The 128,894-nt window shown below is 53.2% G+C and overlaps 1 protein-coding gene across 5 annotated transcripts; it reads right to left on the minus strand.

The window, feature by feature from the left end:
- Window positions 1–52,094: 52,094 nt before the first annotated feature.
- NDST1 (N-deacetylase and N-sulfotransferase 1) lies at window positions 52,095–111,274 on the minus strand. Of its 5 annotated transcripts, none has more exons than XM_049648005.1 (15): window positions 110,955–111,274; window positions 79,679–80,577; window positions 72,800–73,294; window positions 69,829–69,916; window positions 68,505–68,659; window positions 67,644–67,829; window positions 65,645–65,773; window positions 64,638–64,820; window positions 63,188–63,284; window positions 61,837–61,960; window positions 59,278–59,452; window positions 57,052–57,222; window positions 56,287–56,396; window positions 54,500–54,602; window positions 52,095–53,290 (listed from the first exon to the last, which is right to left on the minus strand). In XM_049648005.1, exons 2-15 carry the CDS (start codon window positions 80,189–80,191, stop codon window positions 53,171–53,173), a joined length of 2,649 nt encoding a protein of 882 aa, XP_049503962.1. In that variant the 5' UTR covers window positions 80,192–80,577; window positions 110,955–111,274; the 3' UTR covers window positions 52,095–53,170. The 5 variants fall into 5 exon arrangements, with proteins under 5 accessions (XP_049503962.1, XP_049503964.1, XP_049503965.1 ...); XM_049648007.1 differs by lacking the exon at window positions 110,955–111,274 and adding an exon at window positions 110,486–110,649; XM_049648008.1 differs by lacking the exon at window positions 110,955–111,274 and adding an exon at window positions 90,701–92,145.
- Between the last annotated feature and the right edge of the window lie 17,620 nt (window positions 111,275–128,894).

Below are 128,894 nucleotides of genomic sequence, written 5' to 3' on the forward strand. Positions count from 1 at the left end.
ATACTTAACTGGGCACCGCCTAGAAAACATTCTCTCACATGCCAGAAAAGGTACATACACCACAGGAATCACAGGAGCCGTGGGGCGGAGGACCCAAGACTGGGGCCAGGGGGCCACGGAAGAGACTGTGTGCACCAAGGGGGACGGGGCAGCAATGTGCTTGTGTGCCCAGGCTTTGAGCTAGAACCCCAGCTCGGCCACCTGCCTAGCTGCCCTCTCTGAACCTCAGCTTCCCTGTCTGCAAAATAGGAACTGTACCATCCCCATGGAGGACTAAGTGAGAAAATACGTGCAGAGGACTCAGTATGGTTTTCGAGACGTGTTGGCTATTCTTTGACTTCGCAAAAACGTCTTGAGCTTTTATTGCCAGACAACATACAATGGGGGATAAAGAAGATATGGTATTCTGATTCCTGAAGCCTTAAAATCTGGTGGGGGGAGTGGTGAGTGATAACAAGAACCATAATAATAACAGTAGGATTATTTATAAATGTTAACAGTGATGATGGCTTCGGAGCGAGGGCATGTGGGATGCGGAGAGGGTGCGTGGGAGAGGAACCTGGGCGGGGAGAACTGGCTGGCCTGGGAGGCAGATGGAGAGTGGGTGTGGAGGAAGAGGGAGGAGCCTAGGCGCAACCAGGTTTGTTGCTCTGGTGACGGGGGGGGGTGGGGTGGGGTGATTTCGTTAATAGAGATCGGGAGTCCATGTCCCAGGAAGGGCAGGTAGAGCTTAAGATGGCCAGTGGCCACGTACACTGGGAAGAAACCCTGGGATTTATAGATCTTGGTTAACAGATTCCACCTCCGCTTAGCGGTGTGAACTCGGGCAAGTATACACACTCCGAATCCCACTCGTCCTATTGCAAAATGGGGAGAGAAGAACCCCCCGCCTAACACACACATACACACACACTCACAAACACACACACCCTGGCTGGCCCATGGATAGTGAGAACCCTGAGTTGTGAAAGTCTGGACACTGGTGACCTCGGGGCTTACACTGACCTTACCTGCTGTGGTACTTGACCTGGAGGTCATGCCTCCACCCCCAGACACCCTTACCCCCCCCCACCCCCACCACCACTGAGACCAGCAGGCTGGATTAAGGCCTTGGCTTCTTGGTTGGAGCTGTGCCAGGAGAGTGTGGTAGGTAAGAGGCAAGATAAGCACATTACCTGGCCCTGGGGCAAACCAGTGCCAACTAGGGAAAGGCCAACAAGCATCAGGATTGGAAAGATAACAGGCACCTGTTATAGCAGCCGCAGCGGAAGGGAAATCAACACAAAGAAGCTAGCCTTCTGCCCAGAGAAGAACGGCCACTCACGGTATTTGAACACCTACGCCATACTGGGCCATTTGCTCAGGTTGTGGAGATAAATCATCACCACCACCCCTTGAGAGGGGTACTGCTATCTCCTTTCAGAAGTGAGGAAACTGAGGCTCAGATAGCAAAGTGACTTCTGCCTAAGTCACACAGCTAGTAAGTGACAGGGCTCCATCTGTCCCCAGCTCTGACACCTTGACCGTGACGGTGGACACAAAGAGAAGAGATGGCTCCAGGGCCCTTCCCTCTCCGTGCTTTTTTCGAACTCACCAGCTGCTGCCAGATTTCTGCCACTAGAGAGTCACAGAATCCTAGAATCTCACGAAGAGCCAGTAGAATTCTGAAAAGACCTAACTGGCCACGCGACCTTGGGCAGATGCCTTTTGTACTCTGGAGTCCGTTTGCCCAAAGGCACAATGGCAGGGTTGAGCCACATGATGCTGGAGGGTCCATCCAACGTTGGCATTGCAGGATGCCATGATTCTAGGCCCTTGGAGCCCCCCTCCCCCGTCACCACCGCCACCCACACCATCACAGAGCCAGATGGCAACAGGCAGAAGTGGGTGTGGGGGGCAGGGCTCTCCCTGACACGCCACGGGGGCCTCGCCTCGCTCTATCTCTGCTTCTGTTTTGCTGTATTTGACGGTGGCCACGGTTTCCAGGAAAGAAGAGAGAGGCGGAAGAGTTAACTTTCCGCCACCCACACAAATATTTTTGGCCAGCGTTGTCTTCACGCTGCCAAGCCAGGAGGGAGGGGTTGGCAGGAGCACTCCAATTCAAGTCTCCCTCCTGAGGAGGGAGGACTCCCAACCCAGCTGGGGGGCCTGGGCAGGCCCCTTGCGGCCTGAGCCCTGGAACACCCACTGAGCTCAGGAGGCCAGGGCAGGGGCAGGGTGGTCAGGACCCACAGCAGTAAGGGCAGCTGCTGCTTACTGAGCATCTGCTAGTGTGTGGCCAAGCCTTTTACCTAACACTCCTGGGGGGCGGGTGTGTGAGTGCTGTCTACAGATGAGGAAACTGAGGCAAGAAGAGGTAAATTCCAAATCCAGAGGCACACGGGTGGTGAGTGGTAGAGCACGATGTGAATTCAGCTGCTGGGCCCTGTGCTCTCACCCTCTGCTCTCAGTGGCTGCCGACTTAACTCCGGAACCCCTGCAGGGGGCCTGTCTGTGTGGGCACATCTCCAAATGTGGGCAGGAGAGAGCCAGTTCCAACCTTGGCAGAAATATGGGGTGGGGGGATCCTCTAATGCCAGCTCCCTCAAATCCACATCCCTCATCTGGCCACAGGCTCTAAGGGCACGGAGGCTCGGCAGGCAGGGCCGACGCAGAAGGCAGCAAACCTATTGTCCTCTTCTCCGAAAGGGCAACTTTCCCAGGGCTGGGAAGGACTCACCCAGGTCCTACGGCAGGTCAGATGCAAGTCTTGTACTAGGACCCAGGCATCCAGGCACCTGCCTCCAGCTAAGCCCTGCTCCACCCCAAGGGGTCAATTTCCTTCCTCCCTCCCCTGACCTCCAGGAGTCCAAACAGGGTACCGAGCTGAGCTGAGCATCAGATGCTCTATGGTCCCCGTGCATACAGATCTGAGGGGCTGCCGAGACCTCCTGAGAGTGGGCCCAGGGAACATGGCCTTGGGAACCTCATGTTCTTCTTGCTGTTCCCTGTGTGATGAGGGAAGGACACTGGCTCTTTGGGATCAGATCGGATTCAAATTCTGACTCCGGCATTCGGTGGCCGCCTGACCCTGGGCGAGTCTCTTCATATTTCTGAGCTTCAGTTTTCCCAGCTGCAGAATGGGTTAAAATAGGGCCTATGTCCAAAGGTTGTTGTAGGGATTAGTTGGAAAACATAGGCTGATTCCTTCACTCAGCAGGGAATGAAGGAGCACTGCTGTATTCTCACCTGCTGGGCTCTAGGGATGATGGACAGCCAGGTGAGTGTGCAGCACTGACCTCCCCTGACTCCCCTGGCCTCTCACTGGCCTCCCCTGACTCCCCGACTGCAGTGCCCACAGCCTGCTTTGTGGCTTCAGGGGAAGGTAGAGGGAGTGAGGGGTGCGGAGGATCCGTACATTCCAGGGGTCAGAGCATGGAGAGTCAGTTTTGACTGTCCCAGTGATTTAGTGAGTCATGTTGGGGAAATCAGAGGAGCTGATTCTATAGTGGGGACATGGAAGCAGAAGAGAGGGGAGGAGCAGCCCAGGAAGACTGGACCCTCATTCCTCTGAAGGACTTTTTGCCCCGGAAGTCTCCACACCTGGGCTCCCCACCTGCAGTCTCTTCCTGTCTCCACCCTCTATGGGGTCTAGTCCATTCTTCTAAAGCCCAGCTTTGAATGTCTTACTCACTTGCTCAAGGACCCTCCATGGCCCCCCATTGCTCACAGAACTTAAAAAAGAAACAACAATTGCAAACAAAGGGAAATGCAGATTCAGAGGCAGATCTCATGATTCTTGGCTGAGGGGAAGGAAGGAGGGCTTCCTGGGGATGATGACGCTTCAGTTGGATTTGAAGGACCTTGATAGGAAGTGCTTGGCATTCTGATGGATGGAAGAAACCATCCATCCATCAAGGCCCAGTGAAGGCAAGAAGGCAGGCCGATTTGGGGATGAATCTGGAGAAATATGTGGGCCTGGAGAGGCTGAGGCTAGGGTACGTGTGGCAGGGCAGAGGGAGGTAAGGCTGGAAGACCAAAGTGTGACAGGCTTCACTTGCCTGGACTCTCTCCTCCTGGCTTGAGAGGTGATGTAGAGGGCGGCCCTATGGGACTAGGGGAGCTACTGCAAGGCCGAGTTCTTGGGGTGGGGCTGGGAGGAGAGGATGGGTGGCTGGAACAAGGGCTGGCGTGCAGGGATTCCTGCCAGAGGAACATTTTGGAGCAGTTTCCTCAACACCTGGCACTGCGCCAGGCACATAACAACAAAGATAATAGTTGATGTTTATGACGTGTTTACTATATCAGGTGCTGTTCCAGACACTTAGCGTGCAGTAACTCATTCCCTCCTCATCACAACCCTATAAGGAGGGTGCTATTATTATCCCCATTTTACAGATAGGGAAGCTGGGCCTACGTGACTTGCCGAGCTCACACAGCTAGTAAGTGGATGAGTCAGGGTCCATCTCCTGATAGTCTAGCCCCAGCTATCACTCTTATCCATAAGGCTGTACTGCCTCAATAGTGTAATTAATACTGAATGAATGAAGGAATGAATGAGAAGGAAGGAAGGATGGGAGGGAGAGAGGGAGGAGATTATCTCCAACATCTGGTACATTGCCTGGCACAGAGTAGCCACTCAATAAATATTTATCAAAATAATGAATGCGAGGTGACCAAGGCATTAGCTTTATGTATAGCCTAGGGGCACAAATGGACTTCTCCTGGGGAAAGGGGTAAGTCAGATCTGGTGCAAAGGGCTCATCTGCCTACCCCACCCCTGCCCGATAGCACCTCAGCATCAGGAGTAGTTTGGGGGGTAGTGTCTGGCCCATCCAGAGCTGAGTTCCCCCATCACTAGGAAGAGATCTTCTGTTGTCCTCAAGAATCTGAGCTGAGAGTATGTTCCCGTCTTAGTGCTTCTCTCCAAGGAGGAGATGGGAGCCCAGGTGCGGGGTTTCCTCCTTATGGTTCCAAAGGGGGAATCCCAAGCCCCCCAACCTCTAGAACAGCTGGGCATGAGGAAGCCCAGCATTCATGATTATCTTGCTTTATGTTCTTGGAAGAGTCACTTCCTTCCAGTGGGGCCTCAGTTTCCCCAGCTGAAAAGGCCTTGGGCAGAGTGGTGGTGGGGGTATTCACAGGCAAGATTGAAACTATCCCTGAATTCACCCTGTCCCGTCATTTTCCAGGGATTGAAGTCAGCTCCAGAGAGATATGCAAGTAGTGGCCACACATTACTGACTGACCCCTCCTTCCAGTGCTGCAGGACAGATTGACCAATCCTGGCCTCCTTCCTGCCTGCCTCAGCCTCCAGCTATCACTGCCCTGGCTGCCCAGCCTGCTGTGACCTCTCTTCCTTCCTCCCTACGTCTCTCCTCTCCTCTGTTCCCATCCACCTCCTGGGGCAGATGGAGCCAGGGTCCAGTGGGCATCACGTGAAGCTGGGCAGGGCGGGGGGAGTTCAAGAGGCATCAGGAAACGATCGCTTGGCAGGAGGTGAGGCGCTGGGAAGAGGTCCCCAAGCTGGGCTCGCTGGGTGTTCTCAGGAGAGATGAGTGTCAGCCAGGCCTCAGTGCAGCCTCACAATAACTGGGCCAGTCACATCGTCTCCCTGAATTTCAGTTGCCTTCTTGGGAGAATGGCTACTCAGTCATTCATTTATTCATTCATTCATTCGACACGTACTCACTGAATGCCAGCTATGTGCCAGCGGCTATTTTAAGCACGGGTGGTACACAGTGAACAAAAAAGAAAAAAACCCTGCCCACGTGAAGCTCGCATGTTAGTTGGGGTGGATAGATGATAAATAAATAAGAAACTATGTCAGATGGTGATAAGTACAATGGAAAAACAATTAAGCAGGAAAGAGAACCAGGGACTGCGGTGTATTATTAGGACAGAGAAAACAGTGATATTAATGTGAAAAACCTTGACAGATGCCATTCTGTGTTTTTATGGCATATGTATTTCAAGTTCGCAATTACGTTAAATTCTCATATGCAATTATAAATACATAAAATCAACATTAGGTGGCAAACTCGGGAACCTAAGCCTGCAAACCTCTGGGAGATTTATTTCTTATGCTAATCTTCTGATTGTGCAATTGTTCATTTCATCTTATGAACACATCTGCCGTTTAGGGTTGAGTATTTTTATAATCCTGGATATACAAATATGATTTTGCATATTAGCATTATCTCTTTGAAAAACATTGTTTTCCAAATTCATTAAACTGAGAGTATGTCCTCAGTGTAAAACACCTGCTATGCAATGAACTGGAGGATTATAATGATGATGTCATAGAGTTGTGAAGATGAAGTCAGGTGATGTGCATAAGTACTTGATGAGATGCAGCTATTGTTAGAATTATTTTTGACAAGGGGTGAGTGGGGATATAATCAGAATAAAAGCTACCATTTATTGAATATTGACTATGTGCTGGGCACTGAGCTCATACATTATAGCAATTGTGATCTTATTTATTCCCCATAATAACTACCTACTAGTGGTAGGCAGCAGCTACCTACTACTGTTCCCATTTAACAGATGGGGAAATAGAGCCCGGGAGTATGAGTCTACCCGTGATTCCAGAGCAGGAAAACAACAAGCCAGGACTTGAGGGTGCCTGGGAGCTGAGCTGGCCATCTGGAGGTTCTCTGAGGGTCAGTGCAAAGAACCCTTCATACTGGCCACGGCTCTGCCATGCCCTCTGTGACCTGCGCCACATGTTTCCACTCCCAGGCCTTGAGGACCCACAACCAGACAAGTACAGGGCTGGGCTTGGGGTCTCCAAGTGCCCTTCCAGCTCTGGATCACCCATGAATCGCAGCACCCAGGATGCTGAAGGATTCGAGCCCGTTCCAAATGGACTTGCCAAATCCAGCCTGCTCACAAAATCAGCCAAGTCCCATGCACGTCACATCTATTTCTGCCCTGCTGGGTTTATAAATATGTGGGCCAGGGAACCAGCTTCGGCAGAACCGGAGAGACTGAAGTCATGGCTATAAATACAGGACCAAGGCTTTCTGGGGTCAGGTGGGTTTGCCGCAGGGTCAAGGCCAGGCTGAAAAACCACACCCCAGAGGTCCTACATGCAGTTCTGTCTCCTGGCAACCCAAGAGAATGGCGGCCCCTGGAGCAGGGACTTGCTCAAGGCCACAGGGGCAGTGAGAGTCAACGGTGGGCTTGGAGCACGGGTCTCCCGGCTCTGAGTAGAGGCTGTTCCTCATGCCACCTACCATCCACGCTCATAAGTGCCCCCTCACCCCGCCCTGAGGGGTCACCTGGGAGAGCCCAGCTTGCACAAACACATGATATTATAATTTAAGTTTATAAAATAAGCTTCTACTGGGGCGCCTGGGTGGCTCAGTTGGTTGGACCTCCGGCTCTTGGTTTCGGCTCAGGTCATGACCCCGCGGTTCGTGGGTTCGAGCGCCACGTCAGGCTCTGCGCTGGCAGCGCGGAGCCTGCCTGGGATTGTCTATCTGTCTCTCAAAATAAATAAACTTAAAAAAATAAATTAAGCTTCTTACGAACAACATACTGCTTTTTATCTGTGGGATGTATTGGGGTTCTTAAATTTTTCATTTGAGAAAGTTCTATGACTAAAAATTGAGGAAATTACTAACGATACCTACCTCCCCCTCGATGGGACCCTTCCCCATGCAGGCAGGGGGCCCAGCCACGTGCTGAAGCCTGCCATCCTGACCCAACAGTCACCTGTGTGAATTTCTTCCCAAGTCTGCACTCAGAGATATCACTTTGATAGCTCAAAATTGGCCATGGTGGGAGTTGTTAACACTATAGAGATGGGCGGGTGCTACAGATCAGGCTCCCCTCCCCTCTGCCATCCCCCCCACCCCCGGCCACTCCCCACCCCCACCCCAGAGAGCCAGTTGTTAAACATTTACCAGCACACTACTGGTTAAGACCATAGCTGGTGAATCCCTACTGTGCCTGTTTCCTGGCTGGTTGAACTTGGGGGGCCAGTTATCTTACCACTGCGAGCCTCCATTTTTCCATCTGTAAAGTGGGAGCCATAACCACACCTGCATCATACCCACTGTGAAGGCTAAATGAGCTTGTACCCCTAAGGATTAGCACAGCGGTTTCCAAACTTGTCTGCATGGTAGAAGCCCCGAGGATTTTTTACACACGCCAAAGGCCCAGCCATACCCCAGGCCAGTTCAATTACAACCTATGGAGGTAGGCACCACTGTACTATTTTGAAGCTTCCCAGGTGATTCCAATATGCAGTCAGGGCTGGAAACCACTGGCTCACATTGCCTGCCTCTTTGTAAGTACTTAGCAGCTATCCAGGAACCAAGAGAGAGAAGGGGGCAGTGACGGGGGCGTTTGTTTGTTTGTTTGTTTGTTCTATTTAAAGGCCCAGTCTGCCTAAAGTGTGCAGGAGATGGTGTTCCCAGGGACCATGGAAGGTGGGCCTTTGCCCTCTCCCTTCCAGATGTGCTCTTGGACCCCCCCCCCCGCCACGCTCCACAGCAGATGGGCACAAGCCTGTAAACCCCAAGGGGGCCTCACTTCATTTGGTACTTAGCTGGCCAGCCAGGAGATAGGCAGGCCCCAGCCGGACCTCTCCCGCCCTTCCTAGAGACAGTTAGGCTGGCTTTTCTCAACCCACAGGCCAAGGATCCACGAAGCTTGGCTTAGCCTGGGAGACAGCAAGCTGCTGGCTTGAAAGACTCAGATTAAGAATAGAGCTATAAGAGGCGATGCCAAGGGCTTGGGGCCTCAGCCCAGCTTTTCCATGGACCACCACCAACGAAAATCAGTGGCAAAAATAATCATAAGAGTGGCCAATATGTATTGGATTCTTTCTATGCACTAGGAAGTACCACATAAGCACCTTGACAGACAGTCTGATCCAGGGGACGCTAGCCGCGTGCGTTACTTGCATTTGAGATGTGGCAAGTTCAGACTGAGAGGTACTGTGAATAAAGGATAGCACCGGATTTCAAAACTCTCATCCCCGAAGAAGAATGTAAAATGTCTCACTGATAACTTTTTAAAGATTTATTACATGTTAGGACGATGCCATCTTGGTTTTAAATAAATGTGTTATTAAAATAAATTCCACGAGGTTTTTTTTTCCCCCACCTGCTTCTTTTTACTTGTTTAGGGTGGCTGCTAGGCAATTTGAAATGACATGTGTACTCGTGTTATTTCAATAAACGGGGCTGGCATAGAAGTCAGGAGGGCATACTGCCTAGGGCCACAGTCCTGGGCTTCACATTCTATTCTGTATTCTGCCACTTACCAGCTGTGAGACCTTAGGCAAGTTCTATAACTCTGTGCCTTGGTTTCCTCATCTGTCAAATTAGGATAATAATAGTACCTACCTCTTTTTTTTTTTTCAAAAAAAATTTTTAAGTTTTATTTATTTTTGAGAGAGAGACAGAGAGAGTGAGTGGGGGAGGCGCAGAGAGAGGGATAGAGAGAGAGTCCCAAGCAGGCTCTGTGCTGTCGAGCCCGACGCGGGGCTCGAACTCATATACCATGAGATCATGATCTGAGCCAAAACCAAGAGTCGGACTCTTAACCGACTGAGCCACCCAGGCGCCCCAATAGTACCTACCTCTTACGCTTTGGTGTGGATTCAGTGTCTTAGTACAGAGAAAGCGCCCATGAAAAATCAGCTATCAGGGGACCATGTGGCACACAGCTAAATGATTTCCTTGGATTATCTCATGTCACCGTAGGGGCTGAGCTCCCTGTCACTGGCAGTGAACAAACAGAGCCTGGAAGACTCCTTGGCAGGCTGCTCTAGAGGTAGTCAGGAAATTGAATGTGGGTCAGGGAGGCATTGGATAAAGTGGTCTTTGAAGATGGCTTCCAGTGCTGACACTGCTCTGTGCTGCTGTCTGTCCCTTGCTTAGTGTTTTCCATTCATCTCTTCTCCACCATATCCTTTTCATTCAACCCAACTGAGTTTTCATTCAACCCAATGGAATATAATAAGCATTTAAAGGTGCCACCAGGGGTCAGCCGGACACTGGGGGGTGTGTGGGGGGGAACCAAGGTAAGCAGATGGGGCTCCTGCCTTCAAGCAGTCCAGCATGGGCAAGAGGACATGAGGCAGTGGCTTCGATATTTATAACACAAGGTAGGAGGGGACAAGGGCTGTGAGCAGTTACCTAGCCTCTTTAAGCCTCAATTTTCCATCTGTAAAATGGAGCCAATGACAGAACCACCTCCTAGGACTTGTGAGGATTACATGAAATCATATGGGAGAAGCACTTAGCACCATACCAGGCACAGGGACAAGTCCAGGAAGTGTTGGTCATCGTTCTGGTCCCACAAGCGCTGGCACAGTGTCAGCTTTGCTCACTGCCATTCATTCAATCATTCATTCAGCAAGCAGTTTTTAAACATGTGCTGTGAGCCAGGGCTGCTCTGGGAGCTGGGAGTACAGCGGGGACAAGTCTCCCGGACTTGGAAATGCTGAGGGCAGGGCATGGTAGGACACACGACAAAGTAGTAGTTGAATAAATAAGCCAGGTAATTGCAGATCATGGAAAGCACTCTGTAAGGGATAGAGGGACGAGGCACGCTCCCTGCTCTAGTGCAGGAGCTGTCATCCCTAGGACCTACTGTAATGCCTGGCACCTAGTAGGTGCTCACTAAATGCATGTAGCACAGATCTCAAATGAGAGACATGATAGGGTGTGGGAAAGGGGTGGACTGGTTCCGCCTGGCAACTTTCTCTGACGGGGGTGGGGGGTGGGGAATCAGATTGTCAGTTCATCAGCGACCTGGCGGTACAGGGAGGTGGGCACCTAGGGTTGGAGACCTGGGTTCAAGCGAAAGTTATGATCTGCCATCTCCTGTGAGCCACTGACTTCAGGCAAGCTGTTTCTCCTCTCTTGCCTCAGTTTACCCCTCTGTAAAGTGAAGAGGTTGAACCAGACACTTGCCAAGAGTCCCTTCAACTCTGGTAAGTCTGTGGATCTATCTTACCAAGATTCTGTGTCTTGGGGGCGCCTGGGTGGCTCATTCGGTTAAAGGCCTGACTCTTCATTTTGGCTCAGGGCATGATCTCATGACTCGTGAGATCGAGCCCCGCACCAGGCTCTGAGCTGACAGTGCGGAGCCTGCTTGGGATTCTCTGTCTCCCTCTCTCTCTGCCCCTCTCCCACTCAATTTCTCTCTCTCTCTTTCAAACATAAATAAACATTTAAAAAAGAGAAAGATTCTGTGTCTTGATCCTGGAGGGCAGGGGGTGGGGGAGGGGTTGAGGCCGTGAAGCATGGAGAGACCTGGCTGAGGGAGTGTGCCCAGGCCTCCCTGGGGACCCCTCAACTTCAGCCCACCTGTGGAGGGAGCCAAAGGCAGGAGACACTGGTACGCATTGGCCGAATAGTGGGACTGGGAGAGAGCTAAAGCCCCCATCTGATTTTTGAATTGCCTTTTCCTCAGGGCCCTGAGCCTCAGCTTGTTCCCTTCTGGTATCGGGGGCCTCCCTTTCCCCAGGGACAGCTCATTCAGTCTGTCTTGAGCACCCCTTTTCTATAGAGGTGACATCTTCCTTCTAGAAGCCCCTCCACCCTGCCCCACGGATCTCAGCCCCATTGTCTTGAGTATGACAGAACAAGTTCAGCCCTGTTTTCTATCCCTTCCCTCAAGCTAAATCAGTCCCTTCACACTATTCCACACGGGACAGAATTTTCTGACCACCACCCCCCCCCCCAGCCTCATCCTGTTCACCCTCCTCTACTGTCAGTCCGGTCTGTCAGACTCTCCGAAGGGAACGGACCCCAATATTCCAGGAAAACCAAAGCAGCACAAACCATGGCAAGCCCATCACCACCTCCACTTCGGATACTCTATCATGATCAGTGCAGCCTGGCATCAAACTGGCCCTTTCGCCCTCTTTCAACAGCGGTATCTCTGCTGGGTCGTACTGTCCCCAGGGATCCCAGAGACCTCGCTATATAACTACCACTTTCATACATCTCCGGCATCCTGTACCTGTGCTGTGGGCATTTCGAGCCCCGGGGAGGACTCCGATATGTATTTCGGTCAGTTTGACCCTCTGTGGAAAGGATTCTCAGGGAGTGGTGGAGTCAAGATACAAGAAAATCATAGTCACCACCGATGCCTCCCCCCACCCCGTCCGGCACATACACGCACATACGGGATGAAATAAAATAATGGACGGGAAACGTGTTTTGTCAACAGTTATCCAAAGCTATCATTAAGGAAACTCAGAACACACTGAGGCAAGGGCTGGCGGGCTAAACAAGCGTGAGGTGTGGGGCACTGGAATCCCAGGGCTAGAGAGAGGAGGGAGGTCCAGTCTTAGGGGTTGGGGCGGGTGGGGGAAGGGGAGCTTGGGCAGAAGGTGCTGAAGGAGGAGGCTGGGGGTGCCGAGTCTAACGCTGCTAAGGCTGCGGATGCGATTCTTTGTCCGTCTCCGACCCCCGCCTCTCCTCTCCCCTGACGCCTTGGCTAGCACACATGGAGGCACCCCAGCCCTGCTGCCTCTGCACTCTGTCGCCAAGGGCAGGACGCTTCCCTTCCCTGGGCCCGAGGAAAGGGCAGTCTCGGGGTGCTGCTTCACACGGCAGGCACGGTGGGGGTGAAAGTGCTGAACGCGGTGCCTGGAGCAGAGCCACAGCCCAGTGCCCACCCCCCCCCCCCGGGACAGCGGGGGGCAGCGCTTGACTGATGGGCCCTGTGCTCCGGGGACGTTGTTTGGCGGGGGCGGGGGGGGGGGGGCAGCGGTGGACAACCTGCGTGACGTTGGCTGAGTTACTTTGCCTCTCTGAGACTGGTTTCCCATATGCAAACCAGGGCTAATTACGGCGCCCACCTCATCCGGCTGCTGTGTGGATTAAACCAGTTCATGTAAGTAAAGGGCTTCAAGCTCAACAGTAAGTACCCGGTAAGTGTTATTGTGGTTGCAGTGAAGGGCTGAGCCAGGGGTTCTAGAAACCCTCCAACTCAGCACCTGCCCTCCAGCCGGAGCTGCTGCACCATGTGCGTGCCTGTGTGTATATGTCTGTCTTGTGTGTGTGTGTGTGTGTGTGTGTGTGCATATCTATCTGTGTGTGTATCTGTGCATGTGTGTGTCTGCATGTGTGCCTGTATCTGCGTGTGTGTGTGTGTGTGTGTGTGGGAGCGCACGCATGTGGGGCGGCTGTTGGAGTCTGTGCAGTGCTGCTGGGAGTGGCCTAGGAGGTGGCTCCGCCAGACCAAACAACCCCAGTGCTTCAAGCTCCAGGCTTTTCTCTGACTCTGTTTGCTTTCTTTCTCTCCTTTCCGGTTCCCCTTTAACTGGTTCCTGCTTCCAGTGAGCAGAGCCGGAGGGAGGCCCTGGCAGGGTAGGTACTGGGCCCTCCCCTCCCCCTCCGCATGAGGTTTTCTAGACCCCGCTTCCCTGCCACAGCCCCACACAGGCCCCTTTCCTGTCTGAGCCTCAGTATCCCGGTTCCCTCCTGTAGGAAGCTGCCTTACTCTCCTGCTGGCAATGCCAACGGAGAGCACTGTTACCACCCACCCACTGCCCGGGACTGGGGCCCAGGGTTCCTCCAGGAGGTGGTTTTGGGAGATCTGAAACCAGCCCCCAGAGAGGAGCCTTCCTGAGGCTCCCTAAACTTCTGACCACCTGGCCTTACTACCTATAAGGGCTGTGACGCCACCGAGGGACCAGAAGGACGATTTGGGAGCATTTGAGGGGCAAGGGACCCTGAGGCCAGCCATGCCCAGGCCTCAGGCCTCCAGGGTTCCATTCAGCCAGGTGAGTATCCACTGAACACTTACTACACGCCAGGTTGGCTCACTTGACCCCCACCGACGCCCCACGAAGTAGGTGCGATCCCTGCCCCAGTTTTACAGATGAGGAAACTGACAGAAGAGTTAAGTGGCCAGCTTGAAGTTACAGGGCCAGTAGGAGCAGGGCCGGGCCTGGAGCCCAAGGCTGGCAAAGAGTTCGCACTCTCCCCTCATCTCAGGGCAATCACTCTCGGTCTCGTCCTCCCCCTCGTGAAGTGGTGATGACACCCTGCTCTTAAGTCAGCAGAGTCACTGCCAGGCCCAACACCTTTGAGCTACCACTTATTGGGTGCAGTGTGTGCCGTGGCTTCGGTCCCATCGTCTCAGGCATCTTCATGACAACCCATTTTACAGATCAGGAAAGTACAGCTGAGAGAGGTGCAGTAACCCGGCGAGTTCCCATAGCCGCAGCAAGAACGAAGCACAGGTCCACCTGACCGCTTTTCTTCCTTCTCTTTTTTCCTAACCCCACAGCAAGCTCCAGCTTTCCTTTGCCTGAAGTCGATATCGTCACCGGTAGACCTGTGTGTGACTCTACGGGGAAAGGACCTTGCTGCCCCTCCACGTTCTGCCTCTAGCAAACCCAGGAAAGGGAAATCAAGGTGAAATCTAAGGAAGGGGGGACGCCCAGGGCATCACTGTGGCTGGGTTTAACTCAAATCCTCTGCCTTCATTGGAACCCACCATTTAGCACAACAAGGGTTACGTACGTAAGTGGACCCTGGTCGTATGAAAAGTTCCATCTGCTAAATGGGAATGTTTCTTTAGGAAGGGGTTGCTCCTTAAAGCCCATTCCTCCCAACTAAGCAATGCCAACGCCCACTCTCTGCTCAGGCAGACCTCTCTATGACGATGCCCAGAAAGCTGGCCAGTGCAGCATAAAGCAGTCCTCTGTTTGCCCTTGGCCTTGGGTGTAGCCTCTAGCAGTTCCGTAGGACGCACAAGGCCGCTGAAGGCCAATTGAAATGTGATAAGTTCTGTAAGCAGGGACTGTGCCCCTGACCCTGGCCAGCTGCTTCTCCAGGATTTGAAACAGCTGGTCCAGGCCACAAGGGAACCTGGTCCCAAGGACCAGGTTAACTCCTGGTTAACTCCTGGACCAGGCTAACTCCATGTGGCCCACCCCTGCTCCAAGAAGCCCAAGCCCAAAACTCTCAAGGTCTTCCCCACACCCTGGAAAGCACGCCTCTAGAGGAACAAGAACCTTCTAGAGGTAGAAGGATGTTGCTCCCTCCTCGGACAGAGCTACATAATTACTGCAGCCTCGCTAAGAACAATGCCTCCTGAGCCTGGTGTGGACACTGAGGCCTTGGGGGGGCAAGGAGCCTACCCTGGGCTCCTTCCTCTTCACCTGCTGCCTCTCCAAGAAGGGGTCTTGATTTGCGCCCCCACCCTCCCACCCAAGGAGGCTGCTCACATCCTTGAGCCAATGTGTGGTGCCCTCTGCCTGTTGCAGGATGAGACAAGAAACACAGTCTCAGAAGCCCCACCCCCTGCATCCTCCCGGTGCGCCCCTCCCAGGGGGTGGTCCTGGGTTGGCACATTAAACACAGCCAAGTAGCCAGGGAGCCAAGGCTGAATGGCAGGAAAGGCTGAAGCCAGGGTGGCTCCTCGCCTACCCGCCCAACCCAGCGATTCAAAGCAAGGCTGAGGCCGGATAAAGCACTTGAAAATGTCAGTCAGGGAACAATCTCTTTCCCAAACTCCCTGCCTTTGACCTTGGGCACCCAGCCCTGACCTTGGGACGGGCTGATCTTTTTCTCAGCTCTGCTGACTCCATCCCCAGTCCCTTCACACACACACACGCATGCACGCACGCACAAGCACGCACTGTGACAACTGGACTTTTTGCTGTAATCACAGAATTACAGAACTGCTCATTTGCGGGGCCATAAAATGGTTTATAAGCAGATCACACTGGGTCCCAGACAGTCGGAACCAACATTCTTCTGAGCATTTAAAATGGTAAAAGCGTCAAGAAAGCCTGTGGCCAAAATGGACAGGACCCCAGGGACCATCGGGCAGTCCCCAGCCTTCATTCATTTGAGCAGTTTGTAACTTTCATCTAATGTATCTTTATGTATTTTTTCCCCTAATGTAGGTGAAAATAACACACAAGCCTCGTCAAAATGAAGATTACTAGTCCACGTGGCCCCATCTCACCAGCTCCCAGGGTGGCACATACCGCTTTGGGAAATACTACCTTGGCCCAAACTTGCCATTGTAGAGATGGGGAAAACTGAGGCCCAGAGAAGGGAGGAGACCTGTCCGACATCCACAGCAAGTTGGTGGCAGGTGGCCACCACCAGATCCCAGAGCCCTGCTCCCAGAGAGTCTTACTCCTTAGGGAGAGAAGACCCCGGACTCAGGTCACTGAGGCCCCCAGGTGCCCCCGTTTGCCAGAGAATCAGAGTGCAGCCTCCAGCCTTTTCTCCAAGGCCTCGCCCTTGTCCCAGTTATCCTCTGACCCCTCCTGGAGCTGACAGCCCCCAAGCCGCCTCCCTGACGGTATGGGAAAGCTGGCCTTTTCCTTGGGATTGGTTTTCTTATCTTCCATGGCTACAGCGAAGATGCCATGCTCCTGGGCATGAGCGCTCTGAAAAAAGATGACTACAGATATGGGAGAGGGGGTTGTTAGCTCCTTGCTCCGTGCCTCAGCCTTTCTCTCTGGGAAATAGGTACAGGTTTGCGGGTGTGAGAAGGCTGAGCTGGGCTAGAGGGAAAGGAGCGAAGGAGGATGGTGGCCATGGGGGTGTCCCCGCATGGAAGGACCGGCACCAACTCAGCTGGGGTGTCTCCTCACCCCCCGAAGACCCTCCTGGGAGGCAGCCAGCAGGCTCCCAGGCTCAGGGAGATAGGTAGAAGTCTGCCCAGGCCTCTGGCCACAGGAGGCCAAGAGGGAGGCCAATCTAGCCCTGTGAACAGGGCCACCATCGACCTGCAGACACACGCGCACACACTCATCTACATGACACGCACACACACACACAACTCAGACGTTCACGCGCGGTTTTTGACGCACTCTCATTCGTGCAGATGCAAATGACCCCAACCCTTCCTACCCCCCACTCACCCTGGGCACACAGCGGGGCCAGCCTGCCTCTTTCCTCCCCCCCCCAGTCCCAAGCCCCAGGCCTGGCGGCGTCTCTGTCCCGCTGCCTGGGAGACACATGTGGTTTCAGTTAGCAGCAGAACGGGCATTTCCGTCCCAGACAGCCGGGCCCTGCCAGGGCCCCGGCCCCACAGGCGCCCCCAAGAAGGACCACTTCGACCCCCACTCCTCCACTGGCCACACCAGGGACCCCAGAGGGCCCTCTCCCCAGGAAGACCCTGTTTTCCTCTCCCAAGGTCTCCCCCTCACCTGGAGCCAGAATCCGCACCCACTCGCTCAGGGACCAGCTATGCCCGGGGCCTCCGGCCACGACTGCCAGCCTGCCTCCTCGCTCTCGCTCTGTCTCGGAGCAGAGGCTGAGCTGGATGGAAGGAGGGCAGGGTGTCAGGGGGGCGGGCGGGAGGGAGGGGAGGGGGCGTGTGGAAATGAAACTTTAATAACAGAGCCCCTTTTGTTTCCGAGCATATGGGATATTTCATACATACTGAAGACATTAGCCGTCTATATTTTTAAGGGCTCCGGCTAAAGGATGAATAAATACAGCCCATATTCCACTCTGCAAACACGCACATGCAGAGTGCTCGCTTCTGGAGCATTTCAAAACCCAAAGAGAAAGCCCCCAGTGACACCGGACACTTAAAAATAAATATGTTTCCAAAACCTCCAGCTCGCCTTGCCCCTCTTACAGCCACCTGGAGACCGTGGGGCTCCTTTCCTCCTGTCACCCTCCCCGCATCCTCTCTACCTTCTACTTCGGAGTAGGGAAGCAAGGCCCTGGAATCCCGCCTCCATCCTGGTTCTGTTTCCCAGGACCCCCTAGCCCCCCGCCCGCCAACCCCCAGCAGGATCCCAGTGTGTCAGAGTTCCAAAAAAGCTTGGAAATCTTTGTCCTTTTCGTTTCAGAGAAAGAGCACCAAGGCCCAGAAAGGGGCAGAGACTTGCCTGAGGTCACACAGCAAATCAGGATCTTGAGCCAAGGGGCAGTGCCTTCTTCTTTCAATGGAAGGGATCCCCAGCTTCCCCACCTCAGGCTGGGGGTGGGGAGACCCCAGTGCCCCAGAGGGAGGGCCAAGGTATGGGCTGGGAGAGTGCCCGCCTGCCTTTCCCACTGGAGTGCTGTTCTGGGCACCCCCCCGCCCCCCCAACTCTGGGCACTCATCCAGAGGAGACGTCAGCAGGGCTGGGAACTGGGCCGGCCCCAGGAAATCCCCTTCAGGCCGGCAGATCCCAACAGGCCTGGAGGCCTCAGGTGAGGGAGACTCCCTCCCTGACAGCTCGGCTCCCAGTCCCTTGTGCCCTCCATCTGTTCTCCCAGAGGAAAAACAGGGGCCAGGCCTTGGCCAGAAATCACATGGCAAGATGACAGCCGAGTGGAAAATTGAACCAGGTCTTCAGACCCTGTGCTTGTTGGCATGCTTTGCTGGTGAGCTCTTCCCCAGCTCCCCCTACTCAGGGCCCCTTCCTCCTGGGCTGCAGCACCCCCACTGATGTTTATTCACCCTCAGCGGTGGCCTCTGCTCCCCACTCCTGTGAGAGTTCACCAACGGTCCCACCATCCGTTTAGCTGAGTAATCTACACATAGCAAGTGCCCAGAATAAATGTGGATGATGGATCATGATGACACTGACAGTTTATGTGATGCTCTGAGGCCCGCGCCAGGCATGGGGGCTCTGACAGTTACTTTGAGACAAGTTTCCTCCCTCCCAGGGCTTGTGGAAGAGAAAGAGCATCCCCTGTGGCAGACAGCTCCACATTCAGGGGAAACTGAGGCCCAGGGAGGTTCGGATGCTTCTCCAGGCCACACTAGTGGTAAGTAATGGGGCTGGGCCTCCAACCAGGATTCCCTGACTCCAGAGTCAGTGCTTAGAACCCTCTAGGGGCTCACTCATTGCCTGAACCCCACCCTGGCCCCAAGACTGTGCAGTGCTATGTTGTTCTTGAATGTCTCTGCATTTAATAAGAATCAGCAGGCAGAGCACCCTCAAACCCTCCATGGGAATGGAGAATTGATGCAGGAGCTGGCGGCCTGGGGTTTTGGCCTCACTGTGCCACTAACAGCTAAGTGAGGTCCCTTCTTTAAGGACACAGCTTTTCTCCGCTGTAAAGTGGAGATAACCATTTCACTGAATTATGAAGATCACATGATATAAAGGATGTGAAGGGCGGGGGGGGGGGGGGGCTTTGCCAAGTACGTGGTGATTTTCCCGTCTGGAATTTCGTGCTGTGGATAGATCCTGGCATTAAATGCTGTCTGGGTTCCAACGGGCCCCGACTGGCCTCCTTGCCAGCCGGTGGCCCTCACCATAACCTGCATTAGCCCCCAGAGTCAGCTTCCTGAAGAAGGCCTTGTATCTTGCCATCTCCCCCACCCACAGTGACCCCACAGCAGCTCCCCCATTGCCCCAAGGCAGCCAGTGAGTTAGAGGTGCATTCAAGACCCCTGGGAACCTGGTCCCCACCTGAGCCTCCCCACTCTTTCCCAGCCCAGACCCTCCACCCATGTCAGCCCGGCATCCTCAGGCCTCGGGAAGCTTTCCTGCCCCCGAGTGATCCAAACTAGTACTACCCTCACTTCTGTCATCAGCTTACTGATGAGAAGGGCCTGCGAGCTTTGGTGACAGCTCAGAGGACTTTTCAGAAGGGAAGCTTCATGTGAGTTCTAGGCTGGGTTCTGTAAGGTAGGAAGGTTTCCAGGTAAGTGAGAGGTTATTGTCTTAATGCTAATTATTTCACAAGATAATAACGAAGCGGCCATTCATGGAGCACTTTACTCTGTGCCAGGCACCGTGTGCTCCGTGCATTGCCTGCTCGTTCCTGACAACCGGACAACGTTTTGAGGCTGGTGGGGAGGCTAAAGTCTCTGCCTGAAGCCCCCCACCTGTCCATGGCAGAGCTGGTATTCAAGCGTGGCCTGCCCACCTCCAGCTCATGCTCTTAACTGGCTTTACAGGTCAGTGTTTTCTATCCCGACATCGACAGGGTGAGCCCTTGGGGGAGTGAGATTTGGCCTCGGACTTTTCATTCTCCGCAGAGCAGAGCTAAGCTCAGCGCTTTGTTCTTAATTGGCATCAGGGAATAGTTGCTGGATTGAGATTCCGGTGAGATTCAGTGATGGAAGGAGGCAAGGCGTGGGTGTATGTGCGTGCATGCACTATTTCCTCAGACTGGCGAGCCCAGCCTAGTTCCTGCGGAGCCATGACCATGGTGGGTCACCTGGCGGGCAGTAGGCACTCTGAGTCGCGATTCCACTGCTGATAAGCATGACTCACTCTGTTTCCAATCCTTTTGGCAATCTGGTGGCCCCCGGCTCCCAGGAGGTTACTTTAGTATTGATAGGCACAGCACGCCGAAGGCCAGATCTCTTGGGCTGGGTGACCCTCCTGTGTATGTGGATGGTGAGGGGTAGGGAGGCTCAACGTACAGGAAAACAGTTCTTTAGCGACGGGCTCGGCATAAGAGGTTTTAAATGCAGACTTGAAGAAATAGGAAACTCCAAAGCCCACTGCCCCCCACTTACCAACTTAGCAGAAGCCACAGGAAGACGGCAGGGATCACCTTAATTTCCCAAGGAGGGATTCCTAAGACACAGCACTGTACCCCCAACCCTCACTACTACAACCTTGCAAGTAAGCACCAGCCTTTACCATCCAGGCTCCCTGCTAGGGATCGGAAAGTAAAGAGAAGCCATAAGGGTTACCAGCCTTAAAGATTCCATGGCTGGACACTTAGCCAGACCAGCTGGTCTAAAATTCAAACACCATCTTTCTTCACCCTCTAGCCTTTATATGCTGATTCAGGTCTTGAATGGATAGGGAGCCTGAGACAGAGCAGGAGGTGATACCCCTTCTGGATCCCCAACTCCCTGTTCATCAGGACACTGCCCCCCACCCCCGGCCCTGTCCCTCCAGCAGCCCCAGGAGGACACCCAGGCTGTGAGAAGGGTGGACGATACATCCAGGAACCCTCATCTCTGGGAGAGCAACCTTCACCAGGGCCCCCTCTGACACATGAGCCGTCCTGATCAGATCACCGGTAATTGAGTTGCTTTGGGGGGTAAATTCCATCCAGATGTGCAGGGCGGGGTAGACTTCCTGAGCAGAGCAGGGGTGGGGTACTGATACATGGGGGCCATGCAGCCAATGTGCCAAGCACCCAGGAGGCTTGGGTTAGAACATCATCTTGTGAACAGTACAGCGTAGAATTTTAGTGTCAGAATATGAGTCCAAACCACGCCCCCCCTTAGCGGGTAGTTGGGGAAACTGAGGCCTGGAGAGCCTAGAGAGCAGAAGAGACTGGTCCATCAGTGACTAGTTGGTCCCAGATCTCCTGTCTGGTCAGATCTCTTAAGTCTGGGAGTTTTTAGATGGAAGGAGGTAGGTCAGCCTTTTCCCTAGAGTTTCCCATCAGTCCTTAGATTAGGAGGTCAGCACCCAGGGTGTTGACAGAGTAGGGAATCTTCAGATAGGGAAAACTCTATTCACCTCCATCTTAAACCCCCCAACCAGAGAGAGTTGTGTGTTCCATTTGCAGGGATTGGGGGGGTGGGGAGCTTGGAGGGAGAAGGCTCCAGTGACAAACCCATAAATAACATGCACCACCCCACGCCGCACCCTGCCTGGTCCTCGCTGGTGGTGGGAGAGCCTGTGGCCTGGCCCTCTTTTCCCAGGGGAAGCCCCTCCACACTTCTCTCCTTTGACCTCCTCTGGGCTACATACCTTCCTGGCTCCTTTGGGCTGGCTTACTGGAAGGCAGGAAGAGGCCAGCCAGCCGGGTGGGTTGGCGGTAAAGGGGGTTGGGGGGGCATGAGAACTTGGAGAGAATGAGAGGAAACGAGGGGGGGGGAGTGGGCTGGGGGGGGAGATTAAGAAGGGAATTTTTTTCCTCCTGCCTCATGTTTTGGCTGCCTTAGTGTGAGCATGTCTAGGCGCCTTATCGCAAAGGCCAGCATAGTCTGCACGAGAAAGAAAATAGTGTCTGCAGCGGGAAAAATTACATCTTGATAAAATATCCCTTTGGCGTGGCATTGTGGGTCTCTTATCAGCAGGCGGCTGGACCCCACATACCTCTTGTCTGACTGTCTCCAGGCCCCTAGCCCCCTCTTCTTCTTCCCCCTCCCTGGCCCTCTACCCTGTTGCTTCCTCAGCAAATGGCCTGTACTGAAACTGTGGGGGAAGTCAGGAGATCCAAGTTCTAGTCCATCTCTGCCACTGATGCTGTGTGACCTGGGCCAGATACCTTCATCTCTCTGGGCCTCTGTTTCCCTATAGTAAAGGGCAGGGAGGGAGGGGTGGACTAGATGGTTTCTAAAGAGCCTTCCATCATGAACACTTTGTGATACTGACATCCTCATTCTTTGTGGTTCTATGTGTTATGAAAATTCCCAACCTCCACCCGAACGCCATCATGCTAAATGTCTCTGATAAAAAAAAAAAAAAAAAAAAAAAAAGTGCAGGGGCACCTGGGTGGCTCAGTCGGTTAAGTCTCCAACTTCAGGTCAGGTCATGATTTCACTGTTCGTGAGTTCAAGCCCCTCCATTGGGCTCTGTGCTGACAGCCCAGAGCCTGGAGTCTGCTTCGGATTCTGTGTCTCCCTCTCTCTCTGCCCCTCCCCTGCTCGCACCCTGTCTCTCTCTCTCTCTCTCTCTCTCTCTCTCAAAAATAAATAAACATTAAAAAAAATTTTTAATGCAAATCCCTTTCATTTCCATTAGCCATGGGAAGCTCTTGCCTGAGCTTGTGCCACTGAGAAGGGGGTCCTGTGGCCTGTGCCTCCGAGAAGGAGGGGTCCCTCTCAACTCCACCTGAGAAGTCCAAGGAGAGCACAAGGCTTTCTGGGTTTTTTTGTTTTGTTTTGTTTTTATATACAACAATTTTTTCCCACAAAATACTTCCTACATAGAAATCCATGTGGAAAACAGGTAAGGGAAGCAATCGTGCCTGGTCTGACCTGTGCCCTCATCCCCTGCACCCCGAGAGGGTACAAACCGCCAGGGTGGCAGACGGAGGTCTGGACACCGCCACAGGAGACTGGCTCAGCCGCCTCCTCACTGTGTGAACTTGGAGGACCCCTTCCTCTCTCTGAGCCTCCATTTGATCATCTGAAAAAAATTGGAGGGGTAGAGCTCACCACATCCACCTCACTAACCACCAGGTTAAGAGATAAACTAAGCAGGAAATAGGACAGTGCTCTGTAAACTCTCAGAGCTTCTTATCGTTGAGAACTTGGGAGTCTCAGAGACCAGGAGGGCTCAGAGAGACCATTTATCCAGGTCCTTCCTCACGCGGCTGGGGAAACTGATGCCAAGAGAGATGGGCAGGGACTTGGTCAAGGTCACGCAGTGAGATAGCAGCAGAAACAGGGACCAGAGGGGAGAGCCCGGGAGGTGGCAGGACGCCCGCCTTCTCTGACCATCTGCCATCTGTGAGGAAGGCCTCTCCGAAGGCCAGGGGGTGGACTTGTTGGTTTTTGGAGACCTTGCCCAGCTTGAAGATTCAGTATGAGCCCTCTGAGCTTTCCCCCTCACTCAGCCTCTGGGCCCTGAAGGGCAGGGCCAGGAGAAAGCCCCTTTGTGTAGCAGCCAGGCCCCAGCTCTGACTCGAGTTTTTGTTTCCTAAAGACCTTCTCCCTGGCAGAGAAACCCCATTTGTACCCCCAGCCCTGCCCAGCCAGCCTCCCCCACTGCCTTCTACACCAGCCTCAGGCCATGAGCCTTGGCCTGCTCGCAGGACTCCACAGAGCACCTCTGTCCTCTGGCCGTCCGGGTGGCAGGGTGTGGGCTGACACACGTGTGAAAGTCTGCAGGATGGAGTGACACAAGGCCAGGGCCAGCTCAACCGTGTGTGTGGGGGGGGGAGGGGGGGACACCTCCTTTCTCCCAGCAGGGATGGCCCCTCCCCCATATGGGACCTCACTGATCACCTTGTGTTGTCCTGCTTTGTCATTCCAGAGCCACGTACTGCCAGAGCGGGCAGGCCCCTTAGGCCACGATTGGCACACAGGCAGTTCCCAGACTGCCATTGTGTTTGTCCATTACGCTGCCCATTTTCCCTGCTGACCCCACACCCTGCCTAACACCCTTCCCTCAGGGAACTCCAACGGCCAGGGCACCAATCACTCAGAACAGGCACAAGGGGTTTTACCCATAAGAATAGATCAAGGTGCTTGCAGTGCATAAAGCAGAGCTAAGGCCCAGGAAGGAGAGGGGGCTTGCCTGAAGCCGCACAGTGAATTAGGTGCTGAGCAGGGAACAGAGCCCCGTGTCCCCAGATCTCCCTGCAGTTCCGCAAGAAAGACAATTCCCTGCCACCCTGGTGCTAGCCTCATCTCCATTCCCAGCATTCTCCACGCACAACCTCTTCCTAAGGATAGTACATAAGTAGGGCCACCCCAAGCAACAACCCTGTCCCAGCCCTAAGACGTGCCCTTGCAAGTGAGGAAGTCAGAAGTCAAGCCTTAAGAGGTATAGTTCAGAGAGCTGGGTCTGAGTAGACTCCAGCGGGCTACCCTCATGACTCACAGATCTCTGAAGGACTGTCCTGGGGCAGAGGGGAGACTTTGTTCAGAGGGCCGAAGTGAATCTACAGAGACTCAGCGGGAAGGCAGATTTCTGTTCAGGCTAAGGAAGGGCTTTCTGACGGTCAATACCACCTAATATGGAGAGAGATGCCTTAAGAGGTAGTGAGCACCCCATCACTGGAGAAGTGCAAGTAAGTTTTAGATCCCCCCGTGGGGTGGGCAGGGGCTGGGGGAGGTGTTGGAGGAGATGCCCTCAAAAGCTCTTTTGTGTCCTAAGTAGGTGTGATTTGAGCAAACACATACAGCCACTCATGCTCACAAGCCACATTTCCTCAAACACATGCCCCTCTGTCCCCTAAGAGCAGGGTTGACTGCATCCCTGCGGGGTGTCCTCTGTCCCTGAAGTCCTGGGGCCAGTGGGGGAAGGGTGCGGCCCTGCACTCCCTGGTCCCTGACTAGGACCCAAACCCCACACCTCTCTCTTCCTCATGGAGCTTTTCAGAATTTCACTCAAGTGCACAGCCACCTTCAAATCCCCACACTACTTTGCTGTTGCCTGCTCTAATCCCACCTTGAATCAGGACAGGTTTTCTCCAGATTATTTTTGGTGGCATAAAGATACTGCATGGAAATATCTAATCTCTTACCAGTGAGGAATTTATTCCGTTAAAAACTGTCTTCCATTCATCAAGGAGAGAATGGAATTTAACAAATAAAATACAGGATTCCCAGTTAAATTTGAATTTCATTTTTTTTCCGGTATAAGTATAGCCTATGCAACATTTAGGATACACTTATACTAAAAATATTATTTATTGTTTATCTGAAATTCAAATTTAACTGGGCATCTAGCATTTTTTTCAGACATTTTCTCCTCTACTCAAGGAGGCAGTCTTAGCTGGATGCTAGCCTGTCTTCCTGTCGCATTTGCTAAACTCATTTGTTCGTTTTTATCGGAGAGAGAGCAAGTCTCAGACTAGCTAGAATTGAACGACATTGTTTTTGTTTTATTTAATACGGTTGCTCTGCATGGCAAGTGCTAGAAGTCTTCCATTTACAGTAGCAATATACAGTTCCTTTTCAAAGAAACGTATTCAAGTTTTAAAAAGGAGTCAATTTAAAGAAAAATGTCATATGAGTAAAATCACAGGCTAAACACAGATATGACACAAAACCAAGGTAGAACCCAGGGGACTATCTGAGAAGGTGCTTCCCCCCTTCCCCACCTGTGAGCTCCTAGGACACACAGGCGCCCTGACTTGACTCCTTCTTGACTTGGTCCCCCTGGCCCCTGGCCCCGAGAATTATCCAGCCTCCAGGGCAGGCCCTCGGGAGATGTGGGAGCTCAGTGGAGGGGGCATGTGTTGCAATTCTGAGGGAGAGGTTTTAGCCTGTCCTCCATCACTGAGGTCCCCTGAGCCCCTTTATATAAAACAGCCTCCCCAGCCTGGGCTCAACTTCAGAGAGGCCGTTTCGGCGGAGGCAGCCGCCAGGGACTTCTCAATGTGTTTCCAAGTCAAATCCAAAGCTTTTCAGCTTTGCCAGAAAACCAACCCCCCTTTCCCACCCTGGCTGCCTCCGGAGTCACGGCTAGAGGGCCATGTCCTCCCAGACAGTTCTCCCCTGCCTCCTCCTGAGCCTCCTGGTCCAGACCTCATCAGTGCCCCCACCCTAAGCCTGGCACCCTGTTTCCATCCATCCTCACACCCTCCTTGGAATCTGAGGTGGGGATTTAGGGGAGGAGCAGAGAAGGATCTCATTCCCTGGAGGCAGTGACGGCCCCAGCCCCTCCTTGGAGTCTGACTAGACAGGGGTGGGGTCTTGGATTAGCAGGGTTACTCCACACCAGCCCCCTCTGCTTAGAAACCCCTTTCCCACTCCTTGGTTGTCACCATCAACAACAACCATGGTAGGAGTATTCTTTTTGAGTCTCTGTATCAGGCACTATGCTAAGTCCTTTCAGGAATCTTCTCAGTTCCCTTCACAAGGACTCTCTGAAGTTGGAATTGTCATCATCTTGTTTTACTGAGGAAAAAGTTGAAGCTCAGAGGTGTTAAGTAACTTGACCAAGGTCACACAGCTCAAAGGGACAGATCCCAGGATCTGAACCCCAACAAGGTGACACAGATACCACACTGCCCCTCCGGCCTCAGTTACGGGGTGTCGGCACCAGGAGGGTTCTAGGAAATAAGAGGGGGGTGGGGGGGTGGGGGGGGGTGGGGGACTGAGAGACCAACAAGCAAAGGCTGCCAGATTCTGCTCGATCACAGTAGAAATCCCCTTCATGGCCTCCCCCCATGTCTGGACACCATCTGAGAGGGAGCACTTCACCAATTTGTTGTGTGGCCTGGGGTGGCCCCTTGGCCTCTCTGGGCCTCTGAATCCCCTTCTGGGCTCTATCACAGGGGCCTTGGTCTCTCCACTCACTCCACCCCCACCCCACCCCCCCCCCCCCCCCCACCCCAGGCGCCTGGGGTCCCAGCAGGAGTGGAGCTGGGGCAGCACATGAGGTAGGGAAGGCCTGGGGACCATCGCAGCTTGACTCCCCTCTTGATCCTCAGCAAAGATGCTTCTCCCCGAGGCGGAGGCAGGATCCGCCCAGACATCAAAGGGCCTGCACGGCTGGCGCTTTGATGGGAGTCTTGTAAAGTAATAGGAAACATGAGGATGACACTGTGCCCCGGCCCAAAGCACAAGACTTGGAGAAATGAAAAGAAGAAACTCTTGGCAGCCTTCTGCACGGGTTTTGGCTGAACTCGGGCCCCTCACAGCTGCCGACAGCCTGTCCTCTCCCCACTAGGCTGTTTGTGGCCGCCGTGGGGGATGCGGGTCCTGTGCAGGGCTGTGGGCCTGGGAATCTCTCCCCATGGCAAAGGAACACAACCAGTGGGGCCCCTTCCTCCCAAGTTCCTCGAGGCACTGCAGGGAGCCGCCGAGCCCGGAGCTCACAGGGGCTCCAAGGGAATGCACACTTGAAGATCCTTTAAGATTGTAAAGGCCCCCCCGGGGCACCTGGGTGGCTTAGTCTGTTGAGCGTCTGCTCAGGTCATGATCTCACGGTTCATGAGTTCGAGCCCCACATTGGACTCCGTGCTGTCGGCTCTGAGCCTGGAACCTGCTTCGGATTCGGTGTCTCCCTCTCTCTCTGCCCCTCCCCTGCTCACACTCTGTCTCTCTCTCTCTCTTTCTCTCTCAAAAACAAATACACATTAAAAAAATTTTCTTTTAAACGGCCCCCTCGACCTTGAGACCTTGTGGCTCATGAACAGATACTTTGCTCATTCCGCCCCCTACCTCAGGAACCACTGCCCGGATGCTGGAAGCCTGTCATCCCCCTGATCAAAACTTGCAGGGAGCAGTTTGGTGATGTCTGCTGAGTGCCAAGTGCTTGTACCCTTAGGCCCAGTGATACCACCGCTAGGAACCTATCCAGTGGGTACCAGTCCGTGTGCCCACAAGTGGATATGCACAAGAATATTTCATCCCGGGATGGTTTGTGGAACCAAAAGCCTCAACAAAATTGTCCGTAGTAGGGACTGGGGAACGAAGGGCAGAGTGGTCACACAGTGGAGCAGCACACGGCAGTAAAATCCATGCGAGGAAATGACCCGAATGTGTACGTTGCAGCAGAATGGTGTGTGTGATATGCTTCCGCTGTGTCAAGAGGAGGGATGGATACATTGAATAAATATAGCCTAGAAGATTGCTTCAAAGATACAAAAGGCCCCGCAGTCAGGGTCACTTCTGGGGGAGGGGAAGGGAAACTTAGATTTCACTGAGCATTTGGTGGTACCCTTTCCTTTTTTTTTTTTTTTTTTACAATGAGCGTGCAACATGAATTTTTTAGTGTCAAAAAAAAAAAAAAAAAAAAAGAAAACCTTAACAACAACCAAAAAAATTTCTCTACTTTCTAGAGGATAAAGTCCAAAGGCTTCAGCCTGGCTTTATGGCCCCAGGAGTCCCTGTGACTGCCACCCTGGCCTCCTCTTCTGTCCTTTGCCCCCTTCCTGCACCCCACCCCATACCTCTGCCACCGGGTCTATCTCTTGTTTCTGTCACACACACACACACACACACACACACACACACCAGAATCCCTTCTTCCTCTGCCTGCACAGCCCTGTGTCTGGGGCCTGAGAGTACACTTAATGCCTGCTTTCTTCCGGGGCAGAAAGCCCCCTTCCTAGACAACACGTACAATCCCTTTTCCTCAAGGTTGGGACCGACAGCCCAAGGCTGACTCTGGTGGGGGTTTCTCCCCAACTAAACACACCTCTCCTCAGCTTCGGGGGCTGGGCTTACAGGGGTCCAGGTCGGTGAAGAACTTCCACACAAGGCATGTGGAGCCAGAAACCCACCGAGGGGCCCCACGGCCCCCTCCCTGAGAGTGCAAAAGCACGCCCTGAGATACAGCTGATGGCCAGGCCAGCTCAAAGGGACATGGAGGCTGGTCTTGCCCCTCCAGATCTGGAGCCTCAAGTGCCCTCTGCCCCAGGGGCCTGGCATCTGCTCCGACAGCTCCACTGGGCTTTCGGGAAGGTGTGGGGGGAGGGTATCTGTACCCAGGTCTGGCCAAGCCCAGGGAGGCTGGTCTTCCCAAGAATGCAAAGAAAACCCTAGATTTTGTAACCTTTTCTTCTAAAGAGGAAACAGAGAGGCCCATTGACTTGTCCCAGGTCACAGAGAGACTGCGGAAGCGACAGGACTGGAACCTGGGACTTTGACCCCTTTCCCAGAGGCTCTTTTGCACAATGGTCAGAAAACAGGGACTTGGGGTCACCTAACTGGTGATCTTGGGCAAATCTACTTCACTTTTCTGAATCTGTCTGCTCATCTCTTATCACAGGGAGTTGAGTTCTGTAATTTCTCCTTCTAATTTTGATGCTGAGCCGTTTTACTCCAAGTGTATAATGCAGTTTTTAAAAGTATCGGACTTTAGCAGCCTGGAGTTTCATGATTATTAATATTCTTAGAGTCTAACATTCCAAACTTCTGCCCACCTATGCTTTCATTCATGTATCTGTCCCTCTACCCATCCATTCATCGACTCACCATCCAGCAGCCATTCATTAACACGTCCTTGCACACATTCACCCTTCTGCTCACCTATCCATGCACACACACACACACACACACACACACACACACCTGCCCACTTACCCATTTGTTCAACAAATAGCTCTTGTGTTTTTACTATATGCCAGAGCCTGTGGACATTCTGGTGACCATGAATCACTCACCTCCTGCCCTCTCAGAGCTTACAGCTAGAAGGGGCACAATATCAACCAAATAATCCCACAAATGAGAACATAATTACAAACTCTGCTAGGAAAAGCCCCAGTTCTAGAAGTGCTATTCCAAAGGAGTTTGACCGCACCTCCGGTGTGTGGTGGGGGCCAGAGGGCAGATACCAGGGCAGCTTCCCCAAGGAGAGGCCACTTGAGCCGAGACCCAAAGGAGGAGGAGTCGGTTAACCAGAAATCACGGTGGGAAGTGAAGGGTTGTGGGTTAGAAGGTTCCTGACTTAATCACCCACTGGCTCTACCATAGCGCACTGGGTTCTAACTCCTATGATTTGGGGATCTGACTGAGCACATCACAGCGCTGGGCTCAGCTGCCCTGCCCACCCTAGAGAGAAACAAATGGCGGAAGTAGCGTTCCCCTTCTCCCTTCTCCACTTTCCAGCCTCTGCCCAGGACTCACCTCTGCTAGCCTGGCACGCTGGCCTGCAGCTGCCCCGGACACCAGGAAGCCTGATGTCAGTGGGTCCCGAGGAGCTTCAGAGCCTGGTTCCTGCACCTGACCTGGCAGTGTCCCTCTCCAAGGGGTGGCACAGTCACTAGGGGCCTCTTGGCTCCTCCTTCCATGGCACCTGGTTAATGACACCAGGGAGAACTTTGCCCAGCTCAGGGCTTCCTGTGGTTTCTCTGGGGCCAACGCCGCACAGTCCCCAGGAGCACTCCACACCCCAGGAGCACTCCACACACTCGAGGGCCAGGCTCATCTATTAGCTCCTTCAAGAAAGGATCTGAGGTCAAGAGGTTGCTGGGCTCCCCTCAGATTGATCTGTCTGTCCCCTTGTGAGCTAGGGCTCACGGGTACCTTGACTTCAAGCTGGGCCTACTTCCCAGAATGCTCCCCTCTCTCCTCCTATCCTTTGATTTATTTTTTTATTGTTTATTTTTATGTTTTACTTTACATCCAAGTTAGCTGGCATGTAGTGGGGAAAAAGATTTCAGGGGTAGATTCCAGGGATTCATCGCCTGTGTATAACACCCAGTGCTCATCCCAGCAAGTGTCTTCCTCAACGCCCCTTGCCCATTTAGCCATCCCCCTCCTCCCATCCTTTTAAAAGCCTGCTCAAATCCCAGCTTGCCAAAGCCTTCACGTGTCGGGTGCCACAGCCCCTTCATCACCCAAGGCAGTGCAGACTCATGAGAGAGCTTGAGCTTTGGAGAATCATGCCTGGGTTTGAGTTCTGACCAGCTGTGAGTCTTGGTTCCCTTGCCTGTTAAAAGGGGGAAAGATGGGAATGATAATACCTGCCTTATTGGGTTATCAGGAGGAGTAAATAAGAGAAGGCATATAAAATGCCTGGTGCCATTGTTGCTACAGTTAGTGTTCAGACTGCTCTGAGCTCCTGCCACGTATACAGAGCACAGCACCATTAGTCCTCCCGGTGGGCTTGTCTCCCCAAGAAAAGCTGTGGCCTTGGCGTGGGAGACGTGGCTGTTAAGTCTGACTCTGCCGCCCACTCCTCGTGTGACCTTGAGCGAGCCCATCCTCTGGGCCTCATACGACCGACCGGCTGAACCGTCGTCAGTCCCTGGAGGATGGAAACCGGGCTGCTCTCCCTGCTATAGCCCAGTGTTGACCTCGGGGCCAGGCACAGGTAAGTCCTCAAGGCTGGCTTGAGCGGGCAAGAAAGGAGATCGAAGGGAGATGAAGCCGGGGCGGGGGAGAAGGGTAAAGGGAGGAAGGGAGGGTGCCACTGCCCTTATAGTTCAGAAACACAGGTCTGGGGGAAGCTCTGGTTCTACGTGAGAAGCCAAGAAGGTGGTTTACAGACTGGGTTTACTGTGTCTCCAGCTGCCGGAGTCTGGACAAGCCTGGTCTGTTCGACTGTGTACCAAGGGCTGGGTGAGACTTGGAGGCACTCATGCGGCAAGCGCTCCCTCGGCCAGGCCACCGGCAGCCTGGGCGGGAAGGCAGCCTGCAGGGAGCTGGGGTGGGTCAGGGTGCATCCAGTGGCGGGGAGGGGGGCTGCCACTGTGTGCCGAGGGCGGGGCTCCTCCACTCCCCACCTCTGTGACCTTAGGCAGGTGACCTGCTCCCCCTCCTCTGTGCGGTGGAGCTAATGATCGTGCTCGCTACTGGGGGCATTAAATGATGCACGGGAAGAGTGCCCACCACATAGGAAATGCTCAATGAATGTGTTATTAAAATCACTGTTATCCTGTTGTTACTACGGTGTATCTGAGTGTGAGGCAGAGGACCGTAGGCTTCAGTTTGCGTGTGTGTGTTTGTGAAAGGGAAGAGAATGCTGGAATGTTGTCCCGAGTAGCTGATGTGTGGGTTTGCGTGTGAAGTTGGATGAGAGTGTGTACACGTGAACGTCATGAAAGCTGCCGGTTCCGCGCAGTTCACGGGATTCTTGGGTTCCAGGAACCCTTGAGAGGTCACCTCTAAGTCCATTCCCCTCCCCCTGACACTTCTCCAAGAGGTCACCCCTCAGGCTGCATTGTCACACCTCCTTCTCCCCGGGGACCAAGGAGGCGGGTCCTCTAAGACCCCAGCCGCGCGGCTGTCTGGCGGTAAGCAGACCCATCACTGCGCAGCACTGTGCCTGTGGTAAGTGCTCAGGAGTGACGTCCTGCCTCTGTGCCTGCCACAGTCCCTACACGAAGTCACGGAAGTCCCTGCCGGCCAGGTGGGATTACAGAAGAGGGTGCTGTCATCCACGGACCACATGCACTGGAGAGAACTGTGATACGGGGTTCTCCCAGTTCGCAGGTGGGCAAAGTGAGGACCAGACAGGACTTAGCCAAGTTCTCCTCAGTTCCAGTCCAGGACGTCCCCACTCCTTGGTGTCCTTTAGAGAACATTAGGGAAAGATGTGTCCCTGGGCCGGCAGTGACAGCCAAGTGTCCCCGCAGGTACCACCACCTTCCTCCAAAGGTGGGGGCCAGGCCAGGGTGGACGTGGAAGGCAGCCTCCAGCATGAAACACATGAGCTGAGTTGGGGGAACGAGGGCTCACGTGTGCAAATTAAATGGGTCCAGGCTTTCAGAAGGTCAGTTTCATTGTATGTCCCTCAAAGCCCCCACAGGACATATTCTTCAACCAACTGAGTTTACTTCTTGGAATTCATCATAAGGAAATAAACTACATGTGAACAAAGGTGTAGGTACAGAGAGACTCGGTGCTACACTGTCCATTTGAGAGAAATTCTGGAAATTTCCCCAAAGCCAACGACATGAGGCAGCTGCACAATGAAAAGGCAGCCGCAAGGTCGATGTGGATCCACATTTCTGAACGTGGGCAGATGTTCACAGCGTGCTGCTGAGTGGAGGAAGGCAGGTTGCAGAGCTAGACGTGTGTGATGAGCCCACTTATTGAAAAATATGCATACATAAATATTTATATCCACAGACACAGAATATAAATAAAGAAGAATTTGCACCGTGTTAGCAGTTAATAATCATACATGGTGAATCTTGGGGGGAATGTTTAGTTCTCTTTTATTCTTGCTCCTTATGTATTTTTTTCCTGTTTTCTTTTAATTATTATGTATTTAATTTTTTTTAACGTTTATTTATTTTTGAGACAGAGAGAGACAGAGCATGAACAGGGGAGGGGCATTGAGAGAGGGAGACACAGAATCTGAAACAGGCTCCAGGCTCTGAGCTGTCAGCACAGAGCCCGACACGGGGCTCGAACTCACGGACCGCGAGATCATGACCTGAGCCGAAGTCGGCCACTCAACTGACCAAGCCACCCAGGCGCCCCAATTATTATGTATTTAAAACCAAAATCATTAGAAGGCCAGAGACGATGGTGTGCCCTTTGCTACAATCATGGTTCTTTTTTTTTTTTTTTTTTAAGGATTTTTTTTTTTTAACGTTTTATTTATTTTTGAGACAGAGAGAGACAGAGCATGAACGGGGCAGGGGCAGAGAGAGAGGGAGACACAGAATCAGAAGCAGGCTCCAGGCTCTGAGCCATCAGCCCAGAGCCCAACGCGGGGCTCGAACTCACAGACCGCGAGATCATGACCTGAGCTGAAATTGGACGCCCAACCGACTGAGCCACTCTACAATCATGGTTCTTGAGGGGAGCACGTGAGGCAATAAACCCTGGATGGATCTTAGCACCTGCTGATGGAACACCACCTTCCTACCCAGAATCTGCCTTCAGACCCACTCCTCAAACCACAAACCCAGGGGCCTCACCGGGATCTCCCCACCCTGGGGAGGGCCCAGGCCCAGGTCACACCTCTGCCTGTGGCTCTGGCCAGAATATCCCAAGAGCCTTGGGCAGGTGGGACATTTTCCTCTTTGGAGCTTAAAGCTCTTTTTTGGCAGCTGCGTGCCTCACCCAGCAGGACAGGGTGGGTGAGGACCACCATCCCCAATTCTGAACAGAGTCAAGGCCCAGGGAGACGCGGCCACTGGCCAAAGGTCAACAGCAGAACCAAAGCCACCTGAGCCCAGCTGCTGAGGAAAAGGAGGCAGAGGCTCAACATCTGGGCGGCTGCCCCCTGGCCCACTGCCGGTCTTCCCTGCCCCCATCCCAGCTCCGCAAAGGCCAGGAACATCTGGCTGCTGGCCTCATTCCAGGAGGGGTGAGTGGCGGCTGAGGGGCCTCCTTCCGCCAGACCCTGCTGCTGTGGTGCAAGGCACATCAATCAAGGCTGCAGGGCTGGCTGGTGCTAGGAGGGAAGCCGATTCCTTCCCCACCCCCTCCCCAGACATTCCTGCGTAATGGAATCTCCTTTCCTGTCTATTTATTACCAACCCACAGAGCTCCGCCAAGCTCAGTCTGCAGATTCAAACCCCACTGGCCCTGACTTTTCCTGGGGGAAGGGGTTCCCCAGGGGCTACCTGGGAGGAGCACCAGACCCTAACCCTCACTGGTATGTCCCACCCTGTTCTTCCCGCCCTGCCCGTGAATTTGCTCAAGGGGCCAGATCTGAGCTAAGCAATTCACACATTTTATGTGTTCTGACCGGGGAGACAAGCACTTTCTCACCATCTTCATGTTAACAAATGAAAAAACTCAGGCTCAGAGAAGTTAACTCACTTGCTCAGAATGACACAGCAAGTCAAGAGTCTGCCTGATCTCAAAACCCAAGCTCATTCCTTGCTTTTCTTGCTGGAAATACTGTTCTTTCTCCATTGAATGGTCTTGGCTGCCTTGTTGAAAATCGGTTGACCACAGAGATGTGGATTTAATTCTGGACTCTCAGTTCTATTCCATTGATCTAAATGGCTAGCCCTATGCTGGTACCATATTGTCTTGCTTAGTGTTGCTCTGCAGTGAGTTTTGAAATTGGGAAATGTGAATCCTCCTGCTTTATTCTCCTTTTTCAGGATCATTCTGGCTATTCTGGATCCCTTGAAATTCCATATGAGCTCTGGAATTAGCTTATCCGTCTGTGCAAAGAAGTCAGCTGGGGTTTTGACGGAGATTGTATGGACTCTGTAGATCAGTTTGGAGAGTATTGCCATCTTAGTAATATTAGTGGAATCTTCCAATTTATGAGTATCTGATATTTTTCCATTTATTTAGAGCTTCTTCAGTCTCTTCCAACAATGTTTTCTACTTTTCAGAGACAACTTGTGCACTTAATTTTGATAAATTGATTTGTATGCATTTTGTTCTTTTTGAAACAACTGTGAAAGAATTGTTTTCTTAATTTCAGTTTTGGATTTCTCGTTGCAAACGTACCGAAGCACAACAGATTCTTGCATATTGCTGTTGTATACTGCAACCTTGATGAACTCATTTATTAGGTCTAATAGTTCGTTAATGAGTTCCTTAGGGTTTTCCATGTACAGGATCATGTCACCTGTAAATAAAGATTAGTTTTACTTCTCTCTGTCCAATCCAGATCTCTTTTTAATTTTTTTTCCCCTCTTGCTTTGTAATTCTGACTACAATCTCCATTACAATGTTGAGGGAAGAAGCCAGAGCAGACACCCTTGTCTTGGCCCTTCTCTTCTTCCTGTCCAACATCTCGCCCCTTCCTTTCCCCTGCTTCCTTTTCTTCACCTTCTAACCCAAACAGTGGGTGAGGGTAGGGGCTATCAGGAGAGAATACACACACACACACACACACACACACACACACACAAGGTAAGTGGCAAGAATCCCATGAGAAAGAAGAAAATCAACATATTGGACAACTGAAAGCTCAAGGAGGAATACATCAGGAACCCCACTATATAACAGAGGGAATTGAAGCTCAGCAAAAAGATGAAACAACTAACATTTATTATATACCTACTATGTTCCAGATACCCAGGGTACACAGATGAATCAGACAATGAAGGCTCAAAGCTGGAATTCAACCTGAGATCAAAATTCAAGGAGACACACACTTATCTTATAATGAGGAAAAACATAAAAGGACCTATTTACTGTCACAGGAAAACCTCTTTCAGTTTCTAGAAAGTAGCAGGCTAAGAGCTGTCACAAGAGCAGCGGGATAAAGACTCTGATTCCGGTTGGGCCCCTGCTCCTTTGCTACGGCACTAGGATCTTGGGTGCACAATGAGCATCCCTGTGGCTTAGTTTACCCTTCTGTAGAATGGGGAGAATTCTGGTAGCTACTTCAGAGGGCTGTTGTGAGGATTAAAGTAGTTAATATGTGAAGTGTTTAGTAGAGGCATGTAATGAAGCTATGTGACTGGTTGCTCTTCTGTGTGTTTGACACCCACAGACACCAGCCTAGTTGTGTGGGAAGCTGGGTGGGGGGGGTGGGCGATGAGGCTGCCCATGCTGGGGTCTTGGGAATGGACTTGTCCTTGGTGCTTGGATCCCTTTGAGTCATGGAAGAAACTGACATGACTTCTGTTCCATGGTGTTTGCCAAGGGCTTACTATGTCCAGGCCCACTGCTGGGGACTTCTCAAAGATGACAATAATGGTTATTATTTTTATTGTAGCTTACTATATGTATCAATCAGGGCTCAGCCAGAGAACCACAACCAGTAGGAGGAACACACTAAGACATTCATTGCAAGCAATTGGCTTATACAATGGTAGGGGCTGGTTAGCAAGTTGGAAATCTGTATGGGATGGCTAACTTTATGTCAATTTATCTGGGCCCTGGAGTGCCTAGATACCTGGCCAAACATTATTCTGGGAACTTCCCTGAGGATGTTTTTGAACGAGATTAACATTTGTATCCGTAGACTGAGTAAAGCAGATTCCCCTCCCTAATGCGGGTGGGTCTCATCTAAGCAGTTGAAGGGCTTGAAGAACAAAAAGGCAGACAGTCCTAGATGTAAGGGAGAATTCTTTCTGCCTGAATGCCTTTGAGCTGAGACATTGGCTTCTTCCTGCCATTGGACTTGAACTGAAACATTAGCTGTCCTGGACCTCAGGCCTTGGAACTACACCATCAGCTTGCCACCACACCACATATATACATAATCAATAGAATGTGTGTATACATACACACAAATACATTCCCTTGGTTCTGTTTTTCTGGAGAACCCTACCTCATACAGCTGTCAGGCCCAGGTGGAATCTCTTCTTCAGGGACACATAGGCTCTGCTCTGAAGGTCTTCTGCCTGATTCAGTTAAGGCCCACCCAGATTATCTAGGATAATCTCCCTCACCAAACGTCAACCGGTCATGGACTACAGTTACACCTATAAGATACCTTCCCAGCAACAGCTAGGTTCGTGCCTGACTGGATAGCTGGGCACGGTAGCCTGGCCAAGCTGGCATACTAAATGGACCAACACAGCATGGGCCAAATGGGATGCCAAGCCCATGGCCACATGTCAGCTAATTGGTTTCTCTAACAGTCCCATGAGGAAGATTTTTTTTTTAACTTTTTTTCTAGAAGAAAGTGACTGGCCCGAGGTCACACCGTGGCGAAGGAAGGAGCTGACGTTTGAACCCAGGTTGCCCCCCCCAGCCCCGCCACATGCTGTTCACCACCCCCGGGTCCTGCATCCCTACCCCATCCTCCTCAGCCCTCATGCAGCCAGCCCCCTGTGGTAGATTCTCCCCTCTGCTTTAGAAGCAGGTGGAGGCTCACAGAGGGCCGGTGGGCGTCCTGGTCGCTCAGCCAGGAAGTGGAGAGCTGTTTCACATCCGCTCAGATTCCCCTCCTCACAACAGCCATCTTCTCGCCTCCCCTTACCTCAGCTGTCCGCCCCCAAAGGAAACCGCAGACGCTCTTTTCCTTTTTAATTTTATTGATTTATTTTTTATGTTTACTTATTTTTGAGAAAGACAGAGCGCGAGCGGGGGAGGGGCAGAGAGAGAGGGAGACACAGAATCAGAAGCAGGCTCCAGGCTCTGAGCTGTCAGCACAGAGCCCGACGCGGGGCTCGAACTCACGGACCGTGAGATCATGACCTGAGCTGAAGTCGGACGCTTACCCGACTGAGCCACCCGGGAGCCCCAAAACGCTGACCTTCTGCACCTGAACACCCTGTGTCTCATGGAGACCCTCTTCCTCCTGGCTTCAGCATTGTGCTGTGTAAGGAGGGGCAGGGCTCTTTTGGATTGGACATTGGAGGGCCTGCATGCCTTGGAGCACAGGGTGGGGCCCAGGGATGCCTGTCTCCAGGGAGCTCCTATTCTGGGGCTAGTCCCACCCTTGGGGATGTCCCAGGGCCATCCTGTGGGAGACACCCAGCCAGGACCACAGGCCCTCAAAGTATCTCTGTCACCAGCCTCAGGCTGGACAAGGCCTGAGTTGCCCAGTAGAACGTGCTTTCCTCAGGAAACCAGAGCGTCTTCTGAGACACCAGGCCCCCGAAGGGTCCTGGCTTAGCCAAGACTGTGGTCAGTGCTGGCCATAGTCTGGCCTGCACACCCCTTCCTGTGGGGGCCTCAGTGCCAGGGAGGCGGCCCTGCGAACAATGCCCTGCTCTGTTCCTGGCGTGGGAGGGGATGGTTAGTTTAGCCGCACCTCACCCCAGCGGGGGATCCAATGCTCCCCTGCTCACCTCCACTAACTGGAGCCTTCAGGCCCCAGAGGAAACCCAGACACCCCACACTTAGCACCCTCCCAACTCCCAGACAGGCCACGACTCAGAGGTCAGGAGTTAGAGCCAAAATGCCTTTAGGGGTCCTAGGTCCCACCATCTAGGGATGGCATCTCAGCAGAGCCAGCCATGGCCACCCAAAACCCCGCCCCAACCAGTGTGGTTCCATCTTTTCTCAGACCCTTTGATCAGGCCTCAGGCCTCATCTGGTGAATGAGAAGGGCTCAGAGAGGCTACGCAGCTGCCTCTGCAGCTAGGAAGCAGCAGAAATGGAACTCAGACCCAGGTCTGTGAGTCTCCAGAGCCTGTGGTCTTACTGCACCAAACTGTCCTTTAGAAATCCTGAAGTGACCATGAGTCCCAGGGCGCGGGGTACCCTGCACAGACCTCAGCAGGCGGACACACACATGCACATACACACACGCACACACACACGCACACCTTCCTTAGCGCCCAACCCTGCCAAAGAGAGTCTTGGAAAGCCTCGGGGCCCGGTCCCCCACCGCTCACACGGAGGGGGCCTCTGAGCCTCCCAAGTCCCCAGTCTGGGTCCAGGAGTCAGGGTCCCCTTGGTGGCTACACAGGTGGAGGAGGAGGCCAGTCCTGCCCTGGAGCTCCCCTCAGCCCTGCAGGCCCGCAGGTCAGCTGGACCTCCTCCCCCAATCCTCCCAGGGCCCACAGGCCCCAGGCCAGGCTTGGCTTCCGGAGCTGCCGCCACCTTGGCCGGCTACACCACACGTGGTTTCAATCAGCAGCCTGCGGGATGAATGGTGCCTTGTGAGAGCTCCACGGGGCTCACCTCGCACACAACAACCAGGTGGGGCACCCTCGGGGAGGCAGGAGTGCAAGGGGACGTCAGGTGGGGGACGAACCGGGGGTGCAGGACAGCACAGAGGGAGGAGCCAGGACCTGGTGGTCAGACGGGGTGAGGTCCCAGCCCGGCCACCCACAACTTGCCAGACATCTCTAGGCCTCGGCTCAGGTCTTCGGGTAAAGGGGAGCAACGAGCCCCATCAGGGGGTTGTGAGCGTTCAGGGAGATGATGCCCAGCACGCCATGAGGGGCTGGCACACAGTAGGCGCTCTGTACCTGGCGTCCCACCTGTCAGGGAACCGGGAGCAGGAGGCTCACAAACTCGATTTAATGGGGAAGGGAGAGGAGGCGACTTCATTTGTGAAGGGGGGAGGCTGCCATCAGCTGCTTCCGCCAGCCGCCTCCACACGGCCAAGGGGCCTCCCACAGGGAGCTCTAGAAGCAGGCCCCAGGTCCGTGAAGGGGGGAGACGCTGCACCCCAGCCCTGTTGGAGAGGAGAGCTTGCGGGTAGCCGGCACAAGTCATAAGTAATGTTTACTGAGTACTGAGTGGAGGCTGCCCTCCGTGCCTCCTTCTGTGGATGTTTCCATTTTACACACAATAAAACTATGACTCAGAAGGGGAAGGTGACCAGGCTACAGCCACACAGCTGGCGAGACGCAGAGCTGGGATGTGAGACCGTGCGATGGGTGGCCGGCACGGGGCACCCCCCCACCCACCACCAACGGAGATGAGAGCTCATTTTCTGAGGGTCTCTCGTGGACAGGGCGGGTGGGGGCCATGCTTCCTGGCATCCCCGCTCAGCCTCTTTTCCCGTCCACAGAGCTTCCAGTGACCCAGTCTGGGGTGCGCAACGACCCACGTCTTCTGCCCTGCCTCCCGCCCACCACCAGGCAGAGTCTGGTGCAGAGTGGAGGCCTCTGGGCATCTGAGAATAGAGAGGTGGGAGGGAGGTAGAGGCAAAAAAACCTCATCATGTTTCTTTACGCTGAACCGGTATGCGGGTCCTGTCAGCACTGGGATAACAGGCAGACCCCTTACTCCGTGGACAAGGCCCCGTGGACCTCACAAAAGCCTCAAGCTTCATCACCCCTCCTTCCTCACCACCCCACCGCCTCCACTCTCCAGGCTAAGACCCTTCGGATGCTGGCAGCCCGTGGCTATCCAGCCCTCTCCTCCAGGCTTTGCCCAGGATTTCACCTGCCTGGAACCCTCTCCTGCCCGACCCTGGCTAGCCAGTCCCCCAAATCCCAGCCAACCGAGCACTCTGTGCACGAGGATGCCCGATCTGCCGCACCGGGCTCCAGGGCATCCCCTCAGGTGTTTCTGGGAGCAGAGCCCTGGGTCCTTGTGGACCTCCTGTGGGATTGGCCCCAAATTCAGAATCTAATCTAGATCTGCAGGGGAAGGAAATGAATCTCCTCTGTTGGAGATGGGATGCCACCTTTTCAGACTGGTTTTCTCTTATCCTTTTATTTATTATTTTGGGAGAGAGTCGGGGAGAGAGAGAGTACATGCGCAAGTTGGGGAGGGGCAGAGAGAGAGGGAGGGAGAGAGAGAGACTCCCAAGCAGGCTCTGCAGGGCTGAGCCCGATGCAGGGCTAGAACCCACAAACTGCGAGATCATGACCTGACTTGAGCCAAAGTCAGATGCTCAACCCACTGAGCCACCCAGGCGCCCCTCTTACTCCTTTTCTGACTCAGCCATCTATAGAGTCAAGCGGGCTGCCCTCCTGTGGAGACAAGGGGGTCATTTGCTGAGCAGTTCATCTCTAGCTCTCAGCCCTTTAGTGGTTCCCTGCACTCCACTGAGAAACCATTTCTGGAGCACAGTTTAAAGAGCAAGACTTGCCTGCTGCTTTCTGTATAGACAGAATATCCATCTCAAATAGCACCAGCTCAGCCAGGAGCTGGGTGTGCACAGCTCACCGGGTGCCCCCTGGCCACCCTGAAGCCCTTGCCCTTTGGTGTGATGGGTCAGTAACGGCCGTTAGAGAAAGCAGCCTTGTAGAAATAACTATGGACAGTCTTCAAGGGTTAAGCCGCATAAATATTCAGCGTGGCTTTGTTTATGATACTAAAAATCTAACACAGTGCACATGTTCAACCATCAAATAAAGTATGGTACATTCACAAACTGAACCCCATAAGGAGGAATTTTTAATGACACCAGAAGATCGTCATAATTTATCACCAAGAGAAACAACAGCAGATTATGAAACATTAATGTGGGAAGAGGGAAACCAGCCTCTGGGCAGATATGTAAAAGCAGCGGGGGAGGGGGGGCACCTGGGTGGCTCAGTTGGGTGAGCATCCGACTCTTGATTTCGGCTCAGGTCACAATCTCAGGGTTTGTGAGTTCGAGCTCCGCATTGGGCTCTGCACTGGCAGTGTGGAGCCTCCTTGGGATTCTCTGTCTCCCGCTCTCTCTGCCCCTCCTCCACTCGCTCACTCTCTCTCAAAAATAAGTAAGTAAACATTAAAAAAAGAAGAAGTAGGGTTGTAGGGTAGGAGTATAGACTCGGAAGCTAGAAAGCCTGGGTCCAAGGGCAGACTTGGCCACACTAGAGCCAGGAGACAATGGACAAGTCTCCAAACCTAAAAGCTAGACTTGCATCATCTATCAAATAGGAAGGACTCTGGTCCTGTGACATCTCAGGCACTTAGCACAGTGAGACTAGCACAGACCAAGCATCCAATAAACATTGCAGCTTTTATGATTGTATACACCAAAATGTAGGCAGTACTTGCTGTGTGGAGTGATTTCAATTGTCATAGGATTGGCTGATTTGTATTTTTAAAACTTTCTGAAACAAATGTGAATTCCTTGTATTAATTTCAAAAACAGAAACAAGCACGACCCACACAAGGAAGCAGCTGGTTTCCCACCAGCGTGTTGCTGAGGACGTCACTCCCGTCACTCCCGATGAGGCACCGATGAGATTTTCTGGGAGAAACTGATCTGCTTTTTGTGTCAGGTTTCCCTGAACACCCCGGCTGCCTGGAGGCTTCGAGCCACAGCGGGGTGCCTAACCTCAATGTCCAGTGAGGGGGGGGATCATTGAAATCCACTACGACCCAGCGGTACAGCGTGTGGAGGACAATGTGTGAAGGAGTCCCACCAAAGAGTTAGAAGTGTGACCCCAGCGACCAGACCGAGAGGACACATGCTTCAGATTCTGTTTACTTCCCTGGTGCTTGCAATTCTTTCAAACAATCTCGTATCACAATAAAAAATGGAAATGACATGATCGGCTACAGTAGAGAAACGTTTAATAACACGTAAAAATGTGGACAACTTGTTACGGTTAAGAAGAGGTTTGAGAAACAGAATGTCAGTGTTTTCTCATTTCTACAAAAACGACTTTACACGTCCGACAGAAGGGCAAAGTCCTGAAACGTGAACTGTGGTTTTCCCGAGTGGTGGGACACATTTTCATTTTCTCATTTGTCTGTATGTTTTCAATTTTCCACAATTGACATCTATAACTTTAGTGATTTAAAAAAAAAAAAAGGGGGGGTACTTTCTTAAAAGGAAAGATTTGGCCCAAGATTTGGCCCGAATTTGTAGCCTTTGTCTTGCCTCCACTTTCTCCCCTCCCCCACAGGCCTGTTTTCTCACCTGATTTTAATTGGCGCCATCGTGCTGTCCTTTCCGTGTCCCTGAAAAAGGCCCGAAATCCTTGTGGGAGCAAGGCGAGGCAGAAGCCAGGGCCCAGGTCCAGCCCGCTGCTCCCCATCAGTGGTCCCCCGGCACCCCACGCCGCCTCCTGGAGTACTGTTCTAATTAGCGGGGACGCTAAGCAGACCCAAAGGCGGAACTATAAACACCAGAGGCAAAGACCCATAAACAGCTGGGTAACTGACTCCAGCTTGTGCAGATGGGCCTGGCCCTCCTTCACACTAACGGCTGGGTGGGGGCTGGGCTAGCCATTGAGGACGTGCCTCCGCCTCCCCTCCTTAGACCACAAGCTGCTATGAGCCAGGCAGTTAGAATATTGGTGCATCAGTCTTAGGTGAGCTTATATCCACATGGGCAGGGGGTTTGAGGACCAAGGATCTTCAAGGTCCCCTGAGCCCCATTACCTGCCCCGGGGCCTCAACTTACCTATCTGTAAAATGGGGAAGAGAGGAACTAAGAGACTAAATGGGCCTTCTTAGCTCTACCACATCATACCTAAATGTATATACTGGAACTAAATGCCTATGATATACCTAACTGTAATATAATAAAAATATATACCATGTGATAATATAAACATATGCTACAATAAAATTATCTGCACTGTAACCTAAACATCATATTATATATTATTGCATCATATGCTTCAATCTTGTATTTCTGTTTTTTTTAATGACCATCTACAGATATCTGTGATCAGAGAGTATAGAGAGGCAAGCCAGGAAGACTTCCTGTATGAAGTGAGATTTAAGGGCTGTGGATTTGACAGGCAGGAAAAACAAGCCTCCAAAAAAGTCATAATGGAGGGTAAGGGAGAGTCTTGAAAGAGAAGAGATTTACGGTACTATTTGCGACATCATCTGGGGCAGGGATGGATCCATGCCTATCTCCTACCCTAGAAGCACACAGCCTGGGGCTGTAGAGAGCAGGCAGAAAATACGCTGGATGGAAATGACCAAGACTTGCTGGTTGTGAGAAATAAGCCCACCGCCCCAATCAATGGGGGGACATGGAGCCTCGGAGCACAGTGAAGCGAGGCTTTAATGAACGTTCCTTTAAGAGTGGGTGTCTGACGAAGAAGCACACTCCGCGTTACAGCAGGCAATTTATCTCCTAGCGTGCAAGTCCCTCCCCTGATTCCTCATTGGCTGAGCACTACAGAGGTTACAGCCTTACCGGAAGTGGCTTATGCCCATGTAAGGCAACAAGTAGTCTGATTGGAACAAATGAACATTCCTTGAGGTGATGCGAAGACTTCAGTTCTTTGGTGCATGCTCATTGCAAAGCCTGCAAAAAATAACCCCTCGAAATGGAGAGGGGAAGAAGAACCAGGAAATGAAGTGTCTAAGGCTTTGGGACTCCATTGTGTGTGTGTGTGTATGTGTGTGTGTGTGTGTGTGTGTGTGTGTGTGTGTGTGTGATCGGCTGCTGGCGGGGGTGGGGGGGGCGTTCGTACATATTTCCAATAGGTTGTAAACCTATTGGTAATCAGCACAGTTTTTATTTGGTATTTCTGAAAATGAATCATCTCACTTCTCACACCGGCCTCTGATGACACAACAGAACCCCAGGGGAACTTGGTAGAGCACAGATTCCTGGCCCCTTCCCAGAGTTCCTGAATCAGAATCTGGAGCAGCAGGGCCAGGTGTTTGAATTTCAGGAACCGCTCGGTTGATGCTGAGGCAGGAAGTGTCCCTGTCTGGCACAGGTGGATGTTTGGGAACCCACGGTCCAGAGTTCCTAGTGGCTGGGGACCGAATGTGGGGTAGAGGTAGATTCTACCCTGCTCCGTGCCTGAGCTTGCACAATAGAGCCCCGTGGGCTTCAGGCTGTGGGGCCTCACAGACCAACGACTCCAACTGTGTGATCCTGGCAGAGCTACTTAACCTTTCTGAACCTCAGATTCCTCATCTATATAATGGGGATGATGCTAATACTTACCTCCGAGGGCTGTTGCGAGGGTTAAAAGAGGTAGTCCTTAACAAGCAGAGGGCCTGCCTGACACACTGAGAAATGCTTTGTAGTATTCACGTAATTTATTGATGTTATTATTTATAATAATATTACCCCACCTCCATTAACCACCAGCCCAGCCTTCGGTGGAGACATTCCCACACTCTAGCTGTGAGAAGCTGAGGAGAGACTGCCCCTAGGTGGACACAGTCTAGACTGCACCGGATAAACCACCCACTAGAGGGTGAGTCAAACTACGAACTCCATTTCTCCCCCCTTATCTGTAAATACTTCGGCGCGAACTTCTTGAGAAAAATTACAGACTCTTAACAATAATTAAAATTAGGAAATTTAATACTGATACAATACTACTATCCAATCCACACAGTCCATGTTCACGTTTTGCCACTTGTCCCTACAGGGTCCTTTATAGCTAATTGTTTTCCTGGTCTGGGGCCCCTCCAGGGTCACCCATGACATGCGATTGCCAGGTGTCTTTAGTTTCCTTCAATTCTGAACCATTTCTCAACCTTTATCTTTCACGACCACGACATTTTTAGAGGTCAGGCCAGTTATTTTGCAAATCTTCTCTCAACAGAGATGTATCTGCTGGCTAGATCCGTGTTATGCTTTTGTCAGAAATCTCACAGGTGTTCAGCTGCCTCCGTCTCATACCGTGTCGGGTTGTCCAGGACTGCTGATGTGGGCTCTAACCCCCCCATATGTTAGCATGTGGGCGCTGGGCTCCGAGGGCCAGAGACTGTCGGCAAGTCTCACAGCTGGTCAGGATCCTCCGCTCAGGATCTTGACGGGTGTTCAGGATAGCTGTGGCAAAGCGAGAACTTCCCCCCACTGCCTGGGGCTCTGATGGGGGCCGAACGGCAAACTGCTGGGTCAAGGCCAGCTGCGTGGCCTTCATGGCATCATCCTTACAAGCCCCCTTTCTATGAGCCCATTTTCATTCCAAAAATGATACACAAATATCCTATCTTTTTATTTTTAATTTATTTATTTTGAGAGAGCAAAAGAGCGTGTGCACACGGAAAGGAAGAGAGAGGGAGAGAGAGAGAATCCCAAGCAGGCTCTGCACTGTCAACGCAGAGCCTGACGCAGGGCTTGAACTCACAAACCGTGAGATCATGGCCTGAGCCAAAGTCAGACGCTTAACTGACTGAGGCACCCAGGTGTCCCCTCTATGTTTTTAAAAAAGTGTTGAAGCCAAAGCTAAAGTTCCCTTTGAACCTTCCCCCTCTTCCCAGTGTCTTCTCCCTCCTCCAGAAGTAGCCAGTTCCCAGTTTGATGTGGGAGCTATGTATCTACAGTCCCAGGAAAAATATACACTGTAGCATTCTTTCCAAAAATGGTCACACTATAGGTCAATCTCATAGAAATTTTCCTGGCAGGACTTGAAGACGGAGCTAATTATTTTCAACTGCATCATCACCTTCCAGCCTGTGGCGATACTAGGCTACTTAGCTGATCCCCTGTGGATGGACACCTAGGTTGTTTCCAGTATTTTACGATTATGAAACACACTGCTCTATGCACATGACCCAGGGCTTCACTGAGGGAAATGCTTACTTTGGGGAGCCTAGACTGTATCAGATTCCCTGGACTCCTCCTCAATTAGGGGAGGAGAGTCTAATATGCCTTTATTCACCCAACCTATTGGAAATGCAGAATCTTGAGGGGTGCCTGGGTGGCTCCATTGGCTGAGTGTCCAACTCATGATTTCGGCTCAGGTCATGATCCCAGGGTCATGGGATCGAGCCCTGCATTGGGCTCCGTGCTGAGCATGGAGCCTGCTTAAGATTCTCTCTCTCTCCCTCTCTCTCTCTCTTTCTCTCTCTCCCTCTGCCCCTCTCCCTAACTCATGCTCTCTCTCCATATATATAAAATGAAAAAAATAAATAATAAAGAAAGAAATGCAGCATCTTGGGACCTCTGAGAGCAGCTGGGCTGGATTTTCACAATGTGTTTCAAGGAGTTTTAGGGTTCCAAGATAGTATGGGGGACAGAGAGGAGGAATTAGCTGGTTAGAGTCTGGACCCTGACCCCACTCCAACCGGAGCACCCCTGCCTTTACCTGGTTTCCAATTTTCTCTTTTAAAAATTAGTATTAGCTATTTTAAAATTCAAAAACTTCTGATGCAGCCTGACCCCCTTAACTGGCACAGGGCTCCTTTCTGTAGCACACTTTCTGGAACTGCTCCCATTAGTGCGGCCTCCAGCCACAAACTGTTGGTGACACCACACGACCTGTACCGAGCTCCCAGCTGACAAACTTCAAGGGTCCCTGCAGGTGCTGCCCTCGTGCCCGGAGGCTGGCATTTTGTTATGTTCCCAGCTGTGCCCTCGTTCGCCCCTCGACAGCCATCCACGTGCCGGTGGACCTTCTCTGGCTCGCACTCAGTGGCCTGGTTCAGTGTTCCTGAATCTTCCTGTGTATCGGGGGGTTAAAACGCACTTCGCGGGGTCCCACTCCCAAAGGTTCTGAAAGAGTGGATTTTGGGGTGCCCAGGAATTTAAAGCTTCGCAGGGGGATCTGAGGGAGCAGGTCCAGAGCCCTGTGTTGTAGACGGTGGGCCGGGGCCTCTGTCAAGCTTGGCCCTCAATCAGGCTGGGAGGGCTAGACAGTCACGTGTTTTAACCACAGTTTGGTTGCTCAGACAGTGGGACTCTCCAAATTAATTAGAATCCACAGGACTCATCGATCAAAGCCAGGGTTTCCCAAAACGGGGTGCCTCAGGGTGCTGGAGGTTACAATGCAGATGGCTGGGCCCCACTCCACATCTGCCAGAGATGTGCCACTTCTCGGGAAGTGTGGCCTGGGGATCTGCATTTTAAGCCGGTTCTCCAGGAACAGCCAGTGAGCCCAACTTCCTCCATGTCCCTCAGAGACAAGGGAAACAGCATCAAAGAGTAAAAATGCCTTCTCCCCCGTCACCATCCACAGGGTGGCCACACTGGCTGTGGTGCAGACCCCCTGGATCTCCACCCCTCCCCTGCAGGCCTTTCAAAAAGTTCAGAGAGACAAGACAGACATGACCAGTGCATACAAATAGAACCCCACTTTATTAGCAGTTAGTTCGAGATTGTACATTAATGGAGGAAGGTTCCCACTTTTAACACAACCCAAAACGGCTGGTTCGAGAGCCCTGATCGGGTGAGCTGGGTAGCATCCCCTCTCCCCCCTCTCCCCACCCCACACAAGGGAAGGAAACCTCTGTCTGCTCCCCTAGTGTGCCCCCCACCCTCTCCAGTCAGCCCTCTCCTCTCCCCAGGAAATGACATGAATTTCATGCACAAATTACAAAAGGAGCCCTCTTGCTTATAATAAAAGCTAGCACAGTCATAGAAAACCCTCTCCTCCTTCATTCTCCTCAAGGGCCAGAGAGAGGAAGGAAAGAGGGAGGGATGAACTCATTAGGATAAAACACAGCCAGAGTCTCCCCAGGCCCTTGACGATGACCCTTCACAAAGCCCATGCCCGTCCCCTGTGGGAACTAAAAACATCTCTGGCTGTCGGAGCTGGCAAGGGCAAGCCCTGGGGGGGGCAGCCAGCCCGGGGCTGCAAACCAGGCACCCGGCATTGCCTTGAGGGCAGGGGCCTGGGCCCTCCACCCTCACTTCACCTAGAGCAGACCCGCTTCCTTCTTTGACATTTGAAAACCCCTGCTTTAGCCCCATCTGCTCATGCTACAAGTGGGGAAATTGAGGCCCTGGGAGGAAAACTGTCACGCAGCTACTAAATGTACCCAGTTGGGACGAAATTTCACATCTCCTGCCTCCAGCCCAGTGCTCTTCTCCTCACACCACAGCTTGGGGGAGGCAGTTCCCCAGCTAGGCCCTTCCCTGGTGCATCCCAGGGGCCTGGCTCTGCTCCAGTGCACACAGACCATGGGCCTCTGGGAAGTAAAAACCAGGAGGCCACAAAACAGAGAAAGAGGGAGACAGAGAGAGAGAGAGAGAGAGAGAGATTCTATTTGGTGCCGTGTGGTCCATCACCAGGATCAGAGCAGGTAGCACAGGGTTTTCTGAGCCAGAGGCATCTCCTTCCCAGAGGGCCCAGCCTCCTCCCCCTGGGGGGCACCCAGGGCCAGCTGCAATGGCCACCCCCTTGCCCTCCCCTGAGCTCCTGGAACCCCATCTAGCCCTTCTGCCGGTTTGGCACTTGGTACAGGTGACGGCAGAGGGGCATCTCAGGCCGGGATGAAGTTGTCGAGTCAGCACAAAAGGCAAAAATCCATACGGCCTGAATTCCCCTTGACAAGACAGGGGCTGGAGGAACATATTCTATGACACCATGAAGAAATGATCCAGCATGTGGGACTCGGACAGGACAGCAGGCCTGCTCTCCTCAGAAATAACGTCATTTAAAAAAATCAAAGTGAGCAGAGAGAGAATTTTTCAGCATTTCAAGAGACTGAGCGACAACCACAGTTATAAGGTACCATATATGCACCTTGACAGGATCCTGATTCCCAAACCAGGTATGAGTTACCTGGGGGACAAGTGAATATAGACTGAACAGCGGATGTTCTTAGGAAATCACTGCGGTCTTGGGTGTGCTACAGGCCAATTATGGAGGACAACGTCCTAACTCTTAGGGGACCCAGGCGGAAGCGTTTTGGTAAAGTCTCATGATATTTGCAGCAACTTACTTTTAAACTAATTCAGAAAAAAAAATGTACACGCACAGAGAGAGAGAGAGAGAGAGAGAGAGAGAGAGAGAGAGAACAAACGCGACAACGTGTTCATTTGAAATCTAGATGGAGGGTACTGGGTGTTCAAAATAAAATAATTGGCAAAACATGTTTTCACTTGCTCCTTTACCAACAAACCCATGGGGGACCCCTCCCCACTGAGACCACCAATCTCTGGGGGGTCAGCCTAGTTTTCCTCCACTGGGAACAGACCACTGCTCCCTCATCTGGGCCCCGGAGGCGCTGGCCCTCCGACGCACAGGCTTGGAAGAGGCCCATCTTTAAACTTCAGGCTCACCCTCCGAGCACAAGACGCCTGCACTACGGGCGGCTCTAGAACCCCAGGTGACTCGGGCAGCTGCAGGTGACCATGACACCTGTGCCCTCCCCCAGCAAAGGCTCGTGGAAAAGATGGCAGAATGGATGGTGGAGTCAGCTACATGACTTAAGCTATTTCTCTTTCTCCCTCTCTCTCTCTCTATTTTTTGGCCAAACACAGTGAATTATCGAACATTAAAGATGCTGCGATGCTGTACCCATTTGCGCCTCTCGTGTGGAGGATCTGTGTGCTCGGTAGCTGAGAGCCCCGAGAGGGATTTATCTGTCCCCCTCCCCAATATCCACAGGTCCTGGCAGTGGGTCCACAAGAAAGATTCATCAGTGGGAAAGGAAGTCGCAGTGACCAGACAGACCTAGAACATGGGGCAGGTCAAGTCCCTAGCCTCCCAGAAGGGCCTGGACAAAATGCTCCAATATTTCCTCTGCTCCCACAGGGTCCCACAGGGTCTCAAAACTGCCCCCTCCTTCCTGGAGCCAGAGGCGGAGAGAAATGGAGCTGCCTGCCCTCCAGGCCTTCTGAGCTCCCGGAGGTGGGAGCAGGCATCCAGACACAGAGGGTACATTTCAACAGGTGGGAGCTGCGAGCTCTTCACAGGCCACGGAGCTCGAAGGTGGGGGACGACGCTGGGGTGTGCACTACGGAAGACCCCGTCCTGCGAGTCTGGGCCGTGGCACCAGCAAGCGTTCACAGGCGTACAAGCAGGCACGCCACCCTGTCCTCAGGCACTCTGTTCCTCATCGCCGGCGGGGTCGACACTGCCCGGGGTTCCCAGGCTCAAAGGCCCCGAGGAGAAGCATGATGGGAAGGCTTCTCTCGCAGGACAGCGGACCCACACGCAGCTGTTCTGCTGAGTATCCACCCAGGGAAGAACTTGAAAAGAGGGGACGGGTTCAGAGCTCAGCCAGACCCGGCCCCCCGCACACTGGTGAAAGACCTCTTAGGGAGAGCAAGGCAGGACTGCAAATGCAGATCAGGAACTGAGAAGGCTCAAAGGCACCCTGGCTGGGAAGGAGTGGTTTGTCCCCTATCCTGGAATGACCACGGGTGTGACTGAGGGAGGGACAGGAACCTGGCACAGAGTAGGGTCCCAAGGATGGGCTCAGAGGCAGTGTGGCATTGGAAGAAGAGCACTGGACCCAGAATCAGGAGCCTCAGATTCAGTTCTCAGCTCCGCGTGCACCCAGTTCTGAGACATCGGCCAAGGAGGCCGCCTCCCCTTTCTGGACCTGTTTCCATACCCGTCAAAGGACCCTTCCAGCCCCAAGATGCTAGAGTCTTCCGAACAGGACAAGGCTCTCCAGAAAGGGATTCCTGGAGGTGGGCTGGAAGCTAACCTGGCAGTGGGAGGGGCTGGGGACAGGTGCCCAGCCTTCGTCACTTCACATTGTTAAAGAAGGGGGTAGGAGCAGACCCTAACCAGAAAACAGCCCCGAGATCCCATGGTCTGGGGTGGGGGGAGGGGGGCCTGGAGACAGTTCAGTGGGTCCCAGCGGGCAGTCCGGCTCCCAGGGCAGCTCCCAACCTAGCACCATATGAGGGGGAGGGGACAGGCTGGCCTTCGGCCCCCCAGCCTCCCGCCCCAGCCCTGCTGTTGCCTTTGGCCAGAATTCCTCCAGGGTCACTGCACTTCACGAAGCCAGGTTTCCTGGAGGGAGTAGGTCTCTCCTGTTTGTCTCACCACCTCAGTTCACCCGCGGTAGCCCCAGGACAACCGCGACACTTGGGGAAGGAACAGAGACCTCTCCAAGGGACACCTCCAAACTGTCTCCTGGAGGCCCGGACATATGAAGATACACGCCCTCCTCCATCCTACCATCCCATTCTCTAGCACTGAGATGTGACACTGGGGCTTGCCACCATTTTGTATGACTGAATTAAAAATAAACCCAACCAAAAAAAATAGAATATATATATATACACATTATATATATATATATATATATATATATATATATATATATATATATATATATATATAACACAGTGCGACCCCAGCACCCAGGGTATAAACTCTGGCACCAAGAAAAAACAAAATATTAAAATACTTTAGCTTCTTAGTATTTGGGAGGGGGTTAAGGGGGTCTCTAGGAGCCCTTGGCCACAGGTAGCTGGGGCAAAGCCATGGACAGCAGTCTCACCCACTCTGCCCAGTGTCTGCCAGGGGCCAAGGTTGGGTGGGCGTGGGGACAGCATATGTACATTGGGACATGTATACTGGCAGACTCCTGAACCGCCTCAGTCTTTTACCACAGGAAACACCACACATCATATCCCAGGGTGAGGAACAGGGGTAGGGAGGCCTGGGTCTCTGGGTCCAAATGGCATGGCGGTGCCCCGGGGTCCTGAAGAAGGCCCCAAGGACTGGGTGGATACTGTAGGAATCAGCGATTCTTTACCCAAAAGGGAAGGTGAGATGTGAAAGTATTAACCAGAATGTGTGCGGAGGTCCGGAGTTCTCTTGAGGTGGCCACCCCCACATCCAGCCTAGTGACTCTGGGTCCCCCGCTGACCCCTCTGAAGTGCCTGGCTCAAAACAGTCAGGGAAGCATCCAGTCTCTCTCCCTGGTTTGGCAAAAGGCCCAGCTGGGCTCTTCTCCCTATTGTCTGGAGGACGGGGAAAATAGGGCAGCTAATACTGAGGGGATACCCTGCCCGGGGCAGGGAGTGATGGGATGACGGGGAGGGTGTGGTTGGTAGAACACAGTGAGGGACAGAAAAGAGTCTCACGGACTCCCTCCTACCAGGAAGTGGCCTCCCCCCAACAGGAAGTGGCCTCCCCATGGAAGGCTGTGAACGGAACGGACCCCTGGTGGCTAAGGAGGTCCTATAGGCCACAGACCTGGCACTGGATGCTCTGAAGTGCCTGCGGACCTGCCTGGGCTCTTCTCCTGGCCCCGCCTGGGCCTCAGCTGAGTATTGCTCATAAGTGCTTGGCCAGCCCAGGCCCAGCTCCCCACTCTGCAGGTCAGTCTGGCTCAGCATGCGGCAGGCCGTCCAGGCCATCGCAAACGTTCAGTCTGGCTGAGGTGGCCGTGGCTACCTGGTGTTCTGGAGGTCCTCCCGCAGCCAGGTGGGCAGTGTCTGGCCCATCTTGTACAGCAGCTTAGAAAGCTCGATGTTGTGGTCCCGATAATAGTCCTTCAGGAAGGCGCGGGACTGGAACGGGAAGGAGAGTTCAGATCTCAGTGACGCGCTGATTCAAGAGGGATCCCTCCCCACCACTCTGTCCGCGTCTACCCATACACCTTTCATTCACAGTCTTTCTGAAAATGGTAGCTTCCAAGAGAAAACTCATAGGGCAGGGCGCCAAAATACAATTACACAAGGTAAAAGTTCTCGTGATAGGGAGAAAAGAGAGAATTAATTAAAACCAGGGCAACTGAGAGTCACAGCGTGCAACCTCTCCCCTGCATCATTTGGACACGCCATTCTCTCCTGCAAGAATAGGGATTCCTCTATGCCCAGGTCCGGTGTCACCCCCGTCCTCACAGGCCCAACCCTAGAGCCCCTCCCCACCCTTACCCCTCCCCCCGCCCCATCAGCTTCCAGTGGCATCTCCGTGTTCTGAATTCCCACAGTACTTGTGTGCAGCTCCCCTGCTGCGTGAAGCACTTGCTGGCCTGCATCTTATTGGTCTGTGTGACTAGTCTCCCTCCTAGACTAGGAGTTCCTTGAAGGCAAAGCACATGTCTGAATCATCCTCAAAGCCCACAGCACTCAGCCCTTGGCAGAAGGTAATAAATACTCACTTGACTAAGCCATTCCTGACCCACCATGTCCTAGCTTCTATTTCCTCCTTTTAAGAACACCATCCAAGGGGCGCCTGTGGGGCTCAGTCGGTTAAGCATCTGATTCTTCATTTGGGCTCAGGTTATGATCTCACGATTTGTGGGACTGAGCCCCACGTCGGGCCCTAGGCTGACAGTGCGGAGCCTGCTTGGGACGCTTTCTCTCCTCTCTCTCTGGCCCTCTCCCCGCTCTCTCTCTCAAAATAAATAAATAAGAGAACACCATCCAAGAAATGCCAAGGCCATTAAGGCGCTGAGCACATGGCCGAGCGCCTGGGTGGCTCAGTCGGTTGAGCATCCGACTTTGGCTCAGGTCGTGATCTCACAGTTCATGAGGTCAAGTCCTGCATTGGGCTCTGTGCTGACAGCTCAGAGCCTGGAGCCTGCTTCGGATTCTGTCTCCCTCTCTCTCTCTGTCCCTCCCCCACTCACACTCTGTCTCCCTCTCTAAAAACAAAGTAATAAACATTAAAAATAAAAAAAAGGTGCTGAGTGCATGGTAAAGGGAAGAGGGGATCCCTGCCAGCCAGGGACCCCCTCCAGTTACCCAGCTGCCACAGGCAGTGCATCCACTTACATCCAGGTCCATCTCTGGGTATTTCCGGCCTTTGCTTTTGCCCAGACACTTGGTTTTTCCTCCTTCGAGCAGCTGGCACCAAAATCCTTTCTTTGGATCAAACCTGTGGAGTTGGGGAAAGCCTATGGATGGGAGCTGACCCAGCCCATCCCCCTCCCACCTTAAGGCAACGTTCACAGACCCCAGGAAGGGCAAAGCCTAGACCATGAAACCCACTACCCCAAGCACACGCTGGAACCCACAGAGAGATGTGTGGGGCTGGTGTTTGGATCCGCTGGCCTGAGTTTTGCCCTTGGGCTACACTCAACGCCTTGCCCCTTCTTCCTAGCAGAAGGCAGCTCGCATGTTCTGAGCCTTCTCTTGTCCTGGTGGAGCAGCGTGAGTCCGTCCCTTCAGCGACCCATAACAGAATCCCAGAGGATCCTGGGAAATCTTTTCTGAGCATTCTCCTACTCAGGGCTGAGCAACTTCACCCAAGAACCCAACAGGGAAAAAAAGCTTCGTGGGGGATTTTTGTTGTACTTAAGCATGCTCATCACTGAGAAGTTCTGGCTTTTGGACTAAATTTCAGAAATGGCAAAGCAAGACTGCCTTCAGGATTCGAAGTCATGCTGGGCCTTCGAAGGCTTTTGTGGGGGAGAGATGAGATCTGAAGCTGTCAAGGGGAAGGGAGGAGGCATGCTGGCATCAGAATTCAACCCCAGATCAGGAACCATTCGGAGCTTCTTGGGCATGAGAAGAGCCAGGAAACAGAATTCACATTTGGTGAGGGAGACAGGGGTTTCTGGATGGGTCACAGGGTAGGCATAAAGGAGAAAGACGATGATGGAGAGGATTTCTGAGCATCAGTACGTGCCAGGCACTGAGCTATGAGTTCCACACGCATGCTTCGTTCAATACAGTGACCCTTGGGTGGCAGGAATTATCACCTTTGTCTTCAATTTACAGATGAGGAGAGTGAGGTTTGAAGGAGCGAAGACACTTGCCCGAGGTCATACAGCTAAAGAAGCAACAGGTCTGGGATCCTAACCCAGGCATCTCTGATGCCATAGCCCTCCCTTAGCTGCTGTTCCTGTCTGCCTTAAGGTGACCTTCTTTACCTTCAACTTCCAAGAGAGTGAAAAGGAACATTCTTACCGCATGACCTTCCCAGAAAGGTAGCCAGGGAAGGTGACTTTTTTCCTCCCTCTCTTGAGACCCCCCCCCCCCCACCTCCATCCAGCCGCATGAGTCATTGTCTGGGACATAGCACTAGGAGACCCAACTCCCTAGCCCTGAGCTCCTGCAACACAGGCTGGCACCTACTCAATCTGGGGAGGGCATTCTCAGTGCACTTGTGCCAGGTTCTGAGTGAGTGGGATTATGACCCATCACCAATTCTTATAGTTTCCTTTTCCTGAAATTATAACTAAGTCAAAATCTAATGCTAAGAAACCCTTACGGGGAACTGGGGCTGCTTAATGGTAGTCTAACTTACTTCAGTAAAAGATTCTGAAAATGTTCAGCACAGACTGAAAAGAAAACCCCAGGGTTGGGACTGACCAGAGTAGAACATATTCATCACCTCCTTTTTTTTTTTTTTTTTGAGTTGATACCTTTATTAATATGACCCAGGTCATATTAATATTAGGTTTTCTGCTAGACAGCTATCAGGGATATGCATGCTTCCTAACACTTGCTAACTCTAACTAATCTGTGTCTCTTCCATAATCATTCAAGCCTTTGGCTTTTTGGTCCGGGTGTCTGCTCAGAAAATCACCCTATCGAAAAGCCAAGGCAACACTCACGCCAAGGTTTTGTGGTAGTCAATAGTGTTGGTCACCCCAAGGAACTTTTGCACTGTGTCCATCACTTTGGCGGGTTCTGTTCGCAACAGTTTGCCATCCAAGACCAGAATCTGGAAGAAAGAGAAAAAAGAGAAGGATGATATGGGTGTGTGTTTACTCTAGTGGCAAATAGGTTCCCCATCTTCTGGTCAGCAGCCACAGTCACAAATTGGAGACTCTGCACTCTATAGCCTCTACCTTATCTTCCACTTCTGAATGGCAGGTGTCCCCACGCCTCAGTCTTCTACAGTCCAGCTCTCTGCCAGCTTCCCTGGACCAATGTCATCTTCTCCTAGAGATGAGGCTATCACCCAAGCACAGCTTGCCCCTCACAACCCTACCACGCACCTCTCTGCCTCTCATTCTCTTGCATAAACCCTCCAAGGGTTTCCCTAAAATGCCTGTGATCTGACCCTGCCTACCTTTCCGACCAGGCTCTCACTACGTCACCATATCCTTCCCCTCCTCCGAGGAAGGTAGCCCTACCTCAGGGCTTTCAGAGTCCCCTCAGGGACATAGAACCCATTGTAATGGGACAAGGGCTCAGGGGATTCTCACACATCAGCCTTGGGATAATAAAAATGAAACCTTGGAAGACCCCGAAGGTCTAGCTCGCCAATGAGGGCATATCTGGCCCTGAGACTGACACGAGATTTGAGGCTCTCTGCCAGCTGCCACAAGCCAATACTGTGAGCGCCCTCCCAAGGGTCAGGGACAGGCAGCTACCTGGTTGGCGTGAAAGGCGCTGAGCCAGCGCTCAATGTGGGTGGCGTACCAGCCGGGGACCAGGCAGCGGTTCTGGAGGGCACGCAGCTTCACGGACGCGTCAGGCCCAGCCGTGATCACCTCGTGAAAGGTGTACTTCAGGGCCACTGGGTCGTCATGGGCTCGCTGGTGCTGTGTGCAAGGGGAGAGGGTCAGAATGTCACATGAAGGCCACAAAGGAAGAGGCTTTCTTGGGGCGGCAGCCGTGGAGTGGCCAGAACACTCTGGACTAGAACCAGCAGCCATGGGTTCAAGTTCTGGCTCTGCCTCTCACTGCTCTTTGACTTGCGGAAGACATGGCCCTTGGAGCCCTAGCTTTCCCATCTTTGCAAGACGGGAGTTGGACTAGATCAGAGTTTCCAAATGTTGGTCTTCTGCTCACCACCTCTCGGATTTCTGCCATATCCACAAACCGCCTGTGTGTGCCAATGTCAATATACTTTTGATTTACATCGACTCATCTTTCTTATTCACATAAATCTATTTCAATATAAAACTCTCTACTGCCTCCATAAATAGACAACCAGAATCAGTTGTCACATAAAGAAGGTAATCATTCATAAAAGCAATAAAAATAAAGCAGCGTTCTCAAATGCCAGCCAGATACAAATGTCTGCTACAGGCCCTGAGCCCGAAGCTTGTGTTCTCTTTGTTGAAAACAGAGCTTAGCAGTGTGAGGAAGGACTGAAGAGACATTTACCCCAAATTGAGAATGTCTCCTTTATAGAAATCAGACGGTTTTTAGGAACTGAATATGTGTGTCCCCTCCCCCGAATTCATATGTTGAAGCTCTACCCCGTAAATGTTAGTATTTGGAGGTGGGAACTTTGGGAGGTAATTAGGGTTAGATGAGGTCATGAGAGTGGGGCCACTATGATGGGATTAGTGCCCTTATAAGAAGTCACACCAAAGAACACTCCCTCTGTCCTTTCTCTTTCTCTCTCTCTCTCTCTCTCTCCCCCTCCCTCCCTCTCTCTCCTCCCCCCGCCCCCACCTCTGCCCTGTGGGGACACAGTCAGAAGGTGGCTATCTGAAAGCAGGAAGAGCGCTCTCACCAGGGACTGAATCTGCCAGCCTCCACAACTGTAAGAAATACATTTCTGTTGTTTAAGCCCCCCAATCCATGATATTGTGTTGCGGCTGCCCGAGCAGACTAAGACAGGACTGGGAAAGAATCAAAACGGGGAAAATGCCATGTTTGAACCACCTAAAACAATGTCCTGGGCCCTCAGCATCCAGAGATCAGGAACCTGCCCACTAGGGGTAACTCTCATGAGCCCCCACACCCACACTGAGACTCATATACATCTCAGGGTGGGGAGTGAGAGAAGGGGGCCCTGTGGGACCAGAGAGCACGTAGGGTCTATACCTGCTGGCTCCGTGGACACAGCAAAGCCCCAGAGAGGAAGTGGCTGGCCATTTGAAGAACCCAGACAGACAGGCTCAGAGGGTGGCAGGGAAGTTCCCAAAGTGGCCAGGCCTGAGGAGGCCATCCAGGACCAGCTGGTGGACCAGCTACCCACCCCCCATACCCTGGCACTGGATCACAATCCCAGGAAGATTGGCAGGCAGGGGAGGAAACCCTCAAAAGGCTCAGGTCTAAGCTTTCCTGTCAGCCTAGTGGAATGGTGCTCGAAAAAATTAAGTTAGGTCATTGAAGTTAAAGAAAGTTCTAGTTCTTACATAGTCAAGTAGGAGGTAGGAGTCATACCCTCTCTGGCACAGACAACAGTCCGGGTGAATTCCTTACCTGATCCAGTGTTTGCAGCTTCTGCCATGAATGGGGAGTCCTATGCCTTATCCTTCTCTGAATTCCCCCCCACCCCCTCCAGTGCCCAGTGAGGAGGCCAGTTAGTATGGTCACTGCTCAGCAAACCTCCATTTCATTAGGGTGGAACCAGCCTCCACGTCTCATTGGTCAGAATCAGAGGCAGGAGCCGCGATGAAGCTGGGAGGGTGGCCAGGTCACTGCCGGCTGGGATGCGTCGTGGATTTCTGCCTGTCTCCTCTACTAGGCCGGAGGCACTGTGGAGGAGGGGCTCCATTCTTACCCACCACCCTGTTCCTAGCTTGGGCCTGACACATAGTAGGTGCTTACTAAATGTTTGTTGAATGAGTGAGTGAGTAGCTGCGTGGTGGACAGAGCCCCGTGCCCCCACCCAGGGCTCCGCCCCAGCCCCAGCTCACCTGGTACCAGGAATAGGCCCGGTCTGCTGGGTTGATGAGGATGGTCAGGACCTTGGCCTTGGGCAACAGAGCGGCTGCCCGCCGGGGCGCCACTTCCGAATCAAAGTAGTTGGCGCTTTTCTCAAAGTAGAAGTCGGAGGTGGTGTTGGAGGGGATGGGGAAGAACTCCATGTACCTGCAGGAAGCCCAGACAGAAGAGCTCACAGGCAAGACTCATGAGGGGGGCATGAGAGAGTGAGGTGAGGGTCACTGGGGGTAGAACTTCGAAAAGCAAGCAGAGCGCAGTGATCCCACGGACTCGCTTCTGGTAGGGATTCTGCAAACACGGCCACTCGGCAGTCTCCCATTTTCGAATCCACTCCTTTCCAGGGGGGACCTTGGAGTCAGGAGGATATGAAGACTTACGGAAGTGATATGGCTTGTAAGGCATGGGATGGGGGTCGCGTCTTTGAACCTAAACAAGATGCTCCCAGTTAAACTGACAGGGCCTTAACTCCCATTGCCTTGAGGGGGAGAGCTGGGACACCTCCAACCCCAGAAAGGGCCAGCATAGACTGGAGGAGCACCCAGAGTACAGGGTTTCTTTCCTGACCTAGAACGGCACTTTCTAGGCTGTCACTGTGGACCAGGAGACAAAGAAAGGGGGAGTGTGTCACCTCCTGCCAGCCACACCCTTCCCCGGCCTCACATAGGTCAGCCTCATGGCTTTCCAGATAAACCTCCCGTATCTCACCCAGAGTAATGTCCACGCCAGTCCTTTGGGACCAGCTCTGAGTTGAGGACATCTTGGAAAACTAAACCAACACTCCAGACCCTCCCAGGGGCATCTACTCAGGCAAAATAGATGTACAAACACAGGGGTGCCTGGGTGGCTCAGTTGGTTAAGCATCTAACTCTTGATTTGAGCTCAGGTCATGATCTTGCGGTGAGAGCCAGCCCCACATTGGGCTCTGTGCTGACAGCAGGGGGACTGCTTGGGATTCTCTCTCTCTCTCTCTCTCTCTCTCTGCCCTCCCCTCACCCCCGCTCGAGCACACTCTTAGTCTCTAAATAAATAAATAAATAAATAAATAAATAAACATAAAAAAAAAAAAAAGAAGTACAACTTCAGGGGTTCATGGGAGCCAAAGCCCAAAGACCCACCTTAGGTGAGATTGTAGGATCCCTCCTGTATCCTGTGAGACAGGGTTTCTCCAGGGAGGTCCCAGGGACGCCTTTATCAGAACCACCTGGGAGCCTGTGAGATTCCTGCACCCCACCCCATACCTACCGACAAAATCAAAATCTTGGGAATGGGGCCGAGGAATAGCTAGCTCCCTCCTGTTTCTGAATTTTCTTATTTCTTTTTCTTGTTTGTTTGGTTTTTTTTTTTGAAAATTCCAGTTCATTAATATACAGTGTTATATTAGTCTCAGGTGTATCTCTGAATTTTCTTTATGAAACAGCATCTGTACACCCACCATTGTCTGTAACACCGAAATGGAGAAAGCTCTGAAAACAGAGCCTTCCCACCCCGCGCCGACATTTGTAGCAAAGCCATTTGGCAGCAAAACCTGACTTAGTAAATATTCACAGAGTTTGCTATAGACACATTAACTGATGTATGTGCTATTGGGGTGCTTGCTAATGGGGTGCCATCCCAGACCTGCTGACAGCGTTGCTGAATATATGGTGTCACACCATATTACCTCCCTAAAATCCGAAGAAAGGTGATTTCCAGTGGCTACAACGGGTTTTAGACAAGAGACAGTAGACACATTAGAGATTAGAGGTAGGCACGTAGGTAGGCAGAGAGAGAGAGATGATAGACAAAAGAAAGAGAGAAAAATACAAAAAAAAACCCCCAAACAATGCCCATAATCTCTCTGCCCAGGTAAACCACTGATGTTAACATAATAAACAAGAGTAATGATACACATATAGGGTAAGAAAATGCAAATAGTGGAGAAAGATACACACTGAAAGACTCAGAGTGTAAGACTCTCCCCACGTAGGCTCCACACCCCACGGTAACCTAGGCTCCACACCCCGCGGTAACCTCGGGTGACGGGTTCTGGAGGGAAGCTGCAATTTCAACCACCACCTCTCCAGGCAACCCCCCAAGGGCTAGCAAGCCCCTCTGAAGGGCTCACAAGAACACCGCCCGGCTCCACTGTCAGAGAAACACAGTTGAGAAGGGCCAGCTCTCAGGTCAGAACACTTGGATTTTAGCCCCTGCTCTGTCCTCAACTCTTGGGACCTTGGACAAGTCCCTATCAGTCCAATGGGACGCAGGATGTTTGTCGGCAAGCAAGGGCGGGGTTGGCTCGGACTTCCAGCAGTCTCTGACCCCAGGCGATAATGTAAAGGGGCAAAGGGCTTCCTCATCAAACGTCCCAGCTGGTGACAAGGCGCCAACATCATGATCCAAGGGTCACTGAGCTTTGTCCCTGTTTACAGGAACTTTGGCTGTGGGTGAGTAAGTGCCAGCTGCTTCCTGCTGTGACCAGAGCAGACCTCCTCCCGGGTAGTCTCTGTGACTGCCTTCCCATCCAGCTCTGGAGAGAAAGGGCCACTCACCAGTCGATGCCTTTGTGATAGTTGTGGCCATTAAAAAACTGGATCTCCTCAAAGGTTTCTGAGCTGGGGTAGTTGCTGCTGAGGTCTGGGTGCATGCCCAGGAACAGGTAGAGGGCTGTGGTGCCTGCAGGGATAGAAGGCAGCTGAGACCAGGGCCCAGCCCCCAAACACAAGGAAGGAGCCTGGGATCCTAGGTTCTGAATCCAGCTCTCCGTGCCTCACTGGGAGATCCCGGGAAAGTCCCTTTCCTTCTCTGGGCTTAATTTCTTCATCTATATGATCAAAGGATTTTATGAAACCCAGGATGGCAAATACAAGGCATGCATGTGGGTATCCCAACTCCTGCATCCACTGTAGACCTCAGTAATCCATCACGGCCTTCTAAACACTAAACAGGAACTTGGCCTCAGAATCCTTCCAACCCCTGTACTCCAGCAGCCATGCCCAATCCATTAGTGTCTTCCCATAATCCCAGAACTAGATGGTTTCCAGTTCTGGGCTCTATCCTCTGACACTCGGGAGGAGCGCAGAGTAAAGGGAGCTCCAGACCCTGCAATGTGTTGATGTGAAGAAGTTCTTGAAGGGCTAAGAAATTTGGCTCAAATGCCTTTTCTTCTGGGTGCCCTTCCCTCACTCATACTCTCTTGCCCACTTGACTGTACAGGACCTACTCCCTCCTTCAGAGAGCTCATTCCTTTCCTGTGTGTGAGTCTATATGGTTTATACGCTAGGAGGAGACATCTTGAAAGAGAAGGAGACTATAGGGTTTAGTTTAGTTAAGAGTAGAAGCTTCGGGGGTCATAGAGATAAGGATTCAAGACTTGAATCGGTCATTTCCTAAGTGAATGTGTCGGGGGAGGGGGGGTCACTTAGCTTCCCTGAGTCTCAGGTGTTTTGATCTATAACATGGGAGGGCCTATTCATGCCTCAGAGTGTGTTTGTTGGCAAAGACTTAGCAACCATACACTGCTTCTCCCTCTTGCGCCTCTGGCAGACATGACTAATTGATTCCAGTCCTCTTTGTACTGAACCAGTTTTTCCTGCCATTGCTCAAATTTGCAGAACAGCTGATCTGGGCTTCTCTGCCTAGACTCAGAGACTCCGAGGAAGACGCAGAGAGAGCTCCCTGAGGCGGTGGTTCGGGACAGGTAGGAAAATTCCACGCCCATCCTCCACCCCCTCCCCACTTCCATACTGACAGGCAGTTCGTGTTCATCCCAACTTCACTCCCACTTCCTGGGAAAGAGGGGGAAGATGACTTGGGAGTGGACTCAGGGCACGGCGGTCCCCCAAATTCTGTGGCTGAGATAGCAGGCAGTGGGGGACACCGGCCAAGAGGAGAGAAACTTGCCTGTTTTCTGGGGGCCAATGATGAGGAGCTTTGGGAAGCGGTCACATGTCTTCTCCTTGGACCAGATGTCTTTGTGGCGTTTATCCTCACAGGGGTCCTAAAACAACAGTGGAAGGAATGTTAGGGGGGCCCCAAACCCAATGAATGGACTCTCCTTGCACATGGATATGTGGCTGTCACAGTGCTGCCAGGTAGAGTAACTACACGTGTCCTTGTCACATCCCCAGCTCAGGACACCGAGCTGCGGAGCAGGCAGGGACCACTTCCGGTTAGCCCTAGTTCAGCCCAGTGCAGGGCACGTAGCAGGAGCTCATGAGCACTTATTGAATTTAACTGGATGAGCTGTGTCTAAACCAGGGGTCAGCAAACTTTTTCTACAGAGTTTAGTAAATCTATTGGTAAGTGGTTAGTAACTATTTTAACCTTGAGTACTATCTGGTCTCTGTCACAACTACTCAACTCTGTTGCTGCAGCATGAAAGCAGCCATAGGCAGTACTTACGAGAATGGGTGTAGATGGATTTCAATAAAACTTTATTTACAAAAACAGACTTCAGGCCAGATTTGGCCCATGAGTCATGGTTTGTTGACCTCTGGTCTGAACTATGAGACCGCCATCAATTCCAGCTTAGCTTCTGTGTCTGGATTTTCACAACCCCCAGCGGCCTACGTCCCCAAGAGCTGCCCCCCCAAAACCTTCCCATCAGTCCCCTTTCCTGTGGTACAGAGCCTATGAGCATGAGAAGGGGCATAAAGGACTATCTAAGAGTCTAAGCAGGACACGGGGCACCTGCTTGCCTCATTTGATAGAGCATGTGACTCTTGATCTCAGGGTTTTGAGTTCAAGCCCCATATTGGGTGTGGAGATTACTTAAAAGTAAAATGTTAAAAAAAAAAAAAAGGGGGGGGGGCACGTGGGTGGCTCAGTCGGTTAAGCAGCTGACTTCGGCTCAGGTCATGATCTCGCGGTCCGTGAGTTCAAGCCCCGGTTCGGGCTCTGTGCTGACAGCTCAGAGCCTGGAGCCTGTTTCAGATTCTGTGTCTCCCTCTCTCTGACCCTCCCCTGTTCATGTTCTACCTCTCCCTGTCTCAAAAATAAATAAAACGTTTAAAAAAAAAATTAAAAAAACAAACAAACAAAAAACCCTAACTAGGTCAGGCAGTTGCTTTGACCCCCACTTGATCTACACTGTGTTCCTTTACAGTTTTGTAATGCTTTTTCAGAAGGTGTGCATGAGTGTGCATGCATGTGGGTCTGTGTGCGAGGTGTGTACACGCGTGTGCGTGAGAGCAAGCAAGCGTGCCCGTGCTGGTGAGCAAGTGTGCGCCTGAGTTGGCACTTGAGAGAGAGTACGAGGGTGTGGGGGCCAAGCCCGTGTCTGGAGTGCGTGCCTGTGAGTGGCGGGCATTCCGTCTCTGCGACAGGACACCTGGGCCAACACCCCACCCACCTGCCAGAGCGGGTCCTTCTCCTCGGAGAAGATCTGGAAGTACTTCTGTGCCAGCTGCACGGGGGGCAGCGTCTGCAGCCGGAGGTTGGTCCAGGAGTGCAGGAAGCGCACCAGGTGCTTGAAGGTGTACAGGCCCAGGCGGTCATTGCCATAGTTGGACAGGTGCGTCATGAAAATGCTGATCTGCTCCAGGGGAGGGGAGGTGGGAGGCGGGGCTGGTCAGCACCTGAGGCACCTCCACCCCACTTCTGACTCTTCCCGTCTTGCTGCGGCTCGCAGACCGAAGCTGCGACCAGTCCGAGGTGTACTGGCGCCATTAAGAAACTCGCCGTGTGACCTTGGCTGAGGCACAACCAGGTGAATCCAGGTCTGACTGACCACCAACTTCTATAACCCTGAAACGGGAAGCTGACCTACTGCGCAGTCACTGGGTGTTCTTTTATATTTTTTTGTGGAGTGTTCATGGAAAACAAGGAGTACTCAGTTACCCCGTAAAGCCGAATACAACTACCACTTAACATCTACTGAACAGTATTAAAGCACGGATGGTTATTTCCATTTTATAGGTAAGGAAAGAGAGGGCCAGAAAGTTCAGGTGAACAGTTCAAAATATATGTATCATATTTTACGTATGTATTTTACGTGTGTATTACACACATACGTAGTTTGTAGATTCATGATTGACTATGTATATTAATATACAACATTCGTGTATTTATACATACAAAGACTGGAAGGAGAACGTAGACAAAAATTCTAACACTACTGCCTTGAAGCACAAGATTATGAAAGGGAAAAAAAAAAAAAAGACAACTCGGATTGCCTTCCCAAGGTCATGCAGCAGAGCAGGGACAGAGCCAGGGCCGCAGAGTGGGTTTCCCGACTCCTGACCCTCATACCTGCTTCCACCCCCTCCTCTCGAGGCCCAGGAAAGCCAGCCTCGGTGGCAGACACGCCATCCGGCAGCCGCTCCCCTCACCACCAGCCAAGGGCTACGGAGCACTCACAGGATTGAGGAGCACGGTGAGAAAGAGCTCGCCCCCGTTGATGATCTTGTCCAGCTCGCTGGAGCCACCAGGGTACTCATTGTAGAAGATGGTGTGCGTGAAGAGGCCGCAGGTCTGCCGCGGGAGGACCTGGGATGGGGAAGGGGAGAGCTATGGCATCTCCAGGCACGGATGGCAGAGGACCCTTCCTCAGGAGAACGGCCAGGTGTCTCCTCGTAAAAGGCAGCCTCTTGTGTGACCACACAGCCCCCACTCTTGGGGGTCTTCTCCCCCAAAGGCCACGGGCCTGTGCCATTTTACACACTTCATGCTATTCTCCGTTAACAAAATGAGCAGACCCAAAAGTAACAGAGACAGGCGAGTGAGAACGTCTGTCCAGAGAGGGTCCCCTTCCGGTCACACCTGCAACCCCCTCAAGAGCACTAGAACCTGCCTGGGAGTGCACCCAGCCCCGCACTGGTTTCACTGCCGAGTCTCTGTCTCCTCTCATGAAACTGGACTCCAAGAGAGGAGGAAACTCGCCTGTCAGGTGGTTACCACCTCATCCCCAGAGAAAATATGAATGCCTGGTATCCAGAGGTCAGTGGATGGATGGATGGATGGATGGATGGATGGATGGATAAATGGACGGACAGATGGAAGCATGAATCTGGCCTTCCCACATATGCCCCATTTGGACTGTTGACAATTCAGCTTTCCAGTGTCTAGGGCCAAAAACCCCGGAGTCATCCTTGACGCATCTCTCCCTCCCACATCTTACATCCAATCCATTAGCAGATCCTGTTGCTCTGACTTTCCAAATAAGTCCAGAATCTGATTGCATCCTGACTTTGCACCCTGGTCCGAGCCACCACTATCTCATCTGGAAGACTGCAGTGGTCCCCAAGTGTCTCCCTGCTTTCCACTTTGTCCCCTGAAGTCTCTGAAACTCACAGGGACCAGAACAATGGAAATCTTTTTAAAACAGGAGTCTGATCATAACAGCGCCCCATGCAAACCTTCCCATCTCAGAAAAAAAGCTAATGTCTATCCAATGGCCTTATGTGGCCCTACACAATCGGGCCCATCACCTCTCCGACCTTATCTCCCCCTCACTTGCTCCCCTCCAGCCATACTGGCCTCCTAGTTGGTCCTCAAATACACCCAGCACAAGCCACCCCAGGGCCTTTGCACGTTTTTCTCTCCCTTGAATGCTTTTCTTCATATGGCAGCATGGCTCACTCCTAGGAGGGCCCTCCCTAGTCACTTTATTTCAATTAGCTTCTCCTCTCCTCTGGCACTCCCTATCTCTCTTCCCTGCTTGACTCTTCTCCATGGCCCCATCACCATCTGACCATACATTACCCATGTTACACACTTATGAGCACACTGTCTACCTCCTGCCACTAGAATGTCAGGTCTACAAGGGCAGGGACTTTTGTTGGCTTTGTACACTTCTGCATCCCCAGTGCCTAGAAAAGGGACAGAGACAGAAGAGTTCATGAAAAATGTTTAAATGAGCAAACGAATGAGGGGCGCCTGGGTGGCTCAGTCGGTTAAGCCTCCGACTTCGGCTCAGGTCATGATCTCGCGGTCTGTGAGTTCAAACCCCGCGTCGGGCTCTGTGCTGACAGCTCGGAGCCCGGAGCCTGCTTCAGATTCTGTGTCTCCCTCTCTCTCTGACCCTCCCCGTTCATGCTATGTCTCTCTCTGTCTCAAGAATAAACAAACATTTAAAAATTTTTTTTTAAAAAATGAGCAAACGAATGAGAGAGGCCTGTTCCCAGTCCTTACCAGAGGTCCTTTTTAAAAATGTTCATCCCCTGATCCCCTATCACAAAAGCTAAGAAGGAGCTCACGAAAGGCCAGACTGGCAGCCTACCTTCCCTGGGATCGAGAGCCTTGGCTACCAGAGCGGGCAGCAGAACCTGGCCTGAAACCCCTAACCAGCGCACCGAAGCCACGCTTCCCCGGACAACGCGTGTGCACCTGCCCCACGGGCCGCCGGGGGCCCACTCACCATGATGCCGTTGTGGATGAAGCCACGGCGGTAGCGGGCCGGCTTCAGGTGGGGGTACTCCTCCGTGCTGGTCACGCGGATACTCCACACCTGCTTCCAGGCCTCATACAGCTGCACGTGCACAGGGTACACGCCCGAGTGGTGGGGCGCCACGGCATAGCCCATGTCCGTGGGGATGCCATGCTCCTGGGGGGAGGAGGGCCAAGGCAGGGTGAGCATGGGGTTCCTTCCCCACTGGGTCTTATTTTCCCTTTCTAGAATGGGAGAGAGCAATCAGAGGCTAGAACGGCAGGGTAGTGGGTCCAAGCCTTTCAAGTACAGATGGGAAAGCTGAGGCTCAGGGAGGAAAGGGATGTGCCCAGAGTCTCGGAGTGAAGGACTGACCAAGCTGGGACCCTTAACTCTCAGCCCAGAGTTCTTGCCCTCCAGCTCCCAGGAGTGAGGAGCAAGGACAAATGCATTTCCTGCCAGTCTTGGCCTCTGACTGGCTGGTGGGCCCAGGCTAAGCCCGTACCTGGGCCTTGTTCCCTCTTCCCTGAGCACCAGCTCCAGCTTTCCTGAGCCTTCCACTCTGGCCTGAAGAGCTTGGGCTCAGGAAACAAACAGGCCTGGGTTCAAGTCCTGATGGGACCTCCTCCTAGCTGGTATGTGGCCTCCCTGAGCATCGGTTTCTGATCTAAAAGTGAGAATATCGAGAACCACCTCTTGGGGTCTCTGTGAGGCTTCAGAAAGACAGTGGCTATAAAGATACTAATAAAATGCTGTCAGACGGAACTGTGCAAGCAGTGAGAGGCCAGCAGTCCAGACCCCCAGCCCAGCCCCTAGCCCACCCAGCTCCGCCCTGTAGGGAATCTTACTCACGACAGCGAACTTCTTGTTCAGGGCCATCTGCTCGGCCAGCACCGACTGGTTGTGGAAAAGGTGGGGCTGCATGTGACTCCACATGTGGGGGAACCACCAGAACTCCTTCACATACGACAGCAGCAAATCGTCCCCAGCGTCCTCGGCATCAGTACCTAGAGTCAGAGCACAGGCAGCTCGGCCCGGCCCACCCCCATGAGGTTCTCCAGCCCGAGCTGGTGCACGCAGATGGGCGTACACAGTCCAAGCCCACCCAAGAGGGCTGCTTGGGAGAGTTACCTGAGCTACAGCACGGGAGCAGACAGAGCTCCAGTCCAGGGCCCTGCATTCTAGAGTGTAGACTTCACTCAGTGCATGACTTTGGCCAAGTCCTTCTCCTCTCGGCGCCCTTGGGCCCCATGTGTGCAATCCATGGTTCACAGGCAATGATCGTGATGGTTTCTCCTAGCTCTGACATGCCTGCTCTGATCCTGTTTTCCTAGTGGGCCATTTGGCATTTGCCTTTTACTTAATGATCGGAGCTCTTTAAACATGTACAGGATGTCTAATCCCACCTCATGCATATTGCTACGACTACCTCTGATATGTTGAGGGCTGAGAATACGAAAAATGCATACAGACAACCCTATTTGGTTTTGGGACCCTGTTGCACACTCCCCCTGCCCCCTGCCCCCCAGAACTGTGGAGTATTAGGGTTTTTCCTAGAATTCAAGAGAGACTGTCCACATTGCTTCTGCCCAAGCAGAAGGCAGCTATAGAAAATATGTACTGCAGAAGACATCTCAGGGGTCTTTCTCTCTTGCCCAGCCCAGAAGGTCAGCGTTTGAGGAACTGGGGGAAGCCCAAAAGAAGAGGGAAGGCATGAATCAGGCAACCTACACCCTCAACCTCAACACTTAAGACTTGAAAATAAAATGCCAAAGGCCATCTTTGGGGTGGGCACAATTATAGGACATTCTCACTTTGTGTACTACATATTTCTGTAATGTTCTTAAAATTCAACCAATTACTTTTTTAAGCAGCCATAGGACAAATAATTTTAAAAGACGGAGGTAAGGGGGAGAGAAGAGGGAGAAGATGTCCCCAAAAGACTGCACAGCCTGAGGGGCAGGGAGGGATGAGTGGGGGTTATTGTATTATTGTTGCCCCCAAATGCCCTCTGCCTGGGGCCGTGACTGCTCTGTGGGCTGCTGGATGGGGGTGGGGGGCACAGGGGTCAAATGTGGCCCCAATGTGGGCATGCCAGCCACCTGCTGCACTCCAAGGGCATAGATGCTGAGGGCCCCTGGAAGTTGCTTGTGGGGGCAGAGCCAGGCCCACTTACCTGTGTGGAAGAATTTCCCTGAGTAGCCCAGGTTGAAGGTGAAGTTTGGGATGTGCGTGCGTAGTTCATTCTGCGTATCAAACAGGGCCTAGGACAGGCAGGGGAGGAAGGAGCAGGTGAGGGGCAAGCCAGGAGTTCTCTCTTCTTCCCCCTGATGGCCCAGAAAGATCCTGCTGTTGCAGGACCGGATGCAAAATTTGGAGGGCCCAGCAAAAAAAAAAAAATCAAAATGTGGGATTCTTGCTCCAAAATTATTTAAAATATCCAGAAGGCAATAGCAGAGCATTGACCTTGTACAGGCCCCTTCTGAGTGTGGGGTCCCACAGCCACAAAGCCAGCCCTGTGCCGGGCCACCGGGCCGCTGGCGAGAGAAGACGTGACTCTAGCCTGGCTCTGTTCTGTGTCCTTGAGAAAACTGTGTAACTGCTCCAGGCCTCAGTTTCCCCCAGTGTGAAATGGAGACAATAATATCTTCCTGATGGGGCTCTTGGGATGACTAAGTGACGTACTGCGTGTAAAACTGCTAGACGTTCTGGTAAGTAACGTAAAGTGGTGGCATCGCCGGGTCTGTGGTCACTGCCACCGTGAGCCTCCTATTTTTGCCTGTCAAACGTGGAGGATTTCTCTCAGTAAATGCAAGGCTGATGTCACAGCATCATGACTTTTCCAAAGATGTACTGTGTACCCAGCAATGCCATGTCCCCATGCATGGCACACCCCACACTTGGCAAGTCAATGAAGGGAAGCTGACGCTGGGGAACAAACACACGCTTGTACTCTGGAGTCAGGACTCCGAAGGTCCCCACCCTGCACAATGCACAAGGCTGTTAAGAAACCCACAAGTGCCTGCTGTCAGGATACTTTGCAAACTGGAAGTCCTGGCCCTTCGGGGGCCACCATTGGCATCCTCCAAGGCCATGCACTACCTGATGGATGTGCCCGCTCTTGCTGTGCGGCCTTGGGCAAGTGACTTCACCTCTCTGAGCCTTAGTGCCCTCCTCTGTAAAATGCGACTTACAATAATACCCACGTCACAGGGCTGCTATGAGGATCAGAGGAGGCAATACACAGAGAGAGCTAAGCACAGAGCTTGGCACTTGCCAAACCCTGAATAAGCAGCTGCTGTTGGTATCATTTAAATTGCACTGCACAGCCAGTACAAGTTCATGAGGCGACATTCATGTCTCTAAAAGAAAGGCTTAGTTGTAGCCTGTGCTTGGGATTAAGGGACCGGGGAGGGAGAAAACCTCTGCCTTTTCAGACTCACAAGGATGTTTAAGGCAAATGGAACCCCGGCTGGCGAAGCACTTTGCAGTCCACACTGAGCCGAGCCCACAGAAGAGGGTGTCTCTCTTAGTATTCTTCGACAGAAATAGCTCCAAACTGCTATCATCCCTCTCACTGTAAAAATGGGGAAAGTGAGAACCAAGTAGGGCCACTCAGGGCTCATGGGTGACACGGCGAGCCCGGTAGCCTGGTATCCTCAAGGGATCAACCCTGAACCAGTCCCAGGAACTCCCCTGGACAGGCAGCCAAGACTATGGTTATACCAGGAGAGAGTAGAAGGGCATCCTAAGTAGAAAACCACACGATCTACTCTGTTGGAAGTGGGTTATGGCATCGCATGAAACCTCAGAGCTGGAAGGCTCAACAGGAATCATCTTAACACTTTCTTTCAACAGGACCGCCCTTGAAGAAGTGATATCTCAGAAGCAAATGTGCAAAGCAGATCAAAGACTGCCCTGTCCCAAGAGATGGGAGCCAGAAAGGCTCTGAGAGCCTGGCCTGTCTGCACATGCCCCTCCGTGAACCCCCCGGGGGTGCCAGGAAACAGCCTGACAACCTCCCATCCACCCCTCTTGTCAGTTCACCACCGGGGCCCAGATGCCGGACAGGGCTGCCCAGGTGTGCCAGTCAGTTTAGGGTCAAATTGATCTTGACTCCCCAGACAGCACCAGCTCCCCAACACCATTCGCTGGGTTCTTCTCCTCTGGAGGTGTAAGGAAGAGGAGAGCGTTTGCCTCTGACCCAGGCAGGAGGACCAATGCTCCCCCGGCCTTCCCCCCAGGCCCTTGACCGACCCCAGCGGTGACTGCAGGATGACAGGGAACACAGCGCCCACATGCGGACTCATGTGGAAGGAAAGCACTCCTCTGAGCAGTGTCTTTTGCAGTCCTAACATCAAAGGGAAGTCTGGGTTTGGTGCTAATCTCGTAAAGGAGGACCAGGTCAGCAGGCAGCAGTATCTCGGTAGAATTTAATCCCCTGGTTTTGTTTTCCTTGGCTCTACTGTTGTGCTTGCCCTCTATTTATGGCAACCGGCACTGATTTCCCCATTTACACTAGGGATCGTTTCCTTTGCAAAGAACTCTGAGTAAAATAGAGAGTGGATGGAAACTGCATTTTAAAGCTAGCTTAATGGTCTTGATTTGGAGGCTTCTCTTTAGTAGTGATGCATGTGTGTAAAATTTCATGGCTTGCAAAATGCTTTTACATACAGTTTTGTTTGGTAAACCCTTTTTGAAATAAACACATGCATTCCACTATTTATACAGACCTCAGTTAAACTATGCCTTGTGTATGATTCAAGCTCTAATTCTTGTTTGAAAAGTTTCGTGGAAGCTCTCGTACTGACATCAACATTGCTGAGAGTGAAAAATCAGGTCTGGATTCAAAGGCAGAGAAGCAACCCTGCCCAGCTCCCAGCCCAGTGCTTCAGTGACCGGGTCTCTCCCTCCACAGGCGCATTTCTGAGTTCCACACCCCAGATGCAAAATTCCTCTCTGCCCCATGCTTCGATATAATTTTCAGGGACACTTTCGTCCAGTAAAACAATTAATAAAACCAGCTGGCCGAGGGAGGGGGATCAACAGCACTGGGGGGAGACAGAGACGGCGACATCATGCTGGGGCATCCCAAGGTCCGAAGGTGGCAAGGCCCTGCCCTACGTGTCTGGCACCCCCGGCCATACCTTCACGTCCTCCACCTTCATGCGTGTGCCCTCCTTGCCCACAAAGATGTCGTCGATGTCCACCAGGATGTAGCGGTCCAGAGGCAGGGAGAGGCGCTTGCCGGTGAGGAAGGCCACGGCGTCGACAAAGACGAGCTTGTGCAGCCAGAAGTTGAGGTTGTTGCCAAACAGCACACGCTGGATGCCGTCATGGAGGCCCAGGTCCTGGACCACGGTGGCATGCAGAGCGGCGTGCAGGCCGGCGTCCGCGCCCAGGTGCGGGATGGACTCGGAGGAGCGCGTCTTGGCCAGCAGCACAGGCTCGTAGGTGGAGTGGTTGGACTGGAACACGGTCCAGTCCTCGCCGGGCAGCACGCCCTTCTCCACCTCGCTGGGCCGTGTCACATAGAGCAGCGGGGACTTGGGGTTGATGCTGCAGTCCTTCAGGCCCAGGTTGGAGTGCAGGAACAGGGGGAAACCTTTGAGCTGCGCACTCAGCAGGCTGTTCTCGTTGGCCTGTGGGGGGGCGGGGGGGCGGGGGGAGAGAGGGGGAGCAGAGCCGTCAGATTCAGAAGCCCCAAGGGCCTGCGGGATCTCAGGCGGGGACAGATAACAGTAGCGTCAACAGTATTCTCTAACATCCATGGAGGCCTTAGCCTATCCCTGGCCCTGTGCTAACCGAGCTATGCAAACCCGGCCCTACCCATCACGATAATATACTGGCTAACATGCAGGATGTGCTCACCAAAGCCAGGAATCCAGTTCATGCACTTGGCAGGCAGGTGCTGTTAATCCTCATAGTGACCCCACGACGGAGGGGTCGCTGTCGTTTGCATCTTACAGATGAGGAGACTAAGGTCCAGAGGGTCTATGTAACTTGGGCAAAATCACACAGAGAGAAGTCTAGCAGTCGAGAGACCAGACTCTGCCACCAGACGGCCTGGCCGCGGGCAAGTTAGGTAACCTCTCTGTGCCTCCGTGTCCTCTGCTGTAAAGTGTGGCCAGCAACGGTGAGTACCTCATGGAGTGGTCGAGGATGATTCTGGCAAAGTGCTCGGGACGGGGCCAGCAGCATCACCAATTGCTCATTCAGTCCTCATACCAGCCTCGGGAGGCTTTATTATCCCACTTCATGGGTGGGGACACTGAGGCTTCGAGGGCGTGCTGCCCTCAGTCACACAGGGGCAGGAGTTGTCACAATGACCCAGCCAGATGATCTGCCCCTGGAGCCCACACACAACTGGCCACCAGGTTCCTCTGCCTGGGGTTTCCAAACTGGCTTGTGCCACACAATCCTTCACTCAGGAGAAATCTTGGATTGCCAATGTAGATGAGCCCAAAGAGGAGGCGTCTGCTGGGGGTGCAGGCGCAAAGACACTCTGCCCCATAGCGTTCCCAACCCTCCGTATGCACCTAGCACCCGAGGCCCCCCCTTCACAGGAGTCCAACTTCTTCTCCCAGGGCCTGGTGCTGCCCAGCTGCCTGGGATCTGCAAACAGTACCCATGGCACCCCCTCTCCTCTTCCCAAGACTCACACGTCATCCCTCCCCTTTCCAGCCACCTGCTTCTGCACATGGTACAGTTCGTTCTTGTCCCTGTGCCAGTTCCATTCGGTATTCTTGGCCAGACGAACTCCTGTTCATCCTTCAAAACCCAGTGCAAATGCCCTCTTTGCACTGGCCTCCCTGGAACCAGGTTAGAGCCTCATCTGCAGCACTTTCACCTTGGCTGTTGCATTATCTGTTTAGGGTCTCTGTCTCACCAGCCTGCCCTCTCAAAGGCAGGAGCTACATTACTTCCACCTTTGGATCCCCGGTGCCCAAAACAAGGCTTAATACCCAGTGAGAGCAAACACGTGCTTGAGGAGTTAATTGGGTTTTTAAAAAGAATAAAAAGGAGGGGCGCCTGGGTGGCTCAGCTGGTTAGGTGTACAACTCTTGATTTTGGCTCAGGTCTTGACCTCACGGTTCGTGAGTTCGAGGCCCGTGCCAGGCTCTGTGCCGACAGTGTGCAGCCTGCTTGAGATTCTCCCTCTTTCTCTGCCCCTCCGCTGCTCTCACTCTCTCTGTCTCTCTGAAAATAAATAAACTTTAATAAACGAGTAAATAGAATAAAAAGGAACAGACAGATCCCTAGTACCTGGCACATGACAGTTTTTCAGTGTGGGTTTCATTTGTTCATTCCATAACTGTTCAGTGTGCCAGGCACTATGTTAAGTGAGGGATACAGTGAGGAAAAACAGGCATGGCTCTTCGCCCTCACGAACCTTCAGGTCAAGCAGGGAAGACAGACAGCAACCAAAATCGCAGAAGTAAGGATAAAGCTTCAGTGTGGCACATCCTACATAGAAGTTCATAGTTCTGGAAGAGTCCGTAACTGGCCACAGTCAGCTGGCTCAAGGAAGACTTCCCAGAGAAGGGACTTTTGAACCGAGGTTTAAAGAATGAGTAACTTTGGGGCACCTGGGTGGCTCAGTCGGTTAAGCGGCCGACTTTAGCTCAGGTCATGATCTCTCGGTCCGTGAGTTCGAGCCCTGCGTCGGGCTCTGTGCTGACAGCTCAGAGCCTGGAGCCTGTTTCAGATCCTGTGTCTCCCTCTCTCTGACCCTCCCCTGTTCATGCTCTGTCTCTCCCTGTCTCAAAAATAAATAAAACATTAAAAAAAATTAAAAAAAAAAAAGAATGAGTAAGTATCAACCAGCGGGAAAGCTGGGGCTACATTCAAAGAACAGCAAGTGCAAAGGCCCTGAGGAAGGAGAGGACTCAAGGAAGAGCAAGAGGCCAGCAGGGTGATCAAGAGGGAGAGGAGGCAATGAGACAGGAAGGTCGGCTGGGGCCAGATCTGAGGACCCTAGAGGCTGGAAGCGGCAGCGGAAGCCATCAAAGACTCTATCAAAGGGTTTCGAACAGAGGGATGACAGGTTTCAATTTGCATTTTAAAAAGATCCATCTGGCTGCTGTGTGGAGAATGAGTGGGGTGGGTGGAGCAAAGCAAAGGGGCACCAAATGAGGCTAGAGAGGAAGGTAGAGCCATAGGGAAGACCACCCAGGAGCGCTGGCCAGGGGAGCACTGTACAGGGATATTCAGCTGAGGACTGAGCCCGTGCCCCAGGTGGAGCTGCCTCTCCCCTGAGGGTTTCTTTTGCTAATATCCACCATGCAGAAGTGCTTTTTTCTAATTCCCACAAAGGCTCTGCAAGGTTCTGGCCTTGAAAAATACGATAAAGGACCTGCATTCAATTCTCCACATACCAGGAGTACCTGCCCACACCCTGTCCTGAGCCAACCTGGAGTGCTGAGACCCAACGCAGAGTCCCATCCTGACAGGCCACTCCGCCCAGCCCCAGGTCCCCAGGACCCCTGAGCCAGCACTGGCCAAACTACTTGGGCCATGTGGGAGCAAAGGCAGTGGGGCCCGGTGACATTTCAGGCGCTATCCGTCACCTGCTGTGGCCTGGGAGGCCACACTGGACCACAGGCACTGGGGGATCCCATTTCAAAGCCCCGTTCCTGAGCTGATAGCCAGGCGCTGGCAGCTCAGCCAGCTGCCCAGCTGGGAGACATCGAGGAAGCGAGAAAGCCAAGTTGCTGATCGTCCACCCCAGTGGGCAATGAAAGGAATGGAGAGCGAGCCTCGGCATCACAGGGACTGGCCCATACTGTAGGCCTCCGCCCACCAGAGGGGAACCCCTCCTGTTCCTCAGCACTGAGGACCCGCTCAGGAGACACCAAATCCTCCAGTGGAGTCATCCAGGTAGAGGGAGGAAGGGCCCTGACCTGGGAGTCAGACTCTGATGGTAACTAGCTGGATAACTTTGGGACGCCCAAGGTTCCCGAGGTACCACTTCTGCACGTCTCCGGTCCTCACATCTGTCGGTCTGTTTGCTCTAACATACTCACCTGTGGCTGGGTGGGAAGGCATGAGTGTGGTTGTCAATCTTGGCCCTGACTTACTTCGCTCTGTTACTTCAGGCAGGCATTTCACCTGCTGAGCCTGTTTCTTACCTGAAAATGAAGTGCCTCCTTCACAGGGTGGTTGTGAGAATTGCACACGGTATAGCCGGCAAAGCAATGGGGTCAGTGTGGCACATAGTAGGTGTGCGATAAAAGAGGCTGGGTAGCCCTTGTCAATCCTCTGCCGGGATGTGGTCAGCCCCAGGGCCCCTGGAGTCATGAGGTTGAGCTATGACAATGGCAGGAACCCGGGCTCCCATCCTCAAGGATCTCCTAGGGGCACAAGGAGCTATGACAATGGCAGGAACCAGGGCTCCCATCCTCAAGGATCTCCTAGGGGCACAAGTCAGAGCCACAAGACAGACAAAGGTGCCCACCAGCTGTGCTTGTTGAACAAGGAGATGACAAGGCACAGCAGCTGCCACTTACTGGGTGGCAGACGGTGCCACCCGCTGTCATCTTCGACATGGCCCAGTGACGCGGGTGCCGTGATAGGTCCCGCTTTACAGACGGCTTGAATATCCTGCCTGAGGTCGCTCTGCTTAAAAGTGACAGAAAGATTTGAAGCAGGGTCTGGACTTTCCAGCTCCTACTCTTACACGGACCTGGGAATCCAGCACCAGTGGGAATTAGAAAGGGGGAGTCTCCAGACCGCAGGTCCACAAACCCTCTGGGTTTGCAAACCCAATGCAAACCCACTTGTACTGTGGAAAGAGCCAAAAGATGGAACCTGACCACCAGAGGGCTCCATTTGAGCAGAAAGTCCCAGGCCTCTACCTGAGACCAAGCAGGGGTCTTGTCTTACACAACATGGTAGGAAGAACACGAAGACTGGACTTTCCAGTGACCCCACAGTAAGAATGTGGGCGTGTCCCTGCTCCCCGGGGCCTCATGTTCACCTTCTGTGCAGCAAAGAACTGGGGTTAGACAGCATCCAAGCACTGGCACACCAACTGTGCTCACTGCCTGGTCCCCAGAGACTGTGGGAGTTCTGTGCACTGATGTAATTTCTACTACATAAATGGCATTTGGGGCCCTGGACCCATCACAGTGTGGTTAAGACTAAAGCCTCTACAGTCAGACTGCCTGGGCTCAAATCCTCGATCTGTACTTATTAGAGAGATGAGGGTAGTCACATTTCTTCATCCCTCTTTGCCTCAGTTGCCTTTTCTCTTAAATCAGGATGCTATCCACCCGCCTTAGAGGATCGTTTGATGAGTGTTATATGAGTTCATTCACATAAAGCACATGGACAGGGCATGGTTCTGGGTGAGCACTCAATAAATGTCAGCCATCGAGATGTTTTCCAGCCCTGGGGCTCTGAATCAAACTTAATGAAGTTCATGGCAGGGAATGGAAGAGTCCAGGGGAAAAGAAAAATCAGACAATGAAGGGAGCCTGAGGTTATGCCACTGTAAAGCCATAAACCAGGCCAGCGTTTCCTAGAGGCTGCTCTTTGAAATAAAGGGCTTTGTGATCAAGCCAGCTAGGGAACAAATCTCACCAGGTTGTTCTACTGCAGGACTTCTAAGGGCCTTCAATTTCTTGGCCCACAAAACCTTTTTTAGTGGCAGAGCATCCTGCTGCATTAGTGCATGAAAGGACACACCGGGGGAACCCCTCCCCTGGGTCAGGCTCCTCCCTACCCCGAGCATAGGGCCCAGTGCACATGGGTGGCCACAAGTGCCTGGGGACATATGGGCACCCGTCAGCGGCTATGGGCCATTTCTGACCCACTCCTGCTCCTCTCCCAGCTCACACCAAGCAAGAATCTGCTTCAGGACCTGTCACCTCTGTCTGGAAGGCCCTCTGCACAGAGAGCTATGTGGCTCCTTGCCTCACTTCCTTCCAGTACTTCGTCAAAGACAACCTTCTTGGCCATTCCATCCAAAACAGCATCAACTGCCCATACCCCTCACCCCCTATGCCCTTTCCCGGCTTTATTCCTTCCTGTACTTGTCACCACCTGCCACTTGTTTACTTGTTCGTTGTCTGCCACCCACCCCACCCCACTGCACTGAAATGTCAGCTCAGTGACAGCAATGAGGGACTCTGCACACTCTGATCACCATTATGTCCCCAGTGCCTAGCAAAGGATCTGGACACACAGTGAGTGCTTTGTAAAAATTTGCTGACTAAAGAGATAAATGTCCCCACGTACCTCCCTAGGGTCCCTACCACCCATCTTGAAGAGGAGAGTTCTCTAGCCAGAGCCCCTAGATCCCCCCCATCCAGCTGTTCCCAACTTCCTCCTCCCCACAGACAGCTTCTCCATGGCACATTCAGCAAGGACTCTGATCCCAGCAGTCATTCTCGGTGCCCCACAGAGCCCAGAGTGGTGCACCTGCCCACTGGGATTTCTTTCTCCTCTTTCCCCCAATGCAAAATGGCCCTGTTCCGGAGGCGCATAAAATGCCACAGCCCGCCACAGGCAAGAGGAAAGAGCACAGGATCCAGAGCCCAGAGTGTCTAAGACTGCATTCAAATCCTGGCTCTCCCACTTATAGGCTACCTAGCCTCAGACACATAACCCTCCTGAGCCTCGGTTTGCCCATCTGCAAAATGAGGACACACCCCATACCTTGGAAGGACTGCCATGACGTTCAAGGGACCTAGTCTCTCCTACCTCATACCCATTCCCAAGGCTTCCTTTAGGCAAGTGCCTACTGTGTGCCAGGTCCCCGTGCGAGGCAGGCAATCCCCCTGCCATGTGCTCCTAATAAAAGCTAATACTTAAAAAGCATTTATTAGACACCAGGTACTACGTGCTCCAAGTGCTTTACATGTACTCGCCCACTTACCCTTCGTGACCATCCTAGGAGGTAGGGGCTACCATTATACCCATTTTACAGATAGGAAAAGTCAGACACTCAGGTATGGAGCGTAGAAATGGGATTCAAACTCAGCCAGCGCTGCTAATGCTTGGGGACCCCAGCCCCTGCGTACCTTGAAGAAGCCGATGATGCCCACACCATAGGCCACACAGTACTTGTCCAGCAGCTCCCGGTTCCAGGCGTCCAGGTTGACGTACTTGAGGATGTTCTCATAAATGATGAGGGCGAAGCGGCCGCGGCCCTTGTCGGTGAGCGTGGGCATATCACCCTTGCCCGGTGCGATCTCCGTGCGGTACTTGAAGCGGCTGGACTCCAGGATGGCCACGACCTCCTGGCCCAGCTGGGAGTAGAGGCTCTCCACAAACACCAGCACCAGTGGGTCCGTGCGGGAGGGGGCGGCCGCCTGTATGGGCTTGAGTGGCAGCAGGCGGCTGGGGGCCACAGGGGGCGGGTCCCCACAGTCAGGCTCAGGGGCGTCTGCCGAGGGCTCCAGGCCCCGCTTCCAGCCATACAGGTAGTAGGCCGAGACAAAAACGCTGAACAGGCAGAAGATGAACAGCAGGAAAAGGACAGCCTGCGGGGACACGTGCCGACACAGCCTGCGGAGGCGCGCCAGGGCGGGCATCCTGGCCCCCAGACCTCGGCCTCCGGAGGCCCCTCTGCCCCGGCCACCCCCAGGCCCCACGCAGGAGGAGAGAGCAGAGTCGTCCACTGACCAACAAATTCACAGTCACTTAGCAAGCGCGGCCCTCAGTGGGCAGCAGGAGTGGGGGATCCGGGCCCCCGGCCCTTCCTCCCAGCCAGGGGCACAGTCCGCAGGCCGGTTGCGCTCCTTCCTTCCTCCGTGCGCCTTTATGTCACCATGGCAAACCCCCACGTGGTCCTGTGCACAGCAGAAGTGCCCCCAGGGCGTCAGGGCCTCCTGGGGGGGCTGGGCAGCGGGCCGAAGGACACGGGGCAGGCCCGGGGGTGCTGCATGCCGCTCGCTCAGTGGGGCCCACGCGGCCAAGGCTGTGGAGAGGAGAGGAGAGCCAGAGGTGAGAAGGCCGAGTGTGGGCTTTGGGCGTCCACTGACTGTGGACACACAGGACCTGACCTAGGTGGGTCCAACTCAAGTTCTGCTGCCTAACCCGGCTCTATGATTTCACACAAGCTCTCTCTCTCGGCCTCAGTTTTCCTCTTTGTGAAACAGGGTTGACAATAGTACCTGCCTCACAAGAGGCTCAGGGATTAGGTCCCTAATCCTAATGTGCATAATGCGCATAAATCACTCAGAGCAATACCAAGCATATGGTGTCCACAAGGGCGGTTGCTATTTATTAGAATTGCACGAGCCCAACACTAGAGCTAGCAAACTCCAGATGCAGGAAGGACAGAGTGAAACAAACATGTGCAAGGCCTGGGAGCCAGAGGTGGGGTTCTGAATCATGGCTGAACACCGCATCCTCACCCACACAGTGCTTCCCCACCCATTTCTCTGTCTGAATGGGCCTAGAAGCCTTATCAGGCAGCCAGAACTTGGGGTTCCTGGGTCCCCCTCAGCCCCATCCCCCGCCCAGAGCCTCCACCTGTATTAATCTCACTGCAGAGTAAATGAAGACCACACACCCACACCCGGTACACTAAGGCCCCAATTTCCTCATCCCAAACAGCAGCCCCTATACCACGGCCTTCCAGGCTCCCTTAAACATAGTGGAAGCAGCTACTGAAAGCTAGGAGGAGAGAGATGGGGATGGGACAGAGACAGAAGGTGTGAGGGTCTCAGCGGACACAGCCAGGGAGTGAATGTAAGCCTTAGACCTGCCCTAAGGGGTGAAGATCTTAAAAATCCCTCCCAGGCCCAAGACTACACGGTGCCCTGAGGGTGGGTCCAGCATACCAGAGACCAGACAACTGCACCTCTAGGAACTTATCCTAGAGGTTGTAATTTCAGAAGTGTGTAATGATTTCCCCACAAGAAGACAAATCCCAGTGCTATTTACAATAGCAAATGTCCAACAATAGGGGATTGCCCTTAGCAATTACAGTGCAAGCATTAGATAGAAGCCCAGGCAGCCACTTACAACATTTACAATATGTGGAAGAAAGACATTTACTGACGTAGAAATATAGTTACCACATATGTTGTTAAAGCAGAAAACACTTGTAAAACACTATGCATGGTCTTATTTCTGTTGAAAATTTTTATGCATAAGCCAGAAACTGGTACTAAATCCATACAAACAAACAAAAAGCCAAAATGTTAACAAGGATTATCTCTGAATGATTTTTATTTTCTTCTCTGTTTCCTAATTTTTTTTATAATAATCACTTACTTTTTTTGTGAAAATAAGAAAACAAATGGTTTTATTTTTTAAAAAATTTTTAATGTTTATTTTTGAGAGAGAGACAGAGACAGAGAGACAGAGAGACAGAGCATGAGCGGGGATGGGGCAGAGAGAGAGGGAGACACAGAATCTGAAGCAGGCTCCAGGCTCTGAGCTGGCAGCACAGATCCCGAAGCAGGGCTCACACTCGCAAACCGTGAGATCATGACCTGAGTCAAAGTTGGACATTTAACCAACTGAGCCACACAGGTGCCCCAGAAAACAAATGTTTTTAAAATATGTGCTCAGGGGCGCCTGGGTGGTCGGTTGAGTGATGGACTCTTGATTTTGGCTCAGGTCATGATCCCAGGGTTGTGGGGTCGAGTGCCATGTGGGGCTGCATGCTGCTTGAGATTCTTTCTCCCTCTCCCTCTGCCCCTCCCCCCTCTCACACACTCATAAATAAATAAATAAATAAATAAATAAATAAATAAATAAAGTGATCATAAGCAAGAGGCAGGACTATGAAATGAGGACATGTCTAGGCCACCAGTGTTGCTCCCAGTTCTGCCAATCACATGCTGTGTGACGCAGAGTATACCCTAACCCCTCTCTGGGCTTCCTGCCTGTTAGAGAGGAGCTTGGGCCAGACGTTCTCTGGGGGCTCTTCCACCTCTGATATTCATTCTTTAATTCAGTCCCAGTCCCTACTATATATCAGCACCACGGGGAACCCAAGGCAGCCAAGAAAATAGGTTCCTACAATGCAGGGGGACGAGTGTAATAGTGGGGGAAGGGTGTTTGAGAGAACTCAGGGACACCTAACGCCCCTTGAAGCAGAGGGGGAGGATCAAGGAAGGCTTCCTGGAAGAAGTGGTTCCTGAACTGACCAGAAGAACAAGTTCAGTTGACCAGGGGTAGGAATGGGGAGAAACGCATGCCTCCGCTTGGAGATAAGGGACTGTGCAAAGCTTTCCAGGGACTCCTTGCAATTCCAGCTGAGAGCAGGGCAAGAAGGAACAGGTCTCCTGGGCGGAGGCTGGAGGGCTGGGGTGACAGTCATATTTATTTCCAGGTTGCAACTGCATCCCTTTTCCCACTGATAAGGGCAGCTCTCTGCCCTGTGGCCACAGCTAGCCCCACCTCTTGGCTTGGGGCCAGCACAGTGGGTGGGGAGGTACAGCTGCCTGGATGATGCCCTGCCTGCCTGACACGCCTGGGGACACCTGCCCACTCCAGCCACCCAACCACACTTCCCCTGCAGGCCTAGGTGCTGTGGTCAATGGCCCTTGGTCTATTGCGTTAACAGACTTTCAGCGTAGATGTTAACGATGCAAGCAACAGTCTCAGGTATCTAGGGGTCAAAGACCCCTGTAGGAATCTGACAACATTTTCCCATAAAAAATATGCATAGCTGCTGAAAAATCTTGTAACAGTTTCAAGGAGTCCAGACCCCATGTCCCCAAACCTGTCCCTGGACCTGAAGTCCTATGTTAAGAAAGCCTCATGGTTACACGCAGACTGGAGCTTCATTCACACCCAAGCTCAGTCGCCCAGCAGCTGTGTGATCTCAGGCAAGTTATTTAGCTTCTCCGTGCCCCCACTTTCCTAATCTGTAAAACAGCAAAGTTTAACACGCTCTCATGGTTGTGAAAATTACAGGAATCGATACACTGAAAGCACAGAGACCACGCCTGGCACACGGCACTGAATAAGGGTCAGCCGCTCTTACCAATCACTCCAGTTGCTTCCTCAATGTAGGCACAGTGTGGGTATAACTGAGCCCACAAAGCCTGAACAAGCCAGCTCCAATGCTCTCTCTCCAGTCTCTGACAGCCAGTCCTCAGAATCCCAAACCCCCATTTTCAGAGGCCCTGGCTTTTCCCTGGAGCCAGATGGATGAGCAGGGGCCAGATGGTCAGAGGCCAGGAGGCCAGAGAGAAGGCATGGCAAAGCCCAGGCCCAGGAGAGGGCAAAGAGAGAAAGAGAGGGGGCCAACCAGCCCCTGTCCCCAGAGAGGCCAAATACTCTGGGGTGGGGGTGGGCAGAGGGCTAGATGCTTCATGAGCCAAGTGCCAGCCACCACCATACTGGCGAGAGGGGCCTCCAGCACTGTCCCCCACTGCAACCTTCTCAAAGGCCTGGCACCAGCCATTCAAAACCTTCCACACCCACCTGCATTCCAGAGCCCCTGTGGCTCAAGGGATGGAGAACTAGGGGGCTTCTAATCCCCTTGGAGCCACCAAGTCCTTCAGGACAGCTGGGGGCTGAGGCCTCAATGCTCCCCCTGCTGCCCAGAGCCTGCTTGGGTCTTGCGGACATCACCAGCAGTTTTCCTAAACTCCAGCCTCGCCCAACCAGTCACCAATCTTGGTCATGCATCTAGGCCTTTGCTAATGAAGTTCCCATTGCTGGAATGCCTCCCCCTCCCCCTTGGGACACTTACTCATCCTGCAAGACCCCGGTTCTAATGTCATCACTTCTCTTAAGTCATCCCTATCCACCACCCCCTTTCCTGCTCCCAAGCCCCATTCCTCAGACTTTCACGGGCCCCATCCCCCTCCATAGTGCCGCACAGGAAAACCAGGACCCTCGGGCCAAGACAGGATGCAAATGTGCATTCTTTGGCTTGCACAGCTTTTTACTTAAATTTGAGATCAGTTATCAACATTTTAACATCACAAGACTTCACATAAAAGTTAGGACTTCTAACTTCTCTTTAAAAAGAACATGTCCAGGGGCACCTAGATGGCTCAGTCAGTTAAGTGTCCAACTTCGGCTCAGACAGGTCAGAGCCTGGAACCTGCTTCGGATTCTGTCTCCCTCCCTCTCTGCCCCTCTCCCACCTGTGCTCTCTCTCTCTCTCTCTCTCTCTCAAAAGTAAATAAATAAACTTAAAAAAAAAGGGGGGGGCATGTTCAGGGGACCTGGGTGGCTGTCATTAAGCATCTGACTTCCGCTCAGGTCATGATCTCATGGTTGGTGAGTTCAAGTCCCACATCAGGTGAGCACGAGCTCTGCTTTGGGTGAGTCCTGCTTCTGTCTGTCTGTCTCTCTCTCCCTGCATCTCTCTCTCTTTGCCCCTCCAGGGATTCTCTCTGCCCCTCGCTCACTTGCACCCTCTATAAATGAATGAATGAATGAATGAATGAATACTTAAATAATAAAAATAAAAAGAGCACATTTGGCTGACACTGGGCACGCACCCCCAGAGGCCACCATCAGCTGAGGTACGCATTCTCCAGTTAACACAGTCCCATAGTCGACCTCCTTCCTTCATTTGGCTTCCCGCCCAGTCCCTGGGTGCACCTGAGTGTGAGGTCCATGCAGAGGAGACTCCAGGTATTTCTATACACAACTCTGCACCCTGTAGGCTCCAGAACCCGGGGCAGGAGCAGGACTGACTGACCTCTGCAGGGGCAGAGGCCCTTCCTGACACCCGGCACATAGGCCCTCCACAAATACTAATTTCATTCCTTCTCCTTCCCCACATGCCTGGGTGCCCCAAAGGGCAGGGAAGCCCCCACCACTCTCCCCAGGCCTAGGTTCTAATTGAATACTCAAGATATGAATGACTCATAATGACCTGTTATTACTCCTAATGTACAGATAAGGAGACTGAGGCTTCAAAGTGAAATGACTTGCCCCAGTCACATAGGAAACCACTAAATCTTGACTCAAATGGGTTTCCTCCCTAACTTCAAAAATTTGGCCTTTCATTCCTCCATGAAACCCAGGGGCTTCTATAATAAAAATAATAACAACAATGATACCATTATAATTATCGCCGTTGTTATTTTCACTGCTACCACATTTCAAACGTTTACCACAAGCCTGGCTGGTACTGTGTTTAGCACTTTTACATGCCATATCTCATTTAAGCCTTAAACTACTGTCATTATTTACATTTACAGTTGAGGGAAATGAGGCTCAGAGAGGTTAAGTCACTTGCTCAAAATCACACAGCTAGTCCGTGGCAGAGCTGAAATTTGAAGCCAGACCCCAGGAGACAGAGGTGGCTCCAGAGCCTGCAGGGACATGTTAGCTGGGATGGGGAGAGCAGGAGGGGGCCTCGGCCACTGAGGCCTCTAGCTCTTAGCCAGGCTCCCACTGTGCCCTCTCAGCCCCAGACCCAGCTCTCCCTGCCAAGGTGCTGGGGATAATGAATGAGATGCTCTGGTTGTCATGGAGATACCATGGCAACGCTGCACTTTCGGGAAATACCACGGTAACTGTGGCCACTGCTCTGGAGTTGAAAGTCACTCCCTACCCCACCCACCCCCCCTTACTCCAAAATGCTCTGGTTCCCCCACAATCCTGTGTAGGACCTGGAGAGAAAGGAGGCAAAGGCCAAGGGCCTTCCAGAAACCAAGGTGTTTAGAATCAGGATTGGGGAGAGGGTCCGTCTCTGCCCTGGATGGGCAGGTCAACACCAGGAGTAGGACCAAGAACTCTCGGAGGCTGAGCGTCCTGTGCCTTTCATGGTGAAGCACACCTAATGACCCAGCCCTCACGTTTACCTGGCGCCTACTGTGTGCAGCAGACCTCCTGTGAAGGGCGGCACGTGTCATTCTGTGAGGTGGCCATGCACCAGCTGCTAGCATTACAGTTAAGGGCTTAGACTAGAGCCAGCCTGCCTGAGCTTGAATCTTGCATCCATTATTTACTAGCCTTGTGATCTTTGAGCAAATCCCTCAACCTCTCTGAGACTTGGTTTCCCCAAGTGTAAAACAGGCTTTATATATTCGCAGGGCTGCTGCCCAGACTAAAAGAGATGACGTGTGCAAAACAGCGCAGGGCCCGGCACACTGCGATACAGGCTGGTAAAATGATTAGCCATTTAACAGATTTGGAAACTGAGGCTCAGGAAGCAACTGGCCCAGGGCCACCTACCAAATTCACAGTGGATCCAGAAGGAGAAGAAACAGCGTCAGGTTTGGGAGGACATTGGAAGTGGGGCACAGCAGATGGCCCATCCCCTGTCCCCTCGTTGTACTTACAGAGCACCACTAGGCACCGAGAATGGCCCTGGGCACTGGGAAGTAGGCTTTACCAAACCCCAAGGTTTTAGGTTTCTGGTGTGAAGCTGCTGCAGGGTAAAATGCAGGAAGGTCCCTGCAGCCCCGGGTGCTCACCTAGCCCAGCTTTTATTTCCCGCCTGGGTCATTCCTGACACCCTCCCCAGATGCCCCATACTCCTATGCATATAGACGCACGGGCAAACTCACACGGTGCCGACACGTTCAAATGGTGTCGTCACAGCCATCTGGGCCACAGGCACAAGTACGGGGTGGGGAGCTGAAGGAGGTGCAGGAAGAGCCCCGCAAACAGCCTCAGAAGTATGTGAATGGGCACCCGGGCCTGGGGGAGGAGGGCTGGCTGCAGGCCTGGGCAGTGGCAGCCCCACAGGCAATCCCAGGGCCACTCCCCACAGCTGACCCAGCCCCTCCCGGCCTGTCCCACCCCCAGCACAATCACACCCACCACCCACCACCCGGCCACACCCTGAAGCCGCCCAGCTCCACCAGCCACCCGGCCTCAGCCTGCCCCACCCACCACGCACAGTGCAGCACAGAAAATCCTCCACATTTGCTTCCCAGCTGTGCAGGAGTTTCTCCAGCCCAATTACACCCCTGGGAGGCCGAACCAGAAGCAAATCCCTTCCTCTGCTGGAATTCGCTGCACACCCCATCCCCCACAGGCCCGCAGTGCCGCCTGGCCGAGGGCCCAGCCGCTGCCCATCAGTCACCCCAGAGTCCGGAGTCCGGGGCTGCCACCAAGGGACTGTCGGCAGTCTGGCTCAGAGCCTCGGGGCTGCAGTGTGGAGTCCACCCCGCGGTGAGCACATGGGGACACTGAGATCCCGAGAGAGAGAGAGAGAGAGAGAGAGAGCGAGCAAAGGATCCCCTGCCCCCACGCCCACCTACCTTGACCCATTTTCTTGTCCACTAAAAGCCTGCCCATCCTCCTCCAAGGCCAGCTGTGGCTTTCAAAGTCCTAGATGAGCTCTCCTGCTCTGTGTCCCATCATGCAGCGCTGGATGCGTGCCGCCAGATGCCAGGGCCTCTCGGGACTGGAACACTGGTCCCCCAACCTCACCAAAAGCTCTCCAAAGCAGACGTGGTCTCCTACCCACAGTAGGTGCTCAAGACAGATGTGCCCTTGCCAATTACCTTCCCCTTTGGGGATCCGAGCCAAATGCATCAATGCTAGGAACTCATTTATTGGACACAATATGCCGGTATGACATGCTCATTTAACCCTTACCGCAGCACTGTGACCTACCTTCCCCTCATTTTACAGATGAGGACAGTGAGGCCCAGAGGGGGCGTGCGACTTGCCCCAGCCCACGGAGCTAACGAGTGGGTGACAAGGATCTCGCACAGGCCACCAGCTCCAGAGCCTGTGATCCTCAGCTGTCAGCAACACGGGTCCCCTGTGTTCGCCCGGGACAGCTACCACACTCTACCGCTCTGGACATCCTATTCTCTGCTCCCTTTGAATGGTGCTCTGTCTGTCTTTATTTTCATCCATTTTATGCGTGTTTTAACATCAAAAGCAGCCTCTCACGATCTGTCTTGGAGGAAGACCCACAAATCAGCCATCAATCAACAAGCAAACAAAGCATTCCCTGCTGGTTCACTCCCAGGTTCCTAACCTGGGATTTGTTCTGGGTTCCCCAGCAGGGAATGCTCAACAAAAAAACCTCAGGAACTTAGACCCTACTTGTTGAGAAGCTGTCTTTCCTCCAACAGGCCCGGAGTTGAGAGTTTACCTATGCACTAGCTCTGAAGAAAGGGTTTCGCAAGCAAACAAACAAGACAGCCTGTGGGGAGGGGCGGAGTCAGGAACAAGACAGGTCAGGACCAGCTGCCCCCCCGTCCCACCAAAGCTCCTAACAGACCAAGACCGGGAGGCCCATCACAGGGCATGCTCTTCACTAGCCCATGAAGCTTCCCCAAATAGGGCTCTCTCCACCCAACCCCCAAATCCATCGATGACAGAGTCGAATCCATTCCTATTTTTCTTAGGCTCAGATCATAGGCATTCAAAAGGAATGGAATGATAGTTCCCTGCAAATCTCATAACCTCCCTGCCGGACGGCAACCAGCACTGGCTGAGCTCCTGATAACTCACCAGCCCCACAGTGGGTCAGTGCTGAGAGCCTGCTCTGATCTGTCACACCCAATCCTCACACCCAGAGAGGTGGGGTCACTGATATATGCACTTTACAGATGACGAAACCTAGGCTCAGAGAGGGTAAGCAACCGACTGAAAGTCACCCAGCTAGGCAGAGGCAGAGCTTAGGATGACCCTGGGCCAGTCCTCCAAGGTGGGCTATTTGTAACCCATAGACAGTCCTTATGCTCAGCATTCCACACCATTCTTGAGTGAGGTCTGTGGCCTAGAGAGGTTTCCTGCCGATGACCCATCCCAGCTACCTAAACACAGGCTGACCCAATTTCTTCAGGAATGGGAAAGTCTTTACTGGCAGAGTAGGACACCACAGGTTCCCAGAAAGGCAAGACCTCAGCCAGAGGGTCCTCACCTTCCCCTGCCCCAGGGGCCTCGGTCACCTCTGACAAGCAGGTGTCCATGTTAGAAAGGGGGCCGCCTCCATGGCCCAGGCAGCAGCCTCAAGTGAAGGAAGAAGAGACGAAGGAGTGAGGGTAAGAAGAAGTAGGACATCTCAACTTCGAGGGCCAACTCGAAGGAAAATGGTGACCAGCATGCCTCACGGGTCTGTGGCACACCAGGTACTACCATGACCCCATTTATTTGTCATTTTTTCCCAGTGACGTAGAAACAAGTTTATCATGCCCTGAACCTCCCCACCCCCATCTGCCACCCCTGCAGAGGAGCCAGGCAAGGCTGGTCAGTCCCAGCCCCTGTCCTTCCACGGGTCCACCCCAGGTCACCAGATGCCCCCCGAGAGATTCCATAAAGCAGCTGTACTGCTAGGCGGTGGGGAGTGCTCCATCTCATGGGTACAGAAGCCAAAACCCATGTGGGCCTGGGGTCCACATCAGCATCCCAGCCCTGCCACTCGCTCCCTAGGTGCCCCTGGGCAAGACCCTTCCCTTCTCCTCACCTCTGTTTCCTCCACTAGACAACGAGGGGTGTGCACTAGATCGGAAGTTTGTGACCTCCTGGGTTACAGAACCCTTCCAGAATCTATGAAAGCTGTTAGAGGGCTCTCCCCAGACAGATACTGCATTCCAAACAAATGCAGGGTGGCTGTGACCACTCCCCCATCCCCCCCCCCCCAAACACACACCAAATAAGAACAGGGGAACTGCCCAGGAGTCCTGGCTTTGACATGTTGTGGCTTTCACAAGTGTAGACAAGACTGAGGCCATGAATGTGACCTCTCAGCGCCCTGGGACCTCGCCATTCCTGCTCCCCCCAATAGCCCTGCAGTATTCTTTAACTCTTGGACCTGTTGGCTTCCGTGGGTTCACAGGATCGCGGAACTATCAAGAGAAACAGCCCTTCCTTCCTACCCCTCGGCCACTACCTCCTTCTCCTCCAACAGGAATCTGCCAGGTCAGCCCCGAGCCATCTCTCTGGGGCTGCCCCAGGGGCTGAGACACTTCAGGAACCTGCTCCTGGTCCTAAATGCAGACAGGACCCAGGGCCAGGCTTGGGGCCAGGCTGTCCCACTCCCTGCACACCCGGGCCCCTCCAGCATGGCTGTGAACGTGCCCACACTACTGGTGCACACACATCCAGACACACCTGGGAGGACTGGACAGAAGGGAGGGGCCTAGGGGCTGTGGTCAGAGGGTAAGGGAAGGCCGGGGAGAGAATGATAAGACCCACCAGACCTCCAGGCAGCAGCGCTGGGCTCGGCTTCCCTTCACTGCGTCCTCTTAATGGCTGCACGCTCCTCACTTGACGAGGCCGCACCCAATCCCAGAGCTAGGACAAATGGCATTACTCTCAGCCAGTCCCCTCCCTGGGAGGGAGGGAGGGAAAGAGGGAGGGAGTGGTGGCTCTAGGGCATCCTGAGCCACCAACCATGTTCCGGAAGCCTCCAGGCCCCTCACCACCAGGTTCCTTGCCAGAGGCCACCGGCCCCTCCCTCCTGGACCTCAGGAAGAGGATGTCCTGCTTGCTTCTGCCCCACACTCAGGGGCCCCACAACAGGCAGAGGCCCCAGCCTAGAGGCGCCTTCCATGGAGGAGGAGAAAGCACGTCCCTGGCCCTCATGCTGATGAGCCCTCCAGACACTCTCATGAAAGGTGCAACCGGCAGTGGAGGAACCCGCGCTGGCCGCAAGGAAATCTGCTCTATGGCTACAGCTCCACCTGACTTCCTATGTGAAGCAAGAGCCTTCCCCCTCCAGACCTGCTTCCCCACCTGTCCTGAAAAGAACAGGAAGTAGGCCCGATATGATGATATGATATCCACTCAGCTATCTGGGCCCGCTGGTGGTGACACTGGCTTCTGGGCCCTGCCCGCATCCCGACTCAGCTGCGGGGTCCTTCCCACTGTCCGCCCAGCAGAGGAGGAAGAAGGGTAACTGCAAGAGTGTGGAAGGTGTAGAATCCAGACCAGCGTGTTGAGGTGATAGGTGAAAGGGCCTTACGTAGCCCAGAGAGGAGAAGCAACATGGCCACGGTCACACAGGCAGCTGGAAAAGGGCCAGGCTAGCCTGGCTTTACTCTTTAGCAGTAAACACGTAGGACTGTCCACATGCAGGAGTATGTGCCTTTTTAGAGGACGTCAAGGAGAGCACAAGGCAACTTGCTAATGGCAGAATTCCAGGCCCTGAGAGTCAGGGTAGGAAAAAAAAAGATGGAGTTTTTGTATGCGTGGGCCCAGGGACAGAGACTGGGCTAATTGTCCAAGTCCCCTCATGTCACGTCATAAGGGTGGCCCAGGACCACCTTCCGGGGCCTGGATAAATCCTAAGAACTCCTGCAGGGATTAGCGGCCTTGGCTACCTCTTAACAGCCACCTGAGGACTAGCCGACAGGCCCACTGGTGGTGATGGGGCCACTGGCCCAGATGGATGTCCCAAGACTAGGCTGCCCACAAGACAGGAAAGCCTTAGGGAGACTGAAAAAGTTCCAGGCCCTGTGGCCAGCGCAGAGGGAAGCCAGATGTGCTGGGAGCAACAAAGAGGAAGGGTAAGCTTCAAGTCACTTAGAGCCACGGAAGCTCCCTAATCTCCTGGAGGCCTGGTGGGCACAGCACGGGCCTGCTGAGACCCAGGAGGCTTTCCTCAAGGCACGCATGAAAGTGGCCTCATCTCTCTAGATGTGCTGGGGCTTGTCGCCACGACGGGGGCCCGCCACCAACACGCATTGAGTGTGAGGGCCTCAACATGCTTACATGGAGGCACAGCTGGCAGGGGAAGGGGTAGGAGGTGGTGGGAGGCAGGGAGGAGGGCCTCACTTTCTCTGGAACACAGAAACTAGAGAGCATAGAGTGAAAAGTATCCGGTGACCTACTTACGGCAGATTCCTTTTAAAGGGGCCCGAGGGGCCTCTGTGAGACTCTTAGAAGGTGCCTCACAGGTGTCCCTGCACTCCCAAGGCTGGTGGCTCAGTTCCTGGGGTCAGGAGACTGGAGTTCTAGTCCCAGACCTGGCTGGGGGGAGGCAAGTGAGGCAGCAGACACAAACGGTAAGGAGGCGCCCACTCTCAGATGTTGCCGTGTGCACTTGCCCGATGCTGAGAGGGAGCACCATCTCCCAGTAGCACCCGAGAGTGAGGGCCTCCTTAAAGTTCACCCCAGGCCCAGGCCTCCTCTAACCCGCCAGTGACCTCGGCCAAGCACCTGCTCTTCTCCAGGACCAGCTTTGGTCACCGGCAAAGCGAGCAGTGCCAGATGACTCCAAAGGCCCTGCTGCTTCCAAGCTGGGCGTCTCTGACCTACAGCTCATCCCCAGAAATGGGCACAATGGTTCCCTCTCCCATCAGTCCTCAAACTCCAGGCAGAAAACACATTATACCACCATCCTATATAACCACGCGTGGCGCCCTTTGCCGAATGCTTGGCCTCCACTTCATCAGGGCTTCATCTTACAAGTATGGAAGCTGAGGCTCGTGGAACTTAAGCAACTTGCTAAGGCCCCCAGTTGGGAAGTGCTTAGCTGAGATTCGAACCAGTGTCTGGCTATAATCCTACATTCCATGGCATTAGCCACAGATAACCCAAAATCCACCAGGGCCTGGAAGATGCCACTGGGTCTTTGCACCTCCCACACCTTCGAGTGTGCGGTGGTGAGGCTGATGTGAAAGGCAGGCTGGTGGAGGCCGGGAGCGGGCAGGCAGGCATGGGAAGCCCGTGTGGGCGCTGAGCATTTGCAGACTGACCAGACTGCAGCCAAGCCAGTTGTCCACCCCTGTGGCTACAATGTCCTCATCGCCATCAGCACACCGCAGCCACTGCCGTGCCATTTTTAAATCATTACACAGATGCAAAGCTTTTTCACAGACATTGCTTTAGCATCACATGACAGCCTTACAAGAACATAGCAGGGATTTCTTCCACCCTTCTCGAATGAGGAAAGTGGGGTTCCCAGAGGAGGAGTGATGTCCCCAAATGCACACAGTGAGGCAGTATTTGAGAGTGAACTCGGAGCGCCCATCTTCTGCCTCCCAGTCCAAAGCTTTGTTGACTCCTCCGCGCCCTCGACCTTCAGTTCAGTCAGCGTTTGTAACAATGACCATTTTTGAGAGCTCAGTCCTTGCAGGTATAATATCCTTCACACATGATCTCATTTAAACCCCCCCCCCCCACCATTAATTAAGTACTACTACTGTTTGCCTTTCACAGAGACACTGAGGCTCTGAAATTGTGGCTATCTTGCCCCAGGTCACCATGCTAGGAAGGGAGAGCTGGCTCAGAACCTCTGTGCTGCGCTGCTCAGTCTGGGACCGGAAGGGAGACCAGACACGCTCAAGCAGCACGTGTGCCTGGCAGGTTAGGCAAGAGTATGATAATAGGAAGACAAACAAAGCTCTCAGAGAGCCCACAAGACAGAGGCTGTTACAAACATCCGGGCAGGAGGCCAGGAGTCTAAGCAAAGGACATGGGAACAAAGGGAGGTGACAGATAGTAGGGAGGTGGCCTTGTGAGACCTTGGTCAAGTGCCTTGCTCTCTCTGGATCTCAATTTACCCAGCTATTAAGAGAAGTCCCTGGAATATCTCCAGAGCCCCCTCCATCTCTAAAAATGCTTGGACCCTGGGAAAACAAGCAATGCCTAATGAGAGCCTGGCTGTGAGCCCTGGGGGCTCCGAAATGTCCTTTGCCATCCTGGCATGGCTCAACTGAGGAGAAACAGGCTTGCGAAAGCCCAGGGCTCAGCCGGCATGCCTGGGCACCAGTGAAGTGTGGGTCTTGAGGGGGCCACATTCCTCCGCCCGTCATCAACCTCTCCACAGCTCCAGTGCAGCAAGCACCACCCAGCCTGGACCGAGACCAGGAACCGAGGCCACAGTCAAGTGCCCAGTGGAATGCCACTCCGGGCCTGCCCCCCCCCCCAGCCCTGTCCAGAGCCCTACATGTAACTCAAGTCCCCTCAATGTCACCCACCCCTCAAAGTCCCACATTTACATTCCCTAAGGTCAGTCACTGGCATGTACAGCCCAAGAGGCCTGTAGGAGAACTTAAGGAAAAGAATCACTCCATCCCCGAGGGACCTGTGCAAGGCAGAGGCTGCTCATGCCAGGTCAGTGAAGACCCCCACCTGAGGAAGGCAGGAGAACCCAGTAGGGCCAGCCCCCAGTTCTCACTCTGGCGGGTAGAAGGGGTCAGGGACTTACCAAGAGGACTCAGGCCAAGTCCCCACACTCGCAGCTGCTCTCACATCACATGTGCAACACACTCCTACTTAGTAACCTGCCATGGCTCCCACTGCCCCCAGGCGAAACCCCTTCCCCTGACCCACCGCACAGGTCACTGCTACTAACAGCCTGAGTTAACAGAGAATGGGATATGCCAGGGCCTTTGCTACGTGTTTTGTGCAAATTTTCTCATTTAACTCTCACTGCAACTCGGACACAGGTACCATGGTTGGTCCATTTTCACAGATGAGAAAATTAAGGCTCAGAGAGGTTATGTTCCTGGCCCAGAGTCTCACAGCGAAGCAGCAGGGCAAAGATGCACACCCATACCTGGACTCCGAAGCCCAGGTTCTTAACCACCGTGCTATGCGGCCGCCTCAAGCGTAACCTTCCACCCTCAGAACCCTGGGGCAAGCTCACCACTTCTGTGTACAAGAGGGGAAACCAAGGCCCAGAGTGATAGCTCTCTCTATTGGTAGCAGAGCCAAGACAAGGCCTGAGGCCTCCAGGGCTCACCTCCAGCCTGCCCCCTCCGCCCCCCCACCCCCCCGACCAAAGAGCCATGCCAGGTAGAAAGGCTGGGACCACCATGACAGCGAGCCATCGGAATCTGCCTTTTTCCTCCGAAGGGAAAAGCAGTAGGAGGCTGTCAAAGAGAGAAAAGAACATGAAGGGCCCAGGAAACATTTGTTCTTAGAGAACAGAGTCTCAGAGTTCGGGAGGGCAGCCCTTACACCCACACAGGAATTGCCCCTTCAGCAGCAGGAATACAAGGCCCAGGACCAATCTCTACTCACGTGCCCTCCACTCCAGCCAATGCTCCGGTATAACGCATCTGACCTGAAATCTCCATTTCTCTCCCCAAACCTGCTCGTCATGCAGCCTTCCCTGTCTCAGTAAATGACAACGCTGTCCTTCCAGTGCTGCAGGCCAGAATCCCTGCTGTGGGCACCCGCTTCTTCTCACATCCCACACCCAATCCATCAGCTTATCCAGTGAAATTGAGCCAGAATCCGACCTCTGGCTCCCTCCCGCACAGTGGTCACACTGAGCCCTCCTTCATCTGAGTGCCTACGGGGGCTTTCCACCCTGCCGTCACTTCTCGGGTGGTAGTCCACTCAGTCCTTCCCAAATGTGTGCTGGAACAAGGGCGGCCTCTGCCCCCCCTCAGCAGCTTCACCTTTACTCACACTAAACAGCAAAGTCCTCTCGAGTCTGCCCTCCCTCCGGTCCCATCCCCGACAAGGGTGACTCTTCTTTCTGTCCCAGCCACACCAGCCTCCTGGCTGTCCCTCAGATACACCCCCACACCCTCCTGCCTCAAAGCCTTTGTGGTGCTGTTTCCTCTGCCTGAAATGCTCTTCCCCAGACAGCCCGTGACTCCCGCTGCCTCCCTCGTGGAGCCTGCTGGCCCTCTTACCAGAGGCTTTCCACCACTGCCCAACACAGGAGGGCCATTTGCTCAAGTCACTCTTTCTACCCCCAACCAAGCTTTATTTTTCTTCCAGGCACCTCTTGCCACCTGAAAAACAACCAGTATTGAACTGGTATTCGCTGCTTTGTTGATCTTGCCCCACCGCTAGAATGTCAGCCCCAAGTCCAAAACAGGGACATGGTCTGTTTTGCCCACCGCTGTGTCCCAGGGCAAGGAAAAGCACCCAAACGAGGCAAATGCTTGACAAAAAAAGCATTTTTTTGAACACATCTTTTGGTTTCTGCAGCTCCTGGAGACGCTTGGAGGCTGTGTCGCTTGGAGGCTGATCACCTGTGCCAGCTGAAACCCCGAGGGTTGTCACATGAACAGTTCCTGGCCAAATCCCCAACCTGTCCTGGGACAACTGACTGCTTGCACCAGAACAGGACTTTTCCTGGCCCCTGTCTGAAGCCTTTACCACCCTTTTGGCCACTGCAGGAGAACTTCTGGGTCTGACAGCTGGCTCCACAGGGCGGCTCCAGCCACTGGCAGGAGCAGAGACTGGGCTGCGGCTGCCAGCTCTCCCAGCCCCCCAGTGCTGCCGGGTCCCGGGTCCAGCATCTGACAAAGGTTGCCCCACGCTCCCAGCAAAAGGAGGCGGAGGAGGCCGGCCCGGTGCCACGCCTGCCCTTTTCCTGTTGGAGCACTGAGGGCCATCAGAAGGAAGCTTTGTCTCCAGAATAAAGAGCATGAAGCCCAGTGCCAGGGAGAGACGGGCACCGAGGGGGCTGGCCCATCAGACAGTTTAAGGAAAAACAAAAAAAAAATGGGATGGAGAATGTTTGAAGGCTAATTTGCACACCCCACCGGTCTCATGCCTCCAGGGTGGCTGTGACGGTGTAACTTCACTTTTCCAGGCCCTAGCCTGGAGGTCAACACAGACAATCAGATGATTGTCCCAGCTGGGTCAACTGGCACTGACCCTGCACAGAGGGAGGTGGGGACAGAGGAGTGTAGTCTTACCTGAGAGTCAGATGACCTGAATCTAGGCCTGACTTTCCATGCACTTGTGTGTGACCCGTCTGTACCTCAGTTTACCCGTCTGTAAACGGCTTGTCCAGGCCTGCACTTTGAAGCCTCAGGTTGCCTGCCATTGGATCACACAGTGCGGCACCTCTCAGCCTGTGGCCAGGTCACTGGGCCACACAGGCTAGACTCCAATTTTGCTGGGCTCAGGTCCTCTCTATGGGGCCTGATACCCAGGCCATAGCGCCTGCCCACTCTGACAGGCTTATAGCCTCCCTCCTCCCATGATGACCTGACAAATGTGAAACCTCTCTGGGCCTGGCCCAGTGACAGGTGGCCTCACCCCACCCAGACACTGGCACCTGCACTGATCCCCTCTGTCATCCTCTCCAAGGATGGCTCACAAGGCCCCTTCGGCCACAACCACAGAAAGGAACCTACACAGAGGGCAAAAGAGAAGCCCAGAGAGGGAAAAGGGCATATTGATGTCACACAGCCGACTGCCACCCACGGGTCCTCCCTAGCAGCCCTGGGCTTCGTGAGTTAAGACAGGGTCCTCAAAACCTGTCTACAGAGCCCCATGTCTGAACCTTCCGGGGAGGGGGTGCTATACCGTAGACTGAAGGAACCAAAGATGGGAGACAGAAATCTGCGTGTAGTTTTTACAAGCTTCCCAGCTTTTTCTTACACCCAGAACAACTGCAACCATTCAGCCAAGACCTCTTTCAGGAGGAGCACAGCTTAGCTGGCCTCAAGGGATGTGCAGGATTTCAGCGGAAAGAGTGAAATAAACCTTGGACAGACATCTGGACAGAGGAGTCAACGGATAAAGCACGTATTCTAGGAGCAGAGTAAAGCAGAGAAAGGCTCAAAAGAGGGGAAGCCCATTCCAGTAAACACCTGAGCTGATGCCCCCCTTTCCCTCTGTACCCCCAGGACGCAGAAGTCTGGACAGGTGCCATCTGAGGGCTGCTGACCCCGGCCTCTCTCTCTCCCCAAACTCCTCCAAACCCCCTGGGAGAGTGAAACATGGGACTGTCACAGGTCAGATGCTCCTCTCTGTGGTTATACGGCAGCATGGGGACGACACCTTCAGTGACTGTGTATCCGCAGCTTAAGAAGCTGCCTGGGTCAGTGGCTAAGCAATCACAGCTTATCTGGGAGGAGGAGGATTCGAGGGCCACAGGGCAGGCTGATCCAGAGGCCTCTATTAAATGGAACCTTTGCAGCCGGCGGCGGGGAGCAGCACTGCCACACCTTCATTCATAAAAGAGATATTTAATTTGCTCCTGCTGTGCACACAGCCCTGAGCCTGAGCACCATGCTTTGAGCAGAGATGAGCCAGCCCCCTACCCTCCACCATTCTTCTTTTTTTTTAATGTTTTATTTTATTTTTGAGAGACAAGAGAGAGACAGAGCATGAGTGGGGGAGGAGCAGAGAGAGAGGGAGACATAGAATCTGAAGCAGGCTCCAGGCTCGGAGCTGTCAGCTCAGAGCCCGACACGGGGCTGGAACCCACAAACTGAGATCATAACCTGAGCCAAAGTCAGACGCCTAACCGACTGAGCCACCCAGGCGCCCCCCTCCATCATTCTTAAAGAGCTCACAAAGCAGACGAGGAACAACACTATATAACACAAGAAAGAAAGTAGTTCATGACTCCAGGATAGGGTTACAAACTCAAATACCTGGAGGGCCAGAAAAAACAGGTAAGTGTGTGTTAAGAATGCAGGCTCAGGGGGTGGGAGGGAGGGGAGGGTGGGTGATGGGCACTGAGGAGGGCACCTGTTGGGATGAGCACTGGGTGTTGTATGGGAACTAATTTGACAATAAATTTCATATTAAAAAAAAACAATAAATAAATAAATAAATAAATAAATATAAATAAATAAATAAATAAAAGAACGTAGGCTCAAGGTCTTCTGATCTTCCAATTTGTGAAGTAAAGCCAGAAATAGGGATTTTTAGGTGAAATCTCCTCTTGGCAATTAGCTCAATTTTTGGCATGGGTTAAGTAGGATGTCCCCATGGGGCAGATGTGGCCTGCCAGTTTGTGGCCTCTGTTTTCCTGAAAGGGACACAGAACGTGCCATGGAGCTCAGCGGAAGCCAACTCCCCTGCAGCTGAGGTCTCCGGAAGGCTTCCTGGGAGAGAACTGGTGTGGGCTGCCAGATGGTGGGGCTTCACTCCTGGGAGAGAATCCTGGGGAGGGGTACGCACACCCACTGGAACCACAGGGGCCATGGGTCAAAGGCCCCCTAGCCTATGGCCTGTCTTTCCTCTTAAAGAAGAGTCCTTGTCTCCATCCCCAAAGCAGGCACAGAGGCATCAGCTCTGAACATCCCCAGGAGGTAGGAGGGGCCACCTTCCCAGCAAACCTCCTGATTACATCACTTGGCGGCAGGATAGCACAGGTTAATTTCATCCCTGGAGCTTGAGGAACAGATCAACTAATGCAACAGCTCCATCAGAGGTAGAGACAATGGAGGACAAAACGAGGTTAAGAATCGTGTCCTGCCTGGCCAGGCCTGGCTGGTTACATAAGCCTGCCTCAGGACAAAGCCACGTTCAAGGCACCAGGGAGGGCCTGGGCTAGAGAGGCCCAGAAATACAGAGAGGGTTCTCCCTCCCTCCCTGTCTACCCCTACTCTCCAACCTTGCCTTGCAGCGTCTGGAAAGCCCAACACAGAGTACAGAGCTAAAGGTGGAGACTAATACCCCAAGATAAGGCACTTAAGAGGACTGCAGAGCTGGAACTAATAATAATAGCAAACTTTTACTGAGTAATGACTTTGTATCAGGCACTGGGATAAGTCCTTTCATGGATTCTCATTTTAAAAGTCAGTAACACCATGAGATGACAATTATTACTCCCATTTTACAGATTGGGAAACTGAAGCACAGACACAGCAACCTATCCAAGGTCACAGGCCTTCTAACTGAAGGGTGTGGCTTAGACCCCAATACTGGCCTCTGAGACCATGCTCTGCACCACCTGCTGCCACCAGGCTACTTTCTGCTAGAACACTGGAACCACACCGCCCCTTCAGCAACTCCTCGCAGCAGGCAGTACACGCATGTGGGCCCCTGTCCTCCTGTCAGCACTTGGCGGGGAGGCGGGGTGGGGGGGGCGGGGAGTCGAGTCCTCTGAAAACCTGATGAAACCTACAGACTCTCTCTGCAGGAAAAAATGCATAGAAATTCCCACGAAATGTTGTGCGTGATTTCAGGGGCACACAGACTCCTGCACTGGTGACAATGGATGAGTCAAGATCATAGGATACGTAGGATCAAGAGATAGGAGGTGGCAGAGAAAGAGGATTCCCCCGAGCCCTTTGGGATGCCTCATATCTATAAACACAGGGCCCAAACTCACAGCTGCTTAAGTTCATAGGCGTGGGCACGAACCAGGGCTCAGGGTCTAGTCATCCCTTCGGGGCTAGGAGAACAGGATAAATCACGACGTACAATAGCCCTTGCCTTTGCACCCACTGGGTGTGAGTCACAGCTCCCAGCTGCTGGGCAGACGGGGAACAGCTGGGCCCCGGCATCTGGACGGGGGTGGCATCACCAAGCACACCATCCCAGCCTCCCGCCCACCGCACAACTCAACATCCAGGGAGCCCACCTCACTACAGACCAGCCCTGGCCTTGCCCTACCTCCAGAGCTTTGAGTGTTTCCCAGGGGGACCCCTCCATGGCCCCTGCCCAGCTCCCATGCCAGCCACGGCCCTGGGAGGAGTGGGTCAAGACAACAGCCCCTTGCAAGGCCCCAGAAGACCCAGGCTCCAGTGCCAAGTCTCCCGCTGTCTCACTGCGTGACGTCAGGTAGGCTCGTCCTGCCTCTCAGAGCCTCAGTTCCACCAATTGTCAAATGTGGAGACCACCCTATCAAGTCCTTCCCAGCTCAAAGCCGAGTGTATAAACAGTGGCATCTGACAAACTGTGCCGCCCTGGGACCCTGCTTTCAGGAAGTTACATAAACATCCTTCAGAGAAACAAAAGTCCAACCTAAAGACGACTTTTTTTTAAAAAGGATATCAAGAAGCCCTTTTTATAGTCCAACTTCCCCCATCCTACTTCCATTGTTCCAAATATCCTCTCAGGACCTAGAAAATACACTGGGTTTCCGTCTGGGGTTTGGGCTTCTGAGTGTTCTTCCCTCGGAGGCGGCCCCGCCTCTCCTTGGCAGCTTTCTCCCCAGGACACTCCCGTCTCGGCCCCCAGCACTGCCCTGGGCTACCCCGAGGGCTATGGCTACCCAGCCGGCCAAAGATGGGGTGGGGTGCAGGGGCAGTTTTCGGGAAACAAAGCCTTCCCTGGTGAGAACAGAGACAGCGCCGGGTTCGGGTCCCCATCATGACGCCATGTGTGGCCCTGTGTGGGCAAGTCCCTGTTGCTTGGTTCACCACTGAGAAACGAAGGGGTTCCCGCTGTGTCAGGAAAGCCCTCCAGTTCCTCAGCAGTACCTTGGTGACACTGAGGCAGAAAAGGACAGCACTGGACAGTGGGCTCTGATCTTGACCCCCACCCCTACCCCTCCTCCTAGAACCAGAAGAGGGTTCTTTTCTTTCTCTGATTTTATCTCCTGTCCTAGCTGTGGGACCTTGAACTCAGCACTGAGTGAGTCTCTGTGTACCTCAAATGGCCGTCCATAAGACAGAAAGAATGACAGTGTCCAGTGGAGGTCCCAACATGGAGGCTTCAGCCCCAATCATCCCAACACAATCCCATCACCCCCACCAAAACCTAATTCACTCATTTGATATTTGATATATTTTTGCATCTTTAAAAAACCAGTCCAAGTGGGGTCTGCTACATAAACATTCCAAGACAATCTCCCACTTCCCTTCTTCCAAAGAGATCGTGTTTCCAAGCACCTCTATAGAATTCTACAGAATTCCTAGATCTATCACCTTATGGCTATATGGCCTCAGTATTTTCATCTATAAAATGGGGACAATAATAGTGCCTACTTTATAGGATTATGCTGAGTAAGCAGATAAGGTCTCAAAAAATGTTGAGTGAAAATGATATGATCATCTTCATTAAAATTATTGACATAGTTGGGGTGCCTGGGTGGCTCAGTCAGTTGAGTATCTGACACTTGGTTTCAGCTCAGGTCATGATCCCAGGGTCATGAGATCGAGCCCTGTGCCAGGCTTCTTGGGATTCTCTCCCCCCACCCCCTGCGCCTCTCCCCCACTCACATGCACTCTCTCAATAAAATAAAAATAAATAAAAATAAAAATATTGAGATGCTTAAAACCACTGGACTTGTGACAGCTAAGGTCCCTTAACCCTCTCAAGCCACATCTGACCACTGTGATCACACACACACATGCGCAAACACACACGCACACCCTTCTCTGGAGCAGGATCCACACTCTCTGCCTGGCCCCAGCCCCAGAACACAACTGGTTTGTTCCTAGAACCCACCCTTGCCTTCCACAAAGTCTCCCACCCTTCAAGTCCCCTCATCCTGCCTTCCTTAAGTGGCCCCAGCACTGTCCCCTATAATTGTCTTGGGGTTCCACTGAACCTTGTTATTGTGTCACAAGAGTGTCTCCTGGAGATGTGATGAGATGATGGATCCTTGACGACAGGGTAGAGAAAAACTGGGCTTTTCTCTGGGTCTTCAACATTTGCTGGGTGTCTGAATATGCTGAGAGCCCAAGGAGGGAAGTGTGTTGTTGTTTTTTTAATTATCTAACCAAGTGTTTCTTTTCTTTTCTTTTCGTTTATTTTTGAAAGAGACAGAGCATGAGCAGGAGAGGGGCAGAGAGAGGGAGACACAGAATCTGAAACAGGCTCCAGGCTCTGGGCTGTCAGCCCAGAGCCTGATGCAGGGCTCGAACCCATGAACCATGAGATCATGACCTGAGCTGAAGTTGGTCACTCAACCGACTGAGCCACCCAGGCGCCCCTCTAACCAAGTTTTTCTTCAATTTTAGCATGCACCTACATTACTTGGATGCTTCTTTTTTTTTTTTTTTTAATGTTTATTTTTTGAGGCAAAGAGAGACAGACAGAGAGTGAGCAGAGGAGGGGCAGAGAGAGAGAGGGAGACACAGAATCTTAAGCAAGCTCCAAGCTCCAAGCTGTTATGACAGCACAGAGTCCGACGCGGGGCTTGAACCCATAGACCGTGAGATCATGACCTGAGCCGAAGTCGGACGCTCAACCAACTGAGCCACCCAGGTGCCCCATTACTTGGAGGCTTCTTAAAACAGACTGTTGGACTCCTCCTTCCCCCCTCATCCCAGTTTCTGATTCAGTAGGTCTGGGGTGGGGTCAGATGATTTGCATTTTTAGCGACTTCCCAGGTAATACCCAGGTAATGCTACTAGTCCAGAAGCCAACCCCGAGAACCACTGACTCAACCTGCAGGTGAATAAGGAAGAGCCTCCATGAGCATGTGACATTAACCCTCCTGTAAAAGCATGAGCAGGAGCTGCCATGGTCTAAGAAGAGGAGGAAGGGAATCTGGACAGACAGTGATGCATAAGTGAAGGCCCTGTGATGACGACATTCATTTCTCCTCACCTGGCCTCTGCCTGGACAGGTAGTGTAGACCAGAGGTGGCTGCCACTGAACAATGATTACGGCAGACCTCCGCCGACTGCCACCCCAGACCTGCCCAGACAGGCCGATCCATGGCCGGCCTAGGGGTGATGAGAATCCACACCCTGCCTCGTTCAGCCAGACCTCGGGTGCGAACGAGGCCAGAGTCTCCACCACATCTCAACCATGTGAGCCCTGGGATTCTGCCCCACACCTCCCCACACAACCCCTTCCGTCTTGGCTAGCTCTGAGCATGCTTACGTTTCCTCATTTCCGGTGCCTTACAGAGTAAGTCTGCTCTGTCTGGCCAGAGCAGCCCCTTAGAAACCAGCAGCCCGTAATGGTAATCCCTTGAGCCTGAACTGCCCCCCCGCCCCCCACGCCGCAAAGGCTGACCCTTCCACTTCGCTAAGCCTTAGTGGCCACACCTGCTACCAGGAGGGGTGACACAAGTGTCTATTTCCTCGGGCTCTGGGGAGGATGGAATGAGCTCCCTGTTCAATAGCAACATCACCAGCTACAACAATAATCATAACTCACATGGACTCAGCTTATAGTTAAGCATCTTTCCTGCATTATCTTTCGAAATGCTGTGAGATGGGGACCGTTACTATCCCCTTTGAATGGAGGAAGGCACTGAAGAGCTTCCCAAGGTGCCACAAGTAGGAAATGATCCAGCAAGGCCATCTGGGTCCAGAGCCTAGCTCCCAGCCTCTGCCCTGCCTGTGTTCTAGTGACCTGCCCCAAGATCTACACCAGGCCACCTCTCCCTGACATCATCCCGTCCCCCTTCCCAGGGCACAGGGAGGCTCGGTGGGAGGCCTCTGGAGGTGCCAGCCCACAGTGTGCACAGTCTAGGGCATGGTGCCCTCCTCTCAAGGACAGCCACAGGACCTACCAGCCAGGCCAACTTATCTGGCATAAGTTTTAGATACCATTCAACATGGCCACTAGGGAGGACACGGGCCCTTACGGAACTTGAGCACCTTAACCTTGATGGAAAGGACAAAAGAGGAAAAACAGGTGTAACAGAAGAAATCCTGTCCGGCCTCCTGGATAAGACTGGCAGCTCCCACACCCCGTGCAAATTGCCCAGTCTCTCTGGGCCTCAGTTTCCTCTTCCAAATAAACATTCCCAGGCTATGAGACAGAATGTTCAGGAACTCAAACCCTAAGGATTCTTCCTTCCATCTCGGAAAAGACAGACCACCCCGTAGGTATAAACAATATTAATACCCATTGTTATCTTTGAAGAGCTACTTACTGGGCTCTTACTCTGGGTGAGGCACTGATCTGTTCAACTCTCCTAGCAAAACAGGACTATTACTATCCTCATTGGTTAAAGCCTAGAGGGATTTAAGATTTAGGTAATTTTCTCTAGATCCCACAGCTAATGATGACAGAGCTGGGACTTGAACCCATGACTTTTTTTTAATTTTTATTTTTTTTTAATTTTTTTTTTTAACGTTTATTTATTTTTGAGACAGAGAGAGACAGAGCATGAACAGGGGAGGAGCAGAGAGAGACGGAGACACAGAATCCGAAAGAGGCTCCAGGCTCTGAGCTGTCAGCACAGAGCCCGACGCGGGGCTCGAACTCACAGACTGCGAGATTGTGACCTGAGCCGAAGTCGGCCGCTTAACCGACTGAGCCACCCAGGCGCCCCCTTGAACCCATGACTTTTGACTCCACTCTGCAATGCTCCCCCCTGGTGAAATGGGCCACACACAGCCCCTGCCTCCAAAGCCTGGAGCCTAGAAGAAATGAGACATGTCCCTAAGAAACCAGAATTCAAAGCCAGGTGTGTGAAGGGCCCCATGACAGGGCCATATAGTAGGCTCTTCCCATGCAAAAGTAGGGAGCAGGCAATGTCCAATGGCATTAGGAATGACTGTAGGGAAGTGGTAACACCGGAGCTGGGCCTCAGTGGGGGACTATTGGGGGGTGAGGGCAAGTGACTGGGGTTCAGCATCCTCGCCATGAGCAGAGATGGGTAGGTTCTGCTGAGGCTTGTGAGGGAATGGGAGATGGGGCACTGGTCACATAGTGGGCTACCTCCCATACCTTACCCTCCAAATAAGCAAATGCTCATTTACAATGCATATGTTTAACATTAGATTAATCCAGTCTGAATCAAGAAACAAGACTGGTAGAAATAAAAAGGGCTAGGAGGCAGCTTAATGTAAACTCTCCTCCATCTAGGGAAGAGATTTGGTCCCCTCTGTGACTCCTTTGGTGGCAGACTATCTCTACCCCGGAGGCCATACAGTTTCAGACATTCACATCCACACCTTCTATCAAGCTCCAAACCTCCGAGTTGAAGCTGATGGGCAGAACTTTGTACCAGCCCCCACAGGCAGGAGAAAGCGCCTCTACTGGTGACCTTTCAAGACCAGGAGACCCTGCATTAACCATTGCTGAAGGGCAGGCGGGGGACAGCCCTGCCTCCACCCCTCCCGCTCCGCACTTTCAAACCCACTGGCCCTTCCCTTCAACTCCTACTGGTTCAGACTGATTCATGATTCAGCTTTCTTTCCACACATTTGAGGAAAGAGAGACTGAACCCATTTCACAGATGGGGAAATAGAAGCCTAAGGTTCCAGTCCTCTGAAACCACAGTCCCGGCAGCTCTGGCAGCTGGTCCAGACATCCCGAGGGGCCCCTGGAAGGTCAGCTGTGCTGAGTGTGTTCCACAGGGTAAGGACTCTCCCAGGCAGAGCACTGCAGGCCAGGCCAGCATGGGGAACTTCCCAAGAAGCACAGGAAGGGGCAGCTCTGAAGAGCTATGAGAAAAACAGGGGGTGGAAATGGGCCGAGCACTACCCCAACTGCTGAGATTCTCGGAAGAAAAGGGAACTGAAAGAGGTCACCCAGGTCTGACCCTCCCAGCACACGCCTTCGGCATCCTTTCCCTCTCTCCAGGGTCACTGTTTACCTTTAGCAATGGAGACCTCGCCTCTCCCGAGGCATCGTATTCCCGTTAGCCTCCTGTCACTCTTGCTGCTGTCTCTGCCCTCAGGAGGCACGGGACAAGACTATGCCCTCTGCCCACAGAGAGCCCTGCCAGGGGTTGGAAGCAGTGATGCTGTCACTTAAGGGTCCTTCCCCAAACCTCAGGTCACCTGTGATGAGCCTGAGCCCCAAAGCAGCTACAAAGTCCTTCAGCCTCCTCCTCCTCCTTTCCTCAGTCCCACCGCCTGAGTCAGACTCTGCTCAGCTCTCTGCTGGACCCCAACTCGCATCATCTCTGAGCTGGTCTCAACACAACCAGTCTCACCACCATCTTTGGCCAAATGACCTCTGAGAGGAACAGCACACTGGGGCAAAAGCAGTTCTGGCCTGCGTTCCAATACCGCTCTGTAAGTGACTCAAGGCCTCTGAGCCTCCATTTCCCCATCTGGAAATGGGGCAGGGGTGGGGATTACCGGCGGCAGCAGCTACTCTGCAGGGGTATTGTGAGATTTCAGTGGAGCGTCTGTAAGGAGCCTGGCACGAGACACGGCAACAGGCATCGACTCAACAAGCTGCTTACCACCCTCTGTCCTCTCCACCGGCTACAGAATAAAATCCAAACTCCTGAGCAGGATGCTGCAAAGTCCCCAGAACCCAATCTTGCCTTCCACTGCCCCCCTTCCCACAGCCTGCATCCTCACAAACACTTCCTCTCCCAGGAAGCCCTGCCGACGTTAACAACCAGTAGAGCTTTTCCCCTCTACTGACCTTCCAAAGCCCATCTATCACTGACCACGTCCTGCCTCTCCACCATCACGGAGCCTCGTCTTCCCTCCCCCATCAGACCAGCAGCCTCTCCACTCAGAAACAAGCAGCACCTCACCCTCACCCCATTTCGTTTCCCCATCACCCCACCCCGCAGTTTCCATACATATTTAACAAATTACCCTAATGTTCCATTTCATGTAAAGTATGTCCAAGTCCTCCAAACAGTCCAGATATTTCAAGCCATACCCAAACCAAATTCCAAGCCAGCAGAAGTCTGCCCAGTCTCTAGGGACTTGCAGGCCTGGCTTTGGTCCCAAAGTATGGAAGACGGACGGGTCGAGCAGGCCCAAAGCCCAGAGCAGAGAGAGCTCGGAGCTGCTGAGACCAGAGCCCGTTTCTACGTGTCACAGATGAAGTTTCTCAGTTGGCTCCTGGGCCAACCCTCAGCCTATGATTTCACACTCGACCACATCCTCAACTTGTGAATTAAAACTGTTTCTTGCATGCCCCTTATTGACAGGAGGTTCACTATCCATTTTTTCTTGCTTGCTGGCTCCTTCCCTCACCTGTTGATTCTCCCAGAGGCCTCTCTTTCTGCTCTGATCACGAGGACAAGGACAGTCTGGCCTCATGCCAAAGGGTCACCCCCATCCCTCAGGGCTCCTTTCACCCACCCAGCCCCTCCACTCATCGCCCTGCATTTCTGAGTCCCCTCAAAGTCCAGCTAGTAGTGGAATTTCCACTCTTGTTCCTAGAGGCTGACAGTGGTCTGTCAGCCCAGGAAGGCCCCCTGTTCGTGGAGCCTACCAAAAACCTACAGACCCTGCAAATCCCAGACACAGTGCTGGCACAGCCCTCGGAGCATCTAGGACAGTAATGTGCACGCAAACTTTCATTTCCCAAGAACCTTCATTCTCTACCCCACTCCATTGTTTTAAGATGTCATTTATTAACTAGAAATTTGTTTTCCATGTTTAAAGAAATTACTCAAGACCCCCAATAAGAGCCTGATCAGCAGTCATGAGATGGTTCCCTCACCAAAAGACTGGGCCAGCACAGAGCACTGAAACCGGCGGAAGTCTGGGTCCATGCATATTCACTCAGAGTATTTACTGAGGGTCTACACTGTGCCCCAGGTTCAGAAACCCAGTACACACAAGCATTTTCCATTAGGATTCTGTAATCCTGACCGTGGCTCAAAGTCCACCTCCTATTACTGTCCTCGGGGACCTTTGGGGCTGCAGCACCTAGGGCAGGCCATTAGTTTAGCAATAAGGACCCTGCTGATGAGTCACACAAGTGGACACCTGTGATATAAATCCTTTGGCCTTCTCTCTCATCGCCCCCAAGGGCTCGGCTTCTAGGCCCTACCTCTGTCCCCTGCTGATCTAAAAGTGACCTGGTCTGAATGGAGATGAAAGGTTCTGCCTTCTCCTGGGTGCCGGGGACAGGCCTGTTGACAAAGCCACCAGCTGTCCCTAGCTGGAGCCAGGGAGACCAGATCCTCCTGCACCACCCTCACTGGGAGAGCATTCCTGCCACGGACCCAGCCAGCAACAGAAGTCGGACCGCCATAGAGGTCCGGGCCCAGGCTCCACTGGACTTCCCTCCTGGTCCAGCTGCCCACAGTAACAAGAGCCAGGGCACAAGACCTCAACCTGCACCAGTACCAGGCAGAAGGAGCAGCACCTGGGGGTGAGGGTGATGGGGAGAGGGGACAAGTGTCCTCATAATTTCAACTGAAAGTGACACCATGAGCTCAGTCACAGCAGGACTTTATACAGACCTGTAGGTGAGACTCAGGCTAGGGGAGGAGAGAGTCACATCCAAGTTCCACCACTTCTCACCTGCACAGACTTTACCATCCTGTGCCTCAGTTTCCCCCTTGGTGAAATGTGGTTCATAGTAAAGCGGGAGAACTGAAGAAAATAATATATATATAACAGCCCAGGGGCGCCTGGGTGGTTCAGTTGGTTAAGCGTCTCACTTCGGCTCAGGTCATGATCTCCCTGTTCGAGGGTTCGAGCCCCACATCAGGCTCTGTGCTGACAGCTCAGACCCTGGAGCCTGCTTGGGATTCTGTGTCTCCCTCTCTGCCCCTCCCCTGCTTGTACTCTGTCTCTCTCTCAAAAATAAGTAAACATTAAAAAACAAAGCAAAACAATTAGCCCAGTGCCTGGCACATAGTAAACATGCAATAAATACTTGTTGAATATAAACATGCCACAGTTTACTGAGGTACCACAGATTTTCATCTCATCCTTATTCTAGAATATACTATATTTTTCCCATTTTACAGGTGAGGAAACTGAGGTGAGGGGAAGGTAAGGAACCAGCCCAAGGTCACAGAGCTGGGAAGTGACAGACATCCAGGTCAGTCTGCACCTCAAGACCAGGGGCAGGACTGCCTGAGACCATTCTGAATGATTGGGGGGGGGGGGGGGAGTACGGCGCGGGGGCTAGACGGGGGTAGACGGGGGTGGGGTCCTGAATCCCCTGGGCCTGGCATGGCTCCTGGCTGACCTCTGTGCTCAATCCAGTTAAGAGCCAGGAGGCCAGTCCCCAGATTCCCATCCTGTCCCAGTGCCCCCTCCTCACCCCGTCCCAGGGTGTTAAAGAGCAGCGTTCAAAGCGGAGGCTCCACGCTCCGAGAACCAGAGAGAGGAAGAGAGTTAGAGACCAGGCCGCTCTCGCAGCCCCGAGAAAACCGGTCCGGCCGCCTCACCCTGCCCCAAGCGGGGACCCGGCCTCTAACCCCCTCCCTCGCCAGACAAAAGTTTCCCCTGTTCGGGAGTAGGGGAGGGGGAGGGGGCATTCCTCGTGAGTGACATTATCCGTGACCTACAGCTGCCGAGCTGCCCTCGCCCGCACCCCGGCCTGCCCCCAGCCCCAGCGCGGCCCCCCACCCCTTTGTCCTCCCACTCCCGTGCGCGGGGCCCGGCAGACTCGGCTCGCCCGCCCGGCGCCCGCCCGCACTAAACTTGCGCCGGCGGCCGCTTGGGCCCCGCGCGGCCTGCACGCCCGGCTCGGGCCCCGTCGGCCCGGCGACAGGGGACTGGCTGGCCCCGGCCCTCCCAGCCTCTTACCTGCCACGGCTGGGGCGCCCCCCGGGGGGAGGAGGCGCTCCCGGCGAGCCGCGGGACGCCTGGGTTTCCCCCCCGGCCGTGCGGGCGCCGCCGGGCTCTGGCCCCGGCCGGGGTTAACCCCTCGCCGGCCGCCTCCCGCCGCTCCCACCCCCGCTCCACGCCGCAGCCGCCGCCACCGCCCGCTCCGCCTCCCGCCCGCTGTCCCCCTCCCCCTCCCCCGCCCGGTGCCCAGCCCCCAGTCCCGGCCCCCGGCACCGCGCTGGGGCAGCTCGCAGTCCCCACCCCCCACCAACCCCCACCACCCCCCAGCCCCGCGGTCCCGCGGCGGGGAGGTGGGGGTCTCCCCGAGAGCTGGAAGTTGGGGCGCGCTGCCCCGCACCCCGCAGGCCGGCGGCGCACAGAGGGGCGAGCCCGCGCGCCCAGGGCCCCCAGCCCGTCTCCCCTTCCCCTCGCCGGCCGCGGCGCCTACCTCCCCGAATCGCGGCCGTGGGAGCGGGGTTCGATCCCGTGATGGAGCGTGGGTGCCGGCCCGAGATCGGCTCCGGAGGCCCCGGCGGCCGGCGGGCGTGCGGCGAGCGCCCCGGGGCGGGGGCCGGGGCGGGACCGGGAGCTGCTATCGGGGCTGGATTTCTCGGCTTCCACCCGGATTCTCCCTCGGCTCTCCCGGCCGATTCGGTGCTGCTCGGCGACCACGTGACGCGGGCTGCCTTTGACCCCTGTCTCCGAGCGGGTAGGGGGCGGGGGCCGGAGGGGGTGTCAGATGCGGGACCCACGAGGGCCCCGGGCGGCTGCCGGGCGTCCTGGAGGCGGTGACCCCGGGGAAACAAAGCCCGGGGGAAGCCCACAAGTTATTCGGGGTCAAAGAGGGAACAGCGCTGGGGGTCGGAGAGGCTTCAGAGAAAACTAGGGAGACAAAGACCCGCGCCCGCCGCGCCTCCGGGGGCCCTGGGAGCGCCCTGGCCGGGCCCGAGGGGGCCTCCGGGCTCTGCCGCCGCTGAGCTTATGACAACTGTCCAGGGCCTCCCCGGACGGCTCCCCGACAACCAGGTCTCTGCCGGAGTGACCCCTCCTGGGCAGGCCTTCCCCACCCCACCCCACCCCACCCCACCTTTGCCCTGACTCTTGAAAACCCCTTTATTTCCTTTATCGTGATTATCTGGTTCATTTACTGGTCTCATTGTTTACTAGAATGTCATCTCCCCCAACAAGTTGTTCCCAGCTGAATCCCTAGCGCCCAGCACGTAACAGGCAGCTGAAGAGGTGGATGACCTTGTGCAGATTTCTTCTCCCACTGAGCCTCGGGTTCCCATCCCCAGTGTCATTTCAACCATCTCAAGGACCCTGCAAGTTAGGCCAGACTACGGTGGCCTTCCTCATGAAACAGATGGGGACAATGAGGCCCAGAGACATGAGATGATTTCTCTGAGGCTCATAGAGAGCTGAATGGAGGCTGCTCAGATCTGACTGACTAGGTAGGGGCTTTTTGGCGTCCATGAACCATCCAGAACCAGGAGGGATGCGGCGGAGGGGGAGGGGTGAATTCGATTACTGAGCCTTGAGGAGCTTGCTAATGATGTATGTAACTAGGCCCCTCCCCTGGCGGTCCTGACTCTGTGGACCTGGGGTGGGGCTGGGGCAAATTTGGAAAACAGTAGATTGGTAGTTTCTTAAGAACCTTCTGAGGCTCAAGATTAACTGTAGGAACAAAGCTCAAAAAGCATACGAGCAGGGGGGCCTGGGTGGCTCAGTTGGTTGAGCATCCACGCTTGATTTCCACTCAGGTCGTGATCTCATGGTTGTGAGATCGAACCCCACGTCCAGCTCACTGTGAGCTCGAACCTGCTTCGGATTCTCTCTCTCCCTCTCTCTCTCTCTGCCCCTCCCCTGCTTGTTCTCTCTCTCTCTCAAAATAAATAAATAAACTAAAATATATATATATATATATATGAGCAAACAGAGCAGAGCCAAGAGGGGTAGAAAAGCCAAACTTGACATGTGAGAGTAGGATAGACTCACCCCAATCCCCCTAAAAACTAACTTTGTGCTGGGGGGAAGAGGTTTTCAGCCAGCCCATGCATGTTTCACAGGGGAAAGATGCTAAGCCCCACAAGGTGCTGGGGGATGGGACTGGGTTCCTGACTCCAAGCTGTGCCCAAGTGACAGCTTTGGACAGAGTATCATCAGACAGGAAGGAGCCTAATCGTGGTGGTCACAGGCCCAAATTGCAGGCCCCATTCAAAGATGGGCTTGTGACTTCTTAGTGCATACTCCAGCCCTGCCACTCGTTTGTCCAGGTAAGTCAGCATCTACCAGCAAATTATCCTTTATCATCTATGTTCCTGTGGTCAATGATCTAAAAGTCCTCGAATATGCTCTGAGTCTTAGGCAGGTTAAATAAGCCCCCCTAGAATCTCACTCATGCTAATCTCTGCTTTAGAAGGCCACTTCCAGGGCACCTGGTTCAGCATCTGACTTTGGCTGAGGTCACGATCTCATGGGTTGTGAGTTCAAGCCCCGCATCGAGCTCTGTGTGCTAACAGCTTGGAGCCTGGAGCCTGTTTTGGATTCTGTGTCTCCCTCTCTCTCGGCCTCCCATCCCCCACCCCCCACCCTGTCCCGTCATGCTCTCTCTCTCTCCCTCCAAAATAAATAAACATTAAAAAATTTTTTTTCAATGTTTATTTCTTTTTGGGAGAGGGTGAGAGACAGAGCATGAGTGGGGGAGGGGCATGGAGAGAGGGAGACACAGAATCCAAACCAGGCTCCAGGCTCTGAGCTGTCAGCACAGAATGCGACGCAGGGTCTGACCTCATGAACCGTGAGATCATGACCTAAGCCAAAGTCAGACGCTTAACTGACTGTGTCACCCAGGTGCCCCAAATATTAAAAAACAATGTTAGAAGACGATTTCCACCCACCTGAGGTCCTGTGAACATCTTCACTGTGCCAGGCACTGAGCTCCTGTACCGGTAAGGGAGAAGCAGGGGTGAAAGACACATGGGTCTGCAGTCAAGTGGACGAGCATGTTCGGAGACAATCTGCATGTCCCTCCTGTGTCCAGGAGGGATTGACTGCTAGGGAGGACCAGGGCAAGGGCTATGGCCCATAGTAAGAGGGGAATAGAATGAGGGAGCTTTGGGGAGAGGCAGCCTGGGAGCAGGAGCAGGATGAACGGGTAGGATTGGGGCGGGCAGAAGGACACATTCAGCACGAGGAACAACCCGTGCAAAGGCCACATACACCGTGCTCAGGAAAAGCTGAGTGTTGCCTGGGTGGGAGGCAGGGGGCAGGAGGAGAAGGCGGAGGAAGCAGGAAGGAAGAAATGAGCAAGAAAACTGGAGAGGTGGGTTAGGAGCAAATGATAGGTGACCTCTTGGGGGAAGCTCCACGGATCAGACATTGTCTTGAGGACCTGGTGGAGAAGACGGCTGTAAGCAGGTGGAAGAGGTGATAAGAGCCATGCTGTGGGAGGGTTGAGGGGAAGGGCGGCCAGTCAGGTCACAAAATCATCCTCCTGACCAAGCTGATGGAGATCTGGCATCTCATCATTGGAGCTGCAGGTCCAAAGCATTTGGGGGGCAGCAGTGAGCTGGGGTAACTCCCCATCATGGGTAGCTACCTCTTCCGACGCTTCCCAAGTCTTCAGAGTTGCTGTTCACCAAGCTGGCCCCAAGGCCCTCCAACTCATTGTCACCCAGAAAGCCTCCCAGGAGGCAAGGCCCAGGGCCCACCCAGGAGATTTGCCTCCATGGGACTGGGTGAAGCTGAGGACCTGCGTTTCCAACCACACCCCAGGAAGTCCTGAGGAAGGCGGTCCAGATGCCCTCCTCCTCCATCCCCTCAGGAACCACCCACACCTCCCAGAGCTTTGGGGACTTTCTTTGTGCTGACAATTCCCCCAGACCCAGACCCCCTCCTCCGCCCCAGGTGGCCTCTCCTCCGCCCACTTGACATATCCCTGGGCTGTCCGAAGGTCACCTTTATCCAACTCCACAAGTCAGAGCCTGGACTCATCATCTTCCACCCAGATCTTCTTCTCCTCCTCCTCCTCTTCCTCCTCTTCCTCCTCCTGTGTCCCCAATTCACATGTCTAGTCCAGAAATCTGACACCAGCCCCTTGTCCCCATACCCCCTTCACGAGCAAGTCCCATTGGCTCTGCCTCCAGATTTGTTTTTAACCTAACAACCCCATTTCTTCTTCTGCACCACTGCCACCCTAGTCCAAGCAGCTCTTTTGTCCCTACCGTGGTCCATGTTCACAGCCTGTTAATTGCTCTCTCTCTCCCTCCCTCCCTCCCTCCCTCCCACTTTGCTCCCTCTGATGCAACCTCATCGTGCTCGGTTCTTCCTTGAAATTACCAATGGCTTCCTGGATCTTAGGATAAATTCCCTGCCTTGAGGTCCAGCCTCACCTCTTATCCTAAATAAGCAATGTCCCACCTTCCCCTTTACCTAAGTCCTTGATAACAGTGCGGACTCAGCCAGACTGCCTGGGTTTGAATGCTGGCCTTTCCACTTATAAGCTATGTCACCTTGGTCCTATTTGTCAACCTTTCTGTGCTCAGTTCCCTCACCTCTAAAATGGGGACAACAATAGCATTGTGCTTTACCGGGCTGTTGTGAGTATTAAGTGAGTTAATTACGTAAAGCCCTCAGGGTGGTGTCTATCACAGGGTGGACATTATTTAAATGTTAAGTATTAATTAGGATACTTTAAGTCTCAGGCTAAATTCCATCTCTTGCGGGGCTTTCCCTTGACCCCTAATCCAGACCAGGCTTGCGGGTCTACATGTCTCACCCCCTCTTCATCACCCTTGTAGTTACTTGTCCTCTGCCCATCTCTCCCCCTAGAGAGTGAGCTCTGTGTGGGCAGGCCCTTGTTGGTCTCACGCCCTTTAGAGCCCCACCACCCTGCACAGTGGCAGACGTGGGGTAGGCAACCCGCACAGAGTCACTAACCAAACAGATGAGCTGAAATTCAGTAGACGCAGGACCAAATAGAGAGACTGTCTACCTATGAAAAGTTCATCAACGGCACTTTATTCATTTATTTATTTGACATTTTTAGTACCTCTCCTATAGTCTTCCTCATGCCATCCTTATGGGGGAGGACAGGAGAGGAGGGACACAGAGACAAGCAAGACAGATATGGCCCCTGCCCCTGAGGAATGCATAGTCCACGGCAGAGAGGATGAGTACATGCCTCGGAAGATACAACGCAGGGTAACCATGTGGTTACACTGGCCTGTAACAATCTTGTTTTGCGGCAGGTCTTTGGAACAATGAAAGTGAAAAGTAACTGAAAGCAGACACAGTTGCCAGAATCCCCAGTTCCTAGCAAGGTTGTCTTTAGAGCATTCAGGTTCTAAATGTCCTAAGGGCATTCAGGCCACCTCCTCTTTTTCTGTCTGGAGACCTCCTATTCAGTCTTCAAGGCCCCTTAAGCAACACCTCCTCCGGGAAGTCATCTTGCCTCTGCCAAGGCTCTTTAAGGGCCCCAGTCATGGCTCTAGTGAGTTTTCTCGGACTACAGGGGGATTTGTCAAGGACAATCCAAATTTCATGTCATTTGCTTCTTTAAAAAAATACAAGATGATTCAATGAATGTGTAACTACATGTGATTTCATGTTTGGACTTCAGGGGAGGCAGAAAATAGCCTCTGTCAGGCCACGTGACCTGATTTGTGGTTTGGAGAATACAGTCACCGTAATTACAACACTGACCACATGGTGTAACAGTTTCCTCTCTCTCTCTCTCTCTCTCTCACACACACACACACACACGCATGCACACATGCACGCACTTGCACACGCGCCACACACACATACATTGAGTGCTTCCTGGCAGATCTTGATATCTCTCAAACAAATAAAGGAAAAAAATCTGTGAAATGGACAGATTATCCATGCTTCAGATGGACAATGGATATAGAATGTTCTGGGAACCAACCAAAGACTGTCTGTCTGAGATGGGATATAGGAGGAATTAACAGCAATTAATTAATTACTTGCCCTGGTGTGTGCCGCCCACTTTCTGTTTGTTACTCCGCAACCCAGACAGCATGAAGCTCAGAGAGGCGAAGCACCTTCCCCGAGGTCGCCCAGACAGGAGTAGCTGAGGAGAGTTCAAATCCAGGTCCATCCAACTAAAGGACTGTGTTCTTGCCACTCTTCACCCCACCTGGTGCTGAGGGGCCATGAGCCCCCACACTGTCCAAGCCCACCTAGGTTCCGTGCTCCCTTCCCTCACTGCCGGGGGTGGGGCTTTCTTACTCCTCCCTGTTGTACACCCACTTTCACTGATGCTGCAACTGGTTTCCAAAGCAGTTCCATCTCTGGGGCCAGTTTCCTGTTTTGGGCAGAGACTGAAGATCCATATCGCCCCTTCCCCAGACTGTCCCTCACTCTCAGGAGCCGCCGCTGGCCGCTGGCTCACCCAGCACAGTCCCTTTCCAGGGCAGCACTTCTCCTTTGTTTTGGAAAGCATTTTCTCATTCTGGAAACCGAGTGCTGGGCACCACATAGCAGTCCTGAGAGGTAGACACAGTGGAGATTTTTCACTCCCCTTTTGCAGATGAGAAAGTGGAGATGTGGCTAACCTGTAGGAGGTCCCCATGGCTGGCAGAGGAGCGGAGCTGAGGCTAAACGTGATCTTTGGGCCACCTGCCTGCTTTCTTCTTGTTGACCCTGTGGACCCATAGAACAGCTAGAATGGGAAAGGAGGGAAAGGAGGGTGAACATCTTCACAATGCGGAAGAGGTAAAGGGTTCTGCAAACAAATGTAAATCGCTTAATTTCTTTTTTTTCTGTGTTCATTGTGATGCACCAATTACAACCTGGTGAAAGAAAACACACGCGCGCGCGTGCACACACACACACACCCCCCCCCACACACACAGGTGGTCTCTAAATGATGTTACTGCAAGAGCTCAAAGTCGCCTGAGGGCAGGGCAGGGTCCAGGGTTGAGTTGAAGCCTGGCAAGCGGAGTGGAAGGCTCAGCCGTCAGGGTGGCAGGTGCCAAGGGCCTGGAGGGACTGTTCTTTCCCAAACCTCTTGGCTGCAGCTGCCGGCTGCCGGTCAGAGGTACTCTGCCTGGCCTTGCCCCTTCCCCCAGGCCATTTCTCATCCATTCCTCCACTGTCTGGCCTCCTCATTCTTCAGTCCTCTTCACTTGATCCCCTGGAGCTAAATACTTTTAACATCACTCAATCAAAAGATTACACTAATCAGGGGCGCCTGGGTGGCTCCAGTCGGTTAAGCGGCTGACTTTGGCTTAGGTCATGATCTCACGGTTCAGGAGTTCAAGCCCCGTGTCAGGCTCTGTGCTGACACCTGGGAGCCTGGATCCTGCTTTGGATTCTGAGTCTTCCTCCCTCTCTCTGTCCCTCCCCCGCTCATGCTCTCTCACACACACCCACACACCGACACACACACACACACACACACACACACACACACACACAAACAAACATTTTTTTTTCAACGTTTTTTATTTATTTTTGGGACAGAGAGAGACAGAGCATGAACGGGGGAGGGTCAGAGAGAGAGGGAGACACAGAATCGGAAACAGGCTCCAGGCTCCGAGCCATCAGCCCAGAGCCTGACGCGGGGCTCGAACTCACGGACCGTGAGATCGTGACGTGGCTGAAGTCGGACGCTTAACCGACTGCGCCACCCAGGCTCCCCCAAATAAACATTTTTTAAAAAAGATTACACTAATCAAAGTTGGGGGGGCATTTCTCTATAAGATTTCCAACAATTATCCTAGTTCATTCTCATCACCCCCCACCCTGGGGGTGGGGTTAAGCATTATAATGCCCATTCTTTAGCTAAAGAAACTGAGACTCAGGGCCCCAGTAGAAGTCCACCCCCCTGCCCCACACATACCCCCTACATAAGGCTGGGAGGGATGGTCTAGGTCTAGGTCACCTGGTCTGGAGGCTGCTGTCCCGTTTTCCTTGGTCCCCACCATTTCATACACATGCCCAGTCCACTTCGTCATTCGCATTATGGCCCCCTTGGCATCTTAGTTTATTTCCTGAACTAGTCCTAATCTGGCTCCTTCCAGAAATGGAGAAACTGAGGCCCAGGGAGGAGCAGAGCCCTGCCCCCATCGCCTCTGATGTAGCATAGCCCGGACGACCTGGGAGGGCCCTGCCAGGCAGCCGTCTCCGGTGCCCCACTACACACGGAGCAGAAGCTGAGGAAGTGGCACTAACTAGCCAGGCAAGGACGCCTGTGTTGACATCATTCCTGGGCCCTTGTGGATGCGCCAGCACGGGGAGCGGGGCAGAGCTGACCTGGTGGGAAGCTGGCTCTGTGACGGGCATGATGGTCTGGGGCTATCTGCTCCAACAGGCACGGAAGTTTTATCATTCCGAGGCCCCTCTTCACAGGGACCTGCCTGGGCTGGGTCTGTCCTGAGATGGTGCAGGGCTGGGGGAGGAAAGAGTGAGGGACTCTTTGGAACTCTTTGGAGTTCCCTCTCTCTCTAGCATACACTCCCATCCCCAGAGGCTAACCCACAGGTTGCCCTCAGCCAGCTGCCCCACCCTCACAGCCCTCCCGCCACTGACCCCTCTACTCCAGGCAGCCTGGGCCCCTCAGGACCTGAGCACAAACATCCTTTCTGCCCAGGATTCCCTCACCTCCACCTCTTCACAATTCCAATTCCCCACCCCTTCCTTCAAGTCCCACCTCCTGCAGGAAGCCTTCCCTGACTGACCTCTGGTCTTCCGCCTCTGAATTGCTGGGGCCCTCTGAGTCATTGCCACTTAGTCCTGCCTTGCAATTCCTGATTCGGTTAGGGAAAAGGCCTCTTCCTTCTTCCTCTCAGAGTCTCACTTTTCAAGCAGATCTGGGGCACTCTAAATGGATCCCTGATTCCTGTGCCACACCATGCCCCAGTACCCATGGTCACCCACCCCCCATCTTCCTGGAGCTGAAAACAGGGCAGAGTCGAGACCATGAGGTACAGGCCAGTTATCCAGATGGACAGACAGGATAATCTACAAATTAGAGGCTGGAAGGACTCCCCCCCACCTCTGTTATTGGGACCCCAGGAACAGTTCTGAGGGATGGGGAAGCAGAGAGGGTCATCTGGACCTGAAGGTCCCTGCTTGGGGGGGTCCTTGAAGCCCATCTTTAGGAACAGTTGTCAAAGTAGTCCCTGCAGCCTGTAGGCCAACAGCCTGGGAAGGCGAGGGATAGGACCCAGAGTCCTTACCTTTCATGGGGAGGAGGATGCAGACTTGTCTGGAAGGCCCTGGAAGGTGCTCTGGGAACCAATCTCAAAGGTCGAAAAAGCTGCAGGGGGTAGATCCCACCCAACATGGAGAAACTAATCATTCGAGGAGACCAGCAGCCTTGGCCCCAGGGTGCTTTCTGCCAGGTGATGGGAAGGGGTGGGCAGAAACTCATCAGCACTGGTCAGGGTTGAATAGAAGGGTCCCTACTCTGGGTGGGAGAAAGACCAGGAGTCTTCTCAGATTCTTCTAGGCTCTGAGAGTTAGTGTCTAAGATTCAAATAAGCGATGTAAAGATCTGGAAATCTGGTTCTAGAATTCTATCACTTTAAGGTTCTGAAATGCCACAATTTCATGAGTCTGAGATTTTTTTTTTTTAATTTTAATTTTTTTTTTTTTGAGAGACAGAGACAGAGACAGAGCGTGAGCAGGGGAGAGGCAGGGAGAGAGGGAGACACACAATCTGAAGCAGACTCCAGGCTCTGAGCTGTCAGCACAGAGCCTGACATGGGGCTCAAACCCACCAACCGGGAGATCATGACCTGAGCCAAAGTCAGACGTTTAACTTACTGAGCCACCCAGGCACCCCTCATGAATCTGAGATTTTTAAATATTATGATTCTTAGGTTCTGGAACAGTTCTGTCCATTAGAAATATAATGCGAGCCACAAATCAAATTTAAAATTTTCTAGTAGCCACATTTTAAAAAATACAAAGAAACAAGTGAACTTAATTTTAGTAATACATCATATGAACTCAATATACCCAAACCATTTGCATTTTGACATGCAATTATATAAAGAAACTATTATTGAGATGTTTTAAATTCTTTTGTACTAAATCCCAAATCCACTGGTACTTCACGTTTACAAGCACATCTCAATTCCGACTGGCCATATTTCAAGTGCTCACTAGCCACATGTGGCCAGTGGCTACAGTGTTGGACAGCAGTTTAGAGATCTAAAATCTCTGCCTCGTTTTTCTACAACTCTAGGATGTGGTGCCTCAGAGATTCTAGAATTCGGCAGCATACTCTGGTTCTATAATGTTATAATGGTGATTCCACCAGATTAAAGCGCTCCCCTGAGTCTACCCCAAGTCTGTTTCTGGATTAAGGCTCCCGCCCCACCCCGATGTCATTTGTGTGGAAAGAAATCCAGGCCCCTGCAGAGTCCCAGGGGGGTGGAGGGCAAGGAGCCCTCCCCTCAGCTGCCCCCTCCATCTGGCCCAGCCAGTGGAAGAGGGGTGGGCGTGCCCATGTGCCCAGGGTGCTGGCCTGCCTGTGTGGAGCTGCCGCACCAGCCATCCCTCCAGCTCATCATCTCTCCATCCATGCGCACGAGCCTGGAAGTGAGACTCCTGCCTTTGAATCTTCCTGGGGAGGGGGCATGCCCCTGCCTCCCTCCCTTGGTTTCTGTCCACCCCAGAGAGAGCATCTGGGGACTGCTGCCGCAGACGGAGCTGGGAAGTGTGGTTAAAACCCCAGATGGGGTCCGCCGAGGGTGGAACTGGTCTCCATTTGCTGGAGCCTGAAGCCTGGAGCCCCGGAGGAGGGCAGAAGTCAGAAACCTGCCATCTGGGGCTGGAAGACCCGGGGGGGCTCTCTGAGGTCATGTGATGTATCCCTTGAGTTGTGCAGATGAAGAAACTGAGGCTGGAGAGCAGAAAGGGTTTCCCAATCGAGGCATAAGTGTTGTGTTCTGCCAGAAGGATGCCTTCTGGTTAACCACAGGGTCCCTCTTCCTACTCCCAAATTTCCCCTCCTGTCTCTGCCTGTGGGGAAAGTGAAAGCACAAACCCAGCATGGCGAGACATCGGGAAAGCTGCGGGAAGGCCCCACAGGTGTTTCCTCCAGGTGAATGGCTTCTTGGCTCATGCCAGGCTCAGAGACCCCCGGACTCCAACCTTGCCCGCAGGCTCTCAGGTCCTTCAGAGGGTCTGGGGAATGGGGACTTAGGTACAGGCGGGAGTCTGGGCAAGGCAGAAGCTGGAGCTGGACAGTGAGGGGCTTGGTCAACATCGATCTGCCCCCACTCTGCCCTCCACTTCAAAGTGGTTGTGCAGCCACGGTCCCACTTTATCCTCCCGAGAGTGAAAGAGGAAAGGTGGACAGGACTTGCCAATAGCACATAAACTCCCAGCCCAGATGCCATGCAGAGAGCCTACTGCTGGAGCTTTGCGACTATTCCGTTTTCTACAGGTGGGGAAACTGAGGCCCCTTTAAAGAGCCGCTGTGACCTGTCTCAGATAACAGAGCCAGAGGGAGTCCCTGGGGGAATGATTGGTTCCACACGCATCCCGGGAGCCTCCCACCTTGCTCCACTCCCAAGCACCCAGACGCTCTGCAGCTGAAGAGACAAACATCAGGAGTCACCCGCAGCCACATTTTCCATGGGCTGCTTTCCAGTCTGGGTTTCCCCTCTGAGGAAAGCCCCAAGGTTGTTCTGCATGGTCAGGAGAACCAGAGAGGAAATGACAAAGATCCTGCTACAGAGGGCAACAGAACACAGCCCAACCTTTGGCCTCTAGGGATGTGGCTGTGCTGAAGTGGGGGCAGGGGCCAGGTGTTGAGGGGAAGGGCAGCAGAAAGGTAGACCAGGAATCTAGATTTGGAAAAGCACAAATTTTGGAGGCAGGTGGACCTGGATTTGAGTCCCAGCACTGCCACTGAGTTGCTGCGTGCTTTTGTGTCTGTGACTTCACCCAGACTCCCTCTGCTGTTAGCTGGCTAATGCCCATCTCCGGGGTAGTGGGAATCTGCCCAGAGTCAGTGCTGAATAAATGTGAGTTCTCGCTCAAATGCCCTTCCAGGAACCAAGCAGTCCTGGGGTCCCCCATCTGCCACCCTTTGCTGCCATAAATACGCTCCATAAATACTTACTGAGTAAATGAATGAATGAATGATTATTGTCAACCAAAACTATAGCAAAATATAGAGGAGGGCTAGTCTATCAGGACATCTGACAGACCGTCACAGCTTGCTGAGTGGCCTCGTCTTTTAAGGAATATAATAACAGCAAATGTTGTGAAAGCCCTCACTGTGTGTCAGGCTTTGCTAAGAACCTTAGAGTGTTTAGTTTTCCCAGAGGCACTCAGAAGGAGTAATGTGTTCTAGATGAGGAAACTGAGGCACAGAGAGGCTAAATAGTCCTGAGGTCACATTGTTGGTTGTGGCCGTTCCTAGGCATGGATCCAGAGCTCACAGTCTTCACTCAGGGATGACAGAGGGCCCTTTCGCTGTCTCTTCCAGGTTCCCCTGGCCAGATCTCCTCTAGGGGGGAGGGGCTCCCCTTCCCAGGCTGGTGCTGCTGCTGCTTAGGGATCCCCATGAGTTTTGGAGGCACCTGGCAATCAGCTGCTGGGAGTGTCCGTGAGAGAGAAGTGGGGGTCTTTCCATGCCAACCCGGTCCCCTGGGACCCTTGGTCAGAGACTACTTCTCAAAGCTTTCTGGCTGCTTGCTGACCCGGGGGAGGCAGGAAGCAAGGCCACCAGGGATTTCGGCTCCAGCTCCTTTGTCCTCCCTCAGCTCATCCTCTCCCTCCCCTGCTGCAGTTTCTGGACCTTCCTCTTCCTTGCCCAAAAGCAGACCTTGAACTTGAGGTTCGCTTTCAGGGCAGACTTTCCAGCAAGGGCGCAAAATAACTCAGGGCTGGAATCCAGGAACTAGGTTCAATGCACTGCAATAACCCAAGGGTCCTTTTCTCTCCAGGTGGGCAGATTTGTAGAAAACCTTCCCCCAAATGGTCAGGAGTGTGCCAACAGCTCATGTGCACACATATCAGTTTACAGAGAAGCTCCAGTGATCATGCGGTTTCATCCAGACCACCCCGGTTAGAAATGTGTTAGATTGCTATCACTCCAATTTAAGAGAAGAGGAAACCGAGGCCCAGGAGGGTTAAATGCTGGTTCATGATTATGCAGACATTTAGAGGCAGAAGCAGAAGCGAATGTTTACCCAAGGCTCCAGAGATTGTATGATAATGATAACTATTGTTGCAAATATTTACCAAGCTCTGGCTCGGCCAGGAGTTCTTCTCTTACCTCATTTAATCCCCTCAACAAATTTAAGTGGTGACCCCCATTTTGTAGATGCAGAAACTGAGGCTCAGAGGAGCAAATCACCTACTCAAAGTTCAGTTATTTACATCCACTAGACAGAGTCAGATTAGAACTCAAGTCTGTCTGGCTCCAAAGTCTCAAATCATACAGGCGAGACAGACCTACCTCCGCCTGGGGTGAAGGAGTCCCCCTGTTTCCCAAAGTGGGGCCTGGGATGAGCCTGGCCTCACTCCCTGCATGGTGCTGCTTCAGGCCTGGTACACACAGGTTCTGGAAGCCCCTCAAGCAACAAGCCCTGGGAAATGTAGCAGGGGCCGCAGGACTTTGGGGCATGTTGGTTGGGGCCACATCTTCATGTGAGCCCTCCACACATAACAGCAGCCCCTGGTCCAAGCTAACGTGGCCTGAATGTGACAGCCTCACTGATCAGCTCACACATGTGTGCACATGGCTTCCTTCCTTCCCTCCTTCCCTTCTTCCTTCCTTCCTCCCTTCCCTCCCTCCTTCTTTCCTTCCTTCACCAAACACCAGCCCAGTGGCCCTCGTATTTTTACACAGACATTCACTTCTTTTGCCGACCTTCCCAGCCAAGAATAGGTACATACTTTGTGGAGTCCAGTACAAAATAAAGATGCAGAACCCCTTGTTCAAAAATTAAGAATTTCAGGGGCGCCTGGGTGGCTCAGTCGGTTAAGCGTCCGACTTCGGCTCAGGTCATGATCTCATGGTCCGTGAGTTCGAGCCCCGCGTCAGGCTCTGTGCTGACAGCTCAGAGCCTAGAGCCTGTTTCAGATTCTGTGTCTCCCTCTCTCTCTGCCCCTCCCCTGTTCACGCTCTGTCTCTCTCTGTCTCAAAAATAAATAAACGTTAAAAAAAAAATTAAGAATTTCAGGGAGCGCCTGGGTGGCTCAGTCGGCTGAGTATCTGACTCTTGATTTGGGCTCAGGTCATGATCTCATGGTTCATGAGTTCGAGCCCTGCTTGGGGCTCCACGCTGATAGTGTGGAGCCTGCTTGGGATTCTCTCTCTCTCCCTAGCTCTCGGCCCGTCCCCCACCCCGACTACCCCCTCCCCCCACTCTCTATCAAAATATAAATAAACTTAAATAAAGTTTACCAGTGTCTTTTTAAAAAATTAAGAATTTCAAGACAGTGAGAGCAGAGCACTCTAGTAGGTATGGGGCTGGTGTGCATGCACGGGGTGGGGGAGGGCACAGCCATGCACCAGCTCATCTTGCCCCTTCTCCATCTAGCTCTCCCCTCCTGTCACAGGGCCCCCTTACCCTCCTTTCTCATCCTCCAACATTCTAAGCTTTTTCCCACCTCAGGGCTTTTGTAAAGGCTGTCCTCCCTGCAGACCATTTTCCCATCATTCAGGTCTCCACCCAAACGCCACCTCCTCGGGGAAGCCTCCCTGGTCCCCCAGTCTAAAGTGGTCCCCCACATGACTCTGTATCATAGCTGCTAATTATCCCTACTTAGTGTGCACCTCAGTCTGTGACCCCACGTGTACTTCCCAGTTTGCTGTTTATTATCGGTCCTCCCCGCTTGGATGTTGGTTCCAAGGGCAGGGCCCGAGTCTTGTCTTGCTCAGCATTGAATCCCTGGGGCCCAACCCAATGCTTGGCACCCAGTAGGTGTTCAATGACCATTTGTAAAACAGTGAATGAATGAATGAATGAATGGACATAAACACCCTAATACACACCCACACCCACATGTTTTCCTGCCCTCCTTCTGCAACCCAGACAAGGGGTGCTCCCCCAATATCCTGGTGCCCCAGACATCCCAACACAAGGATCTGCTGAGACCCAGACCCATCTGCAGGATGCTGAGGCCTCAAAACAAGGACACACAGAAGTGGCAAGGCATGAGAGGGGGAAGGAGGAAAAGAGGAAGGGAGAGATGGAGACAGAGGAAGGAGAGAAGAGGTAGACAAAGAGGGGAGAACAAGTTAAACTTGGTGATAATCCCGTGTCTTCTCTTTATTAGTGAAACTAAAAATTACTATTAATACCTGGCCCCTCCCTGGCCCTTTCATCCAGGCTGGTGGGGAAGTTTTGAAGATGAAAGTCAAGGTGGAGGGGGAGGCACCTCTCGGATGCAGTTTCAAGGACTTCACAACCATTAATTAAGCTTGGCGGCCCCCTCCAATTACCCCTCTCCCCCCCCCCCCACCATGCGGTACCACCTGATTCAATGTCTTTCCAGGTGGGAAGCTAGCTGAACAGCCCCGCAGTTGGGGAGGAGGAACTGTCAGCAGAGAGCCAGTCATGAGGGAGGTGCCAGAAAGAGGAACCTCACACCAGGTGGCACTGAAACTCAGGAACCCAGCCCCCAGCTAGAATTACAGCGCGTCCCTGGGGCTGGCCTCCCTGCCCCCACCAGGGGTCTTGTCTCTGGGGCCTACCAGATGGCAGTGGGGGAAGTGCCACTGAGAAGGAGAATCTAACCAGACAAAGAGACAGAGTCAGCATCTCCAGCTTGTCCCCAGAGCCCCAGGGCCACCCAGGCTCGGTCTCTGACACCCTCAGAGGCCGTTTCATTCTTCCACCTCCCTCAAAGAGGCCTCCCCTTTCCAGCAGCCAGGCTCCCCTGCCCACCTGCAGTGATGGGGCCCTTGCTACCTTCCATCGTTGAGCCACGTGGACTGTGGGCTGTGTGACCTCCCCCAATCCCTTGATATGAGTACAGTCTAGAGGCTCCTCAAGTTACACCAGCAGCCCCGGCCTGTCCAGTGAGCCTCCACTGCCTGCCCCCTCTGTCTACTGGGATGTCCCACAGGTAACTCCAAAAGTGACAGGGGGGGGGGGGGGTTTTTTTTTTTTTTTTTTTTGAAGTTCATTTATTTTGAGAGAGAGAGAGAGAGACAGAGACAGCATGAATGGGGGAAGGGGGGGAGAGAGAGAGAGAGAGAGAGAGAGAGAGAGAATCCCAAGCAGGCCCCACACTATCAGCGTGGAGCCCCAAGCAGGGCTCGAACTCATGAACCATGAGATCATGACCTGAGCTGAAATCAAGACTCCAGTGCTTAACTGACGGAGCCACTGAGCTGCCCTCGGGGTGAGCTTTGAAATACACAAATCGGAACGTGCAATGCCCTGCTTATAGCTCCTCACTGCCTTCCCAAGGCACCCTCCTTACCCGGGGTCACCAGGCTCCTGGATTCCTGGATGATCTTACTTCTTTCCCCCTCTTCACTTGCCCCCTCCTCCATGCAATCCCTCACGCTCTTTTCTGCCTTGGCAGCTCTTGGACTAGCTATTTCCTCTAGCTGTGCCTTCTTACCCTTCAGGTCTCTTCCTCAGAGTCCGGTCCCCACCCCCTTCAAGAGAAGGAGCCCACCCCTGTGGCCTTGTTGGGTCTGCCTGTTTCCTTCACAGCACTTACGAAAATCCGTAACAATAAAGTTGTCAGCCAGTTTATTCGTATGTCGTCTGGCCGTCTCCCCTGCTAGATTGTGCCTTCTGGTCTATGCTATATCCATTGCCTTATTGTTCACCAATGCCTAGCACAGTGCCTGGCACATAGCAGCACTCAAGGAGTGTGCTGAATGGATAAATGACCCAGAATCCATATCCTGGTATCACCAACCCATTGGGCTTTGCTCTCCCCTTCAGACTGACCCAGAACAGGTCCTTTGAAAGCCAGTCCTGCAGCATGGCAAGGTGCAGAGGCTGAGATCCAGATCTGGGGGGCCCGTTGGTAACCTCTATCCACTTACTCCACTCTGAACCAGCCCAGTGACCTTGGGCACATCCCTGACCTTCTCTAGCCTCGGCTTCCCACTCTAGATACTGAGGACAAAAATCCGAGCTCCTGGTGGTATGCTGAGCACGAAGGGAGAATGTATGCCAAGGCCACATCACAACCATGTCCCAGGTGGATGTCCTGACTGAAGTGCAGATTTACACACACAGACTCACACTCCCCAATCAACTTCTGGGCTCAAAAACTGCAGAGCCCTTCCCTAACACAACAGCATCCCCCATCCTTCCTCCCAGTGTGGAGATCAGTCGCCACCTAGTGGGAAACCTAGGAGGGAGCTGGTACTCTTAGCTCCTCTGTTTCACACAGGGTGGGGGCAGCAGCTCCCTGGGACCTCCCCCACCCCAACCTTGATCTCCCTCCCTGGGCAGCGCTGGGCCTAGGAGCAAACACAGGGGCTGCCCATCCAGGCATTTAGCCTCTCAGCCCTCAGCCCTGGAGCTCACTTCCTACCATGCCCTCCACTCCAGCCACACGGGACTTCACAGAACTTCACAAATGATCCTGAGTGATCCACGTTCTCTACGGACTCAAGACCTTCCCACGGACTAACTTCTCAGCCTGGAAATTCTCCCCAACCCTCTTCTCCCTGTTCTGGCTGATCCCTACTCCCACTCTGGGCATCTACTTGAGTGGCACCTGCCCAGAGGCCCCTGACCAAGCTGAACCTGCCCTCTGTAGCCCCCACGGACACCCCACGTGCCCTGCTCCACATACTCCATGATTTTTGCCTGTATTCCTCCTTCAACAAAGACCTTGACAGAAGCTCTGTAATGCTTCCTTCCGCATGGTAAGTGCTGAGAGGGTCCAGCACCCATGCACTCAGACTGAGGGTGAGTCCTGTGAGCATCAGAAGCAGGCAGGTCACAGCCGATGGAGGATGGAAACTAAGAGTTTCCAGGAAGGACACAGGTACTGCTTTGGGCTGGGCCCCACCTCCAAGGCCTGGTGCCCACTGGGCTAGGAGGCTGTGGGTCTGTGGTGAACTATCTCTTCCTGTCTGGGCCACAGCTTCTTATTCCCACCCTTCCCTTGCTCCCTTTTGCAAAACTAGCCTCCCAGAGGAGCAGAGGATGGAATCCATGAGGAAATTAAAGTATGAACAGTTGTTAAGCATAGGAAGTATGGGGCATTCCAGGCTGGGCTTGAACGCCCAGCAAAGGGCTGGGTTTGGGTTTCTCAGGCCAATGCCCTGCTCTTTGTTTACCTACTCAACAGATATTTAGAAAACACCTGGATCTGAGATTTAAAAGAACTGGGTTCTTTGGAGTACCTGGAGCGCTTTGGAGCAACTCAGCTGTTTGAACGTCCAACTCTTGATTTCAGCTCAGGTCAT

This window comes from Panthera uncia (genome assembly GCF_023721935.1).
Source record: "Panthera uncia isolate 11264 chromosome A1 unlocalized genomic scaffold, Puncia_PCG_1.0 HiC_scaffold_17, whole genome shotgun sequence".
In the NCBI taxonomy this organism is placed as follows: Eukaryota; Metazoa; Chordata; class Mammalia; order Carnivora; family Felidae; genus Panthera; species Panthera uncia.

What these genes read in the sequence shown, in the direction of transcription:
- NDST1 (XM_049648005.1), bottom strand. Translation starts at nt 80,191, where the DNA reads ATGCCCGCCCTGGCGCGCCTCCGCAGGCTGTGTCGGCACGTGTCCCCG. An exon ending in AGGGAAATTCTTCCACACAG is followed by an intron (nt 68,660 to 69,828) that starts GTAAGTGGGCCT and finishes CTCTGACTCTAG; the next exon opens with GTACTGATGCCGAGGACGCT. An exon ending in TGAACAAGAAGTTCGCTGTC is followed by an intron (nt 67,830 to 68,504) that starts GTGAGTAAGATT and finishes TCCTCCCCCCAG; the next exon opens with GAGCATGGCATCCCCACGGA.